The 122,771-nt window shown below is 40.4% G+C and overlaps 4 protein-coding genes across 15 annotated transcripts; all 4 read left to right on the top strand.

The window, feature by feature from the left end:
• The first annotated feature begins 9,734 nt into the window (after window positions 1-9,734).
• Window positions 9,735-61,393, top strand: LOC311263695 (uncharacterized protein). Of its 11 annotated transcripts, none has more exons than XR_014623381.1 (11): window positions 9,735-10,050; window positions 13,356-13,378; window positions 19,675-19,923; window positions 34,688-34,915; window positions 36,159-36,282; window positions 52,988-53,207; window positions 57,772-57,843; window positions 58,312-58,357; window positions 58,456-58,527; window positions 58,989-59,038; window positions 60,494-61,393. XR_014623381.1 is itself a non-coding variant. In XM_084363961.1 (9 exons), exons 3-6 carry the CDS (start codon window positions 13,932-13,934, stop codon window positions 58,324-58,326), a joined length of 369 nt encoding a protein of 122 aa, XP_084220087.1. In that variant the 5' UTR covers window positions 12,650-13,223; window positions 13,351-13,378; window positions 13,761-13,931; the 3' UTR covers window positions 58,327-58,357; window positions 58,456-58,527; window positions 58,989-59,038; window positions 60,494-61,393. The 11 variants fall into 11 exon arrangements, 2 of the variants coding, with proteins under 2 accessions (XP_084220087.1, XP_084220088.1); XR_014623385.1 differs by having other exon boundaries at window positions 13,351-13,378; XR_014623386.1 differs by lacking the exon at window positions 9,735-10,050 and adding an exon at window positions 12,650-13,086 and having other exon boundaries at window positions 13,351-13,378.
• A 796-nt stretch (window positions 61,394-62,189) lies between these two features.
• hsd17b12a (hydroxysteroid (17-beta) dehydrogenase 12a) lies at window positions 62,190-83,209 on the top strand. The gene is made up of 11 exons (XM_084364924.1): window positions 62,190-62,505; window positions 74,152-74,198; window positions 75,436-75,511; window positions 77,160-77,267; window positions 78,356-78,420; window positions 78,667-78,711; window positions 79,166-79,200; window positions 80,101-80,182; window positions 80,334-80,399; window positions 80,987-81,136; window positions 81,827-83,209. The coding sequence occupies exons 1-11, from the start codon at window positions 62,328-62,330 to the stop codon at window positions 81,965-81,967; spliced, it is 993 nt and encodes a 330-aa protein (XP_084221050.1). The 5' UTR covers window positions 62,190-62,327; the 3' UTR covers window positions 81,968-83,209.
• Window positions 83,210-85,152: 1,943 nt separating this feature from the next.
• Window positions 85,153-119,919, top strand: alkbh3 (alkB homolog 3, alpha-ketoglutarate dependent dioxygenase). 2 transcript variants are annotated; one of them, XM_084364475.1, is made up of 11 exons: window positions 85,153-85,266; window positions 86,094-86,179; window positions 86,436-86,545; window positions 86,650-86,684; window positions 86,788-86,835; window positions 88,003-88,106; window positions 89,992-90,080; window positions 90,664-90,873; window positions 91,335-91,433; window positions 93,585-93,727; window positions 117,977-119,919. In XM_084364475.1, the coding sequence occupies exons 2-10, from the start codon at window positions 86,104-86,106 to the stop codon at window positions 93,708-93,710; spliced, it is 897 nt and encodes a 298-aa protein (XP_084220601.1). In that variant the 5' UTR covers window positions 85,153-85,266; window positions 86,094-86,103; the 3' UTR covers window positions 93,711-93,727; window positions 117,977-119,919. The 2 variants fall into 2 exon arrangements, with proteins under 2 accessions (XP_084220601.1, XP_084220600.1); XM_084364474.1 differs by lacking the exon at window positions 117,977-119,919 and adding an exon at window positions 94,768-95,066.
• Window positions 113,137-114,688, top strand: cUnh11orf96 (chromosome Un C11orf96 homolog). The gene has a single exon (XM_084364160.1). The coding sequence runs from the start codon at window positions 113,488-113,490 to the stop codon at window positions 113,866-113,868; it is 381 nt and encodes a 126-aa protein (XP_084220286.1). The 5' UTR covers window positions 113,137-113,487; the 3' UTR covers window positions 113,869-114,688.
• Window positions 119,920-122,771: the final 2,852 nt, after the last annotated feature.

Raw genomic sequence — 122,771 nt, 5'->3', positions numbered from 1 at the left:
TGCCTTCCTGTTTCCATATGGTCCTCTTTTAAACCGTAGCCTGCAATATCATATGGTGCATACACTGGTGGGATTACAGATTTAATCTTGATATCGTAGATGAAGGAAGAAGTTTACATGCTTCACATGGAGCAGCCTGTCCAGTGCTCTCAGATTAGGGCATTCTAGTATAAGGAAAACAATGAGGAACACAATCCGGAACAAGTGTACTGTCTCACACAGATTAAGACAACAAACTTTTATTTAGTGTGTTTTGACACCGTGTGTGTCTTCAACAGAGTCAAAAAGACTCACTTCCTCTTAAGTAACCTCCCCTAATGAGGAGGGGGAGGGGACAATCAGCTGAATGTTGAATGGGTTAACAATTAGACAGGTTGACTTGTTGTTGTTAGTTAGGGGATGTTATATAAGAGGATGTGAGTCTTTGTATTGTTTGACTCTGATGAAGACACACATGGCGTCAAAATGTTTGTCGTTGAATTAAATCTTCTTGTGCTCTGGTAAACACGGGACTGTGCTCCTGAAGTTTTAACTTAACCTTGAGTTTGTCTTTGTTTTGGATACAATACTTGATTTTATATCGCAACTTCTAGCGCAGACGGCAAAATGGTCTGCAATGTCAACAACCAACTTTTGGTGTTCACAGAAAACTCTCAGGGCAAATTTCAGTTTTCTGATCTGTCAGACAGCACCTGAGCAGACCGTCTGAATCATATCAAACATGGGTTTGAATAAAGAGCAGCTGTTGTCAGGGCTGCCGATCGTCTCTCACAGACGTGCCCAGGAAAAGATGATCTCTGAAGGCCCAAAAAGCTGATATATTTTAAGGGTTTGAGGATCACTTTGGGGTCTCCTGTGACCCAGGGCCCGGGACAACTGAACTGGTGTTCACAACCTGTCAACGACACTGGCTGTTGTTCCCCAAATTGGAATCATAATGTAATAACTTCAGTCATTTTCAGGTCATTATTAATAGGCTTGTCTATAACGTCCTGGAGGCCGTTGACCACATGTCACATTTGAAACTGGAATCTTTTTACTTACCACCCTAAATGGACCGGTATTTAATTAAAGTGCTTTTCTGGTCCTTCAACCCCTCAATGCACTTTCAACACTTGCCACATTGACCCATTCACACCCAGAGGCTGCCACGCAAGGTGCCAACTTGCTTCACCAATGATATTTCTATGCCCAGCCATTCACAGACATACACACACTGATGGATGGAACAGCCATCAGGAGCGATCTGGGGTTCAGTTTCTTCTCCAGGGACACTTTGACATGTAGCTGGACCCGGGTTGAGCCACAGCCGTCCTTATTAGAATTACAAACTAAGTCTGGTATAAACTCTGAGTGTACTTAAGCAGCTTGGATGAGAAACAAGGGGTGCTTTTGAAAAGTATTTTGATTAGTATCTGAGATAGAAGACCTGGTATGAACTGTAAGTATCGATAAGTATCTAAACGAACTGCCGGAATTCACCCTTTAATTCCTGTTTTCTTTAATTTAGCTGCAGTATGTGCAAAAGTAGAGAATACTAATGTCACTCTTGTTATTTTCAGCTATTTGTTTTTATTATATGGTGCAAACTTTTTGCATCGATGAATATTATGTCCGGTGAAAACCCAGCTGTCATTTTCCCCATAGCACCACAGTTGTCTTTTTCAGGCTTTTCACTCGACTTCTTGATGTTTTCCATCAATGTTCAGGAAAAGTTGTTTGGAGAGGGAAGAGGATCACAACCTGAAACACTGAGCGGCTAAGTTTGAATGGAAACTGTCCTCGGTGCTGAAAACACACTGGACTTGTGAATGACATGCAGGGTTTCACCAAGGCAGATCTTTGCTTGACAACTATAATGAAAATTAATTACATCAGTCTGAAAGCAGCATTTGACTGAAATATAGAGTAGGTACCTACTAATTTAATGATTTTTACATTACATTAAACATTTGCTAGTTCCAGCTTCTTAAATGTAAAGATTTGCTGTTTTTCTTTGCTGTTTATGACAGTTAACAAAGAGCCTTTGGGTTTCAGACAGTTGATTGGACAAAAGAAAGAATTTTCTTAAAAACATATAACATCTAACATATTTTTTACTGCCTGTTGCTCCACAGAGGTCAGAGGTCAAGGTCAGCTACACATCATGGATGCCTTGTTAATGGATGGATGGTTGGTCGCTCTTTCTGCTCAGGCATTCATTTAACACCAATCAAAACTCTTCCCCTTGGCCACCCTTCCTTCTTGGAGTCGTAATGGCCTTGAACCTGATCGTCCCTGGGTCTGGTGAAGTATGGGTGGCAGATAGCAGGCGGGAAAATAAATCAGTTGTGAAAAGGGAACTTTTTCTTCCCTTTTTATATAAAAAAACAAAAAACAAAAAAAACGCACCGTTCGCCCCCTCATGTACAATGCTGGGAATAGTAACAGCACTGTGAGGCTGGGCTAAATATAGCAGCCAGTGAGTGTTAACATGTCAACTTCAGCAGGAGTGCAGGGAAGCGGCTGCTGCACGTGTGACCGCCGTGGATGTACGCAGCGTCGCTATAAATACCGAGCAGCCCCGCTATCTGCCGCTGGATGTTACAGGCGTACCAAGACTACAACACAAATAGCTGATTTTGTCAGTAGTCAACAGTCACAAATCAAATCTTTGACTTTATACAGCATCCCCTTTAAAGTGAGGTGCTGGATTTGTGCTCATAAATCCTCATTATTAACCGGCGGAGATGATCATCCGCATCATCTCGTGATATTTACACGACTCCGCTGATGAAGGACGGGGTTTGAAATCCAGCTTTCGGATTGGGGGTGGATGATGGATTTTGCGAGGGTAAGGGAGGGATGGAAGGAGGAGGAAGAGAAGGGGAGGGGGGGCAGTTTATTTTTATCACGACCGCCTTTCAGAAATAGACGGCAGACTAAAACAAAACAAAAAAAGAAGAGCTCATGAGTTCTTCTCAATCGAAGACGCTTGTGCAGCAAACCGTGCATTTATTTGTGATGGAGGGAGACTTTAAACATCCCTCCCCCCCCCACCACCACCACCCCTCCAACTCTGTTACGTAATCCAGCATGTGAATGTCAAGAGACAGAGCGAGTCGTGGTGAGAGAGACAGAGAGAGAGGAGGGGGGGTATTTGGTCTATGCATAGAGCTCCCAAAACTCATACCCAGGGAACACAGTGTACTCCGGTGTCCCCTAAGACCCCAAACCCCCTCCACACACACCGTGCACGCGCACGCGCACGCACACCAGTCGGTGAATCCACCTGTAAGGACAAAAATCCTCCAAAACAAGCAAATAGTGCGCAAACAGATCGGGAGAACAGGTGGCTTCCCACATTAATCCCCTCTGTCCGTCCATTCACAGACTCTCTGCTGGAGGAAGCGTGTGAATGAGTGAGAGGGGGGAAAGTGATGAATGAATGAATGAATGACTGCACGAAATGAGTGAATGAAGAGCAGCAGCAGAAGAAGAAGAAGAGGAGGAGGAGGAAGAAGAAGGCAGGGGGCGCGCATCGCTCCTGTCCTTCTCAATGGGTTTTTTTTTCCCCCTTTCTTCTCCTGCAGAGGGAAGTACGGCTGCACGGGCAATAACCAGGCATGGAGAGCAAACACATACAGCACACACACGGTAAAGGAGTGGGGGGGTTATGGGGCAGGGGGGCCGAACATGTGACAAAGCCGTTCATAAATATTCAGCGGCTCGATTCATGCGGATTCTTCTCTTGAGGTGGTTTATTGTGTGCAGCAGAGCTCCCAACCAAGCATGTGATGCCAAGGATGGTTGGTGAAGGGTGTGTGTGTGTGTGTGTGTGTGATGGGGGGTGGTGATGGTGTGGTGTTTCTATAAATAGCATTATAGCGCTGCTTCCATTGACATCATTTAGGCAGGAGAGATGGAAAAATAAATAGGGGGAGGGGAGGGGAGGGAGGAGAGGGCGCAGGGTTCCTTAATCTGGGCTTGAAATTCAAACAAAACCTGGCCAGCCATCCCTCTGTACACACTCTCAACAAAATGGTCCTACTAGACTCGAATCATTTCAAGCTTTCTCTTTGACTTTTAGTTATTTTATGAATCATCATTCACAGGAACTAAACCAGAAAACCGCTTTAAAGGTGCACTCTGTGGTTTATTGGAAGGAATTAAATTTTTTTTATGCATCAGAAACTAAATAAACACACTCTCTTTGTTTTCATGACTGAATAGACAAACTGACCTTAAAGGACAACACAATTTCATACTGTTTTACTTTGTTTATATGTGGCAGACCCTGCCACCTTTCTAGCTTCAAACACTGTTCTGGGGAGCTTATTTTCCTCTGAGAACAGCTTGTTTATTCACTTAAGGAAAAGATAAATGTGTAAATGTTTGTAGTATTACCTCATTCATATTGTGAACATTAATAATATGAGTTTGAATTTCTTCTCCAAAACTATTTGGTGCACCTTTACATGTATCTTTTCATTTGGGGATTTTATTTTTATTCATGTTTCTGACCATTTTTGGAATTTACCGTTTAACAATACTGGTCTTTGGATTAAAGTTACCAGTTTATTAAAGCCAGAAAGTAAGGAACCAAATAAGAGAGGCTTCAAAAGTCAAACATTAGGTTATAGCTGCAACAATTGTTGACCAGTCGTTCGAAAGAAAATAAAATGATTTATCATTTCAGTCATTCTTCAGGCAAAAAACGTCAAACATTTACTAGTTTCAGCTTTTTAAATGGAAAGATGTGCTGTTTTTCTTTGTCATTTTTGGTAGTAAATGAAGAATCTTTGTAGTTTTGACTGTCGGTTGGATAAAAGAAGCAATTTGAAGACTTTCTTGGGCTGGAGGAAATTGTGATGAGCATTTTTTAGACTGAATCATGAAATAATCGGATTGATCAATAACTCAAATAATCAAATTACACTGTAAAATCTGACAAAGTGACTTTACCTAAAAAAAATCGAGGAAACTGATTACCTCAAAATTACCAAGTAAAGTAGACTAAACTTTTAGCTCGTACAACTTTTTTAATATTTATATTAATATTTAAATCTTTTTTCCATAACTGAATAAACAAGCTGTTCTCCGAGGAAAATAAGCTCCCCAGAACACTGTTTGAAGCTAGAAAGGTGGCAGGGTCCGCCACATGTAAACAAAGTAAAACAGTGTTGTCTTTTAAGCTCGTTTGTTTATTCAGTTTTTCCAGTCATAAAGACAAAGAGAGTTTCTTTGTTTGTTTTCTTTAGGCATTAAAACCAATCAGTGTAGATTCAAATGTCGTCCCCCAAAACTACTTAGAAACCCAAACTTTAAACCAACAACAACAGTGATGTTGTACTCTTCTCTGGGGTCTCCTCTTTTAGTCGTGATGGTTCGACACACCCTGGCAGAAGATCCCTTGAATCCCTCTCTTTTGTGTGCGCGCGCTTGTCTTCATCTACTGGGGCCCAATAGTAAACATCAGACCAAAACACACACTGTTTCCTAGAAAGACGCAGCCTACGAGTCGCAATGGAAAGCCACAAGGCAGATGGGAGGGGACATCAAACAAATTAAAAGGACCTGTGTGTATACAACAGACACACACACAAGCAGAGAAGTGGAAAAGACGGGGGCCCTGATACACCCAAGGCAAATGTTTTGGAAGGTATTATTATTGTATTGACATGCTTTAAAAAGGGACAAGGCGGAGGGTTGAAGCTCAATAAGCCGTATAGAGGGAGAGGCATTTTCATTTCGTTATCAAGGCTAACATTTCCGCTCAAACAGGCTGACTGACTCGTGTGTTTATGTTATTATGGAGGAGGCGCGCTGTTTTTCCATGGTCGGAGTGTCTTAGTCACAACCAGGATCTCTCTCTGTCTCTCTAACTCTGTCGTCAGTCTTGGCACTGACCCCTGAATACTGCGTGACTTCCATCGGTGCTGATGACGTCCTCTATGATACATTTCTCCCCATGTGGGTCCTCCGCCTTATCCTGCTATCACACATGTCCCACAGCTTGTGCCTGCACCCGCTAACACTTGTTTACTTGTTATTGTTTTTCTTTTTTCTCATTTTTTGTCATTCATCTTTTGATTCCTGTGAGGTCAGAGGTCAGCAGCAGTCAGAGAGCCTCCTTGAAGCCTCCTCAGAGGGCCAGACGTTTGCTTCAACCCTGGACAGACGCTCACCGGTTCAACCTGCCATCCTTGAATCACAATAACCCGGGGAGGTCAGTGTTGCATTCATTTATTTCAGTGTAGATTGAGCATCGTTCCTCTCCGTTGTGATCACACACTTCCTCCTCCCAAACAGCACTCACACTGTTTTTTTAGTGTGTTTGGCTCACAATTCTCACAGCAAAAACCTGAAAGGTGTAGTGCTAAATGGCTAGCAGACGTGAGATGGAGCATCCTACGACATTTGAAATGTGTGTCTCTCAATTCGAGAGGATGAATCATAATGCCTAATTCAGTCCTAATGGTGAAGTATTTTTACCACAGTCTCTCTCCCTCCTCCTCTGTATATATCTTCCTCTCTCTTCTTTTTCTTCTTCTTCTTCACTCTTTTCTTCATCTGTCTCCTCATCTGTCACACATGCAAAAACAGTCTCACTTTCTGTCTGCACGCATTGATAAAAAAAATAAGCAACCCAGTGACTAAAGTAGGTTGGGCAATTTTTCAATGGAGCCAGCCTGAAAATTCAAAAACAGGTGGACAGGTTCCACATCAGTAGCCAACATCTGCATGTACGATGTGTGTGGTGTTTTGCATCAGTGACAATGTGTGTCTTGGAGATGGGTGCAGGCAGGCAGTTATTTCCCAAAACATCATGTCTCTTAGTCATGTTAAATTAAAGGAAAAGTTCACCCAAAACTGAAAATTCAGTCGTTATCTTCTGAACCTCATGATGATGGAAAGTTTCATAGCTTCACAGCAAAACAGCGTTGCAGCATTCTCCTAAACAAATTAAGTCGATGGCGACTTGTTTTAAAATGTAAAACAAAACCCAACAGGAACAAACATAAAATGGATCCATACAGCTTTTCTGGCATCATTCAAGTCTCCGGAAGTCCAGAGCTCCCACATAGATCTGAAAAGACGTTATTTACACCCTCAACGTGAAGTCGAGCTCATTTCTGCTGATGCTAACAAGGAAATTCTACTTCTAGTCTCTCAACTCCACAGGTAAGTCAACGACAGCGTTCACTGGAGATTTCTCAGTGAAAACCCACTGACAAGATGGGTAAGTAATCAAACTGGATATTGAACTGGTGACCAGCGTGTCAACGATCGTCTTCCCGATCACTTGACACAGTGATGTATGCGAGTCAACAATAACCCCAAGACAGAGTCTGACAAATAAAAAGCAATCTACTTTCTGAAAAACGTTCATTTGCGCGCATCAGTTTTGATTGTTTTTTTACTTTGACTGATACTGAAACACCGTGGGCTATGAGTCTTTCAACCACTTGGACAATTTCTCCTCTACTGCAGTCGCCAGTAAAGTAAGTAGGAGTTAGCTTGGATAACTATGTATGTAGATTTTGATCTAGGTTTTTAGCTGTAAAATAAAATAAAACCACGCAACCAAAGCAAAAAATAAAATGTGAAAAGCTGCCGCACCCAAATCATGGGATGGTAGAGAAAACTGTACTAGTTATTCATTCTAATGTAAACAGGAACAATGATATTTTTTGTAATTATCCCTACAATGTGGTTGTCTGATGTTGTATATGTGACAGTTTAACCTAATACCTTATTGCCTAAAATGTCATTGTTTCATTGAAAGACTTGACTGGGAATGTAATTATTCGGATTACCTCATCCTTGCCGCATCTTTCACTGCTTTATATCTCTAAAAGAAGTTTCCTATCACTGCATATCGTACAACATATTCACAGATAATAATATATCTGTGATATTGGCCAACAGATATATCAGGCTGGCTCGAAATGTGACACTCTGGATAAGTAAGTAACAATGAGGACAATAAATTCAGAGGAAAACCAATGATATCATGAGGGTTTTCAGCTTGTAATGACATTTCAGCACCACGGACAGCTTCTGGAGACGATACACAACAGTGAAATTGTCGTCCAAATCCAAATACACCTCCTTCCTTCTTTCAAAAGCTCTTTTACCCTAAACTAAAACCAAAACTACTACAATAATACAGAATAATTCTCAACTTTGGTTTCATCATTTATTCCTAGTGCTGGTGGCATAGTCAAGTCCTTTGAGACATATCATTTAGGCTTTTTAAAACATAAAACATGTTCCAAAGCAGCAGTGAAAACATATCTTGATAAATATATATTTTATATATTGAGTTGTTTGTTTTGTAATTGTATGTATTAAATGATTAAGTCTGCTTTCTTAACTGAATTTGCCCAAAGAACCCAGCATCCCAACAACCTGTAGAATTACAGATGCTGTCTGTCTCCCTCCTGTCTGTCTGCCTCCTGTCTGTCTGCCTCATGCCTGTCTGCCTCCTGCCTGTCTGCCTCCTGCCTGTCTGCCTCCTGTCTGTCTGCCTCTCTGTCGTCTGCCTCCTGTCTGTCTGCCTCCTGTCTGTCTGCATGGTGCTCTGGCTCCTTGGCTTTAGGAGCTGCGGGTTAAATGGGGAAATGGTTTTCAACATAGTCAGCTGGAGGATATTTTTAGACTGATAGAGCCAGACAGAGATAGAGAGACACAAACCTATTCTGACCTGCTTTTTTTCATCACAGTAATCAGTGTTTTCTTTATTTATGCTTTTGTTTTCATTGTCTCTGTTTTTATACATTTTAGATTGTGTATTGTTCCCCCTCTCCACATCGAGCTCCGGGTCTTTAGGCTTCAGATATCGATGTGTCTGGTCCAGCTCTCCGCCCCAGTCTGCTTGGAAATGATGGTGGTCGTGCAGGGAGATGTGGAGGGGGGGATAAGAATCTCAGAATAAAACATGCTACCCCCCACTCCTTACCCAATACCTACCCACACACCCCAACCCCAAACACTTATAAGCCCCACCCCACTCTCCTTGCCAGCTGAATTAATTTGATACTATTTTTGAAAGTCAGTGTTTCTAAGGGAAACCTAATGACGCAATGACGTCAATGCAGGTCAATAGCACACTGCTGGAGAAGAGGACCAGGGAGAGAGAGAGACAAACACACACAGAAGGAGAGAGAGAGAGAGAGAGAGAGAGAGAGAAAAGAGAAAGAGAGGTGGTTCGTGTGTGTCGTCGAGACACTTTTCCAAAGCTATTCCCTATGTTGTGACATGAATGACTCTCTCCTCCCGGTTCTTTCTTTTCTTTTTTCTTTTTCCTTTCCCCTTTTTCTTTAATGAATTCCCAATCCCTTCCCGCGAGCTGCTTTCTGCCTCGCGTTGGTCCTCGTGCCTTTTTTTTTTTTTTTTTTGTTAAATTGTGCCAGATTTATTCGTCTCCCGGCGGGTTTGCGCCGATAATAGCCCGGACTCCCAGTCGCGCTTCTCCTGCCCCATTCATGGTTTCCGTCTCTCTCTGGAAGTCATTCACACACACACACACACACACACACACACACACACACACACACACACACACACATGGAGACACACGCGCACGCACAGACAGTGAGAGAGAAAGAGAGAGAGAGTCCATGCAGTGAGGTGAATCGTGTTGCGCGCCTCCCCAATTGCGTAAAGTCCCCCTGATTTGGCGGGCTCTTTCTATCAGCTGGCTCACATTTGTAACTCTGTGTGCGCTCCCCCCCCCTCCTCTCCAACCACCACATTTCCACTCCCAAACCCCCTTTCACCCCTCCCTCCACCACGACCCAACCAGCACCTTTCCTTTGAGCCGGCTCCCTGAATCCTGAATGGCATCACCAAATATTTTAGTCTCCGACAGACCGGAGAGACGACGCACATCGGTCTGACCTGCTTTCTCCATCCTGACGCAGGGGCAGAGACTGTAGACTGCCCTGCTTTTCACTCTCTCAGTGTCTCCTCTTTCTGTCTCAGCCTCCACAAAGCCACTCTTTAAAAAAAGAAAAAGAAAAAGAGACAGAGATTTTGAAAAGAGAAACAAATCTAAATAAAAAGGTAAGTGATTTCTTTTGTAGACGGCGGAAGTCCCGACCCAGAATGTGCTGCACTAGTCTGGGAAGTTTGCAGTTAGACCACGCGTAGATATTTTAGGACTCAGTGGTCCTTAGGTGCGGGTTGCCCCTCGTTTCTAGTCTGGATGCATCTTTTTGACACGATGATCTAAATCAGGCGAGGATGTCCGTCTCTGTGAACATTTTGATCACGATCGTGGAGGCTCATCTGTCGTAATGAGCCATCAGTCTTATTTGATGCACACGAGACATCCAGGGTGACTTTATTTGGGTTCGTGCTGTCAGACTGAGGCAACTGAATGCATGCAGGAAAGAGATCTTTTGGTTATTCTCTGTGTGTGTGTGCGTGTTGACAACGGATTAGATTTTGCAGACACTCAAAGAGAGCGGGCTGCGGTAATGCGTAGGAGTATTCACGTGTTGGGGATCCTCTGCTTTAGGCTGCCTGCTCTGCTGAGATGCCTAGTAACAACTCAGAGAGAGGGAAGCTTTGGAAAAATACCGTTTGTGAAATCTGAGATGTATTTTACTGCTTTGGCAACACTCGTTTGTTCCCTCTGGTGCCAATAAAGCAAATGTGCGGCGTGACAGCTCCTCAGTCGTGTTATGTTTGAGATTTCCCTTTAGTTCCGCACTTGTAAACAACTTCCCGCAGCGGACTGGCGTCAGTTCACACGTGTTGACTGTGCTGTTTCATGACAGATGAAACCCTGCATGGTTTCCAACTTTGAGCTCGCGTTCAGCGTGAGGCAGCATCAGTTTGAGCAGGTAGTGAAGTGTGTTGTGTAAACTGCAGTGGCTACTTCGTGCAACAGCAAGGAGGTTGTTGGAAAATTGGACACGACTGAGCTGTTCAGCACCGTGGACAGCTCATATTTTTGCTCAGCCCACACACCTCAGCACCGGAGTCAAAGTTCATTTATGGCTGTGAGACACCTCGTAATCATTAACATCGGATGCCGCTCTCTGGAGTTTCACCAGCTTGACTCCATGATATATGTTCTTGAAGTCGTTTGAAAGTGTGTAGTTTGAGTGCAGCTGGTAAAAAAATGTACATTTCTGGCTTCAAATGATTGCAGCAGGCGTTGTGAGGTTGTTTTAAAGTAAAGGAAGCACGCTCCTTGTAATTAATCCGCTCTGTTCCGGTCCTTATCGCTGTGAGATGAAGTCGGACAAAAGGCTTCACAAAAGAAAAAAAGAGAGAGAGAGAGAGGGAGAGGGAGAAGTCTGCTGCGGCTTGCAACTTGCAGGAGTCAGGAGTGCGTACTTTTTTTAAGGAGGAGGAGGAGGAGGAGGATCTCTGGCTGGGTTTGTCGACATCCGGCGGTGATCTTGGCGCACTGCACTAAAGGAACCTCGGCTGCAACTCCCATTGATACTGCTCCCTGTTTGATTGAATGATTCTGGGCTACAGGGAGCTGTGTGTGTGTGTACATGTGTGTCTGCATATGTAGGGTGACTTGTGGTGGTTCGTGCGTAGATGACACACTTGACCGTTGTCTCATGTTGTCGTGCCATGGCTTGATTTTGTGTAAAAACGAGAGCCAGACGTGAACCAAAAATATCCAGAAGATAAACCCTGACCGTGTTCTCTCCTGTCGTTATTATTCTGTGCTTCATTATGCTGGTTATCTCAGCGTATGACCTGCTAAATCCGCTCAGCGTGTCAGTCCCCATACATGCACTCGCCAGCAGTCACGGACATACAGTTGGCCTACAGGCAGGGATAAAAATAGCACAAACCGATGCGACGGGCGCAGCCCTTTTCCCTTCTCAGAGCCGACTTTTCTAGGTAGCTGCCACTCAGTGGATACTCACCAAACCCCCAACACACCATCCCCCTCAGCTCACCCCATCCCATCCCGTAAAGTCTCGTGAATCTCCACGCGGCATGAGTGCAGATGGACGGCATGTGGAGAGGGTCTTACAGTAAAGGTGTTATAGATATAGAAGGGGAGGTGGGGTGAGAGACAGAGCATACTGTGGAGGGAGGTTTGTTTGTGCGCCTTTGCACGGACAAGTATGCGCTCCCCGTGGGTCTGTTCCGTGGGTGAGCGGGGTCTGGTGCGTGGGCACGGCCGGTGAATACAGGAGCTGGAGGAGGCAGCGGCTCGCTGTGTTATCCTCTCCTCCGGCTTAGAGATGCGGTGTTTTGCCCGCCAAATGCACTGGATGCTGGGATAAAAATTCTCCAGGACCAAAACAGCACGCTTGGCGGGGGGATATATAGAGACAAGGGAAGGAGGGAGGGAGAGGAGAGGAGGGAGGCTGGATGGAAACCCAGATGCTCCAGCATTAGAGGAGGGTTTTTACCAGGAGATAACCTTCTCCAAAGCTGCACTGTCCACGAGTCCACACCACATTATCCACCTGTAACATTTTCCTGTTTTGTCGCTCATTTTTTCCACGGTACATTTGCGGAGAGCTGATCACAGAGCGGCAGTGTCTTTAATCAGGCTCTACGGGCTGTAAAGTGAGAGAATCTAAACGTGACGTCAATGCCTAGTAACTGACGCAGCCCTTCAACAAAAAAAAAAAAAAAAAAAAAGCCCGGCTTTTTATTTATTATTTTTCTTCTTCTCGTCAGCAAAGCTTAATTACAAAATTTTACTGTGCTCCGTCGACTAAAAGAAAAAAGAGAGCCCCGCAGGGAGCGTCGGGTAATCCGCGTTCATCAGTATTTGGACCTATTTTGCGTTCATGAGTTTGAGACTGGGACTAGAAGCTTCTGAAGAGGGCGACAAGACATCAAATATTGTCGACGATACTGGCAGCGACGGCGACTTCCAGATTTGTAGTTGTTTGGGGTGAAAGAAGAGTGTTTTAAAGATGAGAAGGAGGTGGTGGCGGTGGTGGTGCTGTTGGAGGCACATTGGGCTCCAAAAAAAAAAAAAAAAAAAAAAAAAAAATCACTGCAATGATGCAACGGAGGGGAATCGGGGCTCTTGTGCAGAGTTGGAGAGGCAAAATTAATTTACATTACATGCACTTCACGTAACGTTCCTAAGCGATGCCTTTTGTGAGTGTTTTTTTTCTCCTTCCTCGTACTGTGACCTAAAAATAGCATCATAGTTTTGATCGTGCGCCAGAAATAGACAGACGGGTATCACTTGTATAAAAAGGGAGGCGATCCTGAGCAAACTTGGACGTGCCACTGTAAGCCTACATAATAACAAATGGAGGACTTAATCTGTTGCATTTCTTCCAGACTCTTGTTGCGGCTTTTCACTGAAAAAAAAAAATCTCAATCTCAATCTGTCTCTGTTTTTGTCTCTTTCTCCAGTTTAGAGCGAGGACGCGGCTGCAGCACGGTGAGTGAGACGTTTTGCACATGTAATGTTTAATTCCGTGTACTTTTGTGTATTTGGTCGTGCATGCTCCCGAGTGTCTGTGCTGTTTCTCTTCTCTCAGATCTTTTGCCTCCTCCTCTGTCTCATGCACGCAGAAAACAAACAAAAAACACACACACACACACACACTTGACTCCCGGTCGTAGGCATGGATTTTATTGGCATGCTTTACGAGCCATGTATGACTGTGGAGCCGAAGCAGAGAGCAACCCTTCCTGCAGAGTAGGAATCACCCCTTTTGGTAAATAAGCAAGTGCAAAAACTCCCTTTGTCTGTTGGCGCTGTTGAGTCTCTATCACATATTTATTTCTTTCCCTCCCATCTCCCTGCTTAACCGCGAAAGCGAGGGGAACCCTTCTCTGATGAGCGCTTGAGGACGCCTTTTTCCCCTCCGTATTCTTGTTTTTAAGAGGAGTCGTACTGACAGAGAAGCAGCGGTGGAGGAGGAGGAAGAGGAGGAGAGAGTGGAGTGAAGTGAAGGAGCTGTTGCTGCAGCAGAGACCAGGCGCACCGCATGGGGAAACCCGGGAGCTGTCCAGCAGCAATGGTGCTGAAACTACACCAAGTGGCGGTAGTGGGCTGTTGCTGGTGGTGCCTGTGTGTGTTTGTACGCATGTATGTGTGTGTGTGTGTGTGTGTGTGTGTGTGTGTGTGTGTGTTGTTCCTGGCCGCCAAAAGCTTTATTTACTCCTGCTTGGAAACCAACAGCATCTACTCAGAGTGAAGCGACGTCGGAGGAGAAATACTGAAGCACGCCCGCGTCCTTTACAAAAAAAAATAGAAAAAAAAAATCCCCTGCGCTAACTGAAGGGAGACATTTGGCTCGTTTTAACAGAGTTTTTCCCGCCTGTGTAGTTTGACAGAGAGAGAGAGAGGGAGGGAGGCAGCAGCCGGACCGGCTTGGATCAGCTTTTCTTCTGCTCACGTCAGTCCCGTCATTTCCTCCCGTGAACTCGTAAAGGAATCAGTCTGATTTATTTACCAATCCAGCCTTTTTCTCCTTCTTTTTGGAAGTGAAGCAACTTACAATCACCAGAAGACGTGCGGCCGGTGTCAAGTTTGCAGTGCGCTTTCAAAAAGTAGTGAAAAAAACAAAGAAACAGCCGAGATATTCTGCGTTTGAGTTCAGCAAGGCGCGCCTAACTTGATCTAAGAGCTCCCAACGCGTAAACTTTGCGACGATGAGGGCGAAAGGAGCATAGCTATACCCGCCTCTCCTCCAAGAAAGAGTTTGAAGGCATCATCCTTTCAATTAAAGGTATCAGTGTTGAATTAGCGACCCGGACCGGCAGGATGATGAATAGGCTACAGGCGTCTGCACAGCTCTGCAGCCCGACTGGGAGACGAGAAACCGCGCTCGCACCAGTCCCAGTCTGCGCACGACTTTGGCCAATTTTTGAGGCTACCGTGCCACAGATGCAAAATCCCGATTGCACTTCACCTGCGATACATTCCTCCACCTCCCCAAACACACACACACACACACACACACACACACACACACACACACAAAAGCAACAACTCTGTGATTCCTCGTCGGTCAAAACGCGCAAATACCGACTCGAGAGGCCAGATCTCGGTCAATAATTCAACAGCGAGCGTGTAATTTCGGTGGAAACAACACGGATTCCCGAGTCGTGACTGCTAAAGTGAGTAATGTGCGCGTTGGCTGCGTCAGGAGAGGCAGTCACTGTGCAGTGCAGACGGTGGGGGAGAATCGTGACTGACTGGGTTGCAAATGAAAAGACCACCCAATAAAAAAAAAAATAAAAAAAAAATAAAAATACCCACACCAGGAGGGGGGGAAAGGGAAGAGGGGGGCATGGCGAGAGTGAAAGGGTGGGGGTCTCGGGTCTGGGGAGGGCTTCAGACTCTGGGTATGTACTAACCTCCACCACCACCACCCCTTCAATCCCAAATACCTCCTTTCTCCCCAAAGCTTGTTTTTAGTGTGAGCCCTGCTGCTTGCTGGCATGCTGGCAGCCAACTTGAATGCAGACGAGTTTCATCAGTGATAGTGGGGCGGTGTGGAAGGAGAGAGAGGAAGAGGAGGAGGAGGGAGGGAAGGAAGGAGGGAGGAGGAGGAGGAGGAGGAGGAGGAGGGGGGTATGTTGGTTCGGGATCAAACCTGGTATAAACAAGGGGGGAGCGGAGAGAAAGGGGGTCCGGATCCAGATCGTGACCCGGCCTCCACCTCGGTACAGTAACTTGGTTGTATAGAGAGGGGGGGGGTAGATTTTGTGAAATGGCTTCTGAAAACTAAAGGAACTGTTGCAGGATTAAAAAACAGGTAAGTTACTCTCTACTTGATTATTACATCTGCTAAATTTGAGCAACAATAAGAACCCACATTAAAGATTGTTTGAACTCGTGTGAGAATGAGTTACGGTCGTGATTAACTCTTGATGTGATGCTCAGCAATGTGTTGTTGTTTTTGTTAAGTCGCTTTACAAGCTGTACACAGCCGCACTGTATGGTAGTGGTCATTTTTTGATTTTGTATTCCTGTTATTCTGTGTTGGTTACAACCTTTAACACCACTGTAAATGAGCGAACAGTCGTGGCTCCGGACTGAATTTGCAGTCCGGAGACCCCCGTGTCGGTTTCGCAGTGGTACCCTCCGGTGAACTCTATAGGTGACCATGAGTCGCCTCAGATGCTTCTTTGCTATGTTGTGATGCGATGTGGAGGTTCTGTGCCACGATTTCCCGACATGCAACTCTTATCTTTATCATCATACATATATATATTTTTGCTTGTTTGCATTTAATTTGTTGTAGCTTGCAGCTGGCTCGACAACGAGGGCGTTATTTGTGATCAGAGATGAAAACGGCTTTTCCTTCCTGTCAGATATCTTGTTTATTATTGTGATTATGATTATTATTATTATTATTGTCATCATAATAGTGTTATTTATCAGGATATTTATAGAGCGACGGTCAGTCTCGCAGCCTCGTGAGACGCCCTGCAAACGCAAAACAAAATGGAGATTAAAAAAAAAAGAAAATGCACATAAACAAATAGCCGCATCAGATGCTCATATCCCGACATCAATGCATATAAGTATACACTTTCTCTTGTATAGATCACAATTTGGTTAGCCCTGTCTATTTTTTTCAAAAAGGGGGGTCCCTATATGAGCGAGACACCGATTGGTTGATGACGAGGTTTGGTTTCTCCAATAAGATCCCTCCCTGCTCTCTATTTATTGCCAGCAGTTTACAGCCTTGCTCTCTCCTCACCCAGAGCTCTGGAGCGGCTGCAGAGAGCCAGCGCTTCACTATACGGGAGACACACCACGGACCAGGGAATATAATACAGAGCGAGAGCGAGAGCGAGCACACTGACAACAAAACGCATCGATGCATTGCTCCCAGTGATCACACGGGCTCTGCACATCCGAGCGTTTGGATAACGAAAAAAAAAAAATTAATAAAAGAGGAAGGAGAAGCAGAGGAAAATATGAGGGAGAGACAGAGAGAGAGAGAGTGGGGAAGGGATGAGGGAGGAGAGACGAGAGGGGAGATAGAGGAGAATCAAACTGGAGAAGGAGTGGGGAATCAAAGCGAAAGGACCTTGGACAGCTCTCAGTTGCAGCAGCAGCCTTGGCATCCGGACACCCCCCCTTTTTCTCTCTTTCTCTTTCTCTCTGTCTCTCCATCCATCCTCTTCCCCTCCTAGTGCGCGCGCGTGTGTGTGTGTATGTGTATGTGTGTGTGTGTGTTGGAGGGACACACTCGCCTCGGGTTGCCGATGGCTGGAGATACAATCAACTGAGCCGGGATGGGAGATAAATTCACGGAAGCGAAAAGAGAGCAGACTCCCCGGGTGTCACGGAGTCTCCGTCGGATGGCAGCAGCAGCAGCAGCAGCAGCAGCAGCAGCAGATAATGTCCTTCACGAATCTTTTTGCGGTCTGGGCTTGCTGTTCATAACTATTAATCTGGGAAGCCCTTACCCCAAAAAGCATTTGCGGAGGGCGCAATCGCCGCGCCGAGACATCGACATCGGAACACGGCTCCACTCGTGGAATTTTACAATCTTCCGTTTTTATAAGGGCTTGTTTGCTTTTTCTGCTCGAATTTTCTTTTTGCATTATTGTTGTCCTCATTTGCTCTTGTTATTTCCGACATTGCCACGGCAGTGGCGTTTTTGTCACGGTTGCTTTTCAGCCCTTCGTGTCTATTTTTTTTTTTTTTTCTCCCAGTCAACAGTTTTCTTCTTTGTTAGAAATTGTGGCGAAGCTCTGCAGCCACGTCGCACCCAAGTTTTGCTCCAACTCTTGCGTGCCTCAGTGTCCAGAAAAACAAAAAAACAGATTATTTCGGTATTTCTGTCAACAAACATGTCGAAGGACCCAAAAGTTTGAGCCATGCAAGATTAAGTCATTATTTCAACCAAACACACCCCCCTGCCCCCCCCCCGTCCCACACTGAACAAGTGACAGTGGCCCCCAGCAGAGCAGAGTGTAAACACGGGGAGACCCTTGCAATGAACAAGTTGCACGTGGGCAAAACAGTGGAGTGTGTGTGTATTTGAGGGGTGGGTTGCCACTTTACTTGGACGTCACCAAAGCCCTAATACCCTTAAAAACATAATGTGGGAAACACACACACACACACACACACACACACACACCACTGTAAGCAAAGTGCATATGCAAGGGATTCCCCAACAAGGCCACCCTAACATAGAGAGAAGCCCAGATTGACAGATGGAGAGGAATAAGGAACATCTGCAATCATACACTGACCGTGTAGTGACTCCGTGTGCGTGTGTGTGTGTGTGTGTGTGTGCACCCCCTCCCCCGTCAAACATCCACGCAGCCTCCCCTTTAACACACACACACACACACACACACACACCGTGGAATCACACACGTGTCTCCCTCCCAGTTTTGTGAATAGAAGTTAATCCACCTCAAGCATCGCCCACCACTGCTCCCATGTCCCCCACAACACGACCCCGTCCTCTCAGCCCCGAACCCTCAAGACTCAAAACAAAAGCACACAATTAGAAAGACAAAGACACAGCTCAATTCCTGCAGCTTGAGGACTCGGTCCATGTGCTCAAGTTCTGCAGCGGAGTAAAAACTCTCGCCTCCAAAACCAAAAGATGTGTGCACGCAAAGTGGTCACACCGGTGAAAACAAAAGTGAGAGATGAGCACTCCCATTCTTAAAAGATGGAGTAAAAAGTAGAAAAGAAGATGCGATTCAATTTAGCCTCGAGAAGAAAAGCACATGCAACTTTGTGCTCAGTTTCCTCTCTGCTGTCCCATCACAGTTTCAGTGTGAATGCTCTCAATTCATGCTAAATAATATTTGCAATACAGAGCCAAATATCAGCCAAGGGTAGTCTTTAGGTGGAGGAAATGTAGGCCCACTGATAAATGACGTACACTATGAAATATTAGCCTCAAGACCTGCAAGTCACAGGCCAGAAAATATACCGTCAGGCTGGGAAAAAGTGCACGTCAGAGAGCAGAAAGTGACGTAATTGACATCAGAATCAAAGCGTCTAGGCGTCTGCTCTCTGCGCCGTGTGGACATGACGTAGAGTCACCAGAGGAGGAAACCTACAAGTCAAAGAAAGTTAGAGCGAGATGCACACACCTTGCTCAAAAACCCAGCAGCAGGCGTCTGTGTGATTCCCGAGAGTGACGTGTGACCGAGCCCATGAGCAAAGCGCTGAACTGGTGAGGCAGTCTGCGCGGAGGGTGCACTTGACTGAATGAACGGCTGTCTCGGAGGTGGGCTAAAGCCTGAAACGTGCGTTAGAGTAGGACACGTGTCGTTAATGAAATTGGCAAAAAAGAAAATAAAAAGCTGGTGACGTCAAAACAGACAGAGATGACGCTATTCTCTTGAAAGGGAAGCTGTGACCTCTGACCTGTGGAGTCGCCGTGTGTTTCTCTCTATTTTTAGTGGGTAGTGTGACATAGACCGCTGTTTTGTGAAGGATAGGGGAGGCTGATTGAGGTGGGAGTGTGACTGAAGGTAAATTTAGAGGTATATCTCTGACAGGTGACGTCATTTTTGCATTATACTGTATGGCTTTATATCAACCTGGTGCATAAAAGTGGGGACCTTTCTGAACTAGTTTACTTGTGGCTGTGTGGCGCAGTCTGATTCCAGCCGGCTGCAGGTCATAAAGTTTCCCCCAACCTCTCTCCAAATCCCTACTTACATCACATCACCAGACCGACTTTATAGACGCTTAAATCTCACTGTTCGTGTCTTTGTCTTTCTGTCTGGCAGGAGAGAACAATGACGACAAAACTCAAGAGCAAAGACGGAAATGAGGTGACTTGTGTGCTCGGCTGGACTCTGCCGCTGCTCTGGGAGCCTCCAGCTGTGCGTCGGAGAAAGAAAAAAACAAAACAAGGGACCCAAGTCTTTGGATGTTTTCACCGAGGAGCGCACAGTGACAGAGAGAGACACCGACCGTCCGACCGACCTTCCTCCTCCTCCTTCTTGTCCTCCCCCCTCTTCCTCATCTCGAGAAAGGTAATTGCACGGCCTGAGATGTGTTAGAGGATGAGGATGACGTCAAACCCAAATCACCCTTTAAATTGCATTTTGCGTGAGGCTCGTGATGACTACTCGGTGCTTGTGAGCAGGAGTTGTGTCTGCGCAGGGGCTTGTGGTGCTGGATTTCCTTCTCTTCTTTTTTCTTGTCTTAATTCAACTTATCGTAGGCCTCAAAATGATTACATGACAGGGACGGTTGTGTCGTCTATATGTTGAATTACTGTCCAGAACGTAGAGGGCTTTTCTGAGACATTCAGTTGTCAAAAACATCTAAAAATGATGCGTAAAAGTGGCAGTCTGTACATTTAATACCTGGATATTAAAAGCCTTGTATATTCCGATGGTAACTCTATAGGTGAGTGTGTATGAGTGAATATTTCTCACATATCCTGTCATATCAAAATAATTTCCCTCATCAGGATTATAGTTTTGCTGTGATAGCCTTTATGAGATGACCTCGGCGACATTTTGCGCGTTTTGTCATGCGTAATTTTGAATCGTGATTTGCTGTTGTCCTCTTTGTTCAACATAACTTTTTCACGGATCGTGTGAGCAAATATGTTATTATATTTTTTATAATAATGAAGCAAAAAACCGTGCACAGGCCTGTCGCTTTCATTCAATTTGATATTTAACATCTGGATGCAGTTGAACTTGGGAAATAGGCTGCACTTTTTTGTCGTTGGGTCACAGTTCACACTAGGATATTCAGTGTCAGTGTCGGTTGTAACACCATGTGAAAGTTATCAAGTAATTATATGTTTATGGATGATATTTGAGGAGTGTGCACGTACGCTATGACTGACTGTGTAACATCCACTGTATCCGCTTTATACCGCTTTGTTTTTGGCACCCGCAGCTGTAACGTCCCCTCCCAAATACCTGCTATGTCACCTCTCAGTGTGAGTCATCATATCATAGACAGTTCAGGCAACACCTCGACGTCACGTTGGATTTACTTGCCCTTGTAAGAACGCTGTAGTTACCAGGACGAGCAGAGGGCGTCGTGACGTGGGGCAGCAAATCAAGCCAAAATGTTCTGTAATCAACCAAACAAAAAGTCTCTGCCTGTAGACAATATGTCTAATTATTGCAATAATTATCAATTTCCACTGTAAAGTAATTGTGTCGAAGAGTGAGACAAAATTTACATTTACAGGTTATAAGATAATGTTGATGTATGCAAGTTATTTTGGCAAGGAGGGGTCAATAGGCTGGCCCTGACCTACACCTGGAGACATTTCAGTGCAGCAATTTTGCATCCCTGTTGGAAAGACTTTGATGGTGCATTCAGGTGCAGGAAGTGGTAATCACAGTAGATTTGACAAGCATATGCTCTTGGCTGGGAACATCAACAAAATGGATGCTATAGATGTTTTAGTATGTGTGTGAATGAAAACGCAGTTAATATCTTGCTTAAAACATGAATTTTATTTGTTGTGTGTGAAGTAGTATAGCATTTCTTTTTACGTACGACAGATTTACATTTTTGATTCAAAGCCTGGTGTGAGCATAAAATGGCATGACAGCAGGTTTGGGTTAAGAAAATGATCGTGGCTAAAGTTAGGGGCAATTGATGGGGAACATTAATTTGGGTTAAAGGATAAGGTCACCCAAACATGAAAATTCAGTCATTATCTTCTCACCCCCATGCCAATAAAATGGCGAGTGAAGTTGCGTATTCCACAAAATATTTCTGGAGCTTCACAGTAACCGAGCAACGTTCTCCTGAACAACTGAAGTTGCTGGGGACTTGTTTTAAAACTAAAACAGCATAAAAAAAAATGGCCCCACACAGCTAGTTCAGCATAATCCAAGTACCCAGAAGCCCTTATATCCCATAGTGGCTCGATAAAATGTTATATTCACCCTCGATGCACAGTCGGGCTTGTGCACTCACTTCAGATGGGGTGCACGCTAATGCTTTTAGCATAGCAGCTACAGTGAAGATTTGGGCTTTAAACAGGTATAAATATTGTCTTTTCGAATCAAGTTGTGATGTCAGGGCTTCTTAAGACTTGGATTACGCCGGACGAGCTGTATGGAGCCAATTTATGTTTGTTTTTTTTCCCGTAGTTTTTTTTAAGTAATGTAGTCCACGGCTACTTCAGTTGTTAAGGAGAATCCTTCAGTGCCGTATCGCTGTGAAATGTGTTATGAACTACGAGATTTAAAATGACTTTAAGTCAACATCAGGGTGAGTAGATAAAGACTGAATTTAAATTATTGGATGAATTTATCCTTTAAGGTTTGGAAGTCCTACATTTATTTAAAGGGTCATTACACTTAAATTACCAAAAACATATTTTCTCACATATTTCTAGTAGTATAAGCTGTAACTATGCAGATATTTTGGTTTTATTTGTTGAGGTTTTGAGATATCTATCTATCTCTGATATTTCTGCCTTCATCCCCATACAATGGAGGTCAATGATTTTGTTTTTGGTGCTCCCAGCATTGAAAAAACATATTTACAGCGTCCTAATTTATCAGTATAATCCACAAAACACACTGTCAACAGTTGTCTGGGACTTTGTCTTTTATACAAAATCGTTCCAATGAAAGTTGTTGACAGTGATGTCTGTTTATTACCAGACTAGAAAAGTTGATATGTTTTTGTTGAACATCTAAATGTAATTTTCCAATTGCTGTGAGCAGGGTTGGGCTGGTGGCAGGAATCTCAGAGATGGATCTTGAAATGTGCAGAGAAAAAAATATCTGCATTGCTCGATACAACGTGAGAAAATAATATTTCTTTAACTGGCTAAGTTGAGTCCGTACAGTTCTAATTTTTTGCACCAATCATACGGATAAGGGACATTTGTTTTTGTAAAACTGTGATTTTCTTGTGAAGACCAGCTTGTGTGTGTGTATGTTTTATATTTTTTAAAATCACAGCTCAAAACAGTTTTTCCTGTTGGCTATTTGGTGTTTTATTGAAATTATTTTCTACTTGTTTGATGCTGTTAAGTGCTGCGGTGATTGTTTACTCCCCTAGACTTGTATCACTTCCTTGCGAGTACAGCCGGCAGGATGAAATATTAACAGTTACATTTTCAGCAAACCTTGGATACCTTCAAATTTGTACAGGCATAGGCCTACGTACTGTATTGACATCTACACATAACATCTCATATCACGTTCACGTTACATGTTTATGACTATGTAACGTCATGTCAGGAGGTGGAGAGGACCGTGGTTTCGTTACAGGTGACGATGCTGCAGTGACTGCAGTTTCAGTCTGCGTTGAAATGTTACTAAGTGTTAAACCACTGGATATTTTTAAGGGGACCTTGTGACAATTTCCAGCTGTGGTTGTGATGACCAAAAAACTTGAACTAATGAGATCTCAGGACATCTCAGCTGTGTTTGTGTTGAGCAAAACAGGTATTTGAGGCTAAACGGTGATGTTTTCCTAACCTTGACCAAGTGTTTGTTGTATCTATACCTAACCAGAGCAGAAGCACAGTTTTGAGACCAGAAAAATCTAAAATTGAACCGAAAGAAACGTAAAGTTTTAACTTATCAGTGGTTTTGCAGAAACACACTTAGCCACCAATTTATTCTGGTGACTGGGTTGTCATCGCACGTCTTTTAACCGAATACTCATGTTGTTCCTTCCTGTGTTCTGAGCTCAGAATTATTTTATTTTCTACACCAAATAGTGACTCAACACGGTGACTCAATTGGGGATGCAAAATGGTCTGCCATGAAAAAGTGTGAATTGTTTGGTGTGTATAGTGGATCCTACTTTTCAGTCTGTGGATATTACTGTAAATAGCATAAATTAACAGTCATCAAATGTGAAAAAAAAACTATACTTTGGTTGTTTTAACTCATGTATTTTAAACACTACAAATAGGACCATTCCAAAATACAATAACTGTACTTTGAGGATACACCCATGATCTAATCATAAGTATCTAGCATGACTTATGACTCATCATGACGTCTGATTATTTACATCCTCTACAGCTCTAAATATACCACATGAATAATTACTTTAAATTACAGCTTTCATGGGACTTTTTAACAGCCAACATATCATCATAAGTGTCAGTGCAGTGTGTTACCTGAAACTGTAAAACGAGTATTTCTGTCTTGACGTCACCCCACTTGTGTACGATAAATCATGCTCCACTCACAATGTTTTTTTCCCCTGTTTAATACGAGCGACCAGTGCAAAGCTATATTTGGGCAGATTATGTCATTTTTAAAACTGAGACCAACCGGCTTTGGAGACGTAGGCTACAAATGGCAGGGGTTACGATCAAATCTGGGTGCTGACATCACAGCAGACAGTCTGTGCCGCGTTAACTTGTTATCAGAAATAGACAATATTTATTTATGCTTTTATCTTTGCAGAAATTATCCCATGGGGAGCAGCTGAGAAACGTCATAGTGTGGTTTTACAGTGATGATTACGTCTACAGTCTCTTGAAGACCACATGTTGATGCAGCCACAATTCATGTTTGACTTATTCTTGAATGTATCTCTTCATCAGAGATTAAATATTTTCAAGTAATCTGACTAATGTAGACAGCTTGAAGTATAAACATCAATGCTAGTAATGGAACATTTCACCTCATTTATTCACTGATCGATGAGTGGGGTGTTTCTTTTTCATGACATTGTTAGTAGTTTTCCATGAGAAAGACTCTTCTACATAAGGAAAAGCCAAACATGCAAAGAAGATTTATTTCCAGGTGTTTAACAATTTTATTTTAAAGGATAAGGCTGGTGAAATTTGACCTTTTTCTTGCTGTTTACATCGAAAATGAAAAGACCAAAATCAACCAGAATGGCACCCAGCAGAGCACATACAGTCCCCTTTAAAGGTGCACTATGCAACTTTTTTTACTGGCCTATAAACAAACAGAGACAGAGCTCTTGATAAAAGGAATAGCAGTTTGCAAGAGCTATGGTCAAATCTGGTCTGGGACCTCGGTTGATACCATTGTTCGGTCCAGATTATCTAGTAATGTGAGGGGTTTACAGATCAAGTTGTAAACCTCCTGAATGTGAGTTTTTAGGTGTATTTTAAAGTCATATGTTTACATTTGTATGTGCGAAGAGTAGAGAAAAAACAGTCATCTATTTTGAGTATTGGTGGGTTGTGATCAAAAAGAGCCAAATGCCTGTCTAAAGGTCCTACAGTTCAAGAATATAGGTTAAAAAAAGGTACATACTGCACCAATAACTGCTTTAGCATGATTTTAGCTCACCAGATGTAGGATCCACATCACATTGTACTCACTCATAGAAACCAGCCAACTAAATACACCTGATTTTTTTCATCAAGAGCCATGCATTATTCCCTGAAATTAATAAAAATGTTAAATAAAGTGAGAAAAAAATCCCTGCATCGGTCCCTTTATCCAGATCTGCACCAAAAGTCTATGGGGTCTATTCTGGGCTGAGATCCATCCTTTATCTAAGTTTTGTGGAAATGTGTTGAGCAGTTTTTGTGAAATCTTGCTGACAAACCAACCAACAAATAAACAAACAAATAAACGGACATGGGTGAAAACATAACCTCCTTGGTGGCGGAACAATGACGCGATCCTTGTAACAAGTATCGCCGCTGTAGCCAAAGTCTGATATACTGTATTCCTCTTTGCTGTAGAGCTCCATTGGTGTCCTAAAACAACAATGTTTACTGTAGTTTATTTTGAATTAATCCCATGTACACTGTCCTGCTGCCTGAAATACTTTGGAGAACCAGATGTGTAAACGACTAAATTTTCCCCATTTACCCCTGTAACCCCTGTAACTACAACGACCAGCTGCTTTGGTTGATTACTGACCCTTGTTAAAAAAAATTACTTTATATATTGAATATATGTTTTTTAAGATTGAAAGATATATGTCCTCAGTTGGAGCCAATGGGTTTGACACCGAATGTCACAAACAGTGTAGGGAACTTGGAAAAGTGAATCTTTCTCCGTTTAGAATCTTAAAACAACCATGAAATGAGACGTTTTGTCATAATATAAATAATTTGTCACTGTTGCTCGCCGCCTTAGTATTTACAGTCATAAACTGCAGTATGATATCTATAATTTTTCCTGACACACATGCTTTAGTTTCCAACACATTCATTGTACATATTCTACAAAAACTCTTAATCTTTGTATCAAATCCCACAGAAAGTTACCACCACAGTTTTTGTGTCAGTCTTATGACTTTTACTGTGATCCTGTACATAATTCTCTTCTCGGTTAATGATTAGTGTAAAGGGCCAGTTCAAAAATGTAGGTTAAAGTTAGGTTAAAGGTCTAGTGTGTAGGATTTAGTGGCATCTTGTATTGACTGAACTGAACATCTTTCGTATAACCCTTCCCAGTGGTGGCTGCTAAAAATGTGAAGGGTCGTCTCTAGACTCAGTGTTTGTAGTCCACCGTGGGCTGCTGTAGAAACACACAACAATTCTTAGTTTCAGGTGATTATACACTAATGCAAACGCAATAATGAATATTATATTCCATTTCTGCCTCTAAATTTCCCTGAATTGTACACAGTGGACCTTACTTTTCTGAGTCACATTGTCTTCCGTGTTTTGGACATTAAGTGGCAGTAAAAAGGCATATTTTATAGGGTGTCAGTATGTCTGTTCTTTCTGACGTATTCCCTGTTGAAATCTGACTTTTTATGCAAACTGAACTGCTTTACTGTACTATATATTCTTATGAAGCTACATTACAACATCTCACAAGCTCTATAAGGTTTTAGTTTTGAAAACATCTACTGAAAATGGATTTATGCAGACCCAGACCTATATGGCAAGTGTTTAGATGATGACATGACTTTTCATGCATCTTAACATTTTTATACTTAGCAACCAAATCGCAAGAATAAATGTTGGAATTGAACGTTTCTGCAAACAACAGATGAAAAGTTTACATCAACTTAATTTCTATACTTCTCAATTTTCTATTTTCTATTGTGACAACACTGTGTCTTAGGTTGGGTAAGGTTTATGTACAAAAACTACTTGGTTAAGGTTAGGAAAAGATCATCAGTGGTTGCTAAAATTGCCTGGTTGAAGTGGTCTTGAACAGTTGTTAATTGCTTGGTAGCTGTCTGGGTGTCACGCCATCACCATCCCTTCCACCTCCTGATGAGAAAGTCGTCTCAAATGCATGAAATCTGAACGTGATATGGAAGGTATTGTAGAAGTGTTGATATCGTACATATGAAGCAAACAAATTTAACGTAAATGTGCGTAATTTGCAGAAACGTGCAGTGCCAACATTTTATTCCGGTGACTGGGATGGTACTGAGTTGTTTAGAACTATCCCAACCTTCATGAAACGCAATTGTCACAACGTCTCGTCAGAAATATCTGGTTTTGTCGCCTCTAACGCCACATGTCTTGTTAGATATACCCAGTGGTTTTGAGCTTACAAATGTTTAAATGCCATCTCGTCTCTGGCTTGGCAGCCGTGTCCCCTGAGTGTAACCCCTCTACCTCCTGACATGTACTGTAATGTGAGCATGATCTGACACGTATTGAAGAAAATTTGATATGATACTTATGACACATACAAATTTGAACTTTTTGAATGTATTTCTAAATACATTTTCTACATAATATTTTATAAATAACTTATCTATTCTTGGTTTGCAGAAAGTTGAAATGGCAATATTTTATTGTGGCTACTGGGCTGTCTTAGGGTTGTTGTACTGGATTGCATTATTATGTAGCCTGTTTGTGTAAATTACATTTAATGTACATAGACTACATAAACAATTCATCATAAAGCACTCAGAGGTTTCATGTTGTCAGACATCAATTTGTCACTTACTTTTATTAGATGAAGAATATCAAAACTATTTCATCAACACTTTAGTGGCTGTTGAGGGACTTGAGTTTGGCACCATCGGCAGTTGTTGCAGCCTTCCTACCAATTTGGTGTGCTGACTTAACTTTGGAGGCAGTCACCAAGAGAGAACTCTCTGTCTGATTAGTTCTGAAAATGAGTGATTTCACCCATTTACTGTGGTTTCTCCTTCATCCATCAGTTCATTTTCCACAAGCAAAAGACCATGGCTTGACAACAACAGCACAACGTGAAGCAAAACGTTAGAGTGCTAGCTTTTTGTTAAACATATTCTCAATATAGATTTCAAACATAAAAGACAGATTCACTACAGGATGAAAATGCTTATCAACTTAGACTTTATTTTTTCTTTCATCCTCTGATTTTGAGTTGTTGAAAGTCGATTTTTCCAAGTTGGTATTCCCGATTTCCAATCTCAATACGTCACTAGTTAATTTGCTCCGGAACACATGGAGGCCTGCTGGAAACTGATGTTTGTATGGAAAGTCATTGAGCTTCACCAGCAGCTTCAGCAGTTGATTTAACGTATTAGGGTGCTTACAAAGAGACGGAAGGAGTAGGCTCGTACAACATGCTTGCAAAGACTTCTATCAAGCATAAATCAACTGAATGGCAATGAAAATGTCCACTTCAAATTTGCTGTTACAGCACATTTTACAACACAGACAATACGTAAAGTAAAAGGTGGTAGAAGTTAAGCTCCTATATCTGCATTTATGTCGGTGAAGTTGGGCTTTGTTGATCTTGCCTAAGTTTCTGAATTATGGCTTGGATGACCGTTCTATTTCACTTTTCCGAGTAGGAGGTCGTTTTTTTCAGTTCCAAGTGCAGCTGAATGCAGCATAACTAAATTTGGTCTCACAGGTCAGTGGTCATTGTCTTTGCTGTGAGTTCCAGATCAAATTTTTATAGGTACCTGGAGGTGTTTGATTGTGATTTGTTGTCATGACTTTTTTGAGGTTGGATTTGTGTGTTGCTGTTGTAACAGTGTGAACGCATCACATCTGGACTTGGACTGAATATCTGCCACTCAGCAGGTTTGCGTCCTTTGAATTAGATGAGGTGCTGATGCGGCCAGACAGCACTTAGTCTTGAAATTCACAAAGTTTAACTGGTGAAATTCAGTTTGTAACGAAACATTAGTTATTTGCAAAGAGAAGAACATTACTTTTCACCCAAAACTCCTGGTACGATCTAAAATCAATTGAAAATTGAATACAAAGCAGTACTGTTTTCTCTAAGGATGTTAAAATCAGTGTATTTGCTATGTAGCCAGGGCTATGTTGAATGACAGATCTTATAAAATATACGAAAGGTGACATTTGTGTTTAGTGATTGATTAAAATCTCAGACTGTGATTGTGTGAAACCCAGACTTCATCTTTATTTAATTTTTCAGGCTTAAGCTGATGGAGGCATATTGTCCGTGGTTGGTGGTTGGTGGTTGGAGTTTAACATTTTATTTTGGAGAGAAAACTTTTGAGAAGAGAATTGTCTCAACTGGTTTTGCGAAACTAACATACATTTATTTCCACACGAGCAGAAAATGGCATATCTGACATTGAAGAAATGGAAAATGTTTATTTAAAAGAGGATGACCAAAACCTCGGATCACATTTTTCTTTTCATGTTAGTTTCTGGTTTGAGATGTGCATGCTGACAAATATAGACTGATATATCCAAGAGCACAGAAATAACTGAGTAATAAATGAGTTGTTCATACGAGTGGTATTTCCCTATTAAATCAGAAAATGAGTGCTTTGAAAACTGGAGGAGGACAAGCTCTGGAGTGGAGGGTTTTAGTCACAGAGCTTGACATTTTTTCATGAGTCTGACATTAACCAAACCTGGGTCAAACTGAGATTTTAGTCAGTCAAACAAAGTAACTGATGAGTCGCTTTTTTTTTACCTGCTTGTTTTCCTGAAATATTCAAAAGAAACGTAGCGTCTTATACTTTTGTCACACTTTGTGCAGAGTAAGGGCCGAGAGGGTCCAGATTCCATTTACAACCAAAAAACATTTACACTGTGCTGAAGTTTTTGTTTGCAGTCAATATTTTCCTCACACACTGCAGTCACTAAATCGTTACAGTGTCTTCAATCAAACCGTTTCATCTCCCAAACCTTCAACAGTTTTCCATCTCCAGACCTCAAGTATAAGGCTGAGATTGTCACATGACAACCCATTAAAGAAGTGATGTGTTTGGTCTCGTTCACAAAACGTCATCTGTGTTATAGTCACAGAAAGGCTTGCTTTGTTAATGTAAATATATTCATTAACTGGGTAATGGCAATCAGTACTGTATTATATTAATTGGAAAGAGAGTATTTAAAAATATAGTAATTGCTGAAAAAAAAATTCTAATCTAATCTCTTTAATGACAACACAGTAAATCGCATGACTGAATAATTTCACTTCACTTTGAAAACAACACTTCTTAAATACAGTTTAACCATTTTTTTTTAGCTGTCATGTATCTGTGTGACGTAAAGATTATGTTATAAATCACATTAAGTACCATGAAAGTGATGTAAGTTTTACTTTATTCGCCAGAGTAAATGTTGGCAATATACATGGATATTTTGAAATCTTACATTTCTTTATGTTGCAACTGGATGTTTCTTTAGATTACACTGTGCTACACTGTGCTAATGCTTTGGTTAGGTTTGGGTGCAAAAAAACACTTGGTTAGGGTTAGGAGAGGATCGTGCTGTGGTTTAAAATACCTGTGCTGGTTGCCACAAACAAAGCTGTAGATGTCACGGTGTCCTGTTTAAAATAACTGTTTTGTGGCCACAACACGACTGGAGATGTTCTCAAAATATCCGTTTTTTGTCTCAAACATGGCTTGAAACAGCCCAGTCACCAGGATATAATGTTAATAGTTGACGTTTCTTCAAACCACAGATACCTCCAAGGTTGACATTTGTACCAGGTGTGGCATATCATGTTCATATTATATGCTCAGCTGACGTTAATTCAAACATCAAGGCTGCTGAAGAGGCGACCACAGTTCAAGTCTGTGTTGTCATTTCCAGCCGTTCTTGTGGTGTCAAAACCGGGCGTTTTTTAAGGAAACATGAGGACATTTCTAGCCTTTTTTGTGGCGACCAGAAGGTATTTTAAACCAAACCATACATTTTTTTTTCTAACCCTAACAAAGTGTGTTTGTGTGCCTAAACCTAAGCAGAGCAAAAGCACAGTGACATCAGAGAAATAGAAAATTGAACCGTAACATAAAGGTTGCAACATAAAGAAACGTTAAGTTTAAACTTATCTGTGGTTTTGAAGAAACGTACTAGATAACATTTATTCTGGCGACTGGGTTGTTGGAAATTGTCCTGAGGTCTCCTTAAAAATATCCAGTGATTTCACATTTACAAATGTTGAAACGCAGTCGTGAACCGCGATCACTGGCTGGCAGCCTTCTCGCCTGTAACTCCACCATCCCCTCCATCTCCTTATATAAAAGTCAAGTCATTAACATGTAATGTAAAAGTGATATGACACGTTATGTCTAACTTTTAATATATAAAAGTATTTTAAAATATATTAAAATATTTTATCCTGGCGACTGGGCTGTTAATGGTGACATCTCTGAAGAAAACAGGAAGGACATTTTTGTCTATAAATTCAGATTTAGGAAATTTTTAAGGCAAGTCTTTTGGAGTTTCTGGAGGTCTTGATCCCTTGGTGTTGAGAACCGGTACTCTCCCCGTCAGCATTTGAATGGGAAGGAGAAGGTGTGATTGTGTGTGTGTGTGTGTGTGTGTGTGTGGTGGGGAGGAGGGGGGTGTATCGTCACCACCACTCCTGGTCGTGACTCACAGCGCACAATGCTTTTCGCTCCTCTCCTCAGCCCTTTATTTATTTTTAGCTGAGCAACGTTTTATACGCCCGAACTGTAGGCCTGCACACAAGATGACACACACACACACACACACACACACACACACACACACGTGATGCACAACATACTTCCGTTTATCCACACACTCTTATTTTTTTTATGCTGTTTTTGTCAGTTAGTTTTGCAGGTCAATCAGACCTTTTTTCTGTCATACACACCAAAGTTCACATTTCTTAGATGTCACAGTGTGTGTGTGTGTGTGTGTGTGTGTGTGTGTGTGTGTGTGTGTCCCTTCACTGTCTTTGTGCTGTCTGCAAAAGAATGAGCGTGATGATGTCAAAGCAGATACAGTGGATGTTCCTGTTGGCTCGAATGACTCTTCTTTTAGGGATCTCAGCATGTGAACATGAACTGGAGTTTGGTTACTTTGGATGATATTTGCTGATGATTACTGGTACTTCTGTATTATTTCTTTAAAATGATTTATTAAGTTGTTGTGGCCCAACATGCAAATAGCTATGATGGCCAGAGTTGTATCTTAAGACACAAACAGTTTGCTCAGTTTGAAAGAGAACAACAAGAATAATTTACATGAATAAATACATGACTTGAAGAGAGAAATAAACTACAAGACTGAAAAGGTTATGACCAGACTAAATTTCTTCGAAAAGTCCTTTAGTCCCAATCGGCTTCATATTGAAATACAGACATTAAATTGCTGTTGAAAGGACTGATATATAAAAAGGTGTCAGCCATATTTAGGAATTTTGACCTACAAATCACCAAATTAGTACTTAGTGGGCTGCAATATGTGATCATACTTTTTGTCATAAAGTAGCTCAAACATGTTACTTTCAGATTTGCATCTGTTTCAGTCGTCAAAATCAAGCATGTTTGATCTGAGCCTCGAAGGGGCTCTGTGGAGCTTCTGTGTTGTGAAGCTCAAGTCTCAAGTCTCAAGCAAGTCCCAAGTCATTTTTTTCCAAGTGTCGGTGTGTCTCAGCACCAGCCACCAGCCGGTTCTTAGCTAAGGAGTTGTGAAAGACCTGATTATATCTGGCTAACGTTAGCTAACATCTGCCTTCAGCCCCTCACAGAACACAGACACTTACCGATCCGAATGAGTCTTCAAATGACAAAGTTTGTCTGGCTGTCAGAAGTCTTTGATGAGCATGTCTGGCATTCAGCAGTTCAATTTTTTCCTTCACATAGGAAACGTTTGAATCCGAAAGTGACGACTCTCAGCACAGAAGTGGCCGACATGATCTGATCATACTGTGTGTGTCTCGAGAGTGTGAGGGTGTTGAAAAAACGTCACATAGCGAGGAGCTTGAGTCGACTCGAGTCCAAGTCACAATGACTCCACATCTCTGGCGGACTCCATTTCTAAACTAATGTTAGCTACTGTTGCTCTCTCTTAGCGGAGAGGAGAGAGGCTCTGAGCCGAAGCACTCGAGAACGTGCATAAAGTCACATCTTTTGGACTGTCGCAGAAAAACTGACCCGATTCCTTCACAAATAAATCCACAGTCCAGTAGCATTAAACAACTTCAACTAATTGTCCACAGACTTGTATAGGCAACTGAGAGAGACGAGACAGTCTCATTTTTCATGCCACGTTACAATCCGCTCACATACGGCCAATAGAAAAGTGGTTCATGCATGTAAATTGCTACAAATTCTTACATAGAGCTCATTTAATGAATCAGAAGGCAGATAATGTGAATCCTAACCCCCCACAATTTTTTCAACCTTATTTTTTATTCAGGGGAGTTTCCCCGAGTGTAACACTCTCTTTGTCAGGAAAGCTATGATCACATTCGCACAGTTACACATAGTGGCCCTATATGCTTGAAAGATTGACGCTGTAGTTACCCCTCTAGCATCCCTTCTTGAAGTGCAGTAGTATAAAGGGCGGGAAAGTCCAAGTCAGGTAGTGGTTGGGGTGTTGGATGGGGCATTCACTGGACTTTCCATTTGGAGACCGGGTTTGGTGTCCCATTTGACCAAGAGTCAAGAGTGCTTTGTTTTTAATTAATGTAACGTAAGTAGGTGAACATGCGTAAACAACGTAACTGACATCATGTACCTTTCGTGAGTAACATTGCTTATGTACCTTACGTTAGTTATTTTAACCCAAAGAATGATCTTTTCCGAACCCTAACCAAGTAGTTTATTCTGCCTAAACCTAACCAAACCGCGACCATTTGACAACGTTAATAACAGTCCAAAAGTCATAATATGTCATGCTGTACGAACTGTTTGCCAGTACGCATTATTTTGAAAGTCTAACCAGATACCAGTATACCAGTATATTATGTATTAGTACTCGCTTACCATGCAAAACTGATGCTAGAGGGGAAGATAGAGTGTAATAGTTTGAAGCTTGAGGGCACTGACCAAGCTGCTGAATTTGATGTGTTGTGAGTGAGAACGTGTTGACTCAGCAGCAGTAGAAATATTCAGTTTGCAGTAACAAAGTAAGTAAAGTAAAGTAAACAAAGTAAAAATAATCTCAATGAAGTTCGGTAAGTATAACTATGACATGCTGCAAAGTGAGCTGAGTTACATGTATCTGTCATTTCCTGTGAATGCCTTTTGTATTAGTTGTCAGAATCCAGCATAGGAATGGCGGACTTCGCCACCACCAATAATACTTAAAAAAGTATTTACAGAATGCGAATACATAGGAAAAAAATCTAACCGTAAATAATATAAAAAATGGGGTTTAATTTAATGAAAATCTGAAGGATTATGCCTCAAAGAAGCAACATCATCTTATCTTTGAAACACACTTATACAAACTGCACTTCTCACCTGATCCATGTGTGTTTATCACCAGCTGCCCTGCTTCTTATAATTTCTTGCTGGTTTCATTTCCTTGTACATTTTGTCTCTTCTCCCTTGTCTCTTGTTGCCTCTGTCTCCAAGTTTCTGTCTCACTTGTGATTCCCTCCTCTGTCTTTCTCCCTCCCCTCCCCTCTCATCTGTCTCTCCCCTCACTCCGTCTTTATCCTCCTCTCTCATTCACTCCTTCTCTCTAAGGGGCCTGAGGTGAGGATTGACAGAGGGGAAATCCTGACTGACTGACTGAAACCTGGCTGATGAGTTCTCCTCTTCCACTTCTTCCTCTTCCTTTACCATCTCCTTCATCAGCTTCTCCTCTTCTCTCCCCCTTCTCTTTGTTCTCCTCCTTCTTCCTCACTCCCTTCTCCTTGTCCTCTCCAACCTGTGCATCTGCTTCTCCTCCAACCTTCATGCTGTAGGATTAAGGTACATCCACACTCACCCTGTGGAGGGTTTCTCTTATACTTGCATGTGACGTGGGTGATTAAATGTGACACATACAGTCTAACCTCCATCATCGTTTTCTAATCAAAATACTTTTTTATTGTATTTTATTTTGTTTCATAGAACAAAAACCTAAAATGTGTCACAAAGGTGTTTAAAGCAGTTTGTGGCGACCAAAAGATACAAAATCAGACACAAAGTTGAAGAGAGACAAAAATGGGGCTCCCAGTCGCTCCTTGCTCCTCCTCGAGGCCTTTTCTGCAGCCGCCCAGGGTTTAAATCCGACCTGTGACCCTTTGCTGCATGTCATCCCACCTCTCTCTCCTGTCAACTGCAACTTTACAATGCACTTAATAATAGTAAGCAATGCTTTTTGCAGCTGACATTCCCAAAATGTTATTACCTTGCCTTCAATCAGATAATACATTAATAATCCCAAAAACGAACGGGTAATCAAAAGCAAAATTTTCAGTGTTACAAAAAGTGTCAAATCGTGAGATTTCTGTTCACTGAGCTGATGTAGCAGGTGACTGAACTATCTCATGTGTTATATTGAGATATTGTGCACATTTCAAAGAATTTTTTTTCAGATCTGATAAATTTGACCGAGTCCTGCAGTCTCTATTTTTTCCATCTTGTGGAAATTACTCGTGTTTTTTTTTTTGTGCTTTCTGGGTTGGTTTAGTTTCAATTGTCTGTTTTATAGCGTGTCAATGCTGTGCTTATGATCTGGTTACAACAATGATGGCTGGAGATGTGTCGACCGCCTGTCAAAAATATCATTTTTTTTGTCGCTGCTAACGTGGCTGTAAGTTTATATTGTCCTGAAGTCTCCTTAAAAATATCCAGTGGTGTCAGGTTACAAATGTTGAAACGAAGCATCAAATTGCGCTCAGTGGCCTAGCAGCCTTTTCGTCTGTTACTCCACCACCACGTGATATCACACGTTTTGTTAAAATCTCAATATGGTACATTTGACGTATACAAATGTGAACAGAAGTTGGTTTGTCGAAATGTTAACTACCAACATTTTATGACTGATCTACCAGTTCTGAAGCCAAGAATAAGAAGTTACAAGCATGAACCAGCTCAGCGTGAGGCAGCGAGTGCACGTTTTTAATTTTAGAGTTTATGAAAGTTTATAGCATCTACAAAATAAGATCATATTTCAATCTCACAAAGGTTACAAAATGATTTTCACATTATTATTTTGTCTTTTACATAGGACTCGGTCTAAGCTGTCCCACAGTACTGAGGCGACGACAACACCTGGTGGTCTGTGGCCCAGAATGTGATCTTACCACTGCAGGTGGAGCTACATGTCGTGGCTGTGGGAAAATGTCCCTGCGGTAAATTGTGTTTTAATAGTAAACTTTTAAGAATAACCACTATGTTACTAATCACAGAAGCATAGGAGACTCCCATAGAAAATAACATGTTTGCAAGCCTTGTTAGATGATCTGTGTCTTCTAAAAAAGCACATTGTTTTCTGTCAGTTTTGCCGACTAGCATCACAGTACCCATGAGCGTCATTAGTAGTTGCTGTGGAGACGAAGCCAGAAGAAGGCATGAATGAGAGTTGTAACATATTCAAAATGCTTCTCGCAGGATTGATCTAAAATTGATCAAGACAGAAGATAATTCAAACTACTGAATCTATAGTATTCAACAGTTTCTAAGCTCAGGCTCTTAACTGATCAGCCATTAGTGGTGTAGACAGAAGAGTTTCTAATCTTACTGATTTGTTTTCTTACTGTAGGAGATCTCATCCAGTGTTTCTTATCTTGTACCTTTGACTTTTTTCCAAGGATATGTTGAAACTTTACATTTCTTTATGTTGCAAGTTTCGTTTTTTTTTAAGATCAACTTTCTATTCTATGTTGTGACAACGCTGTGCTTAGGGTCTTGTTAGATTCAGGCACAAAAACCACATGGTTAGGGTGAGGAAAAGATTATATTGGCTTAAAATACCTGTTTTGGTCGCCACAAACACAGCTGGAAATTGTCCTGAGGTTTCCTGAAAAATATCCAGTGGCTTCGCACTTACAAATGTTGAAATGGAGTCTTGAACTGCGGTCGCTGGCTGGCCAGCTTTTTCTTTTTTTCACTAGTAACTTCACCTCCAGATATGAAAGTCAGGTTATAAACATTTAATGTGAACGTAATACGTTTCGTAGTAATACGTAGTACGTTTGACAAGTGAACCTATTGGTTGGTTGGAGAAACATCAACTGTCAGCATTTCCTCCTGCTGGCTGGGCTGCTTTTTATTAATTAATTAGATATTTTTTAAAGGAGTTGCACATTGTTTCTACTGACTGGTCAGCCAGGAGAATTTTATTTTAAACCATGAGTTAGAAGCTAAAATGGCGAGTTACAAAATATTGTGTAAACAAAAAACAACCAGCACCTGCTGTAAAGATGTTTTTATGAACACACCAAAGCATAAATGAAAAAAATGACTTGAACCGTAAACTGGCTGCCAATTGGTCGATCAGCCTAGGTTAATAACACAGCATTAGTCATTTACCTGAATGTCTAATATAATCTACATATGTAGGTACTTCAGCTGCCTTGTGAGTTATTGCTCAGATCTGTCAGAATCAAAAGAGCAAGTTATTGTTTTTTCATTGTTCTTGAAACCACAATCATGATACCTAAACCTAACCAAACCTTAATTAAATTGTTTGACATTTTTTTGGAAATATGCTTACAGGCTTTCTGCCAGAAATAAAGATGAGAAGATCCATCACATGCTCATGTCTGTTAAATATAGGGTTCTAGCTGACAGCCAGTTAGCTTCGCTTAGCATAAAGACTGAACCAGAGGGAAACAGCTAGCTTGAATTTGTTAGCCGGGATCAAAGGTAACAAAATCTTCCCACCAGCACCTTTAAAGCTTGCAAAATAACACATTGTTTCTCATTTATTTAACCTGTACAAAAACTGAAGTGTAGAAGTTACAATTTTGATTGTTTTCTGGCCGGAGCCGTAACATCGGAGCCTCTGCTGCTTACCTGCGATGAAGACGAACACATTTTTACATTTTTACACTTTGGTTTTTGTATAAGTCAAACAAACAAGAGTTTTAATTAGTGAGCTTTACGGTTGCTTTTAGGCAGATTTTGCCACCTTTGGACGGAGCCAGACTAGCTGTTTCCTCACGTTTAGTCTTGTCTCTGTGCTAAGCTAAGCTAAATGGCTTCTGGTTAAAGCTTCATATTCAGTGGACAGTTAACTTGTAACAAACCAAACTGGCAAATTTAAAAATCAATCAGCTGTCCTTAATATAACCAATGACTTCCAACATGGTCGAAAGCCCTTTTTGTTTGCTGGCTTTGAGTTAAAGGTAGTTAAAGCAGAGTCTCCCAAAACACATAAACATGCTCCAGGTTATCAAAACCAGCATTTTCCACACAAGCCATCTCAGTAAAACCGCATTTTTAATTTTTTTTTGTCAATCTTGATCATTGTCTTGGTTGCCATAACAGCAAAGCAGCTGTTTGAGCTGCCTCATTGTTGTCACCTTCAGTGGTTGAGCCATTTGCCAAGAGCATACCTGTTAATGTAAGGCTGAGGGAGACTTTCGGGGTAAAGTGATCAATAGTCTACATCTGAAATTAACATCACAAACAACAACATTGAGAGAGAGTTTGTGAGGAGCCATGAGTGCCAGGTAGACCCTTCAAAGAGAACAAGAGGAGTGAAAAGTCTGCCGAGTGGAGGCACGAGAATGAGCATGTGAGACGGGGGGCAAACGGCCAAAAAGGGAACGTTTTTGCACCAAGTTGAGTGAAATGTGGAAGCATATTTCTTCTTCTTCGCACCTGTTTTATCCATTTTTAGCTGCAAACTGAGCGGAGAGTTTGAGCAGGCGCAGGAACGAGTGACGCATGTCAAGGCAGGGTCTTTTGCGCATGCTCACTTCTGCCGCTGTGTTGGGTTGCCAGGTACCATGACACACAAGAAACTGAGATACTCCCATTTGACTTGTATCACTATGTAATTGGGTGATTAACAGGAGCACAGCGGGAGAAAGGGTTAAAAATAGCAGTTGTTGGCAGGTATGCGCAAGTTTGTTTCACTTCGGCTATTCAGTTTTATAAACTTCACAATGAAAAAAATCTGCTTTTTTGTTTATTTTGCATGCGTGTGTCTGCTGAGACTCTTCCTCCAAGTAACATTTATATGAGTAATGTTGTCTGTAGTTTATTTTTGTCAATGTTACGTTTTCAGAGGAACAGAATAGAGTTACATGATATTATGGGAGTTGTTTCCGGGATGAATCCGACAAATCTGAGGTAGAAATGATGCCGTGAGAACTGTTTACAGCAACAATACAGGTAAATTCACCGGCAGGCTAACAACAACTACAGATTTGATAATCTATTACTCAAACTACAAATATTTTCTACATAATCTTAACTTTTAGAATCAACTAATTAGACCATTAAGTGTGTCGCAACATCTTTAAATACTGACTCAGATACAGGAGTTGATTCTTATTTTTGTCGATAAGTCGATATTTTACAATAAGCGTGAAAACAGATTTACCTGTTATTTTGCTGAGCTCTGCACCAAAATATGAAGTTGTGTGTTGTGGTGGGGGCACATTTCTGGACGGAAGTGTGGTGCAGTGTGTGTATGAGTGTGAGTGTGTGTGTGTGTGTGTGTGTGTGTGTGTGTGTGTGTGTGTGTGTGCTACCGGAGGCCAAAATGCCACGTCAGTTTGGATCGGAGGTTACTGTTTCTCTGCCAGGATGTCCTGTAGCAGACTCCACCCTCCTGTTTATGCCACCGTCTCTCCATACTTTAACCCCAGATGTACAGTGTGAACGACTTTTAATCTGTTATTTACCCTCCCCTAACACATGCAATAACGCACACGCACACGCACACACACACACACACGCGCGCACACACAAAATTTGGGTGTATGAGTCAAAAGAAAGCAGCTGGCTCGTCTAATAGGTGGTGGTGGAAAATTATTCAGGAAAGTGGAAAGGAAGGAAAGGTTTCGTAAAGATGTAACTGTGTGGCCCCTGACGTAGGAAACACACATACTCAGGCATGCACACACACACACACACACACACACACAGGAGCACAGATAAATATGAACACACTTAGGTAAAAAAGACACACAAACAGAGACGAAGATAGACAAAGCAACGCACGTCCGGACGTCATCAGTGCTGCGGGAGCTGCCTCTATGGCTCCGTAGACGTAAGTGAATCAAGCATCACAGCGGACAGTCCATTTGATTTACACACACACACACACACACACACACACACACATACAAATATAAATAGATGATATTTCAAAACCCTTCCTTTCTTTCTGTAACTGCGCACACACACACATGTCTGATGGTTAGATGTGCTTCCTGGGATATTTGTCTGATGCCGTTGGTCAAAACATCAACACACAGACTCACCTGAATACACACACACACGCACAAGTACGTTGTGGGATTAATTATAGTTTCTTCTGTTTGCGGCTGTTACTTCAAGTTCAGGAACTTCTGAACTGTCTATGAGACAAAACAACTTCTGATTAAGTTGTTAAGTTGTTTAATTGAATTATTTCAAACTTTAAAGTCAAACTGAAATAATTATTATCTTATTATCTTAAATAATTTCAATTAAAGATCAATTTCATATCTCGTTTTATTTCTGTTTCAAATTTTCTTAACAATGTGAGCCTTTCATGAAGTGATCTCTTCCTCCCTTTGTCTTTACAGTTAACGACGCTTAGTCACACACACGTACACACATATTTAAAGGAACATATGTACACACACACATTCTCACACACACTTGCATATGTCAGGAATACACAATTTCACAAGTAAATTCTCACTCGTATGCTGACGCACTTGTGGTGACACTGACTCACTCTCACACTTTCTGTTCTCCTTGATCTCTCTTTACTGTCTGTCACACACACACACACACACACGCACACACACACACTGTGCGGCTGTTAATAAACCTGCTCCGATGCAATCTTGTTAAAACTTTCCCAAACATGTTTTTGTCATTTATTTGCCTTTCTTCACTCCACACATTTTCAAATAAATTAAGTTTATCTACATGAACGCGCACACACAAATAAAACATTTTGAATTTCAAAATACAAGCAACAAAAAATGTCATCACTTATTAATCAGAAGTCCAGGCAAACAAACAGAAGTTACATTACCAGGATTCAAGAATCATTTGATCACATTCTTCCTTTTCCAATTTTTAGTTCACCTTTTTACTGAGATTTATATTTTCCTGAGAGCACTTCAGTTCTTCTCTTTAACATTTTGATAAATTGATGTTAAGCTCTTTTAAAATGCTGCCTTCTGTAACAAAATAACATTTTTTTCATGATCCACAAGAAGAAATCATTCAGATTTGATGCAAATTTTAGAAGCAGCATCGCATGTGTTTTAGGTGAAACACAAATAAAGGAGTTACATCACAGTGCAGATGTGTGAGCACATTGAAAATGTGTGTATTTGTAAATTGATAAAGAAACTGAAAACCACGATGTCTGTTTCCCTCTGTAACACTTCTTAAAGATGATCATTTAAAATCAAATGAAACAAATGCAAATACGTGATGTTTTTTGTCAAGCATTATAATTAATTTTCATTTAAAGGGAATCAAAACATGTGCTGACTGTTGTTTATTCTCTATATTTACAGTTCATCTATAAAACTCATCCTGAAACATGAATACTTTTATCAGCTTCTTTACAATGTCACTTGTAGACGTGTAGAATCAGCTACATCAGGCCTTTTATCCAAAGATCAGGAAATCTTCTACCTTATGGTAAAACAATCACAACATATATTTTATTAAACCCACCTTTTATCAAACACTTTGCATCATTCAGGTTAATGATCGATGGAGTCTTCTTCTGATTCAAATTTGGATTGTAACTTGCCATGAAAGTTGCTTATTGTCATTTCTGTCTGGAAGGACTGATACACAGAAACATCACAGTGGCATCACTGTTCCCTTCTGATTTAACTTTAAAGAGCTCAACAGTTTTTCTCTCTTTTCAGTAGGTTGAAAGGTTTTTAGTGCCCACATGTAATTCAAAGTGTGTTCATTTGCATTCCTATAAAGACGTCTCAACACCCGCCTGCCAACAATGTCAGAAAATCAGAACCAAAAAATAAGAAAACATGTGTAGTTTTGGCCAAAAAATTCAAACTCAATATTAATGAGGTAAACAAACTTAGAGCATTTATTTTTTCCATAACTGAATGAACAAGCTGTTTTCAGGGTAAAATAAGGTCCCAACTACACTGTTGGAAGCTAGAAAGATGGCAGGGTCCGCCACATATAAAGTAAGAAATTGTGTTGTTCTTTAAAGGTGCACTGTGTATGTACTTCTGGGGAAGAGATTTTAATCAGAAGAGAAAGATCTCCATTGATTTAATTTGTTTTGTTCTTAAACAACTAAATAAACAAACTCTCTTTGTTTTCATGACTGAATAAAGAAACTGACCTTAAAGGACAACACAGTTTCATGCTGTTTCACTTTGTATATATTTGGCGGACCCTGCCACCTTTCTAGCTTCAAACGGTGTTCTGGGGACCTAATTTTCCTCTGAAAGCAGCTTGTTTCTACAGTTATAGAAAAAATAACATATTTCTGAGTTTGTATTATTACCTCTTTTATATCATAAACATCAACATTCTGACTTTGAGTTTCTTCCCCAAAACTACATAGTGCACCTTTAGGCCAATTTGAGGAAATTCATTAAAAATAACCTCTATCTATTTGTAGTGTTCTGGTTTGGCAGTTAGTATACAAGAAAAACCCTCCTTTACAGTAATCGCTTATTTAGTCCACGAGAAAGTAAGGGAAGATGTTAAACTTTGCAGTTTTTGCAGGAATTTTGCTTAAGGGTTCTAAAAACAATTGAAAAATCATGTTTGAAAAAAAAAACCAACCTAAAACAGTCAACATCTCAATCATAAAACGTCTCTCGTTTTGTAAAGTGTCAACATAATACAAACAGTTAATATTAGTATATACTGTACAGTAGTGTGCCTTTTTTTTTCTGTTTTCTGTTTTCAAGCAAAGAAAGTCCAAACGACCTACAAGACATCGAGAGAACGTTACAAGAAGCAGCAATGTAAATGTGGGTGCAAATGACAAATAAGTTGTTTAGAAAAAAACACTATAAACATTAAACAACATATAACATACATCAAAATGTATTTTAACACAATTATCAAACATTTTAAATACCACTCAACTTAAATGTTTATCCTCAGTCTGAGGTGTTCTGGAGTGTGAACTCTTCTGCCATTAATTATATGATAACTAAAAGTCTTATCGTGTTGAAAACTTACATTTTCACTTAAAAAACTTGTGTGTTTTATCTTGTGTTAGTTGTTCTCTGTGGCAGCTTGATACACAGAGTGTGTGACTGCATTTTGTTGACAGGTGAGAAACTTCCAGAAAAACTGAACATGAATACTCAGGTCACTAATATCTACTGCTACAAATACTGTAGTAATACACTGAACATTTCCACAATAGTAAGCTAAATACACAAAGCCTGACTGGAGAGTTTCTCTCCTTCCTCTTTGCCGTCATGTAATCTAAAAAAATGTTCAACCAGGGATCAGAGGTCAAAATCTTATTTTTGTCCCCCTCAATTTGACTGTTTCTCCTTCTTAGTTTCTCTGGTCGATGTGCTCTGACTGTCTAGCCACCAATGTGCAGGTGAGAGCAGATCTGAGTTGGTAAGAATGGTGATACTTTCATGTCAGTGGTCTTCAGTTGTTACTTTGTGCTCAAACAATAAGCTTAACAAGCAGCTAGCGGTGCAGCCAGTGTTTTGCAAGTTACTTTTTTTTTTTTTTACCTCTCAGTCTATGTAAAGAATGGCCGAACAAAGGTAAAAAAATGTACTTTTTACTTTTTAGTCAGCTTTTTTAATTACAGTTAATAAGATTTAATAAGATTTTTGCCAGAATTAAACTCCAGTCAAAGACAAGACAGTAAAGCCCAGCACATCTTTGTAGCAAAGTAAATTGTAAATGATCTAACCAGAATGGCACTCAGTAGAGTGCATACCTCCACCATGTCCCAATGGTCCCTTTTAATTCAATCGAGACTAATCCAATATCAAATAAAACATATTTAAATCTGCTAGATCTGGATTTTATTAGGATCTGCAACAAATTGTACTCACTCATAGATACCAGCCACCTTAACATGCCTGATTTTTATCATCAGGATCCACGCATTATTCCCTGAGAAATTCATGAAAATGTTGAAACATGCCCTATCTTACAGTGTTAAAGGAAGTGAGAACGAATTCCTGGATCCGTCCCTTTACCCTGATCTGCACCAAATGGTAATGGGGTCTATTCCTGCCAGAGACCCATCCTCCATCCAAGTTTTGTGGACATTTGTTCAGTAGTTTTTGTGTAATCCTGCAGACAAACCAGCCAACCAACAAACGAACGACACTGGTGAAAACATAACCTCCTTGGAGAAGGCAATAAAGTAGCAGAAATCGAAAGAGAAGTAATAAATACTATATTGTGTGCCGCCACCACCACTGAAGCCAAACCTACGTCCTTTTCAACAACAGTGTCATCACATATTTTAGGGAGAGGGGTAGAAAGGTGATTTTAAGTGTGCAGTAATCTGTTAAGTTAACTCAAACATTCTGTACCAAGATTGTTAGCTAGGGTACATAACAGACAAAGTTTAGATTAGGAGGAGGAAGATAAGCGTTGAATAAATAAATAAAACCTCATGCACATTATTCAGAAATGTAAACAAAGGTTTGACCAGACAAAATCCAAACACACACCTCTTACAGTGAATATCGCTCTGCTTGCTGCCCACACTAACTCATGGTCAGGTGTGATGTATTTGACGGGCGGGTCAGAACAACACCCAGATCACATTTGATTAGATACCTTTATGCAACCGCCCCATGATGTAAAATCTGAAGAAAAAAGGAGCTTTTGATACAGAAATACTTTTTCACTTCGCTGTATTTAAACACATTGTATTAATTAGTTACTGATTTTCATTTTGAGTGATTTGTGTTTTTCTCTGTGACTTTTTCAGACGATAACTGGGACTTAAGAAGATGAACATGACTTTACACTTATTACAGATAAGGTTATGTTAAAACTTACACACATCTTTCACACACACTTCACCACTTAAGAATAGATTTTGTTCAATGATACTGGATGTTAAACTATGATAGGTTTGTGTGTGTGTGTTTTTTTTAGCAAACTGAGACACACCTAAAGGAGATTTAGTAGATATTTTGCTTTTTTGGACAGATTTTCATGGTCACCTGTATATTTTCACCAACTTCAGAAGCAGTTTGATAGGTGAAAATGCAGTTAGCTAAACTATTTACATCAGGATGTTTTGCCATTTCCTCTTCTTTGCTTTCTTCCTTTTAGATCATTTATCCTGTTTACTCCAACAATTACACAGGTGACAAGTTGTCATATGAATTTTGAGAATTACATGTAATCTGTTTAAAAGAGCAGCAAGAAAGCAGAAAGTAGATTATATAGCAAAAATTCAGTAACTAGTTTCAAAAAGACAGACATCAATCGGTCTTAGATATCTTCCCACATCTGCATACTAAGAAGTGACCTTGTAAGAAACTCAAGGTTCAGGTGATCTAATATTCTGTAAAACAACAAGGAAGTCACAGTTACACATTTAGAGTTTCACAGCTTTAAGAGGTTCAAATATTTACTTAAACGCTTTTCTTACAGAAAGCACCATTATAAAGACAGTTGGCAAAATTGTATTAAGTCAGATCCTGCATGCATCTAAGTGGTTGTCTACAGATTATGGTATTTAAGCAAAATCTTTCCATCTGATAATGAAAGAAAAAGTCGAGATGTTTTAAACAAATAGAAGACAAACTAGAAAAAGTAAAGATACAACAAAAGTTAAACAAAATACACAAACAGAACCACTTTTAAGAGTCAAGGTTTGTGTGCAAAGGCTTGATTTAGCTCCTGTTTTCTTTTCCTCACTACTTTTTATTCATCTTTCCACATTTTCACCAAACAGTAGATCAGAGTCTGAGTGAGAAAAGAAAAGAAATTAGGGAATATGATCAGCATTCAGATATTTTACCTGGATAGCAGCACATGTTTTGACGAGTTGCCCCAAATAAAGCGTCACTTTGAGAGGAAATTCTTCTAAATACAGAAAAACCTATTTACCAGCTTGACACCGGTGTGATTTTTGAGTTTAGGTCGACAAAGTTTCTCAACCTGAAGAGGAGTTTGTAAACCAGCAACTGAGGTTAAAATATGATACAACAGTTCAAGTACTAATAGTGAATATAGTATCTCAAAACTAGGTTCACAAATATGACACGTGTTCAGGTGGGAAATATAGAAAAGTTCTTAAATAATTCTCACCTGATCGTGTTGATTAAATGACAGTTATACTGTAAGTGGACACCGAAGCTTTGTTGCTTTGTATTTTAAAGTTAATTGACTGATACACAAACAATATTGAGCACAGAGTTTAACAACATATTATCAACTTTAAATAAAATTAAATAGCAAATTTAAGTCTCCACAAAATCCAAACAGAAGTTGTAAAGTTTAAGATTTTTGATGATTAGAGTTCAGTGTGTGTGTGTGTGTGTGTGTGTGTGTGTGTGTGTGTGTGTCTGAACAAACTGAACAAACTCTGTGTCACTGAAAAAGCAAACTACAGGCACTAAAATTCTCAATGTTTCACCTTATTTAAAGCCTTAATTTTATTTTTTATCTGTATTAATCGAGGTGAGCGATAAAATAAACTCATGTGTCGGCACCACTTTCTTATCCCAGCATGTTTTGTAATCTCTCCACAGTAACAGGCTCAAGATCATCAGGACTCTACAGTCTGAACATGAGCAATATTGATGATGTAAAGCTGTAATTGAAGATTATTCTGCTTCAGTTTACTGTTTGGATGTGAGTCAGACGCCTGCCGACACACACCAAGAAAAACAAAATTGATGTGTGACCAGACGTACCAAAAATACACTGAGGGTTAAATTGTGACTGTTCATTTGTGTGTTTTAGCCAATTGAGACACACCTAAAGGCAGTAACAGTTGGTAGAGTTTTCTTTTTTAGAGTTATTTATGATTACTACCTCTTTTTTTTTACTTATTCTTGTTCTTTTTAACCTCTCAGGGCATGTTCAGTATTTAACATCTGTTTATTTTAGTCTATGTCACTATCATTGTGTCTCTGTATTGTCCCGTCAGTTACATAATTGCTTTTAAGTTGATTGTAGATGTACACAACATTGTTGCCCATGCAAATCTTCCCCTTGGGACAATAAAGTATATGTTATCTTATTTTATATTCTCTTCTGAGACACATTTTAAAAGTCACATGTGCATTTTTACTCAAGAAGCAGCTAAATTTAAAAATATAGGTTTGCTGAATTGTTTATTTCAAGGCGTTTCAACCCTTTCTGCCCCATTGTTGTGTTTTTTGCATGTTATCCTCTTAGAGAGTTGTCACAGAAAGTAGTAAAGATCAAGAAGGATGCTGTTAAAGAATGATCGGTTCAAACCTATTCAGTGACTTAACATAACTCAATCAGATTATTTTACCTGCATGTTTGCTCTTCTGTGATATTTCCACATTTAAAGTGTCACTGACATGAACAATCCAAACATACAGCTACTATAATGTCATTAATGTACAGCTGCAGTCTAACCCTCTGAGCCCTGAACATTTTTTTCCTATTTTTGGTTCGCCTGGTCTTTTTGTGTAATAATGCTTGTATAACCTCAACCCTGTAATGCACAATCAAGTTATATACATCATTTTTGGAGGACAACCTGGGATATCAGAATACACATGTTTCAGAGGTGTCACATGAATGTGTAAATAATTAAATGACCGAAAAGACAAAGAAAAAAAAACATCATTCATTAATTTGCAGCCTGGATAGGAGTCAGATGCCTGCAGACAAAAAACCCCAAGAAACTGTGTAACCAAACATTGTAAAAACTAAAAAATCTGCATGTAAGTGGAAGCAGTCTGTTGTTTTGTCAGTGCAGTGATTCTAATGATGATAATTACAGATAAAATGTATATATGTAGCAATCATCCAAGCAAAAGTTCATCTCACAGATCATCATGATGATGGTCTATGACTCCAAATAATCCTGCAAAGTATTTACTCAAAAATCAAACAAATTAAAGGAAAAAACAGGAAATATTGTGCAGATTTACAAATAATTTCGATGAATTTCTCTCCCCGAAGCTCTGTGTTAAACCCCACATCCAATTTATTTCACTCAGAAGCAAAAATGTAACTTTTGATCAGACTTTTGCTGAAGTTTGAGTGGTCAAACAGTCTCAAACTCTCAGTATCTCAAACTGCGTCAGCATGTTCAGTTCTAACATGCAGAAAAACTGTGCACACAATCTCCCTCTCATTTCTAGTGACCACACACTTAACAACAGTAAACAATTTTAATGGCATGTTTCATGTGTGTGTTTAAATGACACAGCTAGCAGGAGGGAGAATCTGGTGACCAGTGTGTGTGAGGGTTCACACACATATACATTTATGCACTGGTTGATGTGTGTGTGTGTGTGTGTGTGTGTTTGTGCTCTGTGCAGATGATGAGGGGTATTTTTGGACAAACCTCACATCATCAGCACACTTTTAATTTATCATATATGTAATTTATGATGTAGCTCTCTCCAAGTCGTTTCATTTATTGTACATACACACATTTTATTTGTGTATTTACACTAATTGAGACACACTGAAAGGCAACAAAATTTTGTTGACCTTTTCTTTTTTAAAACAAATTTTAAAGGTCACATGTACATCTCTACTCCAGGAGCAGTTAACTTTGCTCGGTTTGCTGAACTGTTTATACCCTCTTTCTATGTTAGAGAGGTGTCAAAGAAAAGAGTAAAGCTCAAGGAGAAGGTCAGATTATATATTTAAAGAATGATCTATTCAAACCTATTCAGTAAGTAGTTTAGTTAAAAATGTATGAAACAACTTGGATTCAATCAATCAGATCAAATCCTCTTTCTTTTATCTGCATGTTTGCTCTTCTGTGCTCTTTTCACAATAATCCTCCAGACTCCTACACAATATTCATTTAAAAAACAATGAAAAAACAGAAAATATTGTGCAAATATATAAATAATCTCAATTAATTTCTTTCCTTGAAGCTCTGTGTTAACTGTGACACAGAAATTTGACTTTTGATCAGACTTTTGTTCGACTTTGAGTGGTCAGTCTTAAACTCACACATCTCAACCTGCTACTGCGTGTTCACTCTGACTCTCAACATGACTTCCTGACCTGACCTCATCCCCCCTCGACTCAAACTCTCGTCTTTAGTGCCCTCAGCACTTAAAAACGGTAAACAATTTTAATGGATTGTTGTGTGCGTGTGTTTGAATGACATGGAGAGCAGGAGAGGGAACCTGGGTACCGGTGTGTGTGTGAGGGTCCATGCACTTATGCACTTATAGACTTCTTGTGTGTGTGTGGTTCTGTGCAGATGTGATCGGATGTTTTCTTTTCTTTTACAAAGAAACTTTACTTTACTGTCACCCTGTCTCCCTGCAACATAATCAGGGCTATCTTCGGACTCACCTCACATAGTCTGTGCACTTTTAATATGTGGGAGTCATAAGTTTTTCTCTTAACACTTCATTTAGTTTTGTTTTTTTAAGTCGATGAATTAACTTATATACAATAATGCTGTTAGGTTTAATGATAACCATCTTATCTTATTTCTTTTTAACTCTGCACACACTTTAATTTAAATGAAAAGGGTTTTTTATTGGATACGTTTTCACTGCGAGTCCATGGCTGCTGAATGCTGAACAATGAATGCTTCAAACTTGCTTGATTGTTGTATTTTATCAGTGGTTTAGAGAACAAAAAAAGGACAGATTTACAAACAATCTGAAATGTAATCGCACAACTTCAAACAAATCTTAAAGGGGCTCTATGTAACAATTTGTAGAAATGTATTGATCATTTTTTTATTGGCCATATGTGAGCGGATTGTAATATGACATGAAAATGGAGACCGTGGTTGCCTATACAAGCCTGTGGATGATTAGTTTAAGTTGCGTAAAGCTGCTTGACTTTGGATTTCTTTGAAAAGGACTCGGGTCACTCCAAAGGATGTGCCTTTATCATCTCAGTGACCCTCTCCGCTCCGCTGGTAGCTAATGTTAGTATAGAAATGGAGTCTGCTAACATAAACCAACGACCGGCTTTCCGCACAACACAGAAGCTCCACAGAGCCCCTTGAAGTCTCAGATCAAACATGCTTCACTTTAACGACTGAAACAGGTACAAATCTGAATGTAACACATTTGAGCTACTTCATGACAATAAGTTTGATCACATATTACAGCCCACTATACACCAACTTGGTGATTTGTAGGTCAAAAGTCCCAAAACCGACGAGCGGCTTTCAGCACAACACACAAGTTCCACAGAGCTCCTTTAACTTTGATGTCATGAAACATGTTTGACAATGATGAAAACAAAGACAGATAAAGTTCAAATCTTTCAATAGGACCTTTTAAACTCCTGTTTCATGGGTGTTTTGTATTTGTTGATTGAAGCTGCTGATTGCGTAGAACCAAAACCTTTAAATGTATGTATTGTTTTGATGCCAAAATAATTAAAAAATCAGTGTCTCCCCTCGATGTTCTTACACTTCTTACACTTATACCATCATAAATCATAAAGACCTTCTTTTGTAACGTTTTTAGAGAGGCTTTAAAATGTTTTGTTTGAAATCATGTCCAAACCTTTATAGTCCATACCTGCTTAACAAAAGCTTTGCACGTTGAATGTTACAAACTTGCCTAATAAGTGGGGGTCTTAATCATTTTAAGAGTTCAAAAAAGGATAGATTTTCTAAAATATTGCAACTTTAAATTTCAGAAAGTCATATCTTTCTTCGGGAAACATTCAGACAAAGAAAGCTAAAGTTAAGCTCTTCTAATAATATCTATTTAAAACCCCAACTGTTATGAGAAAGAGAGAGATTGTGACATAATTTGCTTGAATTTTATTGTTTTCTGATGCACTTTTACTATGTAGTGCTTCACAATCTTCCTCAAAAAAAGAAATATAAAATCTACAGGTTGAGTCAGTTCAATCATCTCAAACAAGTAAATGGTAAAATCTACAAATGCAGGTGAAATTACCTCCCTGATGTGTATTAAACTTGTATGCTTGATGAATAACAGCTACTATGCTCAGATGAGGGCTTGAAAATTGTTTCTGTTTTCCTTGTAGGATGCAGGTCTGCCATTTTCTTTTGACCACCCATTGGGTTGGCAGTCAGGCATGTGAGGAATAAGTGAATAATTTGTGTCATTAGCGCTGTTGTTTACCACATCTACACATGTTTTCCTCCATATCTGGATGTAGGAGTGTTTGTTTTTGGCACAACTGATTACAAAAGCCTTCCTTTCACAAGCAGTGCAGCCTCAGTGAAGCCTCCTCATGTCTGACAGAAAATGGCTGACTGTACATTTGAAGGCAGAGAGCTTCAGAGAGGCAGAGCAGCATCTCCTGCTTCTCATAGGCTAACTGTTCAGAGAGTCACCTAAAGGGGTTAATGTCAAATGCTTAGAAATTAAAACTGATGGTATTTTAGATAAATCATGCCGTGAAAGAGGGATTTAGACTCAGAAACACTAATTTTAACACAACTCTGTTTTTGTAAAGATTGAATCTGTGTAGTTGTTTTTTTGTCAAGGCATTGCAATTATATTTATCCAGCACATTTAATGACAAATATAGTCAGTGTGCTTTATTTAAAAATACATAGAGCAAGAATTAACACATGATAAAGTGAGAATGTGATAAAGGAAAGAAACAAAAGAAAGAAAGAAAGAAAGAAAATGTAAAATAAAAAAAATATATATATATATGCAAGAAAAAAACAACCAACCCATCTAAAATTAGTGACAAACACCTCGTCTATCCTGACACACTCACAAAAAGACACAAACACAGACATATACAGACTAACACACCCACGTGACACCCACAGTAACTTATTTTAAGGCTGATGTAAATCTCAATGATCAGAATTCATGGTTTACATTGACGAGAAATATATGGGACTGATATAAGATACATAAAATTAAAGTTTTATCAGAAAATGTCACAAGCTCAAGCTTCATTCACCGAGTAAACATGCATGAGCAGCCAGAACAGCAAAATGAAGAAACAAGAAAACAATAAAATACAAACATAAGGTTAGATAGCTGAAGATGATGGCAAAAAGGCAGAATTAAACAATTGTACACATATGAAACTATAAAAATATACAATTGCACAAAAGCAATACGTACACATACATTTTCAGGAAGTTAAAGATATTAGTGCAAAAATCCCCGATAAGGTCAGATACATTCAAATATTTGCAAAAGTAATTGTGTGTATTGTGTTGAGCACCATTTGATTTACTGGTGTGAGCCTTGATGTGTGTTTATGTGTCTGAGATCGATAATTAAAGAAGACAGTTGTTTACTTGTAGGTGTGTCTGTGTGTGTGAGAAAATTCCTGTGACATTACCTCACTTCTTTTTTTGTGTGTGCATGTTAAACATTGTGTGTTTTTGACATTTAATGTAAAGTGATATATTTTCAGTAATTGTGTGTGTCACCATAACGTCACAGATGCAGAGTCAGTTTTGCTAAACGGGGGAACTGTGAGCAGTCTGTCCCGCGTGCCTGAGGGGTCGAAAAAAGCGGGACATCCACAGTTTGTGTCCCACATGGTTCCCAAGTTACCTGCACACACACAGACTTGTTTCTATTAATTACAGTCCCGACACCATGCACGTGTTAGATATTTGCTTTGGGTCATGAAAATAAACATTACTCACTGTGACAGTTTGTTTTTTACCTCTTTTTATGTATTTCCAAGACGTCTTAGTGTGAAATGTGTGCTAGACAGTGTGTGTACTCTGTTTTTTTTCTGAATCTGTCACTTTTTTGTATTCTTAAGACTGAAATCATGATTATGAGGAGAGAAGAAATGGAGACAAATACGTCTGATGAAGCAGGGAGGAACAATAAATGCTGTTGGCAGGAAGGGAGGAGGCAGTGAGGACAGGCAGAGAGAGAGCTTGAAACAACCGACGCCCTTTTTTCTAGTAGCACCACCCGAAACCCTGAGAGTGGAGCCGGTTTGAGCGGGACACACCCTTTGTCCCCAGTATGGGAAGGTAAATGGGTGTGATTAATTATTGCTTAAGTATGAATGGGTCCTATTTGTGATAGAAAATAATCTTTATCATTTCAGATGAAAACAAATTGACAAACAAAAGGATATAATCATAAACTGGACAACTTTTCCTTGATAAAGGTCTAAATTCAAGTTTGTGAGAAGTAGTAGCTCCTAAAGAATCAAGGCAGAGTTCAAATGATTTTTAAAAATCTAAGGCTTGAGGTCACTTAGTCAAAGCCAAAGATGTTCCATAAGAGCTAGATTACTGTATTACACTGATCTTTGGTTTGTCTACATAAAGTCTTTGTACCTGCAGGTGGGAGGTGTAAATAGATGGGAAATAAGAGCACAGAGGTGGAGCAAAAGATAAAGGGAAAGTCTGGTCTTGTTCTAACAAGTACAGAAGCAAGTGAATAATTTCAGTTGTTAAAAAAATCTAAATCAAGTCTTTGAGTGCATGTAGTTTTTTCTCCAGCTGAGCTTTAAAGCGCACCTGCCTGCACCAGTTTTAAACCACCTTTCAGACTCTGACAGGATATTTGACATTTCCACAATTTAGCTGCAACTTGAAAGCAGACAAATAAGTAAGCTTTTATGAATCACCAAGATCACAGATGGTTCAGAAATTAGACTGCAAGTTTGTTAATTCCCATTTCAGTTGTGTTTTAGAGGAAGAGTTTAGGTGCAAACAGCACAACTGGTGTCACACCAGCTGATATTTTTGGCAAATTCTGGAGCAGAGTCTGAAGCTGTTTTGACCGAAACTTTGCCAGATCCAGAGGTTTTGTTTGATCTTGATATAATGGTTAGATAGTGTACAGCATTGGCTCAATTTAAACTAGATCAGTAGTTCTCAGGAAATCATCAAGGGAGCTTGAGGGGAGGTTACTGTCTGAAATGAGGACGAGTTTTGTTTCTTAAATATAAAATCAGTGGTCTGATTTCTGATACATTTCCATACGGGGTTGGAAGATAGCAACCAACAGGAGGACTCTGTTCTTACAGATGGGAGAGCCTAAATCATCCCAGAAAACAGCACCACAACCCTTCTTAACAATGTAAACATCAGCTGGGCAAAACTTCACCCTAGAGTATTAATTATTTTCCTCTAAATTTGTATAAATGTTTGACAAGAGTTTGTCTGATAGGGGTTTTTAATGCTCAGCCCCAGTGTGTTTCTGGATTAAATCTGCTGATACCTTTCACTCAGTTGCCAGTTTTTTAGGTACACCTTGCTAGAACTAATGCAGTCTAATGCAATGTATTCCACCCTCATGTGCAGGTTATAATGGTCAGTTTTTGTTGAAATTGTCTGAGAGACGTGTTGATCGAACTGTATGATCATTTTGGAGGACGTAGTTTGTGGTGCTGTTGAGCTGTATCGTGGTACACAAAGAGGTGTTACTGTCATGTAACCTGACCTTATTGATATAAATGGGGTGGATGAAATAATAGAGACACGTCTCCGTTCGCACCACAGACTATGTTTTCTAAAATGATCATAGAGCTGGATCAAGAATCAAGGATCAGGTTTATTGCTGAGTATGTTTTTACATATAAGGAATTTGCTTTGATATTATGGTGCGTAGGAAGAAACATAGTAAGAAAAAATAAAAATAAAAATCAAGTTTAAGAGAGAATCATGAATAAAATAGAAATGTACGTTAAAATAATGAAGAAAATATAAAAGGATGTGTAAAATATATCTGTTTTTAAAAGGAAAAGAGCTGTAGAGTGTTTAAAAAAAGGAGATTATGGAATAGGCAAAAGTTTATTGCATAAAAATTAAGAATATGTGACTTTGTGCAGAGACAATAATCCAGAAATGTGTGTAGATGAATCGCATTGAGTCAGATGTGTAGATAGACGTTAACGTAACATTTGGTGTCTTTTGTGTCAGAGTCAGTGTCAGTGGGTGTCCTGGGCCTTGTTGACGAAACCAGCATGAAAACAGAAAGAGACACATCTGTAAAACAGTCTCAGCAAAAACTGAACAATCTGACCTTCTTGAAGAAGGGAATCATCGCATGACTCTTGTGTTTGACTGCTTTAGTTCCAGCCTAATAAACTGACAACTGAGTGTATATTGAATACATTTAAATGTGATTATTTTGATGGTAAAGAAAGTCACATATTCAGTGTCCCTGCCTCAGTATTTGTTTAGTCATTCACAGCAGTTATGTCAACATAAGTCACATAATTTAGATGGGCTTTATCGCAGGTTTTAGCAGCGGTCCAAACCTCCTTCATATATAAGACAGATGACATCAACAGGCTCGTATTCAGTTTTCATTTAAAGGCAAATATCAGGTGATATACGCGTCTCACAGGAATCTGGATACTATGGTAACTTCTCAGACGCCTGATCCCTCCAGTTCAGTGTGTGTGTTCAGTATTTGTGTGCGTGTGAGTTAGACGCTCGTGTAGAGGCTGACTTTGAGACGTTGTGTTGACCACGACAGGTTTCTCACAGGCATGTGCGTCAGTTTAAAAACTCTCCGCAGTGACTGAAGTGAGGAGAGGTGACACACAGTGTAATCACATTACAAACTGATGTCACACAGGCTTCTAAAGATGAATTATTGAAATGCACATTGAATGTAGAGCGTTATATAAAGTGTAAATTTGATACAGTATTGATAACAAATAGAAAACCACAATTACAACTTTATTTTAAAGTGTTTTAAACTTCTCAAGACATCATTTATTTCTCCTAAAGTTGTGGGGGTTTTAATTTGTAGTTTATCAACTTTTATATCACAAGAGTGTGAGTGAGTCTGTGAGTGTGTGTGTGTGTGTGTGTGTGTGCGTGTGTGTGAGTTGGAAGCTTTCTTTGAATTGTTGTGTTGACGACGGCAGGGGTCTCACTGAAAAACTCTCCACCATCACTAAAGTGAGGAGAAGTGACACACAGTGTAATGACGTTACAAGCTCCTAGTGACGTTATGTTGGCTTCTATGGATGAAACATCTAACTGCACATTACATGTAGAGCGTTATATAAAGTGTACATTTGATACAGTATTGAACACAAATGTAAAACCACAATTACAACTTTATTTTAAAGTGTTTTAAACTTCTCAAGACATCATTTACTTCTCATAACGTTGTGGTGGTTTTAATTTGTAGTCATCATCATAAGAGTGTGTGTGTGTGTGTGTGTGTGTGTGTGTGTGTGTGTGTGTGTGTGTGTGTGTGTGTGAGAGAGAGAGAGAGTGGGTCTCATTGTTTCTGTGAACACATACGTACGAATATGAAAAATTGGGCGCAGTGTGTGTCGAGCTGATTTGCCTGTGCGTGTGAGTGTAGAGGGATGTGAGTGCGGCATGTATTGATTTTGTAGGTTTACTTAAAGACATACAAGATAAATGTTGAGTGTGACACACACGTGCACACACAAATGCAAAGCATCACTTAAACTGGTAGAAAATGTTTTGTACAAGTACAGAAAATTTAAACAACTCACGCCATCACGTGCAAGTCTGCCAAGAGTCTCACACACACACACTCGTAACGGCTGAAGATGTGTGTGTTTGTGAGTGTCTGCGTATCATCCTCAACACATGAAATCAAGAGACAAACATTTTAAACATTTAAACGTACTACAACTATACATCAGGACAAACATGAAGAGACTTTTATATTTTAATATATTACATTTAATAATTAAATCCAGCTTGTGTGTTAACTTGTAGTTTTAACTTTGTGTTATTTTATGTCGTATTAATTCTCATGTACAAAACTAAGAGGGACATGATGCTTTAAAGTAAAAGTTATTTTCCGCTTTTATGTCTTATTTGATCCGATAGGAAACTAATTTATGATGAAATCATTTTCCCTGCATGATGATTAATCCCAGATTGTGGCAGGTCTATTGTGTTATTTTCAATATTGATTTAAGGACGTTGAATTCATTTTTATTTGAGATGATTTTTTGATAAATTTACACGTTATATGTTCAGGGATGCTTTTACTGTAATTCAAGCTGTTTATATTAAAGTTATGCTACAGAGAGAGTCGATCAGTGTAATATGTGGTGCAGTGTGTGTGTGTGAGAGTGTTTGAATGGATGCACATGCACTTCTGTGGGTCTCCACATTTTTTGACAAGAGTGCGAGTGTCATATGTGCTCAACTGGGAGGGATTGAGGGGTGTGTGTGTGTGTGTGTGTGTGTGTGTGTGTGTGTGTGTTGAACATGTACTGTATCTTGATTCCTCCTAATTTTTTTAATATGTTGGCGAGACGTTGATTAGACTGTACAGACATAGAAAAACATTAAATGTGAAAGTGTTTTCTGTTGATTTGTTTATCTTTTTTGACACGCTTGTGTGTTTGTATGCGTGCGTGTGTGTGTGTGTGTGTGTGTGTGTGTGTGTGTGTGTGTGTGTGTGTGTCCTAGCCTTCTGTTTCCAAATCCCCACGAGGAAGAGTGTGTGTTTCCCTTGCTCTGTCTTTACTTTGTCAGTGTGTGTGTGTGATTGTGTGTGTTATATAAAACGGTAACACAAGTGGGTTTAAAAGTGTGTATAATGTGATCTCTTTATTTCTTCTTCTTCTTGCAGGATAAACAGATAAACACAGTGATGTTGGAGCCACCGTGTGAGGCAGCTACAGAAACACTTACACACACACAGGTATGTTACATGTTTCATGTTGTATGTCATACACAGGCTCTACTTATAGTCCTATTTTTAACCCTTAATTTCTGACCAGTAGGAAACAACTGTAAAATATAATTTGCTGAGAAACCACATGATGTAAAAATATTGTTTAATTTTTTGTTAGAGACCCACCAAAAAGACTAATCTCTTGTTAAAAAGTCAGTATTTCTTTAGCTACGAGATTATCAATGTGCATCTGATGCCACTGAGCGAAAATTGCGAATTTTCTGGCGTTAAAAGGCTGAAAATTTTCATAAATTCTGCTGCCAAAACCGACTCAGACCCCTGATATCTGCTGTCATCTTCATCAGTCATTTTTGAAAAGTCACAGACGTGGAAATATAAGATCAGAGACTTTAGAAGAGTACCGCTCTGTCTTTTTGCCAGAAATTAAACAGTGACAGGTGGAGCTAATTTCTCCTTACTTCTATGTGTTCGCAGATGCAGCTGCTGTGATGTTGCTGTCATCGTCAGACGAAAGAGGACTGTAGGTATTTAAGAAATAAACATATAAACCGTGTTGTCGTGGTAAAATTGTTGAGAGGACGTAGTGAACACTTTTTTTCCTTCTTCTTCTTCTTGCAGAATAAACAGATAAACACAGTGGTGTTGGAGCCACCATGTGAGGCAGCTACAGAAACACTTACACACACACAGGTATGTTACATGTTTCATGTTATATGTCGTACACAGGCTCTACTTACAGTCCTATTTTAACTCTTAATTTCTGACCAATAGGTCACAAGTGTAAAATATAATTTGATGAGAAACCAGAGCTGATGTGAAAATATTATTTATTATAAGTTAGAGACCTACTGAAAGGCTGATCTTTTAAATTACAACACCCTACAAAAGAGGTCGTATCTTTAGCTCCCAGATTGCTAATATGCATCTGTCGTCACCGAGTGAAAACCAGAATTTTCTGGCGTTAAAAGGCTGAAAATGTTCATAAATTCTGCTGCCAGAACCGACTCAGACCACTGATGTCTGCTGTCATCTTCGTCAGTCATATTTGAAAAGTCACAGACGTGAAAATATAAGATCATGCTCGACTTTTTTGCCTGAAATTAAACAGTGACAGGTGGAGCTAATTTCTCTTTACTTCTGTGTGTCCGCAGATGCAGCTGCTGTGATGTTGCTGTCGTCGTCGGACGGAACAGGACTGTAGGTATGTAAGAAAGAAACATGCAGCGTGTCGTCGGTGGTAAAATTGTTGAGAGGGCGCATGGACTTTAAGGAGATAACATTAAGTCTCTGTTTGTGCAGATATGTGTGAAAGGAGATGTTATTTGTTTTAGAGTTTAAAAGGGAAAGTTAGACTGACTGTCGAGAAGTTTCTCTCGTTAACGTCGCGGGTTTCTGGCTGTGTGATAGAGGAATTTCGCTGTGTGTTGATGCTTCTATTAAAAAGTTATCTTTAAGGCTGAAACAAAGCCTGCTGTGTCACACACGTGAACGGTGAATATCACCAGTCAAACGGGCTAAAATCGGGACCAGGAGTCGTCTCTGTGGGGTGTGTGTGCAGGACGTGCAGGGCAGGTCCGCTCGCTCGGTCTCTCTGTCTGTGTGTGTGTCTGTGTGTGAGGCTCGTACAGATGTGGAAACATCTGTTCAGGGCTGAACCTTTGGGAGGGTTTGTGTGTGTCGTTGTCCTCTTCCACGGTGCTGAAATGTTTCAGCACCACGGAGGTGGACAGCGACACGGAAAGAGAGAAAACAGCGTTCACGGACCATCCGGTAAACTCCGAGAAAGTCTGATTGTAAACTACAATATTAACAACACAACTCGAGTGTGTATTGTTGTTATTTCCGGAAGCAAAGAGGTTGAAATCAAGCGGGATTTATATACATATTTTTTTATGATTTGTCAGTTTGAGGACTGATCAGCACGGAGGAAACATCAGACCTGAACGCTGCCCTGACGCGACGCCTTTATCCATTTAAATTATGGCAAAAAAAACAAACATACAAAATAACCACAAACTTTTGATTCTCGACTATACAAATTCAGGAAATACAAGATTCAATTTGGATTAAATGAGGTTAAGAAGTTAGCAGTAAAACAGCGGTGCGTGAGGAAGAGATAGGGTCAGTGTTGACTCTGAGGTGACAGGAAGAGTGTGTGTGAGTGTGTGAGTGTGTGTGTGTTTGTTGAGAGGAGGGGGGCAGAAACTTAAATGTGTGGAGGGCTTTGTGTTGCAGGATTTAGAGGAGGTGGTGTGTGTGAGTGTGTGAGAGTGTGTGAGAGTGTGTGTGCTCAGGGCTACCGATACTGGCAGGGGTAAATATACTTTTCGTGTGCACCAAACAAAAACCTGAAATTATGAAAACAGCAGAGAGCAGCTGTAGTTTGTGGTATCGTAGCTGGTAAAATAAAAAAATAAAAAAAATAATAGTAATAAAATACACAGACCTCTGCTTATTTATGTCTCGTGTGCATTTAAAATAAAAATACAAAAATCCCACTAAAAAGCTGCAGCATCATGCGTGATAAGAGGCGTGTTTGTGCACCTTCTCTGCGTGCTGTGCGTGTTTTAAAAGCATGCACTTTACACAGACACATGGAGAGATTCTCACAGGGAATTGTGCACGACTAAATCCACATTTTCTCTCTTGTTTTCAGCTGGTTGGGCTGCGAGGACACGACCGAGACGTGAGGGTGGACTCTCAAAACGTCCGATAGGAGTGTGTGTCGTGCTGAATTGATGCTATTTAATGTTAATAGTTGAAACACACCTTGAGGCTTTACCTGCCACAAAACTAGTCATTTAATGGATGTGTTAGGCTTCACTTAAATGCTGTGTTTGTTGTTTTTATTGTGAGAAATTTGGGAAACATCTGTGTGCAAATCAGAGGCTGTAAGTTGATAAATGTTTATTAAATTGTAGATGAATGTTTATTTTCGACTGTGCAGAGATGCCAGGATGTAAAATTGAGTGTTTTTCTGTGACGATTATTTCTGTGAAACATGACATTTTGTAAATATATTTTATTCTGCACACTGTGACTGTGACTGAGACCCAGCTGGTCGGACATACATTTAATTTCACCCCGTTTGAAATTGTTACACAACTTGCTGCTCCTTCCTCTCGGTGTCACGTTGACTTCGATCCCTCCACTTGTGTCAAAGACTGCGAGCGGCTGCATGATGACTGTCAGCATGTAGACACATTTTCATACTCTTGTCCCTCTGCTGAGTACATGACAGGCTTTGCTTTGTGCCACAGAGCCTCGGTTTGTCAGAATTTCATGTTTAGTTTGAGTGTGTGTGTGAGAGAGACACAGGGAGCATGGCGGCAGAAGAGGAGGAGGAGGAGGAAGGTGGAGGGTGGAGGGTGGGGAGTCTGAAAAATGCTGTTGCAAATAGCCTTTCTGGGTCGGAGTGGGGAACAGAGCACATACTGCTGAGGAGAAAACCGTGACAGCCAGTTGTGCTGAAACATCCAGCGTCTGCAAGCATGACTGGCTTATTCATGTGCATGGAAATGTTTTTCAGAAAACGAAATAAAGCGATGGAAATTCACATGCCTGTCTCACTGTTTATGTAACACACACATCACATCTCATCTCCCCCTCCTCAATGTTTGGGATGGGGAACTTACTACTATGGGGGTAATCTCGCGAGAGTGTGGGAAAAAAAGCGAAAGTCAGGCTGGGGATTGTAGTTTTTACCTTTAGATGAGCCCGTATGGGCAAGAATTGGGCGCGGAAGACTTTCCCGGCGCAACATGGGTGAATCTGTGCGCTAAGATGTCTCGCTGCACCTGCTTCCACGTTTTTTGCGCGGTTATCAGCAGTATGATGCGGACTGAATACCTAAAATAGACGAGTGAGTCATGTCTAGGTGGGAGCAGGCTGACCTCACAGACTGGAAGAGCCTCAGCCAATGAACTGTCTCCAAACGCTCTCCAAGGGGCGGGAGGACGCGCACATTTTTCACCAATGAGAGCATCCTTTCATTCATAAAGTGGTGTGGGCAGTTTTTTCAGAAAGCGTGGGTTTGGAGGGTTTCATAATCATGACTGAAACCGACAAACCTGCTCCGGCGAAAGCCAATGACAGGCTCCGGATGGGAGCTGCCGTAATGTTCGCCCAATCGCTGCTCATCCCGGTCTCCCTTTGACCCACCCTGCTTCATACAGAAAATCGAATGAATGGGGGAAGCTCTGGAGTTGATTGACATGCAAATGCACCAACGGGAAGGGCGCATCAGCCGAGAGACAGCCGCTGTAGCCAGTGCGCAGCAGAGGAGGGCGGCGCGGAGTAGGAGGTGGGCGGCGCGCTTTAAATCAGGCTAGACAAGTGTTGGGGGAGTTGGGGGAGTGTGTGTGATGCTACAACCTCCTTATAAAGGGACTCTCTCTCACGTTGTGGCTTGGAAATTAGAGCACATTGCCTAAAATTGAGGTCTCCACACACACACTCTCACACACGCCGAGTCACCGAGAGCCGCTGCCATGAACTGGATGAACGTGGAGGAGACGCTCCGCAGGGCCGAGACGCCTCTCTTCTGGGTCGGTGCGTTCACTGTGGCCTCCCTGGCGCTGTGGCTGCTCTACAGGCTGCTCTCAGGCTTTAGGATCTGGGTCTTGGGGAACGGGCGGCTGCTCTCTCCGAAGCTGGGCAAATGGGCAGGTGAGTTGGGTCACATCAATTTTCACGCCACCTACATCACGGTCACGAAGAGGGCAGCACAGGAGCAGGCAGGTGGACTCGACGTGCAAACACCAGAATTAGGTTATTGAGCTCAAACTTCACTTTGGCACAAAGAAGAGCTGCATTCTGGTGCGTTTATGTTTTTCTTTTTCTTTTTTTTTTGTGTGTGGCTTAATTCAAGGGGAGGTTGGTGTTGCGTAACAAGCGCAGGTAAGCAGCTGATTGACTGGCAAGATAATGGTCCTTATTAGCTCAATTGGTTTTTTCCTGCTCCGTGTGCTGCTGCTGCCAGGGGCTCCAGTCAGCGTTTTCACCCACATTTGGAGCGATAGGTAGGGAGGGAGGTAGGTAGGTAGGGGGATGCCCCACATTGGTGAGCCAGGAGCCAAATTGCGCAGGCTATGCGCACTTTTCAGAGAGCTGTTTTATGTGGGTGAGCTCTCAGCCAGCGCACTACTGAACCACATTAGCCCATCCGCATGATGTAGGACAAACCCATATGCCCAATTAAAACGTGACCTACATCTCGATCATTTTCACAGGTCTCGACTTGTCACGTCGTGGTAGTTTGTGCAACATTTTCACACTTGTGTTAATCATCTTTGACCCCACTCTGAGTTCTGACACGTTTAGGCGGTGTTTTATCATCATGTAGCTGCATGTGTCGTCGGTTCCCATCACTGCTTGTCACATCTTGTCCGTTTGCCCTACATATTTCCAAATGAGAGGAAAACGTCTTTAATTGGATTCGGCTCTATAATGCACTCTATCAACGTGCTTGACCAGATAGACGCGAGTTTTCAGTCAGATCTTGGTGTATTTTGGTTCTGGTACAGACTAGTCTCACAGGAATCGCCCTGCCATGGCTTGACCCACTTCTCTAGTCTCCCATTTGGAGAGGACTGCTGCGTCTGGAGCCTCTTGCTGCGCAATTTTCCCGAGCGCTTCCCTTCTCATCGGGATAGGTTGATAATCTCCCCCCTCACACCCCAAAAGCAGGCGACCCGGATGATCTGAATGCTTGTTGTTGTCTTTTTTTAAAATCCGCACCGTGACGCACTTTGCCTCCATATTGTCGTGTTTTTTTTATGAATGGGGTATTTTAATTGATGCCCTTTGCGCCATAAGAGGGGATGAAACGCATGACGCAAAGGTAGGGTGGCTTTAGGAATGACTAATGTGCATTTTCTTTTTTTTTTTTTGGTGATTCTGCTGGAATATGCGGAGGAATACCGGTGCACAGCGATGAGTCATGCGCTTGTTCATCGCTTCGTCATCCATTGGTCATATAGAAATTGTGACCCCCCCTCCCCTCCTCCTCCTCCTCCTCCTCCTCCTCAAGCCCTCCCTTCCTCCTCTTCCTCTGTCACTCCACCCCCAGAACCCCCTGTATCTTGTGTTGAGGTTTCCCTCCTGCATTACTGGTAGTCAGAAAATGTCCCTCAGGCTTGTGGCCAGCTTTGTTGCAGTAAACAACCTGTCTACTTTCACTGTGATGCTGTTTGGACTTGCTTTAAAGGAATATTTCAGAAAGGATTCTTATGTCACAGATCTTCATGAAAACTATTGCCCAACTTTTCCATACCGGTCCCATTTACACTTCTGTGCCCTTTCTTGACGTGAACTTGCACGCCACTCCCTGAAACCAGTTAACGGCCACCAGTCTGACAAGTCTGGTGTGCCTTTTATCCAGTCACAACGGTTGGTGCCATGGCAGAAAGTGAACAAGTAGAGGGAGGGAGGGGGGGTGAGGTGTTCTCCTCAGCTGGTCGTACCAGACGTGCAGGTCTGTCCAGGTTGCGCAGTGGTGTGATTTTTCTTTTGCACACACTTCACCGGTGAGACTCCACCTTTCAGTACACCAAGGCACTTGTTGCAACAAGTCAAACCTCCTCAAACTAATGAACAGGCTCGATGTTGTTCTGTATTTTAATGCACAATAAGCAGCAAGAGTCCTGTTGAGTTGTAGTTTGTAGCTGCTCCACAGAAGCTGAATGAGACGGGATTGTTACCTGTGTTTTGCCACAGCTTTCTTCTGAGCTGTACAGTGAATAATAGGGTAGCTGAGGGTTTAACACAAACTTTTAGTTCCTATTCACTTATATAAAGTGGGGAAACATTTGAAATTTGCCTTTCTAGAGGATGCTTCTTCATGTGAATTATCACCTGAATTGAGCCATACATCAACATTTAATTTTGAATACATCATTTTAATATCTGCTGTAGTTGGTCTCTACAGTTCGTCACCGGGTGTGTATTTAGACTTGAAATTATAGATTTTTATTTGGCTTTATGTGTTGAGGTAAGAAGAGGATGTCACATTAAATCAGCCACATTTAGTGTCACTCATGGAACATGTTCTTGTATTATACCTCATATTGTATTGTATTACTCCATACTACACCATGTTAAAATGTTACACTGTACCCTGCTGTTTACATAACTTGCTGCTACCAATCACACCATGTCACTTTAAAACATCACTTGTCACTTTAACTTGCCATTTACTGCACAGAACGTATTCAGTTGTTCAGTATAGACACTTTACTCTTCGTATAACAATTGTAGTTGCCTCCTATTCTATTTTTATGTACATTTATCTATCCTATTTTTAATTTGTGCTTACCTACTTGCTACTTTGTCTTTGTGCTGCTGTAGCACTTGATTTTCCCCTCTGGGGATCATTAAGGATGATCTTATCTTATGCTTTCTAGAAAAATGTCTGCCGACCCGGCTCATGCTTTAAGCATGTGCGTTTTGCAATCCACATGTGTGCTCTCGCAACAAATGTTACAACTGGCATTTCCTGGTCTGACAGGTTTGAGTGTTTGAGTGTGTGAATGCTGTTGAATTCAAGTTTTCCAGGAACCCATTAACACAAGATAAGATCAGAGTTAATCCCTTCCATTTGGCCCTTTTTTAAAAAGGAAAAAAAAAGAAAAAAAATTAAGTAGTCTTTCTTGGTATCACTGCACTTCTCTGTTGAAGCTCTGCAGCTCTCACATGCAGTGCAGGGCAGGGATTTCTGTGGAGTTCCTCTCTGCCAGTAACTGGTCTTCCCCTTAGTGTGTGGGACCCCTAGTGGCAGAACAGGAGCACTGCAGCAAGGGTTAAGGCGGCTTCCCCAGCCTCTCTACTGCACTGTGCATCCACACACACGCACATGCTCACCCTCCCGATCTCCTGCCAGCTCAATCCATTTCTGCAGCTGAGTCTTTTCTTTTTTTTAAAAATCTTGAACGAAGAAATGGCAGTTCTCTAGAACATGACACATTTTTATCTGCCAAGACATTTAGTCTTTAATATTTTAGCACATTTTGACAAATATGTGCATCAGAAGAAAGGGAGATTCCTCTTTTTTTTTTTTTAGCAGTGTGCATAAATCTGGCTTCCAGAAAGATATTTAATATTGTTAATGATGCTTGATGTTTTTTTTTTTAATGCAGTGTCCAATATTTCTGCTTTTATTTCCGGTGGAGCAGCTGCTCACTCTAATGTGTAGCAGTGCCCAGTTTTCTCCTCTCTGCTCTCTCCACTCTTAGCCCCCAGCATCCCATATTATATAAGGGAGCCACTGTCTGCTCTGTTGCGTGTGAGTGAAACTCCATTATAGGGAAGTAAATTAGACCAAAGGGAGCTTTTTGCAAGGGTGGGGGGTAGTGATGTGACGTGCGCCTCAGAAGTGCCCCCCTCCTCCCTTTGACATTACAGTTTATTGAGAAAATGGTCCGATTATATAAGAAGTATGCAGCCATTCATCAGTACAGCACCAGAGTGACAAAGACTTGGGTCAGCACTTACGCAAGAATTTAGCTGAGTTTGATTTGTCCCCAGGAATAAACATTCGAGGCGTGCAAGTTTGTCAACACAAGCTCAGTTACAGGGCGTTAATGATTGTGAGAGAATAACTTGGTGTTTATTTTTTATGAATAGGAATTAGGCTTCATTCATGGTAAGGAAAATGCACATATGTGAATGAAATTTATCCGTGTGCGTGTTTCAACTGAGGCAGGGTCTCCACATCTTCATCCTTGTGAATGTGCTTCCCCCTAGTGCTTTGTATGAGTGAGTGTGTGTGTGTGTGTGTGTGTGCGTGTGGGCGGAGAGACAGTGCGAGAGAGAACACTGCTGTTCATGTGATGAACACGCTCTGTGACACGTGCCGGAGCCAGGGATGCTGGGTAAAAAAAAAAAGAGAAGGAGGGAGAGAGGGAAGAAAAAAAATCCTCTGCATCTCCCTTATTTCAAGCTCTTCTCAATCTCTCCCCCCTCCCTCACGCCATCTCACCAAACTCCCCATCCAGCCAGTGTGTGTATCTGTTTCTCTGTATCTTGCACTGTGGCTACAGTACCATCTTCCTCAGAGCATGTTGTTCTTTTGCACTTTCTTTTTACTCACATTCTCACATCCGTCTGCCTTTCTCTCTTCCAAACACTTCTCATATTGTATCACAAATAAGTTTGTATTTTCTTTAGTTACTAAAATTCTTGCTATCCGTCACAACCAGTACTGATCTCATGTTTCCATATGCACGAAACACATTTTGTTAATTTAACAAAAAACACATTAACTTAAAATACTGTAACTTCAAAAACACTAATATTTAGCTTGTATTTATGGTATTTTATAAAATTATTGTACATGTTCTCTGAACATTATAACAGTTTTAGACAGTTTCTGCATCAGGTAATTTGCGATTGACACCTTTTTATTTATTTTATAACTTTCTTCAAACAAATTCTTAGTTAAATGGTCGAGGGCAGCAACTAACAATAACTTCATTATTGATTAACCTGCCAGTTATTTTCTCGACTAATAGATTGGTCTATGAAATGTTGGAAAATGATAAAAAAAAAACATGCCTCTACGATTTCCGAAAGCAAAAAACATCTTCAAATTGCTCGTGTGTGTAAACTCCGAAGATAATCAGATTCATCATCCTATAAGACAAAGAAAAGCAGAAAATCAGCACAGCCTGGGAAGTTGAAACAAGGGGATGTTTTGGTATTTTTGCTCTAAAAATCAAATAGACCACCAAAAAACTTGCAGGTTACCTTTCTATCGAGCCACTAATCGAATAATCATTTACAGACTATGATATTGATCATTTGAAGTCCTTGCACTGACAAAGAAGCTGAAAGGCCTCAGGTAACAAGAGTGTTGGTGAAAACTGTTATTGGCATGGGTTCTGTTTAGACAGAGCAACCCAGAAATTGCCCCTTTAAGCATAATAATCCTAGTTGAACACCAGCACCTCACAGAATACTTATAATTTGCCCATTGTGTCCTTTTTAAGCTTTACATTCTGACTTAACTAAATCTAACACACAGACATCGTGAGGCCGTAAGGGGGTCATCAAGTACAACAATGAAGTACCTGAGCAGTCCTGCTCTCTAAACACACTATACTGGACCACCAGCATATTTGGAGTCTGTTGTTTTATTGCCTTGTGTGAAGCGACACCTGCGTACATTGGTTGCGGTCGAACATGCCAGAAAGGCAGTTGGTTCAGTTAGAGTATCTGTTGAAGTGTATTCTGAAGTGTAGTTTGGCGTCACTGTTTCTGGGACCAATCGGAGCAGAAGAATGCATCTGACTTAACGTCCTGTTCTGATTGGAGTCATTGCCTAACTGCCAAGAAATTAAAACAAACAACACCCTGTACCCGAGAGGAGCTTGGATGACCTCAGGGTGTGTAAGGCAGAGTTGGTGTGTGAGGGATTTGTGTAGGTTTGTGACCATGAAAAGCACCTGGGTTTTGATTGGAAAGAAAGTTGTTTTCTGTTGTTGACAGTTTTGGTCAAACTCTGTCAGGAGAATCTGCGGAATAACAATCATAAGTGCATTTTCAGGCATTCATCCACGTGATAAACTAGATAAGTCTTTCAAAGTTATGTTTACAGTATGAATACATTTACTTTAATTAAATCCACTGTCACACACACAGAGAATGAATGAATGATATAAAATTCAGTCACTGGCTGCTGAGTGCATGCAGGCGTTCGCACCCAAAGACTCCAGCAGGTGATTTCACTGATTAACACTCCTTTAGTCAGAGAGGACGGACTAATAAAGTGAAATCACCTGCTGTAGGCTTGGTTTGAAACCAAACCCTCCACAGAGAACAGTCTGTCCTTAATTGCGTACGATCAAATGTCAAAGTTTGTTTCCTGCTCAAAAATCACCTTGTCTCTTTCCAAGTAGTCGTGGTGAAGAAAACTATTGATTTTTAAACAAGGCGTGTGACTGTTTTTATTTTTTCTTATTTTTGCTCTGTACCCAAATTTAGATGCCGGTTCTATCTTGGGCAGCTCTGAAGTACATGTTCTCTTTTTCTGTCTCACCCTCCCTCCCCTCAATTCTCCCTCTCCCCCGGCCCGATCAAGCTTTATTTTTGTCGACTTTTATATTACCCATGTGACTTTCCTCCCCTGCTATTTAAAGCGGCGTGTATGTGTGTGTGTTTGAATGTGGAAGGTGGGCGGATGGAGAATGGGATGTGTGTGTTTGGGTGGGGGTGTCTTTGGATCTTCTGCTGCATCCCTCTCTCCCTCTTTTTTTTTTTTTTTTTCCTCCCTCTGAGGTAGGAGGGGCTGCTCGTTGATAGGCGAGTTTGGGGTGCGACAGATTACATAACGGTACGTAACGAGAGCGGGGCATACAAGGACCGCAGTCTCTCCTCACTGAGAATCTTAATTGGGGATTTGGTGGTTGTGGGGGGGTTGAGAGGGGGGAGGCTTTGAGCTCATTTTAGTTCTGTCTCGCTCTCTTTGCATAGGAAGTTGAATCTTCCCCCCCAAAAAAACTCACCCTGTGGGTAACTGATAGTCAAAACCATGCCAGCTTTCTCTACAAACACACTAGATCAGCTTGTTTAACTAATCAGCGCACCTTAGAAATCTGAATCTCTATATTCATAAAGATTTCAGGTTTTCTTTTGTCTGCTCATCCCCTCACATGCGTCTTCTCATGCAGTTATTCTAAATCAAAGATTCTTGCTTTGTGGACTCCCTGTTCTTTTTCCACTGCTCATCAGATCTGATGTTCTGTGGTTGTTCCCAGCCTGCAGTGCTCATGCTATCATCAGGGTTTTAGGTGGAGGGCTGAGGATGCAGCAGCAGCAGCAGCCTGGTCGTCGTGGTGATGGTGGTGGGGGATCTTGTTGGTATTCAGGTGCTGCGGCAGGCAGGCAGGCAGCTCCCAGACGAGGCAGTGCAGGCGCGCTGCTATTTTTACTCCTCCTGCTGCTTTTTTTAGACCCTCGGAATAGTGAGCAGGCAGCGGCAGGGGCTGCTCCACTGCTGAGGAGGGAGGGAGGGAGACAGAAAAGGCTGGGGGATGTCAATACCTCTGGACGTGATGTGCAGCATTAAGCACAGCAGAGCTGCAGTGCAAATGCGCCCCCGTCAGGGCGCTTCAGAGCCAGCATGGTGGACCCGTTTTCTCAGAGGCGTTGGAATGGGGGAAACTGGGTTCAGAGCGGTGACGCTGGGAATGAATGTGAGGCAGCAGTGCACACATCCTCTCTGCCAACACACACACACATGCATACATTCATAGATCCACTCTTCCCTGGCCTCTCCCAGATCTCCGTTTTCTTTTTTTTCATTGCACACATCACTCTAATACGTGGTTGCCCCATCAACACACATTCACCCTTTTGTTGTCAGTATGTGCGTCTTCTGAGCGTCAGTGCCGCTGCTGTCAGTCACGTGCTTGCTTGCGTAGACCCTTTTTGTTACATTACATCTGTGTGTGTCACAGATGTAATGCGTTGCTCACGTGATGGGAATTAATTCCTGCTGGGAGCACTGGGGTGTGTGTTTGTGACTTAACTGAACAATGGTATTTTTGGACATTGTGTTCTACTTGTACATCAGTGGAACAGTTGAATAGGGGTCTCATATTTTCTGTTATTTCTGCAGAGTCCAGTGTGGGGTGATCATTGAAGGGTGAAACAACTGGCATCCATTTCTGCTGTTGTAGCTGAAAATAACTTATTGTCTTTCTTTCCCATAAATCCCTAAATTATTATTAGTTACTTGGCTCAAAATGTCCCAGAATATTTTCTTTGTTCTTGTATTCGTTGCACTAATGATGGCTGATGGCAACTCAAAAGCAAAAAGAAGAAACATCTTAAGACTCAGGAGGAACTCCGTGTCCTAATCCCACTGTACTAGCCCCCCCGTTATGCACATAAACACACACACTTCAGTCTCACTCACTCCCTAGACAACGTTTATTGAGAAAATGGTACCATTATATAATGAGTGGGAGGAGTGTAGTCATTCATAAGACCAGCACGAGGATTTGGAGGGTGTGGGGAGGGGGCATTAGGCAAGGGGAGCGGGGGGGTCGGTAGACAAATGCACAGTGGAAAATCACAGTTCAAAATAGAGGGTCCGTAAAGAAGTATGTGGCGATAACATTATTTTTTTGAGTTGTGATGTCCTGTCCCCCCCTTTTGTTTGATCTAGCTGTTTGCTTTTCTCTAAAGTATTTTAGGGAGTATAGTATTTTATAATATTTTTTTTAACTGTCTCTCCCTTTTCCAACCACCTAAAATCCCCTTTACATACGTCAGTTTTACATGTTTTTATCCCACTCTTGCATAAGTAGTTAATTATTTATTAAAACTGTTAAAACAAGTAAACATCTGCACTAAATGATGGGCTGGAAGTTTTCAGAAAGTGACTCTATCTTGTCATGCTAGGTCTTATATTACACGATTTTTATGACTCAGATTTCAAATGTGCTTTGGCCCTGCCAGAATAATTTATTATTTGATTTATTAGTTGTAGTTGGTATTAGACAATGCAAGAAACACCGAACGGGTAACAACATGATACAGATTTGTTGCGTAAAGGAGTTCTAGCTAAGGCTAATTTTTGACCCCTGTCCCGAGCTGAAAAAGTACATAAAATATCATCATTACCAAGTGTACATTAGTGAAATTGAGTGTGTAATAGTGACATTCTCATACATGTGACATGACTTTTAAATTAGAATGTTCTTTTAATTATATTTTTCTAATGAACATAAAGACTCACAAAGGACAAACCTGCAGATTTTCCCACTTGAAATTTGGCACACTTGACTTATAGGAAGGATTTCAGTTGTTGTTTAGTGATGAGCCAGTCAAGCCCCTCACCCTTTTTTAGGATAAAGTTCCTTTGGTTAATGAAAAAAATGGGACTCGCATGCTGTGAGTAGTGGCGACACAAGATAGAAACTACTTTCAGCATTCTTAAAATGTATGACATTCATTGCCTGTTCACATGTACAGTCTGACAGGCACTGTATGTTCTGGCTGTGTCCAAGTTTACAATGTCATGCTGCACCTGCATTTTAAGCACTTCTTGCATTCTTGCACACACTCCTCTGTTGGGGTGAAAGTTGAAATGGTGACGCCGTACGTGCATTTTAGTGCATATCACATTCTCTCACCAGGTGCAATCATCTGTACCTGAAACTCAGTCATGCAAACTCGTTGGATGCATCTTTCTGTGGAGCATATTAATTGTCCCCTGTGACAGGAATGTGGACGGTGCACTGGGCCTCTCATGTCGTTCTTTCTATTTCTCTGTCACAGCTGACGTGGCCTGTCACTTCTTCCTCGAAGGTATTGTAGGATTAGTTGGTCTCAGAAAAGGCTGTTTTGTTGTAACTCGAGTCGTGGTTTCATACTCCTCTCCTTTTGTGTTTATTATCAGATACACTCAAAACTTGTCACCAGACTTGTTACCTGCTAGCCATATCGTGCAGGTTTTCACCTGCCAGCCATGATCTATAATATTTCCCGTGTTTTGTCTTTAAAGTCTGATACCTTTTTTTTATCTCATGATACAATTAAACCCTATTCACCTTGCCAGATTATATTAGATAAAGCTCATTTTAAGTTGAGGTGGTTGTTGTCGTCTTTCCCCCCCTCAGCCATTTTACTTTGCAGCGACTGTAGCCTCTCCCTGCCTCTGTTTGCCCCCACCTGCATCTGCAGCGAGAGCCTGATTTGGTACAGCCCGTGCCCATTGAGGCTTTTCTGCCACGGAGTGTTTCATTCTTAACACGGGGGAGGTTTAAAAATAACCAGGGATTCTGCTCTCTTTTTCACTTTTGACTTTGTGCTACTCGCTCTCACTCCTCTTCTCTCATTCACTCACTTGTTCTTCTCTCCCCCCTCCTCCTCTCCACCGCCATCTCTATTCTGTCTCTTTCTCCTTCACTCATTCGTTCTCTTGCTTCGCTCCAGTTCTATTTTTAGCCGCCCCTAGGATCCCTCCACATCCCCTCCGTCTCCCCCCCACCCTCTCTACCCCGCTCACCCTCCTCCTTTCTCCTGCTCCATGTTCGTCATCGCTCCCTCCTCTCTGCATCCCCTCTCTCATCTTGTCTCTTTTTGCTGCTCTCCAGCTCTTAGCCAGAGACTGTCCTCTACCTCTATTAATCTTTCATCAAGCCTTGCTAATAATATATTCATGATGCACAACTATGCGTGTATATTTGCGAGTACCCCCAATCCCTCCTAAACCACCGCCACCACCCTTTCTTTGTCTGTTTTTTTTTCTACCTTCCTTGTTCTTCTTTCCCTCCCTCCATCCATCCTTTCTCCCCCATCCTCCATCAGTCAAGAAGGAGCTGGGGTTGATGGGCAGTGAAGGTTTAAAAATAGCCCTGCTTGCTTGACAAGGTGAGGAGAACTCTGAACACAAGAAGAACATCAGCTCCTCTCTCCGTCTCCGTCTCCCCACGCTGCGGCCACTTTACCATCTTTTGCTCGGCTTTTACCAAACTCGTCTCGTCCTCTCTGGTTTTCCACCATTCTCCTTCCTCCACCTTTGTCTATACGACTAACACACTTGATTTAACCTTTTAACAGCTGCGTTCTCGTGCAAGAAAGCCGAAAACATGATCCTAAATCATAATGAATCACAGGCGCTGCTCTCGAGGGCTTTGTGAATCCATCACTCTTCAGACTTCCATCTTTGTTCTGCTGCAATCTATACCATCTTATCTCCGCCTCAATGCAATTTCCATCCCCTCTGCTGTCTCTGTAGTGTAATCTTTGAGATTCACTGCTATCTATACTATCTCAGGTTGTATTTTATGCATCTGAGCTCCCAAATCCAACCGCACTCGCCTTTTGAGAGCGGACACCCTGCAAGCATGTCATGCAAAGCCTCGAGAGAGGTTTTCCTAAATAACAGGTGAATAGTACTGTGAGGTGTGCCATAAAAGCCTTCATCAGACTGTCCCATCCATCACTTGCAAGAGCCACAAGCTAAACTCTATGTCAGAGCTCTGAGCAGATATGATGACAAGTTGAAAGCAGTCAAACCTGATGTTAAGGTGTGTTGTAAGCTTCTGAACAAAGAGGAGCCATATCTCTCTCTGTGTGTTTCTCATGCGCCTCATACCAGATCTAAAATGCAAAAAAAGTGAAATTATGGTTTCAATCTCACGGAAAATGAACCATTGTTGGTTCTACTTTGGCAACTTTCAAGAACATCCGCTCCCTCATTAGTAGAACAGACATTGACTTGACCCCTGCCCTGCTACATAGTGGGACAGTGTTGTGAAGAGTACCTATACTAACCTCTTTTTTCTTCTTTCTGTCTCTCTCCAGTTGTGACGGGAGCCACAGATGGAATCGGGAAATCCTATGCGGAGGAGGTGAGGCTCCTGGACCCTTATTTATTTCATTTCTTTCACGGAAAAAGCTGTGACTCATGCATACACACGCTCACACACATGCATACAGTGTTCACTCATAGGCCGCGGTAGGGGAGAGCTCTTACAGGCCTATTAACGTGGAAGAGAGTCCTCACACACATATATGCGCACACTTCAGTCCAGGCTCGTCAACAAGGGCTCATTCGGAGGTAACGAGCACATGTTGAATAGGGGCTACCCTGCCACGTGTTCGGCCCATACTTGTGTGGGTGTGCTGGCTGTATTATAAAGTCATGTAGGGCCTTTGACTCATACTGTTGCTACAGTGGGGCTAGCTGCTTGTCATGCAACAGTAGGCCGCCATTTTACCAAATGTATTAAGCTGTGCAGGGTTCTTAGGCATGTTAACATTTATGCATGAATGCTGCTTTTAATAAAACTAATAAATCTGCCTTTGTGATCTAAAGTGCACCACTTTGAACAGTTTGAAATGCACAAGCAGATTTGCTCACTGCACAGCAACATGGCCACATAGCCAAAGATCAACCTGGCTGAACTTCAGGGGAAGTAACCAGTCAGAATGTGTGGAAACCTGAGAATAATCTGATTCTGATTTGATCAGAATTTCCTAAATAAGTAAAGAAGTTCTCAAGTATTTCCTGCTCTCCAACCCTCCATCTAAAGGGGCTCTGTGGAGCTTCTGTGTCATGCCGGTCTTTAGTTTAAGCTAGCGGTATCCATTTCTCAACTAACGTTAGCTAGTGTTGCACTCTGTTAGAGGAGCGGAGAGAGGCACTGAGACAAGGAACTCAAACGTGCATAAAATCACATCCTTTGGACTGTTGTCCTTCACAAAGAAAAACCCAATCCAGCAGCATTAAGCAACTGAAATAAATCATCCACAGGCTTGTATAGACAACTGAGAGAGGCAGGAAGATCTCATTTTTCATGTCAGGCTACAATCCGCTCACATATTGCCAATATAAAATGTGATGAATGCATAAGTGTGGACACATTTTAGAAGATACGTGAGCATTGCTCCTCCTTGACATTAAAGCAGACCTATCGAAAGTTGAGATGTAAACTTTACTCCTACACTTTAGAGAATTTGTGCTCCAGTTGGATCTTTTTCTCCCGTTTCATCACATTATCATATACTACATAATTATGGGCACTAAAGCTAAAAATTTGTCTCCTTTTTGTGCATCTCTTACTAACTGGCATTTCCTTTTTCTAGCTCGCTCGGCGAGGATTTGCCATGATGTTGATCAGTCGCTCCCAGGACAAGCTGGATGACGTGGCCAGGTCACTTGGTAAGTGTGTACAAGAGTGTGTGTTTGTGTGTGTTCCCACAACATCATGGAAACCTGTTCGGGGTTGAGCGCACAGTGAGTGGGCTGATGAGGATGTGTGTATGGGCAGGCAGTGACGTGCAACCTCCCACCCCATCAGCTACAGGGTTTCCCAGGCCTCGAGCCTGGGCATGTCCTCGACATAAGGATTTAGAGAATATTTAAACAAGAAGAAAGGAGAGAAAATAATCGCTGCATGTGTATTAAGTGCAAAAAAAAGGTTTGTACAAAGTGCAACTAACTTTTTTTCATAAACGCAATATATTTTCGGAATCTGTAATTCGTGAGTAGTTTCACTATTAAGACTGACTCTCTAAATCCCCTTTTTCACACTCTTTTGCCTCCTGCTAACTCATGCTTTTATTCTGTTTGAGTGCTGCTCAATTGGAGACATGCAGCCAACAAAGCAGGCTGTGTTTTATGTCCTCACTGTCAGTATGAGGAAAGACAGATTCAGTATCTGGCCTGATTAGAGAAACTCATGGACCAACCTGAGGAAAAGGCTGGTCTGTTTCTAGCAAACCCCTCATTCAAGTCTACGCAGACCGACACAACAAATAGAAAATGAGCATCCGCATGAAAGGGAAAAACTTTTTTCCTTCTCTTTGCTGGCCCGTGTCCAGATTTTAACAGTGTCTGAATGGTGAGTGGCCCCCCCTGTTCAAATAGTGCCCTCTCCCTGACTCGCTCTCTTTCCATCTGTCTCTGACGTCTCTCACAGCGCAATTTCCCCTGTCGTGCTTCAAGTCCACAGAGGGGGCTGATGGGTAGTCACGAGCAGGGTGCGGCGTGCCAAACTCTGGCACTCCTCCCTCACGATTAGTCTGACAAAACCGCCATCCTTATAGCATGTAACCGGGCAACCCACCCTGTCCCGCCTATAATTTAATTGTCGTAAATGCTTCTCTTCTCTCATGCAAGCATCTAATTTGACTCCTAATCGCACCTACCTGGCAACCCCGAATTATGTCTCCAATTTGGCAACCTCAGCCTTAATATTTCTGCTTCTTTGCCACCATTTCCTGAGCTCCATTTTCATAATTTTCTTAGACGTGGACTCAAATTGGCTGTGATGTCTAAAAATAATCTGAACTGGATATAGATTTCAGGGAGGCTCCAACCCTTAACCCCCCTTTTTTTCTTTTTGCTCACATCCCTGTCAGGTTCCCCCCTTTTTTTCAAATCTGGTCTCAACTCTGAATATATACTGACACTACTGTACCGAGGCACATCCCAGGAATTTTCCTCTTATAACTCCCTCCGCCACCTATCAGCTAAACGAGTCTTTGGACAATAAATTCTAATTGCAGCAGGCGCGTCAAATATGACGAGGGAGGGGAGGGAGGGAGAGGGGTGTAGAAGATGGCCTCGGCCGGTTTGTTGGTACGCAGTGCCCTCTTCAGTTCAAGTCTGACAGTGACTAATTTCATGTTCCTTTCATTTGAATGGGTCCAGGGTTTGGAAACTGGGGATTGCTGTGCTGTTAGGCCACCTTATGCTCTCTAACTTGTGAAACATGAACCCACAGTATGAGTGAATGATCTTAAACGTGCATCCTTTTGCGTCACTGTAGCTTATAATTAATGGACACTTGTTTCTCCCTTCACAGAGGACCAGTTTAAAGTGGAGACCAGGACCATCGCAGTCGACTTTGGCAAGGCGGACATCTACCCCAAGATCGAGGCGGGGCTGGTTGGTTTGGAGATCGGTGTTCTTGGTAAGAGCAAATTTTTCAGGACTGTGTACATTCATCCTTCTACTCTGTCCAGTGATGAGATGCAGGCGCCATTTGCACGTCGACTTATCTGAACAAAGCTGTTGGTTTTGTCTTGTGTTCATTGCAGTTAAGACAATCCATGAACCAGTTGTGTAGCAGACATAAACGATGAGATGAAGACCTATCTTTTAAGACAAACCTTTCATCACTTAAATGTTTGACATTCACCTGCCATGTGTAATCAGGCGGCAAGAGGTGCACTGTGTTTGCACCAGAAGGTGAAACTGTGTCATGAACATAATTATGTGCTTGAAGGGTGTACAAAACCTTGCACAGACAGTTTGGCCTTTGTTTGACTGTTGGCAAACCTCCCTTCTGGATTTCACTGTATATACAACAGCCATGTAGTTTAAATCACACAACACCTAATGTGGAAATGTAACCTAGTGTGACCTCCTGATTCTTGCTTAACAGCAGAGTGGTTTGGTCTGTTTTTATACTCCTTTAACTTATAAACTTGAATGACTTCTTTAATAGTTTCACTGTTAGGCAAGTTGGCAATGTGCACAATGTTTGCTGGAGTTGAAGGTCTGGTTGAGTTATCGTTGTAATGCAGGAGTGAAGATGTATTGCCAGAACACAAAGGATTAATCCTATTTTGAGCTTGAAAAGAACGTTTGTTTTTTTCTACCTTCAGCTTTCTGAGTCATGGGTTTCTTTTTAAAGAATTCCTCTTTAGTTCGAGCTGTTGAAACATTTTGACACTAATATCACGACTCATGTTAGATGTATAAAGTTGCATTCAGATTCCAGCAGTTGGTGTGATCTTAGACGTTTAAACTCAGAGTTCACACTGTGCTTTTTGGCTAAACATTTAAGGAACTCTTTGTCCTTTTTTATGATACCACTTGTGCTCCACTGGTTGTAAGGTGTGGCTGTCTAGTGTGGAATGAAGGCCTGCTTTTATCTTGTTTGCTTTTGCTGCCACCTTGTGGTAAAAGTTTAAGCTAGTTTGAATTTCTCCAGCACAAGGTTATTTTGTGAAAACATTAGAATAACTGTTGTTTTTCTCCTTTTTCTTTCAACAGTTAACAATGTTGGTGTGTCCTACTCCTACCCTGAGTACTTCCTCCACATTCCTGATCTGGACAACGTGAGTTCTCTCTTAAAATCGTCTTTATTTACAGATGAAACATTTCGAATGCTGCTAATGCAGTGAGTACAGTCTAAAATAACTGAGTGAGCTCTCCTTTTCTTTGTGTCATGCGTCCTACTTAAGTATTTATGATTTTTATTGAATCTAGTGTACCTATCACCTCTTTTTGGTGATATGTCTGCGCTTGAAACATGTAAAATTATACACCAGTGTTTAAGCTGACTGGTGCTTTCTCTGTTTCAGTTCATCACAAATATGATCAACGTCAACATGACCTCAGTGTGCCAGGTACATTTTCTCTCTTGACTGACTTTTCCCTCTTTAAATGCTATAATATCTCAAATACCTTCAGCACCTATCTCTCCCCGATTGTTCGATTAAAGTTGATCTGTAGGTATCACTTTTCTCTTCACTTTTCCCCCTTTTCTTCTCCTCCTCCCTCTTTTTCTTTCTCCTCTTCTGCTGTTTCTACATGGTACCTGCAGTCTCTCAGTTGTTCCCAAAGCAACGGTGGACTACACCAACGCTGTCTGTACTCGCCACCTACGCAACTCTCTCTCTCTCTGTCGGTCTCTGCCTGTCTCTCTCTCCCCCTCTTACTTAAAGTCTTCTTTTTTTAAAATAAACTCTTTCCCTTCTTTTCAGATCCCCTTGTTTCTGCTTTTAAGGGTATCATATCATTGTTTGTGTTTTTGAGTGACGGTTGTAGTTAACTGAGCTGATGTTCGTGTTCCCTTTTTAGATGACCCGCCTGGTGCTGCCCAGAATGGCTGAGAGGTGAGTTAAATGATAGGCTTCCATGTTTTGCGACATGACTGCAGTCAAATATCAGTGTTGTGAATGAGGGATTGTGGCACAGAGCTGCACAAGGAATCTCTAACTCAGAGTTAGACCTTTTTTTTGTTTTCCAAGAGCAGTATTCGGGAGATTTCATTTTATAAAGGTGACTATTTTTATCAGGAAGGGGGACAAGAAATCCTCACCAAGCCCTTTCCATCACTGCATCTCTCTTTTCCTCTCCTCCTTTGTTCGCAATGCTGACAAGCTTTCAATTCACAGAAAGTGCTCTTCCCACCCGATTGGCTGCTCTGTTCCCATGTGACCCCTGCTGGCCAATCGCAGAGCAGGCACATTTGGTGCCGTGTGAGGCTGGAGCGTCGCTCCACTACATCACTGCAGCAACAGGCTGCCATGGCAACACACACGGCCACTACCACACTGTTTCAGTGTGTATGTCGGTGTGTGTGGAACATCACTTTGTGTGTATTTGTCAGTGTGCTGAATGTGTATAGACACAGGGTTCCCACTGGCCTGGAAAATCATTGAAAGTTTGTGGATTTGATGGAAAAATAAGGACTCTTATAAAAAGAATAAATGAGTTGCACTTTTCTGGGATCAGTGCTTCACATCTTGAGGAAAGCCCTGTAATGAAGATTGTGTTGTTATGGCAGCACTGTTGAAATTGAGGATTTCAGAAGGCTTTCTTGATTTTGACAAAATTCCAAATAACGGAGTCCTCTGTGATGTGTAATGTTGGCCAGTTCCACGTCATCAAAAGATGATAGTTTGAGTCCTGGAATTGTATTTATACAAAGAAATGTGACTGTTGTAGATTCACAGGCGACAGCGTAGAGTCTTCAAAGTTCTTATCCTGAATCTCCCTTTTTCTGTTTCTAGGTCCAAAGGTGTCGTCCTCAATATCTCCTCTGCCAGTGGCATGTACCCCGTCCCTCTGCTTACAGTCTATTCTGCCTCAAAGGTATGTGCAACATTTGCCACCTTTAAACCAGCAAGAATTCTCTCCGGTTGAGCTGAATTGTTTCATAATATTGATCAGTATCTGTTTGTTTCATCAAGCCGACCATTTGGGTTTTGATAACAGAAGATTTTTCATTCTGTTCTGTGTGCAGGCCTTTGTGGATTTCTTCTCTCGTGGCCTGCAGGAGGAGTACAAGCGTCAGGGCATCATCATTCAGGTGAGTTTGGGTTTCGTCTGATGGGATTAATCCCTCTTCTCCATCATACATAGGACTTTTATTCCTCCGATCCAACTTGTTGCTCTCAGTCAATCCTGCCTGAAGGGCAATGAAATAAATGCACCTTCATGAATGTTGCCTCTGATATGCATTTTTACTGCAGAGGCATTTTTGAAAATATGTTGTTCCACACAAAGCCTGTTTGTTCTGTTTTTAGCACCCACTGTAGTAGTCACTCAAGTGCCACCTTGTGGCTTGCAGTGTGTACAACAGTTTCACCTCAGCAAACCTTCAGTGGGTAATTTCACCTGATTGCTCTGGTCCTCAGACCAGTTTACAGCAAAGATGTTAAGGGTTTTTAATGTGCCATTTGTCGGACGAACAGGAGGACATATGCTTTTCCACTTTTTAAATGTTTATATTACAACTTTGTGCTGCAAATCTGGAGTTCAACTGTTGAGGCTCGTCGTTTTAGATAAGTAATGGGAGCAGACTTTATGCTGACCTGAAGAACAAACATTTGTTTTATTCAAACTCATTTAAGCTGTGTAAACTAACCTCACATTTTCCCTTTTGTCTTCCTTCAGAGCGTGCTGCCCTTCTTTGTGGCCACTAAGATGACTCGTATCAGGAAGCCCACCCTGGACAAGCCCACCCCTGAGCGCTATGTGGCTGCTGAACTCAACACTGTGGGTCTGCAGATCCAGACCAATGGATATTTCCCACATGCCGTCATGGTAAGAAGCAGAAACCTCAAAAATACACAACGTTCAGTTCAATGTTGCTCGTAGTTACAGAATGTTTAGACTTGAGACTGAAATATGTGGCTCATTAGTTTATTCTGATGCCCCTTTAGGTCTGTTAATGAGTTGTATATTCAGCCGCAACACAAATCCAGTTTACAGTCAGGCTGTCATTTATCTTAATCAAACAATTTGTGGAAACTATGCTTAAGCAATATTTTATATGCTACAATACTAATATATAATTTACTTTTTAAAGATTAAGGCTTGAAAGTGTTGTCTGTTCCTGGTTTGAAAGGCTGCATTACAGTAAAATGATTTTCTGAAAGTTCCAGACTGATCGACTTTTTCAAGTACGTGGCTTTACCCTCCAAGTCATTATCTCCACATTACTGTTGATTATTAATCAAAAATCTGATTCTGTTAAAGTTTTGTGATGTACCAACAGTCAATGACAAAATCATCACAACATCAAGGAATTTGGTCAAACAATATCAAGATTGTGTCACTCATCCTAGAATTTATGAAGTTCCTTTGAGGTGATGTCAAGATGTGTATCATGCAATATAGCCTAAAAATATTGTAATTGTCAAGACCATATCGCCCAGCCTTACTTGAAAGATGTAGTTGTAACTGATTGTAAATTCATGCACCTCATTTATTGTGTTGTTTCTTTCCTCACAGGGTTGGTTGACCACCAAGCTGGTGCCAGACAACCTCGTCACCTTCTTTGGAGCCAGAATGAACCGTCTGCAGCGTACCGGATACCTGCACAGGAGGAAGCTGCGAGAGCAGAGGAATGGAGAGAGTTTGAAGACAGAATAGAAGGACTGCTGATGAATCTTCAGGCAGCCATTCTGTTCTGACCCGGTGCAGCATTTGAGGAAAAGGGAGTGTTTGTTTGTATCTGTGCAGTTGATCCTCCAGGGTTGCCTGAGATTTCACCGTTGTGCCTTCAGTAAATATGCGCATCAAAGCATATGTGACTGTGTTGAAATCGGCAACCCTGCCCTGATGTGATTTGTCTGGAGAGAAATAGTCAAAGAAGGCATGAGCTGAAATAGTAATGAAATGCTGCTCTTGGCAAAGAACATTAATACTTTTTGTCACAGACACTGATGGTGGAAATAATATAGCCAAAAAAAAAAGGTAATTTGTTAACCCTGCTGTTGTAAGCAGTGGTTAACGGTGGTGGGCATCTTTTTTATATATTTGTATAATTATTTATTTTATATTCCAAAGAACACATGAGCCAAACTCGGACCTTTGCCAACCTTTAAGTCCTTTTTTCAATCACTGAGCCATTTTAACAATGGCAGTCTCTGCTTCCTGTCATGTCAATTTAGTTGCATTAGTGAACAGTTATCATCATGCGTCGGCTCCTTTTTTTCCCTATAATATTGCGAGTATACTGTCTATTTAAAATTATACTTTGTGGTGGGTTGTTGTTGTTGTTGTTGCACCAGTTTATCAGTTGTTCTAAACCAAAGTTGTTTTTTGTAGTTTTCATTCACTGTTGCATAAAACACAAGTGCCTTTCTACTGACATGAATGATGGAAATGGTCAGACTCAATGAGCAGGTATTAGGTGGTTAAAATGTATTGATAAAGGATGTAAATCAACCAGTGCAATGTCCACGAACTACACGGTTGCTTTGTCTGCCTCTTGTTAGAAAAAATGTAAACTTTTCATAGACAAAGAAAACCTCTTGCCCTTTGCAAATCTAGTGTGTTTTTGAAAGGATTTCACAGGAATGGAGAATATTTTACATGATAAACGGTGCTTTCACATTTACCGACAGACTGGTTCATTCTACCAAATGTTTGCTGCAAAACAGGAGAACTTTTCCTCTTTACGCAGTTTGTGAACGGTCGAATACCCCCGTGCCACTTGGTCTGACCTGTGCCTCAACTTAGCTGCCTTGTGAATGCTTTTTCTCTGTAAAGTCTTTTAATATGCTTGGAAATTAAAAATGGAAATTCTACATGTAAAATGCACTGTTTACATTTATTTTGCTGTAAACATATGTTTTATACGGTTTGTTAAAAATGCTGCCATACAGTAAATTGATGTTATTGTGTACTTTTTTTCAGAGGCTTATGCCCTTACTCTATATGCTGGACTGTTTAATGGCCTATTATACTGATGGGGTTACTGTAAGTGTTGCAATAATGTGCATATTGTTATCAGGCTAGTGCTAATTAAGCTCATTTGATGTGCTTAGGTGCACTTTGGTTGTTTAATCTATAATGTATCATATTTCAGTTGATTTTTATAATTTGATCCAAAAATCTTATTGTGCAAAGAAACCAATAGCTGACAACTGCAGTCGACTGCAGAAAATGATTTCCTTCTGAAGAAGATGCAAAATGAAAATCAGTTATCAGTACACACAGGTTCTGAGTACTCAGTATAAGTAGTCCTAATGCAGAAAGATAGGCTGCTTAAATATTGTGCTAACGTGATCCTGGTATTTACTCAATTACTGTAACAAAGTACTTGAACTTGAGTATTTCTATTTTCTGCTTCTTTTAACATTTTTACAGTAATAATACATTTTAGAGGCAAATATTGTGTTTTTAAGTCAAATTGACCTGAAAGGAGCTCTATGTAGTTTTGGAGAAGAAATTCAAACTCGGATTTGTAATATTTACAATATTGTGGAAATAAAACAAACTCGTATATTAATTTTTCGCATAACTGATTAAAAAGCTGTTTTGAGAGGAAAACAAGGTCCCCAGAACACTGTTTGAAGCTAGAAAGGTGGCAGGGCCTGCCAAACCAAGTAAAACAGTTTGAAACTGTGTTGTCCTTTAAGGTCAGTTTGTTTATTCAGTCATGAAACAAGATAGTTTGTTCAGTTTGTTTAGGCATACAAAAATCAGTCAATGAAGATCTTTCTCTTCTGATTAATATTTCTTCCCCAAGACTACATCATGCACCTTTATGTAGGTTACATTTAATCCCCTACTTTAAGACTTTTCCTCAAGTGCTATTTTTTACGGAAGCCCTAAAGGGCCATGCATTCATACATTTTATTTCCTCCGTTTTCCCGTGATAACGAGTTAATTTCATTTGTTTTCTCAAGATTTCCAGTTATTATCTCGAAATAACAACTGCTGTTTTCCCGAGATAACGGGATTATTTTCTCGAGATAATCAAACTTTGTTTTCCCGAGATAACGATATAATTAATTTGAGATCTCGTCATTAACTACATAGCTGCTCAGCTATGTAGGCCTAGTTAATGATGACATCAGGCTCACTTAGATTGCGCTGCCAATATAGCTGAGGCCTTGCTAACTGTCGTTTTAGATTATGCACACCAATGTGTATATTATCTGTAATAGCAAGGCATAATGCTATTTCAGCCTGTGTCAGGCCTTGATTGAAAAGATATGTGACGTGGTGATCGATATGCTCCTGCTCCTCTGACATTGCTACACTGAATGATGTTTCCTGCAATGATTTAATATACTACACTATCGTTTTGTTTTCTCAAGATTTTGAGAAAATTATCCCGTTATCTCGGGAAAACGGCAATTGTTATTTCGAGATAATAACTAGAGATCTCGAGAAAAGAAATGAAATTAACTCGTTATCACGGGAAAACAGAGGGAAAAAAATGTATGAATGCATGGCCCTTTTGGGCTTCCGTACTAAAGGGCCATGCAGTCTGTCTAAAGGGCCATGCTGTCTTTTTAGATTATGCACACTAATGTGTATATTATCTGTAATAGCAAGGCATAATGCTATTTCAGCCTGTGTCAGGCCTTGGTGATCGATATGCTCCTGCTCCTCTGACACTGAATGATGTTTCCTGCAATGATTTAATATACTACACTATCGTTTTGTTTTCTCAAGATCTCTAGAAAACGGGAAAACGGAGGAAATAAAATGTATGAATCCATGGCCCTTTAGGGCTTCCGTACTTTAGGGCTTCCGTAAAATCACATTAGCCAAAGGGAAAGAGTGCGGGCGGAACCTTTGCATATGTCAGTTCCGGGTAGGATTTGTTTTCTTGTAACACATCGTTCATGGCTGTCAAGGCACAGACGTTCAAGCTAATGTTGACTTGTCTCTTTTCTTCAAGCTGAAGTGTCAAGTTTTAGCAGCCCATTTTGGTAAGTCGTTTGAAGATTTAGTTCAACATTAGACAGCATGGTTTTTGTTTGAAATTTTGACTTTACAAAATGTTTATTAAAGTAACTTGATGTAGGTTTAGCTAACTTAACTGGCATAGGAACGACTTGGCTACAAATCCAAGGTTTGTTGCTAACTAGCTGAAATAGCTTTGGACGTATGACTTCATTATATTATATCGGTGAATAATGTTAGCTAAAAAGCCTTATTTCATCAGCAGTTCTTGTGCAGGGTGATGTTAAAAAATGAAGAAACATAGAAAGAAAGCAAATCAATGAACATGCAGTAGAATACAGCATAAATGAAATCAACATCATATCATTAACAACATCATTGTCATCAATCACCATCATATTAAAGACGTATAAAAGCCCATATATCATACTTTAAATCAATAGCATAGCACATACCATCACAAAGGACTAGAAAACTAAAGGATTACCACCAAATAGTTAAGGGCACATAGTACAAAGAGACATGTAAAATTATTTGCACGATTCCCTCAATTTTCTATGCCACATTCCTTGTCACTGATAACTCTACTGGCCTAGGGAGGGAAGACAGACGTGTGCCACTTTACACATGCTTTTGATTTGGTCCTTTTCAACAAATTAAATAAAATGGTTTAAAAGTTGGATAAGAATTTGTGGGTTTTCATTATTGTGACAGAGAAGAGACTCCCATATTTTCTGCACTAGCCTTTAAATGACAATAATATTAACACAATTATTTCTGGGACAATATATCATTCAACTGAGACTTTTCCATTATTTCATTATTCATCATTATTGCTTCTTACTCTTTGCAGATTTGATGTGATGTCAGATAAGCGTCAGCGTGCCAGAGTCCAGGGCTCCTGGGCCAAACAAGTGCCAAAACACTCATGTACAGCAGGTAATTTTAAGGTCAATTTACACTGTATTTTTTTGTTTGTTTGTTTGTTTGTTTTTTGGTGTTATGTGACTCATCCTTCTGCCTGTTCCAAGCTGAATGAGACCATTATCTTTTTGTTTCCTTATTTACAGCCCCTTATTCTGATGTAAACATTTTGTTTGTGTCTCGCTGAAAAACATACACTTACAAAAACAGTTTGTTAGTTCTGTTACCTTGCTTGATATGTAGAAAACATCTTATTTTTGCTTATCACCAGGTGCTGTCCCAAATAACCATCAGGCCAAAAGTGTCAATCCACCACCTGCCGCCTGGGGATGTGGACCACAGCAAACAACTACAACTTTTGAGTTTAACCAACCCACCAAGGTAGACAATAAACATAAGAAATAAGTCACCTTTGTATACTGGGGTAATTAATTTGTTCTTTAATAAGGCTTACCCTTTCTGTGTTCTTCTTTTCTTCATTGCAGCCAGTTAGAGATGTTCCACCAGAGAAGGTGATCGAGTAAGTCACACATTTCTGTTTCTTATCTCATGGTGTTTTAGCTCATGATTTGGTTGTATGCTACACATCTGTTGGCTAACATTCATCTCTTTGCTCTGGACAGACAGGCAGGTGATTATGAGATCAGTCACGGGCCATCAGGAGTGTCCAGGTGAGTACGGAGTGACTCAGAGAGAATCCTCATTCTGTGGGAATTATAGATAAAAATGGAAACAAGGAGAATAAACAGTGATGTGATAATACCAAACCAGTGTTTTTAGTTAAGTTGACAAATCTGTGATTGAGTTTGAAGTCCACTAGATGGCAGTCATCACACAAGCAATAGGGTATGTATAGCTTTTATACCACTTTTAGTGAATGTCTTGGTGAAAGTCATGCATCATACCCCACATATGATACCCATGAGGACACATGGAAGTGAGCCATGTTTTTAATAGACACTGAATATGTGGTAACGTGCTGTAAATATTGCATTCACTTGTTGTCAAGACTAAAATACCTAGAGAATCAGACATTATAGATAACCAAGAAAACAGTAGGGGAAAAAAAAACATTTCAGTTCTGATTTAAATCTTTTGTGGTCAACTTCCGTGGCGCTCAAGCAGGGAACCGAATTAGGCACATTGCTCTTTTGCTAGTCTTTATTTTCAGCAGTAATGAGAAGGAGATTTTGAGTATACTTTATCTAAGTCTGCGCTAGATTTTGAGATTAATCCCACCACTAACCTTAGATCGTGTGCGACATTTAAGCATCAAAGGATACTGAAGGGGGCCAAAATGCTTCTTCAGAACTACTTGTTGGATGGTTTGAGCTTCTTTTCACCAGCTCTCTTTTTCATTTGTTGCTGAACTAATTGTGGAACTTTTTACATAACTAAGTGCAACACTATTTGTCTTCCAGAGGAAAGTGTCTGAAAATGTGCTCTGTTATGCCCGTACTTTCCCTCTCTGTTTGATGGTGGTCAATTCTTTTTAACAAACACTTTTGATTTCTGACATGGTTGGTCAACACGTCTGACAAACTAGTTCTGATTGAACATAAACCTACCCTTACGCCAGCCACTTGCCAAATTGTTTTGGCTGGTTATTTGTTTGCAAGCCACTGCCTATGAATTCTTTACTACTTGTACTTTTTTGTTGTTTTCGGAGAATTGATACATTTTCAGGGGGTCAGTCGTATAAAGGTGACCGGAGGAGATGCATGTCCAGGCTTGAACCAAGGATTTTGAATTATGCCCTTCAGGCTCATATTTTGCCCCAATTTTTGCCCCTTACTTTACTTAGTCTGCGTGTGTGCTTTGTCTTTCCATTTGTCTAGACTGCAGCTGCTGCCTGGGTTTCTTTCCCCAGAAGAGGCCGACTGGATGTTCAGTAAGCTGTTAGCAGAGCTTCCCTGGTCCCAGAAGACCAACTACAGACAGGGTGGGTACCAGGGGTCTGAAGAATAAGAAGTGTGAAATGGGTGAAATGTGAGCGTATGATGTTAACTGAAGGGTGGAAAGGGTTTCCCACTGCAGCTGATTTGCTGTTGGGTACATGTCTGTAGATCTGTCACGGTAACCAAGTTATTGTCTAATTGTATGCATCTTATCATATCGACATTTCGATATATGCAGTTTTTGACAAATTGGAAACGGGACTCAAAATTCAACTTTTCTTCATCACAGTGCAGCATTGAACTATCTCATGTTTGAGACATTTTTATGTCACTTATAAAAATTAGGCTGCAAAATTCTCTGAAATTGCTATTTTAACAACAGAATATGTTTAGATAAAGTTAAAGGTAGTCGTTTCGTAAACATGCCTGATTGCTTTCATTGATCTAAGTACAGTTTATCTTGAGAAGACTGCAAAACTTGTGAAAAACAAAAACTGCAGCATGTCTCTCCTTGCACGTGCGTAAGTTGTCCAGAGGCTTCATATTGCGAAACACTTAGGATTTTCCTTTTAAAGGAAAGAATAACATGATTGTACCCACCCAGACGATATACAGTGAGCCTATTGAGCTGCAGCCAGACTTTGCCTCAGAATCAGCCTTTCGCTCAGCTGGCTCTCGTCCATCTGGTGTGTTACTCTGTGATGGCCCCGTAGCAGACAAACAGCATGATAGAGACAAGTGACCAAGATGATGTGTAAACACAGGACAGAGCAGAAAGTTGTGTAATCTCAATCTGTCTATCCTCAGACTTTGTCAACAAAGTCCATGTGATGTTTGGTTTAAAGAGGAAGTAGTGGAAAAAAGATGTTAACCCGTGACCAGTCACCTCTCCTACGCCCTCTGTCAGTGTTTTAAAACTCTCTTGACTTAGTTTTTCCAACTATTGCTCAGGGCTCCAAATTGGATCCTGAGTGGCTTTCAGTTTTGTTAATCTTTTCCATCTGATATCATCTTTTTATGGAAAGAGTAAGGCTTATGATAGTTGATAAATGGCCACACATATTTATAAGTAGTAGCTCCAAAGTCCCTGAATAATTCAGCGCCATAAAAAGCGATGGCTGTTTAAACAGTTTGTTTTGGTTTCACCATGTTCTCGTACCAGAGGGCTTGCCAAAATACACTAATAGCAGAGAATTGGTTCCAAGAAGAGATCTGGTTGTTCCCAGAGAACGAGAGACGCACAAAGACCGACAGAGGGACAGAATGGACACTGAATAAGTTGTTGACCGAACCTTCTGCTAGAAATGGATTCTAGCAGATAATCATTGTCCATTCGTATTAACGCTGGAAAGAAATCCATTAAGAAATAAACTGTGTCAGCTGTCTGCCCTACTTATAGTTGTCATTCAGCAAAAAAAAGCTATGAAAACAAACTAGATGTATTCTCTTTTGAAGTTAAAATTGCCATGACCCAATTACTGATGGAATATAGAGAGAGCTACAGTGGATATAAAAAGTCTACACACCCCTGTTAAAATGGCAGGTTTTTGTGATGTAAAAAAATGAGACCAAGATAAATCATTTAAGAACTTTTTCCACCTTTAATGTGACCTGTGACCTATAACCTGTACAACTCAATCGAGAAAAAAAAAAATTTAATCTTTTAGGGGGGAAAATAAAAAAATAAAATAAACTAGTTGCATAAGTGTGCTTCTCTCCATAAGGAAAAGGGTAATTAAAGCCCGCAGGGGTTGAGTGTTGTGTCAATAGGCTACAACATGCAGAGGAACCAGTATGGCCTTTTGTTAATTCATCAATCTAACCACAGAAGACCTGGTTACAGATGGAAGCTGCCAAAAAAATCCTGACTATAGTTTGAATTGGTTTGTTTTAGGTGAAGATGTATTTTTTTTGTGTGTGTTGATGCAGGTGAGGCATACGATGAGCCCCGGCTGACCTGCTGGTATGGAGAGCTTCCCTACACATATGCTCGCTCCACCATGGCTGCTAACACACAGGTTAGACAAATTTAATAAATGTCCAAGCCACCAAAATTTTAAAGAAAAACACGCACTTTGCTGTCACAATATTATCCATACATGTATGTGTTTGTTTCTATGGTTTTCTGTTTTGTTTGTTAATTTCTCAAGATGCTGCTTTTTGTTTGTTTTTTCGTTGTTTTCTAATTCTTCTTTTTATTTTTCATCTTTTTCTTTATTTGCTGTTTTAGTTTTTAACTTCTCCCCCTCTAAGCAATTCCTTGTGGTAGCAACATGGCTACTGCTAGCAGCCTGGCTATTGTTGAAGCGAAAATCAACTGTAATAATCCAAGTTTAATCTAGAAATCTTGATCTCAGAGTAAAACATCTGGTTGTATCCATAAGCAGGCAGGTCTCATTACTTACTGATCTGTTTTGAACCATCTCCCTTGTGCTGAAAGCGAGGTTTATAAAGAACCAGTGTGTCACCAGACACGGCTGTGTCATTTTTCCACACCCGTCACACTGCGATCGAAATGTACTTCTGAATAAGTTAAAGCAAAAAAAGTTGTCTAATGCCAGTTTAATTTTCTTGCTCTACTCTTATTATTTTTCTACATAGTGGCATCAATTGCTGTCAACACTTCGCGAGACATTGAAGCAGGTGAGCGGATGCAGCTTCAACTCACTGCTGTGTAACCTCTATCGTGACGGCCATGACAGCATCGGCTGGCACAGTGACGACGAAGCCTCCTTGGGCTCCAAACCCACCATCGCCTCCATCAGTCTGGGCGACACCAGAGTGTTCACCCTCCGCAAGCAGCCTCCACCGGTGAGTGAGATAATTTGTGCACACACTCTTTATTTTCTCATCTCATCTATTTCCACACTCTATCTGACCTTTTGATGTTTCTCATGAGTTAGAGAATGCTTAGTCCCTTCTTCCAAAGAAGGGACTAAGCATAGTGGAGGACATAGCAGTAGCCACTGTGAGGTAGTGAAAAACTGGAAAAAGAGGGAAGGCAAGATATTGGGTTAAAACTCGGCAGTGTTTAGAGGCCAGCGTGTAATAGTTGTCTATTTTTTCAAGCATTAAAATATACAGCTCACAGGAAGCAGACTATATTAGTCTTAATTTAAACAAGTTGCATTTAGTTGTGCTTTACTGTTTTTTGTTCTGCTTTGTGCTTTTATGTGTATTTTAGTTATGTTAAAGTACATTGTACTGAATGTGTGTGTCTGTTGTTTGATGATTGTACATTGTGCTTTTCCCTTTTTATGTTTCTATGTTAGGAGGAGAACGGTGACTATACATATGTGGAGAGGATTCGGGTTCCTCTGAGTCACGGGACACTTCTGCTGATGTCAGGAGCCACACAAGACGACTGGCAGGTAGGTTCGACCTATCATGTGCAAGCACTCATGCAGGAAATTTGGCCATTCATAACAACATCAGCCACTTGACACTGGGATCAGAATGAGGTGGAAATTAGGACTACTTTAAAAGTTGTTTTGTTTGTTTTTCTTCTTGCTTCTTTCTATTGGAAACATCTTTGTTATGAAGTGGAGGTTGTTGTGGTGTTTTCACACTACCCTTAACAGAGTTTACTTGTCGGTCAAAAAGCTTGAAGAATTTATTTATGTCTTGTTCCGTGTCTTTTATATTGACTACTACTAACTTCTTAAGGCTTTGTTTGTTTATACCATACACACTTATAAATCACATACCATCATGCACAGAAACACAAAAAGTATTTCCAGAAGTATGATAATAAACCAAACTAAATGTAAGATTTTGCTCTCAGCTATCCTTAATTATTATTAAAACAGAAACAACCGGTGAAACAAAGGGTACGTCAATTAGACAGGTATTTACAGTAAAAAGACTTTACTCACCTGCTCTGCTTGTGTGTGTGCACGTGTGTGTATGTGTGTGTAATTGCTTCCGGCTCCCACACGTGAGACGATAGACCTGTGTTCCAGGCACTTGGTTCAGGCAGCGAGGATGGATGGAGTGGCCGGGAGAGAACAGCAGAGCTTCAACATAATGAGAGTCATTTGTTTTATAATCAGGGACAGCGGCCTGGTTTATTTGAGTGCATGAAAGAAGATGAGGAGCGCAAGTGTGTGACCGGTTTCTGGTGAAAAAAATCAGGTCACATTCAACAGTGAGAATATGTTTTATATGAAATAATTTGAATTTCATGCTGATTAAGGTTTTCAGCTTTTGTAAGAGCAGATGAAAATAGGTCATACTATTTAGTTTGACCCTGTCTGAGAGACTGAGTCTTGCCAGTTTAACATCGTGTGTGAAAATGAAATGTAAACGTTTTTGGTAATGTATAAGCTCCTTTAGCATGTCTTGTGTTAAACTTGGTGGTCACACAAAAAAGGTGAAAAAGTGAAGTGAGAATTCAAAAGAGAGAGAGAAAAACAAAGAGTGCGGATAAAGAGAGGGAGACCTACAGAGACGGTGACAAGGGGGGTTTGGCTTTAAAAAAAGGGAGAAGGTCACAGGTGTTTTATGGCGACACCACCCTGAGTATCTCAACAAAGCTTTCATCTCTCCTTTAAAGATCTTGCCAGAGACAGAAGATCACACCATCCATTAATTCTCTCTCTGTCGCTGCAGTCCTGGTCTGCCTAATAAAACTTCCTGGCTCAGTTAGAGAGATTTGGAAGTGAGTGCTAAATATTTAACTAAACCTGTCAATCCTGCTGAAGTACTTCGTTTGTTTGAAAAAGTATACAGAGTTATTTATGTCTGTTCTGGACTCCTTCTTTTGACACTGCTGGGGTTAAGCAAACGTTTGCCTCCTTTTGAGATGTAGGTGAGGGTGTAGTGTGTGTCTGTGTTGAAAACAAGGAAGTTATCGTATGCAAAAAGTGAGGACATCAAAAAGTTGAACTCAAGGGAGAAAAGCGATTGTGTCTTTGCTAGGAAACATTTTAGTTTTGTTTTCGGAACGGGAATGAATTTGACTTTTGCCCCATTTGTCAAATGGAAAGAAGATGGTGTTTGTTGTATGTTGACCAGTTAATGGAGCACAGAGGTCAGCTGCAAAAACTCACTGTTTAGAAAACTCATGACAATATTAATCTTCCATTTCTAATCTCAGTTGCATGCATGTTTCCATGAGTCTTTGTTTTGTTTTGATTATCTCAAATTAAAACATTTGAAATTGCTAAAAGTTTTCATTAACAGTGCGAACACACCTTCAGGTTCTACAGATTGATAAAGAACAGCCTGTACCTGGTGTCACATACTAATCCTTTGATAAGAAATATTAATTTGGTGACTATAGAACCAAAGATCAAAATGTACTTGTCTTCATGTCAGCCTCATGATTTTTGGTAAGAAAAGCTAATTACTAGAGATGTTCTTCTGCGCCTGTCACCTTCTGGATCCTGAAAAGCAGCTAGTGTGTCCATGAATATCCATTTGCCTATGAGAATATAGGGTCCTGGGTAAAAGTCAACCAAAATATTTCACACCAAAATATAAAATACGTCTTTATTTATCCGTCTCTCTGTCTCCACCAGCATCAAGTGGCTAAAGAGTACCATGACCGAGGCCCACGCATCAACTTGACCTTCAGAACTATCTACCCAGAGCCGGAGGGCCACAGGGCGGGGACCAAGCTGCGATTCGCAGCCACAGAACCATAAATTCCCCTCAGAGTCAGGTACTTACAGCAAAGCTGAGGAAACTGTGTCTCATGGTTCAGCAGTCCAAACACTGATCCATGTAGTGTTAGATCTGATGGCTGGAGGGCGAACAAGACTTGAGTGAATGAATGATTGAGAGATATTGGCAAATAAGGCTCGGTAGTGTGTGAATGTCGTCATCCTTCTCAGTGAGCTTTTTAAGCAATTTCATCTGTTTGAAAGAAGTCTTCACTGAGTTACAGGCCGCAGTCTGAGGAGATGTTCAGCTCTGCCTGAACTCACCTGTTGCATAAACAAACCATAATAACACCACAGTCATGACCAGTGGGGATTATCAGATATCAATGTTTTCAGAGAAGCCAGGTAGAGAATGGGTGATAATGAAGGCTTTACAACTTGTCAGCTCTGCATATTACTTTAACTTTATTTATTCACAACAGTTGTTTTACATTCATTTCACACAGTAGTTTGGTCTAATCTTTACTTAGTATGCTGGGAGAGTTCAACTGCCACTGAAATGTCAGTGAGCAATGCATTGTTGTAGTTGCTAATAAAAGTTTGGTTAGTAATAGGAAGCACCGAGGTGGCAATGTCAGACATGGCATGAACCTACTGCATTTCTTTATCATTATATTTGCCTTTGTGAGTCATTTAGATTGAAGGTCTTGTTTTTGTTTATTCGTTTTGACTCCATGACTCCATCGTCTTTATGAAAAACAGTGTCCTGAGTGCTCACGGTCGATATGACTTTTCCTGAAATGCTCTAAAAAGGAAAATGACTTCTGCCTTGTTAATCTTTTGGAGAAAACATAGTTGCTGTTAAAGAGAAGGAACAAGTAAAGTGGCCACTTAAAACAATTACACCTCCATCACGACTGGAATTAGATAATTGTCCTGTTGAACAAGACTGGTCTGACCATTCCTCAAAGAAGTAGTTCAGGTTTTTCAAACCTCTGATAACATGAACCAGAATCAACCAGAAAAGAGCAGTGTTTTGAGGAAACATATGTATAACTAAGGTGTCTTGTTTTTTATTAACAAAAATGTTTACTTGTAGGCTGGGAAACAGGACAGCAAACCGAAGCATGTTACCTCATTTTCTTTTTGATTCAATGAATTGTCTACCTTAGACTTTGTTTTTGATCAGTTGTGAAACAGCTTTTGTTTTTGTTTTACTTGAAGTGTTGGATAGTAAATATTAAGTGGTAAATATGATTATTAGAAACCGATCAGTTCTGTATGTTGTTCAATGATGCCAGTGACATCAGAGCTAGCTGCTGTTTCAATATAAATATTTGTTCTCAACTCATTACTGAGGTAAATTTTGTTTGGTAAATTAATAAATGGAGAAAACTATTTAATCATTTCTTGAAAATATCTCCTTTCAGAGTTAGAATATATTGCATTGCTGGATTTATCTTTCTGTTGAAATTATAGGTCATTTGGTACAAGCATCTAAATTTGCAGACATAGCCATCACACAATGCAAGCTAACTTAACATGCATACGCTACAAACAACCTAGAGACATCAAACAAAAACTATAGTGACATTTTAATTAGGGGTCGACCGATAGGACTTTTTCAGGTCCAATACCGATTATTAGAAATCAAGGAAACCAATATTTGGGACTGATATTCATTTGCAGCAAAAAATGAAAGTCTTTGTGTCAAAATTTTGAACAACCAGTTATGAAATAAATCTAAGTACAATTTACTCAATTACTTTTCTTAAGTAAAATTTTGAGGTACTTAACTTGAGTATTTCCATTTTCTAATACTTCTGTACAGATTCAGATTATTCAGTGTTATTAGGCTATTAGTTGTGACGTGTTACCAATCAGATATTGTTGTGGGTGGGACATTGTGTGAGAGGATGCTGCATCAGAGCCAAAGAAGCACATTTTAAACAAGTTCATTTTATCAGCAATCTGACAGAAAAATCACAGACACAGATAAAGTGCTGAATATCGGGCCTATAATCGGTCTACCCCTAATTTTAACTATGGCGTATAGTAGAAATGATACAGATGAATCTCACAACCCAAAAGAGAAAGAGAATCTTTAACAGCCTCAAATAAACATTATAAAACTAAAGAACCTGATGGTAGCACCGTCCAAGCACAATTAATGATTTTGCAATTCCTGTACTTAAAGTAATGTTTATTTGGCTATTACATGTACTACATGTAGGAAAAGTGCAATCTCAATTTTGTTGTGTAACAGATAGGTAAAACTCACACTGTTTGTATATTGGCAGATTACCAGAGCAACTTTTTGCTGAAAAAGACTTTGGGTCTGATTTTAAAGGGGGGATACACTCTTCTTTCGCCACCCACATGTTTTGATTGTCTGTTGTTCTGAAATAAACAATTATTCTCTGAATGTTCTGCTATTGTGTCCTATTTTCCAAAAAATATATGTTTATTAATTAATCATAACATCATTTATTTGATACATATAATGGAATTTAAAACCTAATTTCTAGCTGCCATAGCTTCTGGGGAAGAGGCTCAACATTAAATAATGGACAGGCAAGTTGAAAAAAATCCAACATCTTGATAGAAAGTTTGTCATGAAAATATGCTGCAATCAGTGCATAATGTTTGCTAAATACAAGAAGCAGTGAAAGGTCTCGCCAGGTTGTCTGAGACACGAGATTATGCAACCATTGTTGTAATTATACCCAAAAGATGTGATAAGGTTGTTGTATGGAAAACAGTCATTGTTCTGTCAGAAAGTATGCGGGCAGTTTTGTGGTTTTTGTCATTTGGTCTCTGTCAAACATATTGGATTTAAATTAAACAGAGAAGTTAAAGTGCTGAGTCACATTTTTAATGTTCTACTAACCACTATCCTTTTTGAAAATAGTCCCCATTTTTAGATAGGCAATAGACTAAATTACAGACGTTAGTTTTTTTTGTTTTTCATTGGCCAAGTCACCACCTCAATCCAACTGATCATTTGTTTTACTTGCTAAACCCCACAATGAAGGCAAAAAGTCGCAAAAAGTGAAGGTTGAGAAGACCGACCTAGCACAGCACCACAAGGGCAGATACAGAGTGACTATTGATGTTTGTGGCCCACAGACTTCTGGCATTTACTGTCAGTGTGATGACTTAACTTAGGTTGTTCTAGTTTTTGACACCTAAATTAGGAACCTATGCGTGAAAACAAGCCATTTACCTGGATGTAAACACCTGGATGGAGTATTTGTATACAACAAAAAATGTGTCACTGTCCTTTCTGTCGTGCCATCTTCTTGGATAATTACATCAAATAATTCCACAGCCGGTTTTAGGACTAAATAATATACTGACAAAATGTGTGTGTAGACTTTATTTGATTACCACCGCTTATTCAAGTCTTTACACTAACTCACATACAAACAAAGAAACACTCTTAAAAGACACAAAACAGTCATGGGTCATTTGTAGCATTGGCTGAAATCCACTCACACTATCAAGAACTGTGAGAAAGAATCCAGCTTGTCTTGTCAAGTCCCAGTAGACATGACGGAAACAGTCAAGGCTCAAAATGGATTAGCTCTTGTTCCACCAGTAATGTGTTTTCACTGAGCTTCAATTTTCAGGATAATTAGGAATTTTGTTGCAGAAATGGAAAAACACACATTCAGCAAAGTGTCAAGAAACTAAACCCGCTCCTCTGGGTGACTCCCGGTGATATGTTAGGCATTTGGTCACTGGCCATGTAACATCAGCTAGCTGAGTCTAATCATACCAGTAACCCTCTATATGGGTTATTTATAGTTGTTTGTGTCGCAGCTCCAATCTGAGGGTTCTTCCTAGCAAAACGATCCTGGAATAAAACCGTAAATAGGCCTGACTCAACTCTTCTTTTGCAACCACTGGGAAGAAGGAAGATTATATCGATACTTGAACCTGATGTAACAGATAAATAGTTACGTCCCCAAGAAGAGAAGTGCTGTCTGGGACAAACTGTCCTGTAATTCTAATAAAGTTGGTGCACAGGGAAGTTTTAACAGCCAAGACTGGCACAAAAAGCTTGACAGGAGCGATGAAAGATAAAGTCAAATGGATTAGACACTCAGTGAGTCACTCCCCTACCAGTAAGTTGAACTAATGAAGCTTTCTGGAGGACTAGCAAAACAGTTGCTACAGTTGAAGTTTAGTATCCAGATTGATTGTGATGTATTTGGGGGAAGGTGATCTGATGATTTTACATCATCTATCTTGAAGGCGTCCACAATCTTCTTTTCATGTGAACTGAAAAGTTGTGGTATTTAATGTCCTTTTTTTCTTTTTTCTAAATTTCAGAGAACCTCAGTGACTAGCTGACAAATCAATGAATGATTGATTTGAAATCAGAGTGATCTAGCAGATTAGATGGCTGCGCTGATTGGACAAATTACTTTATTATTATTATTTTTATTATTTACTTTGGATCTTCTGGTAATAAAAACAATGCAATGTGAGTTATAGCCAGAGGTGTGACTCAAGTCATTTGGTCAATTGGTGCAAGTCCCAAGTCATTTTTTTTCTTGGGCAGGTCCCAAGTCTATTCACACCCCAAGATTTGCAGTATCCTGTCTTTATAAATAGAAAAGGCAAGGTAATAGAGCCTGTCTAATAATGATATTATTGGCCAATACATCTAACATGTTCAAATTGAATTTGTGTTATAATAATCAATAATAGGTGGAATGAATCTAATCAAAACGAAAGAGAAATCATTTTATTAAAGCATATGGAACAATTTAAAAAGATTTTGATAAAAAGACAAAAACTTTCCAGTCATCATGTCTCAAGTAACAAGTCTTTCACTTCCAAGTCAAAGTCAAAAATCATCAAAACAGTGATTTAATGTCATTTTTTAAACAAGGGTTAAAAAAACAAAAGTATTGGAGTCCTGCCACAATACAAAGTCTTAATGATGAATTGAGGAGTCTCACGGCCAGAGGAAAGAAGCTGCTTCAGAGTCTGGTGGTATGGCAGCGGATACTGCTGTATCTCTTGCCGGATACATAATGAGTTGAAGTTGGGTGGATGTACAGTATATTTACCTCAAAAGCTGTAATTTTGTATTGAGTAATAGTAGTATAACTAACTTCAGCAGATTTACATGATTGATCTTGAGGACAAGGCAAATAATTACTGTTGCAATGAACGCTACAGACTGAGACCAGGACCAGTGGATTGTATGATGACAAACATGCATTATGATTTACCAACTAAAAAAGTGGATAAAGTTTAACATGTTCTGTAAGTTAAGACCACCAGGGTTTTCTTTTTAACCTAAACACCACTTGACTCTGACAAGACTCTCTAAACTCACTGCAGCCTTTGCTTAACTAAATTTTCCATCACAACATCAGTCACTGTAACCATGACAACATGGTTAGCGGCCCCTTGTAGACCATCCTTTGGTCTGCTAATATGTTTAAAGTCTTACACGGCAGCAGATAGCCCGACAAAAAGAGTTATAAACCCCACAACTGTATTGTTTGCTCCTCAAAGTCCATTACAACTGAGCAAACAGCTTCAGTTACACGTGACAATAGCCGACTGCAGGATGTATTTTTGTTGATATGCAAGAGGATTTGGGAACTCGTACTGTGTACTAGGTTCAGCAGTCACCCTTTCTCCTAGCAAGACCCTTTGTGTGTGTGTGTGTGTGTGTGTGTGTGTGTGTGTGTGTGTATGCCAATAGAGTGAGTTAATGAGGAGGACCCACAGTGAGTGCAGCAGGTTGTGTAATAGGTCTTCGGCCTTTTGTTGGTGAATTGCAGGTGAGAAATGCGCCGCATGCTGTGCCCAACTTTTACTGGCTCCTTGATGATGGGCCTCGAGAGGCACAGATTGGGACATCGTGTACCAGAAGAGAACATTACACCACTGAACCTTCATGTTAGGCCTGGGTTGAACATTTGAGTTGGCTTCTGGACAGTGCCTCGTGCTCCAAACGTCGGCATTGTGTGTTTATGTTTTGGAAGTGAACTGTAGCAAACCTTGCACCTGCTCACTGATTCTTACAGGTTGTGCTGGTGATGCTGGTCAATGCACAGTGATTTAGGAAAATTCTTTATTTCACTGTGCTGTTGATTTTGTATAAAATGTTTAAAGCTTTGCTGTTCAGCAAAGGCAATCAGCTCACAAGAAGAGGTGCAAAAAAGGAGGTGATAGACCCATGATCCTGTCGCTGTAGTATTCATGATTTCATCCATTTAGCGTGGCTTCTTCTTATTTTTTGCCTCCACCTCTTTACTGTATTTCCTGAGTCTTCAGGTGTCCCTGTTTGAATGATGAATACCATCCACTGCCACCTGGTGGTAGGGGAGTTATTTCCTGTTACGCACGTACAAGCTGGCTGTTGTCTTTGCAGTAAGTTTAGATGAAGGTTTTTGGCCAGAACACAGGCAGCGTGAGCGATGCAACAGACAGCCTTCGTCGTCGCTAGTTCTTTGATGTGGGGTTAGTGTGTTAGGGCCCTTGGTTAAAAAACTCTAACACAGTGCTGCAAACTGTAAATTGTTCCACTGCTCCAAAGTGAACCGATGAAATGAGAAAAGGTCAATAAGTCAATTGTATTTTGAGCTATACAAAATTTTACATTTAGATTTCATTTAGAATAACTGCTCACATACATTTTTTATATTTATAGAATAAAATTTCCGTTATGTTTCCAGCCATCCTGATTCCCGCTACACATTCAGATTTAGACATTGTCTTCCTGTATGTGCAGCTCTTTCCCAGCTCTGTCTTGTTTATGTTGATGTTTTCCGCTCTGCCTGGAAAGGAACTTGGATAGCTAACTGAGAAGCTGCCTGGCATTCCTCTGTTAGCCACAGTTTACTTGTTCAAGATCCCGACACCTGTTGTGCAGAGCTGGAAACATTTGGATTCATGGGAGCTGCATCAGACTTGCGGTTGCTGCTAACTCCTTTTAGCTCGCTCTGGAGCCACTGTGTGGATCACACCCAATTAGGCCTCAGTCCAGCCACGTTCCTGTCCATGCTGTTTACTGTGGCCACCTGACTTCCAGCCACCAGACTGTATAGTCTCACATTAGCAGACAATGAGCCGTAAAACTACTGGGCCGGGTTTTATTACAGAGCTGAAGATAGGCTGTGTGGCATTACGAAGTCCTGATCCATCAGGATATTGAAATTAATCCAGTGGGGAATATATATCCACATATATTAAGTCAGAGGCAACAGTGTTACATAATGTTATGTGTTAATAATTGTTAGTTAATTTGCCAGCTGTTTGAGCATGTTGTGCCTATTTTTGAATATGGCACAGTACACTTTGCAAGAGGTGATAGTCTGACAGCCCCCATAGTTTCAGCAGGCCGATATATGCCAGCTGTTATCGAACTAAATTATCAAAATAAACTCATAAAATGTCAAGAAATGAAATTCTTCTATACTTTACTCATACTAAGATGAGCCTAATTCCCTTCTTAACTCATCGTAAAACACGCTTTGTTCAAACTTGAAATCAAATAAAACTCGCCAACACAGTCATAGTTGGTCTTTCCACAATCACCTCTGGTTTGGTCGAATTAAATCGTCCGTCGCTGATGTCCGACTCTCTGTGGCTTCTCTCCTGCTGCATGCGTCTCATGTCCCCATCTAATTAGCAAATAGCTAACAGCTAACACTACCTGCTTCAGCCTCTCTGAGCCACTCCTGTAGCAGTAGACTATGAACACAAATGATAATAAAAATCAAAGTTGTTGCCATTCGGCATGCATTTCTAAATTCACCATTATCTATGAGGTCAAAAGTGCAACATGTCAGAGTTATCTGTTATCTCACAGTGGAAACGGATTGGAAAATACTGCTGGGAAGAGCAGAAACTGCATAGATCAGACATCACATCCTAGATTTAAAGCCTCATTGTCCCAATATGGAAATTTACTAACATTTCAACATAGTTTGAGGTTGTTTCACAGCTCAATAAGAGAAACAACTGGCAGTTACGGGACAACGTGTCCCCCTGAAGTTACTAATTGTACTATGAGAGCCAGTCTTGTCCAAGCTGTCTTGTTTGTATTATGGGAAACCTGCAGGTGTTTGCACACTAATAAATTCAGGTTGTAAAGTGCAGCAAACCTGTGTCTTTCTGGTTAGAGGCTGTAAGTTAAACACACTGTCAACAAGTCAAAATAGCGGAGTGTCCATTAAGAAGAGAACAGTCCATGACCTTCTGTGTGTGCAGGAGGCTGTGTCATTATTGCTGCACTCTGTGAAAACCCAAACTGACCTGCATCTTCCAAGAGTGTAGTGAGCAAGTGAGTCTGTGAGATGTTTGTGTTTTTGTCTCCAGATGTATGAACACAACTGCTGTAGTATAGAATTGTTTATTTGGAAATGGAGAGAGCTCGAGAATGAGTTGCCCAAGAGTGAAGTGTTTGTTGAACATCTTTGTACGTGCGTGTACGTGTGTGTGTGTGTGATTAATGTAGTCGTAAGTGCAGTCTGAAGTCATGCTGTGATTTGCTGGGAAGCTGCTCTGGGAACGAGCTGACCGATTCACTTCACCCCCCTCCTGCTTCACTCCCCTCTTCCCCTCCCTTGGGCTTCATGACTTCAGTTCACTTTCCCTTACTGTGCCTCCTCCTCTCCTCCTTCCTCTTCTTTATCTTCACCTTTCCGTCCCCGTCGTCTATCACCTTTTGTACTCATTGTTATCCATCGCTTGTTGGTCGTGTCACATTGCATCTGCCTCTGAGAGAGAGAGAAGAACGTGGTTTGTTTTTCTCTCCCGAAATGTATCAGCTTGAGATCAGCTGCTAGACTTAAGATAGATCACAGTCTTTAATAAGCTTTACAATCTTCAAAATTAAAAGCCCTTTCCTCGTGTTGGTTAAAAGCCGTAGAATTTCATATGTCAGTCGTTCATATTTTCATTTTAGTGCCTTGTTCTAATCTTAGCATACTAACATGACCTCAGCTGGTCTTAATGGAGCTCTCACACTGTTTTCGATATCCACCCCCTGCCCTGTGAAGTCACGTCTTTCCTGTGTGAATTTTAGCAGCTGACACTAGCCTCACGTTAACAGAAGTGTCATTAGGGGCATCTTGAGGACATAATGACTGATTGCAATGACCCGCCAATGTGGTAACACTTCACAAATGGATTCAGGAAGAGATACATTTTAATTGTTATTGCTTTAATGCAGGGTGAGAATTTCAAGTGATAATCCTGCAACCAGAAGGTCACAGTTTCGCTTCCCTAAACTGCAGCTTCGTGTCAACAAATAATCGCCACAGTTACATCAAAAATACATTGTCTTGTGAGAGACATGTAGACTCATATTGACCCTTTAAGACTTATGTTTATCTTATGAACAATTGTAGGGATCAGAGGTAAAAAAAACAAGGACACCAACCAACCACCACTAACCAGGTTCCCACCTACGAACAAGGGAAATGGTTTTCTTGGAATTCCTGGCAAAGATGGAGATACAGTTACTGGGAATCAAACCCCAGGGTCTTTGCAGGGGTGGATGGAAACTTTACCCCTTTCACCACCTGTGCCCCCGACAAAGCTGTGTTGTCCTGAATTTTGATTTGGATAGGAGGACCCTGTCTGTCTATTCATGTGTTATGAACCCCATGTTTAAACAAACTGCAAATCAAATCAGTAATAATCAAAAAACACAACAGAGACTTGACTCAGTCTGGGAAAATCTGCAAGTGTTCAAGTCTTGTACATTTAAATGTAGTTGTAACTGAAGAAAGATTAAAAACAAAAAAAGTCGGAAAACATTTTTTATTTCTTATCTGTGAGACATAATTTGTCACGTGGCCGCGCCGCGTAAACAGACTCAGTGTTCTGGATGGGAATGCTTCCCAGTCTCCAAGTCTCAGTCTATAAATAACCATGTTGTCCCGATGGTGTCTTACTGACTCAGTCTCTAGAGAGGGAGGGTGGGGAGACCAGGCCAATCCCCAGAGGATGACGTGTTTATTGATTTACACCAATTTTGCCCCGCTACTGTCTCATGTATTTTCAATAAGATGTTCACTGCACTGAACATAGCAGCTTAAATATAAACCATATAACTAATGTATTTAATGAAATCTGCAGGTAATTTTGTTTTTAAGCCAGTTGACCAGATTAGCCAGCTGTTGATAATTAACCGCTGTCAGGGCAGGCACATTGCACCGCTTTTATTTCAATGTTACTTTGAATAACATTACCTTTACTGTAGGTGCCAAAATACTTAAAAATACTAATAATAACTTGATAAGGTGATTAGGTTCCAAATGTGTTATTCCTCAAGGCTTTTCTTGCATCTAAGAGGATGAATTTTATTACACAACAGTCATACATGATCAAACTGGTCAGTGTAGGCTTTTCAAGAATAGTATTGGTAGTTTTAGCTAGCATCTGGCATTCGCTTCTCTCTAGCAACATACGCCATGTTTTTCTACTACTTTCTCCATTACATCTGATAACTCGACTGTGCACACAGCCCCGCTTCACAGGTGTACTACACGGTTCTGTCCAAAACATGCTTTTTTGAAGCAGCCGATGTATCAATGATTCTCTGTGTTAGCAGGGCCATGATATGACTTAATGCAATAATGATAAAAACTGTAAATTGGCCTTGAAAACCATTCAGTTGCATCAGCACTTCTCAAACGCGGGAAATTAGTAAGTTAACTGTCAAAAATTGCTGCAATGCTATAACTTGAAAAGTTACCATAGCTAATGATGTTTATTTGTCCATCTAGTTAGAGTCGGTGAGCACAAGTTTTGCATTTGGTCTTTGTACAGGCACAGTGGTATTAAACCTGGCAACCTAACTGTGACAGCAACACTTGGGGATGCTGCGCAAAGTTGTTGTTCATCAAGAAATAGTTCCAGAAAATAATGTCTCCTTAATGACCTGTCATATGGTATGGTATGGTGGTACAAGTGTGCTCACTCACAGTATTTTAGTGGGGAGAAAAGACAAGCCGTACCTGAACTGCTGTGTGACTTACGAACTCTGGTTGCCCTCCTCTCCTTGGTTCCTGTCAGTCCCTTGACATTTCGGTTGTCATGGTAACAAGGGTGTCCCACCACAGTGGGTCCAGAGTGATTTGCCAGTCCGGGAATGTTGCCTGTGGCGTGTACCTCACCTCTTGACCATGTGGACCTGGATAATGGATTTTCCTTTTTTCTTCTCTCTGTCTGTCTGTCTCTCTCGCTCTCTCTCTCTCTCTCTCTCTCTTGTTTTCTATCTATCATTTTTTTCTCCCACACACACTCAGTGAAAGTAATTATTTTGGATGTATATTTGATTTATGGCAATATATACATACTACTGTCTATATGAAGTTGTGTAAATGTGTTTCTGATTTTATTTAACAGACTCACAAAACGTGTCCCTGTCAACAGGTGCACAGTAAGTGTGAGTGGTCTCGAAGGGCGCATAGCAGAGTAAGTACTTTGCATTATTAAGCAATACTTCGATTCAATCAATACCTTTCAAATTTTAAGAAACAGACACAACCCCAGACCCTTCCCACTGACATCCACTTGTGCTTAAACCATCTTTTAGTACATTCAAGATAATATTTCTTTCTCTGATTTTCTCTAGAACTCAAAGTGTCCCAAAGACGTTCATCCACTAGACTTTATTAAACCCTATTTTAACGCTAAATTAAGATGAAAGTCTCAGTTGAATTGGTCTGTATGAGACTCAATACTGCCCTTATTAGAAGCGTGTGTTAAAAGGGCCCTCAGCTGATTGAACCAAGTTTGATTTGATTGCACAAGTGCAGATATGACAAAGGCGAATGCAGTGTCACTGGTGGAGGTATTTTTGTGCAGACGAGTGTTGGCTCCAGGGTTTTTAGTTCTGTGCATGTTTAAATAGATTTGATTGTAGTTATTTGAACCTTTGAGTCCATTTGTTTCTCCATGACCACATTTATAGTCTACCTTATACTGCCCCCAGAGTGACTGAATTGTACTCAAGACTATAAAAATATATAATTGTAGATAGATCCAGTAAACACTGAAGATCCAGTGAAATAAACATGTACAGATTTGTTCCACACTCTGTTATTAAGCATTTAAGAAAAACAAAAAATACTTGTTTGCTGTTCATGATAATGTTCCTGTTCTGTGACTTAGTTTCCGTTTCTTTCTTTGTGCACGTGCAGCACAAGTGCTTCCTTGAGAGGATGTTTTTCCGCTCGTGGGTATTTTTCTATGCTCATGTTTCAGGAGCATTTGCCTGGTTTTTATGTATTCAAGTATTGCGACTAATTAAACGCCATATAGGAGCTCCATTTCTCGTTTCTTATAAGTATTCTGCATATTTTTCAGTGAAGCAAAAGCAACATCTCCTTCCTGTTCAGGATAAAAAGGCAACACTTTACCATCATTAATCAATAATAAAATGTATAGTTAATTAAACTTTAATTACTATGTATTTTGCTGTTGACAAACAAATAAAATGCTTTAAACTACTCATTAAGCAATTGCAAAGGTTTGTAAAGATCATATGCAACTTTATAATAAATAATTGCTTAATAAATGGTTTATAAAGCATTTCTTTGTTTAAAAGAATAAGGATTTACAGATCTCAGATGGATACACATGTCAGTTACAATCGAAGTGGTTCAAGCTTCGAAGCATTAGGGTCAGACCTGATTAATTTCCAGCTTTTTCAATGTGTAAACTTTTTTACTGTTTAGTGCTTCTACTGTTGTGTTGTCTGTCTTACTATACATTTCGTTTTGCACATGCTATCACACCTGATCACACATGCAGTATGTTGCACACATGCTCACAATGTACTCTAAGTTATAGCAATTCAAATCTATTCTATATTGAGACAAACCATATTGCTGAATCGTTATCATGGCGTGCATCTCATATCTTTCAGCCCCTGAACTAATCCCATGTATTCAGGCCCTGTAACTCTACCTGCCAAACATCCACTACACACAAACATACTGTACGAACACATACTTACGCACCAATGAAGTGGGATCTAGTGAAAGTCGAGCCTGCTTGTTAATTATAATGACTCCATCTGATACCTTTTCCAGTCAATGCCCTTGTTTCCAACCATGTTTCATAACCAGGCCTGTTGTACTTTTACACACATTGTGTAACTGATGCTGGCTTATATTCCAGTTTGGAGTACACTGTTGCAAAGCACCTTCTAACAGCACTGCTGTAGGTGTAATATTTTTTAAACACCAGTATAGCCAATACATTTATTATGACACCGTTCTATAACTATTGCAAGCAAATATGAATTACATCTTTTTTTTTCCTTTTGCAAGGATGTTTTAAGGAACTTAACTGACTTTAGTGATGTGGTTTTGTGGCTCTCAAAATTAGGAGACATTTTCCATCAAACGACCTTAAACTTGGTTGGTTTGGTGCTTTGTAGGCTGCACAGTTGCGTAATAATTCTTTCTTCACCACAGAAATGTCTTTTATATTACATCGATGAATTTTATTTGTGGAGTGGAACTTAAAAGGCAAAAACAAAGAAAAGTACAGAGAACATTTTGAAAGTGCCCCAGTTAATAGCCACATACATAATATGCTACATATACACTATATGGCAATCTACTTCAAGCTGTCCTTGATTAGAGTGCGTGTGTTTCTGGTGTGCCTGTGTTTTTTGGGGCGGGTCGAGTGTGGTGTTAGTGATCAAGCAGAGGATTGGAGAGGATTATTTCTCAGCTGCCTCTGCCCATGCTCCCTGCTGGAAGTATTCTCCTCGAAATGCCATCAGCTGTTGAATACAGGATACAGGATGGAAGAGAGATATACAGAACCCTGGATTACCTGTGTTTGTGTTTTTTTTTTTTACAATTCCTGAAAGAAGATGACTGATGTTGTAGTCGTGGTAGGATGCTAGTATAGTTTTAGTTAGCACTAAGATCTAGCCGTATTTGAGAAGCCTAAACTACGGTGATGCATGAAACAAAGAAACCAAGATAAACTGAACTGTTCTTCTTTTAATACACAAGATTTTTCAAATTTCAAAGAAACTATTAAGAACCTGATTGAAAGATGAGTGCAGTTCAAATGTTTGTCTGGGGATTGCTTTTGCCACATGATGTCCTTGTACAACCCATGTAGCCTTGGCACAGGGTCTTTTAGAAAAACAAGGCGTCCCCAAGGACACTGACAGCTCTTGGCCTACTAACTTCCTGCTCAATACACTTCTCATTCCCTCCTTGTAATAAAACATGTACGCTAGATCAAATGGGCTATGACATGAAATGAAAAACCAGGCAAGCACATACATGTGTGAAAGGACACCCCCAAGCCACACATACACATGTATGGTTAAAAAGGAATCAAAAATGTCATGTGATGTCACTTGACTGGCAGCAGCTGGCTCGATCGTGGTTGACCTTACATCTACTCAAAATAGAACACGGGGTATTTGCAAGTCCACATCTACGACTTACAACCCGCTGAATGTGTGTGTGTGTGAGACAAGAAACAGGATGACCAGGTCTCTGTCTCACCCTCCTGAGGTGCCATCTAAGGAATGCATGACGAAACGGGGGAGCCATTTTTGGCCATAACGTCACTCCTGAAAACTCTTAAACGACGGCAGAGGAAACCCTGTGAGATCAACCCTTGAAATGCAAAAAAGTTGTCGCCTCAGTGCGACTGATCGTACGTTTCATGATGTACATGCTGCTGTTGGTGATACAAGAGGTTAATAACTATGGGTGACACTTGGGTTTGCCCCTGTGTTGCTGGTGTTTGTGTACGTGTTGCCTTGACTACTGTGACATTAACTGCAGATTATGGATTATGATCCGATTTGTATGTGTGTTACTCACTGATTTATGGAAATGTAGAGAAACTGCATAATGAGAAAAACCAGTAATTTCAAAAGCATTTTGTCTTTTTTCTCCATTGAATTTGTTTTCTGAGCTGAACTTTTGCTCTAGAGTGTCAAAGCCAGTGATCACACTACAGGTTGTTGAGGACATGACCCATCTCTGTCACCAATATGAACAGTGAAATGAAGCAGCTGCACAGTAACTGGGTATTTAGACCACAAACAACCCTACATTCATTAGGAAAAAAAAGGCTGTGTTGTTGGGGGTGTGTGTTATAACGCATTGGTGAGACGATGACGTCTGGTTTGGGTAATAGATCCACGAGTCTGACGCCTTATCAGACGACCAAACGCTTCACAGAGTTTTATAATGCTATCAGACAGGATTTTACAACTCTGCAAAGTTAATTTATGCTTTAATACTTGACTTTCTCTCCACACTTAAGCTCATAACATCCTAAATTTATACCGTGGTGACAATTAGCAGTGGAGACAGCACGATCATTGAGCAGCGTGATTCAGTGAGTCATGCTAATAATCACATTATGTACATGGAAATAAAATGTACACTGATTTATCTTTTTTATCGAAGCTGGTTCATTTACTGTAAGTGACAATATTTTCTTAGCTCATTTGCCAGAGTTGTTTGTGGAAGTGAATATTCCCCAGGCAGGCACATGCGTCAGTCCTTGATGTGGCCTTTGACATTATCGTACGTGATAGCAATCGTTGTAACCGGCAACATCCATCTCTCAAGACAGACTGTAGAGTGACTGAGCCAGTTATTATTGTTTTGTATTTTTTGTTGAGCTGAGGTACAGACACAAAAGTTGCTTATTTTCATGGCAGCAGTGAATAATTTTTGCCTTGAGCATTCAAATTAAAGTCACAAGAGGGTTGAATGGGATTGTGAAGGGATTTTGTATCAAAAATCAATGTTCCAGATTAGAATTGATCAAATGTGACTGTACACAGATTTGTGTCACTCTGATCAGAAAATATCTGACCTGTGTCTCATGTGAAGGAAGCAGTCTGCACTGGGAGGCTGTCAGCTGCAGTGTGAATGACACACGACCCAGCCAAGCTGCACCGACCCTGACATGACGCCACCAGCAGTGACACTGATAAATTTAGTTATTACGGTAACGGTTAAGATGACATGACATGGTCACTTGGATGATGCTGAGACTGCTGGTGAGTCCCGGGTGTTTGTGTACATGTTTCCTTGCCTACTGTGACTGTCTGTGACCTATCTGTCATCCTGTTCCCTCATCTCCAAACATTTTAAATTTCCCAAAGGGAAATTTATTTACATTATGTATTTGAGAAACAAATGTTTCCTTTTAGATACATCAACTGTCACGTCTACAGGTATAGTTTTATAGCAGAAAGGTATATTTTTCAGATTTTTTGGATGTTTATGCTGTAATGATTTACCAAAACTGATTGTATTTTAAAATGATCAAGTTTTTCAACAAGTACACATTATTTTTATTAACTATATACTGCATCAAAGCTGAACATTATTTAGAAATCAACTTTCAAACCAATACAACCGAAAAGAAGTTCCTTTAATTCACAAACCCTTGCTCAGATTACGAAAAATGATTCATAATTATGCATCCCACGTATTTAAAGAGCATTTTTACCTCACAAAATATGAAACAACATACACATTATTGTACATTTTTATTTTTTATTTTTTTCCACTAGAAACATCTGTCGTGCCAAATTTAATCTTAAAATGGGCCAACTTCTGCATGCAGGCCTGTTCTAGAGCAACATGTTGCTCTGATTCTAGGACAGGACTTTCAGCACACCTGCACACAGTCAGTGGCATTTATCATGTGTTCAACTGGTGAACATGTGCAGTAACCACAGAAGAAGCTCCATTCGATCAAAAAATTGCAAATAAACATGATTTATTAATAGACTTCATTTGGAAGAGAAACATGTCCACTGAGACAACAACACTGTAGCCTGGGTGTTCTGTGGTTGTCCATGAATGTGATGGAAGCTAAGTATCTCATGGGAACGTTATCCAACTCCAGCTGCGAGGACAGGAAACTGGAAGCTTCAGATTCAGTCACACTGGAAGAACATTACCCTCTTTATTTTGTGCCATAAAGAAATTCAGATTTTCTGCCATATCTGACCTAGTAGCTCACAGTTCCAAAGGCTGGTTAGGAATTTCTGATCGTCTTAATCTGCATTAATTATACTAATTAAAGTGGAAATAATTCATTGATGTTAACTGATGTCAGCACTGCTGCCTTAAGGCACATGGACCTTTTGTTGCCTGTTCTCTTTGTGAGTATCTGGGTTTCCTCAGGGTGCTCCACTTTCTTTCCACAGACCAAAGTCATCCAGTCTAGGTGGATTTGACTACTTGTTAATGTACAGTCAGCTCATTGTTGGTTAGTGTGTACATGTGTGACTGCCACACTGTGCATACACAAAGTCAGAGATTATATGGTTTTACCGACACAGGCACTGCAATAAATTCCTGACATTGTTAGTCTCTTCTGCAGTCATGTTTACATACATACATTATGAACACTATAAGCAGAGCTGTCTGCCATGTTTCTCTACAGACACACATCAGGGTGAGTTCAGTGGTGACCACATATTTCATCTGAGTGTGCCTCTTTTAGTACATGCATGAGAAAATCCACTATTTGCTTTGGCTCACCAGTATGTCTAAACCATACCGTCTTTGGCAAGTAACCACATCAGTTGTTTTTGACAAAGCCTTTGGTTGGTAAAATATAATTAAAATAGCTTGTTAAATTTGCTTCAACAGTGACTGTGGCCACAATGGATACACTGTGTACTAGTGCTTCATAGAATAGTAACACATAGTTGGATATTGCTTTTTTTCCTTCCTTTTTTCGGCTCTTTAAACACAAAATATTTTTTTAACCAGTGATATATCAGCAAACAACTATTTGCTATGTAAAGATGTGGTGGAGTAATGGTGTCATGTACAGAGAATGATATCACACTCCTTCTGTGTGTGTTGTAGCCTGAGCTTCTCTGTTCTTTGTTTTGGTAGCCGGGCTAGTACACTCTGTCCCGTGTCCGTTTTCAACATGGTGACCTGGTAAAAACCATCATATTATGACTTAATAGTACAATAAAAAATGTTTCCAAAAACATTTTAAGCGCTAAATAGACGAAGCAGTGACGGAGTGTTAGTTTATATTTGTCTAGCACTGCCTATTTTGCAACCCAATCGCCAGAATAAATGTTAACTCTGTACGTTTCTGCAAAACCACAGATAAGTTGGAACTAGAAGTTTCTTTATGATGCAACCTTACGTCTGTTTAGATTTATTTTTTTATTACTCTCTTGTCACAACGATGTGCTTATACTCTGGTTAGAACCTTAGGACAAAAATCTTGTTTTCACTTATAATACCTGTTTTGGTCACCATGATCACTGACAGAAATGGTCCCACTAGTTGCCTCAAAAACCGCTGGAAATGTCTGCCGGTCTCCTTAAAAAAAACCCAGTGCTGCCATAAAAAAGGCTGGAAATATCCCCAGGTTTCCTAAAATAAATATCCAGTGATGTGACTTGAACTGCAGTCAGCCATTTGGCTGCCTTGTTGGCTGCAATAATGCCACCTCCATCCCATCTGATATGAAAGGCGGATAATAAGCATTTAATGTGAACGTGCCACGTTCAGTACAAATGTCAGCCTTGGACGTATATGTGGTTTGCAGAAATGTTAACAGCTTACATGATATCCTGGTGACTGGGCTGTATTTTGAGTTTTTTGAGCAGTGTGTGCTCAGGGTCTTTCTTTCCCAACTTTATTGTGTGAAAGATTCACACATTTTGTTTTGGTCTGAGATGCTGCTGCTCTACTGCGATATCTAGTGGCAGTAAATGCTGTCTATTCAACCTTTAATTGTTACTGACAAGAGATTTACCTTTATTTCTCTTCAGACTCTCAAACTTCAGGCAAACTATTCCTGAATCTGTGGAATACATGTGGCAATACATAAACTAAATCATCTTCTGATGTAATGCAGTGTGAGACAAAAACACAACCCTTAGATACCAAAATTGCCACAGAGTTGGAGCAACACATCTCTACTTGTCTCACTAACAGCTCTATAAAAGTAGTTAGGTAGAGTTTTGTCCCAAGGATCCTGTCCTATATTTTGTGATATAACATGTGCAGCATTTGAGTCTCTCCACCTTGACATTGGTTTGGTCCACTTTTCTTCCTGCTCTGATTTTCTTCTCTGTTTTACCCAGCTCTCAATGTGTCACTCCATTTAACGTCTCCACTTTGGTCTTGACTGTCTTTCTCTCCCTCTGTCGCTAAACCCCCCCCCCACACACACACAACCCGTCAAAGCCCCCACACCCGAGCACATACTCACACTCACACATAGATATTCTCTCCCTCATGTGTTTATTTTGGTGGGGTGACTGACTGACTGCTCTGAAGGCCGGAACCGTGACGGAGAGGGGAGGAGGGAAGTGGGAGGGACCTGGCAACACAAGGAGCAGAGAGAGTGAGAGAGGGAGACACTGAGTGGGTAGTGAGCTGCTATAAAAGAGAGTGCTGGAGCTGTCGGTGGCATTAGCCTCAGCAGACTGAGATTCACACACACAGAGTGAGAAACAGCCAACAGAGAGAAAAGAGACATCAGGCAGCAGCAGAGTTGAAGCAGAAGCTCTTATACTGAGGAGTGAAGACTGACCAGAGCAGCTCAAGAGCACTTGTTTCTTTAAGACTGTTACTCTTCAGCGTGCCTGGACTTTTTGAGGAGTGTTTGTTTGGCTTGACTTTGGACGAACTCTTGCTTTGCACCTGAGACAGAGACTTCTCTTCAAATAGGACGAGGAGAAAGGAAAGAGAAGTTTGAGAGGTGCACAGGCAATCAGCTGTCTTCTTCCAACTGTGTTCACATTTGATTTACTTTCGTACCCATCACTGTTCTGCCAATGGCTGCTGTGCGTCAGATGGTTATGGAGGCGTCCGGCTTCCACGCCCTGCCAGCCCACCTTATGGCCTCTGCCATGGAGGAGTTCCCCCAGCAGCTGCCTGTCCCCAAGGGCCCTGCAAGGGGCAAGAGCCGCTCCCGCCGATCTCGCGAGGCTCGCTTCAAAACACAGCCTGTCACCTTTGCTGAGATCGCAGAGGTAGAAGAAGAGGGTTCCTCACCCCTGGAGGAGGAGAGGGCACGTCGTTCCTTCCTGCAGTCACTGGAGAACCTGCGGCGGAGCACACAGACCCTCCACTGCCTGCCGACTGGCCATCACAGCTGCACCCCCGCACCCACACAGGCCAGCCTGGACTCCAGTGACTCCGACTCTACCCAGTGAGTGGTACCCGGCACCCTTGTTCCTTGCTTCTCCATGACGCCGCTTCAAATGGAGGCCAACTGAACTGAACCAAACTGGCCTGTCTGCCAGCCTGCCTGTGTGTGTGCGTGTGTGTGTGAGCTGCTGCTGTTAATATATACTAACATATCAACATACAGTATATAGCTCGAGGATGCACTTGATGCATATCTGTAAAGATCTCTACCAGTGCCACAGCTGGTTATACTGCTGTATAGATATGATGAGTGTGAAAGTAGCAGATGACGCAGTGTTGAACACACAACTCTTCAAATGTATTCCTTTTCTACTGTAGATGTCTGTGAGGAAACTTGAATGATGAAGATGGTTGATATTTTTCCACTTTAAAATTGTATAGGTATTTTTGTTTCAATCCAGATTTTTCTACTTGACCAGTCACCTTAGAAAGGACTGTTGAAAAATGTTAGTATTGTGACTTACCATGCTGTATGTACTTTGACTAAGCAATGTACTGAGCATTGAAAGTGACCCGGCCGTCACTGAGGCAGTAGAGTTCCAACACAAAGCTCTGTCAGGAGTTCAAGCTCTTGCTTTTCAGCTTCACAGTGAATCAAATCTCTGCTCCTGCTTTAATTCTTGAGCAAAAAGAAAATGCCTTTCTAAATGTCATTATTTATTCTCTTATTTTGTTCATAACCAAGTGGAGTTGTAGATGTGTTGCTCTTCTAAAGTCACCTTGACTTTCAAAGAAAATCATAACCTTTATACTGTATATTTGTGTTACTTTATACATATACAATACAATGTTTGTTATATGTACTTTAATAAATATTTTCAAGTATTTTGAGCCATTTTCATTTCATTTTTTATTTATTTTGAGGGAGTCCAATCGTTGAAACAAAATGCTATTCATCAGCAGTGAGTTGTGTTATTCATGACATCTCTGACATCAGGTGTGTTGACACAGTAATCCAACTTGATTTACACCCAGTCAAGAAGCCAAAGCCAAGGATGGCCATGCTCATTATCTTGAAATCACAAGGTAATTATTTCATTATCTCAATAACAAAGGTCTTTTTCTCATGATAACAGGTTAATTTATCTTGGTATCTTCAGGAAACAAAAGGCCAGGGGCGCCCCAGTGGCTCGGTTGGTGGAGCGTGTGCCCCATCTGCAGAGGCTTCATCCGGGGTTCAAGTCCAACCTGTGGCCCTTTGTTACATGTCATCTCCCCTCACCTGTCCTGTCCAATAAAGCCATGGAAAAAGGGCAAAAACATAATGTAAAAAAAAGAAAAAAAGAAAACCAAAGGCCAATTTCTTGAGATAACAAGATAATTTATCAACTGTAAAACAACTGTTGTTTTCTCAAGATCACAGGATAAATATGGAGAACTTGAGACAGACTATCTGTCGAGGAGGATTCATAACTGAACAGTATAGTTACAGTTGAACATGCATTTAAGCAAGATGACCAAAGTGTACTCGCCTGTAAAGTTGCAACTGGGCTAGTCTTCCTCTTAAATGACAATTTCAGTTTCATTTGGTCGCCTGTCTCCATAACATCCGGGAAAGAGTTAGAGAGAGAGGAAGAAAGATGGTGAACGTGATTAAACGTAAGATGAATAAAACTTTGAAATGTTACCTTGTCATGAACATTTCTGCGTGAGTCAAGTAGAAAGATATTCATCAGCAATGGTGGTTGTTTCAATGTAAGAAAAGTTGATTTTTGAGTCTCATTCCCAACTCATGAAAAATCTGTTTTTTTTTAAGATAAGATGTTCCTTTATTGATCCCCCTTGGGAGAAATTCGCAGGTAACACAGCAGTACAGAGGGAAATAAGCAGCAGCACAAAAGTCTCAAAAAATAGAGACAATAATAAAGAGATATTGGAAGAATAAAATAACAATCTGAATAAAAAATATAATAAAGACTATTAGAATAAAGATAAACATACTATATACAGTTACTCTCCTTCTATCCTTACAAACAGGACCTTTAACAATGAAGATCACAACTACCATGATCCCACACTACTTGCGTCTTGTGTTTTGTCTTAACTGACAGACTGGCAGACATTGCATTCTGTCCCTTTAATTTGTTGTCTCGAGATATAGGTATAAGACGAATAATCACAAGCACAGACTCCTGTAGTCGAGTACAGTGAAGCAGTTGGAAACTAACAGAAGTAAGCATTGAGAATACGTGCAAAGGGCACTAAGTCTTAGCCCCAAGACAGTGGGTCTGAGAAAACATTATTGACCCAATCTTGGGTAAAGAATAAAAAGTCCTATCAGAAAAGCTAATCACAAAATGAGGAATACATAAAGGAGGAATTTATGAAACAACGGGAAGTGATGTATAACCTTTACTGCCTGTCCATCTCGATTGTTATTGTTAAGATAAACTGATGTCAGACCCATGTGTAAACACTCACTACTTGAGCTGCGTCTATGGCATGCTTGCTTGGCTGGTGACGCACGTTTAGTAATATCAGGTTTTCATCTGTGAACTCATCCACAACAACACCAGCCTGCTGTGAGACGTGCCCTCTCGAACCCCACAGAGATCCGTTGCAGCCATCCCTCCTGTTGCTAATAACCCTACTCTCCTAATCCACTCTGTGACAAGTGAAACGTGATGTATGACTTTCATCCAAGCGCGAGTCAGCAGACTGAGACAATGCTGCAGGGGCTTTAGTTGAGAACCTGCTTGGGTTGCATGTGGCTTGACTAAAAATAGACTCTGATTAAGTAAATCTGCCAGATGAGAGAGAGACGTTCTCTCCAGAGAATGACTTAAGTATTGGACTATGATGTGTGCCGAGAGGAAGAGTGATCAAAGAGGGATGTAGATTGGAGATCAGCGTTTGTGAGGCAGAAAGGGATAGCAGTGGGGGTGACCATTCACTATTCAAGATATATAACATTCCTTCAATAAAATGTCTAAGTAGGACCAAACAATTATAAGAAATTATTATGTATTTTGTTGAGTTGGTACTTACATTACCCAACATGTTTCCAACCAAAATTCCAAAGAAATGTCAGATGATACATCAGAGAGTGAAGGAAGGAAGTTGCCGACTGCTTGTCAACGCGAATAAAACTTTAATGCATTACCTCGTTCTTTGTCAGATTCGTCAATAGTGGTTGCCCAACAATGAGGACAACTCCCGTGATCACACGTGATTTCACTGTGTCAGCTAACTATGTCTTATAATTTTGATTGAGACACCTGGTGGCAGACCATCTGTTTGAAGAAAATGCGTCAATCTATGTTTTTCTTATTGTCAACAAATCCTAAAAGACTCAACACTTTCTGCTTTCCCTGCCCTGTCTGTGGCAGGCAGCCCCCAAGCTCATTGGTTACCACTGAGGACACAGCGTAAGATTTTAAAACCAAGTCAAAAGTATATAGTTTCACAACAGCTGTAGTTTTTTGGAAATGTCACACAAACAGGAGTAAATAGTATTAGTTGGGGACTATTTTCAATTAGGGATAAATGCACATTCAGTGCTGTAGCATGTATAGCTCTTGGTGAATATGATTAGTTGACTCAAACTAAAGTGCCCATGTTGGCTGTAATGAAAAGAACATGTCAACATGTGGCTCATTTATGTGTTCTTGTAGGTTTTAGGCCCTGTCCACACGTTCATGGATATTTCTGAAAACAAAGCTTTTTTGGCCTTTTAAAAACATCTAAATGACATTTTTAGGTCGCTGAAAACAGACTTTATAGAAAACTCCTTCTGGGGTGGAGATGTTCAGAAAGTCTGTTTCCAGTGTTTACGTCTGGATGGGCAGAAATAGATATTTTTGGGAACGATGACTCAGACACACATTTATCAGTGTATGTAGCATCAGGGGCTCTTTCCTTGGTATTGGTTGATACTATGAAAAATACAGAATATTGCCAGCTTTTACTTTAACTGTCATACATATTAATGTGCGCACACACTTCTTGAATGTATATATATTTTTTGCAACAATAAATGCATTGTCATCTTTTAGTGCATGCAAGAGAAACAGCATTTCAACATGATTTCAGCAGTGAGACAGCCTGGGCCTGCTAAACCAAAGCACAGCTGCCCTTCTATTTAACAACAGCCTCTTCTTGTCTCCCATCCAGGAGCGGGGATGGACAAAGACCAGCCGGTAGAACATGAAAAGTCTCCATACCTCTTTCCTCGTCTCTCACAAAAACACACATTAGTCATTGTTTGTCTAGTGCTTGTAGAGCTGTCATCCTTAACCACATCCACAGCAGAATTACGGTCTGTTTTCATGTGTGACAACGCAACTCTTGAAGCATTTGCGTCACTGAGATTTTGCTTAAGGAGTGTTCAACAGTTCTGAGGAAGAGATAGACAGAGATAAGAGAAACATATTTGTCATCATGTGCAGGAGTAACAGCCTGATCTCTAGTCATGCCTCGACTTTTCCCCACCAAATCTTATGTATAAATGTAAGTGATTATAACCCAAATTTGGCCAGAAAGACAGATTTTTATAATTGTGATGAGTGTGACCTACTACACTTTTAATTAACAGATGTAAAATTAAAGCACAGTGCTTGGACACGAAAGGCTTTGCCACCTTTGTTTTTTTCTTTGATCTGAGATTGTAGCTCAAAAATTGCTCTCCAGTTTATTGAGTGTCAAACCTTCACCCCTAACAAGAGCTGAGGTAGGAAACCAGACATACCTGAGAGCTAAAAGCAATCAGTTCAATCCTATAATCAACAGGAAAGCAGTGCTAGTTCCAAAAGGGGTCATTGAGACGTGCGTGGTGTCGTTTTTTTACAACCTGGCAGCAGACGAAATCACATAAAAGGGCAATCAACTGTTAAATAAAACCTGCAGCACATGGAACAAAATGTACAGAGACTAACTACGAACATAGGCTGAAAGCAATATGTAATCTTGTTAAAGTGCCCGTGTTTTCCTCATTGTAAGTGGGATGAAGTTTGAAGATGTTTGAAGGCCAACATGACTGCTTTAAGTGCACTACTGTAATGACAGTGTGTTAGCTGAGGCCAGACAAGGTGAGACAGAGCGACAGCAAACAGACACGAACACACAGTCTCTTGCTGGAAAAGGTTTTCTTATCTTATATGTGGGATCAACAGCTGAAGAGTTCAAACTTTGGTGAAAACAAATTACATAAAGATCTTCAGGAAGGACTCAGTGCCAACCTACAAGATTTAATGCTTTTTTAATGGAATGATGTTGAATACTTCCAAAAACGTACCTCTTTCAAACTTTACATTATGCTTCATTTGTTCATTTCTGCTTTGAATCCCTTTTTTGTTTTTAACTACATCATATTTGCTGCATATATGGAAACCAGCTAAACATAAGCTTTAATCATTTAACTAAGAACATATCAGCACTTTAAACTGTTTGACATGCAAATACGATATACTATATTGTCCTGTGAATGTGAAAGAGGACTTTACAGCTTTAAAACATAACAATAGACATTATACATACACTAAAATCCCTCTCCAAGTTGGATTACTATTGCACACTTTGTTTAAAGCTACTACAAGGAACTTTTAATTTTTTATGTTGATTCCGGTGGCTCCTGTGGGCAATACGAAACAAAGTAAACTTTGCTTTAGTTCCTAACTGTATCATCAGAATAGCGCAGCTGTAATTCCCTTCAATCCATCCTCAGCACTCATAAAAAGTAGTTTAAATTTTATGACTCATCCAACCTGGATAAAATGAAATCTGACCTGATGACAGGCATTAAGAAAAACTATAATAACTATTTGGAAATAGCCAGTCTTCTCGCTAATGGTCTTGTTTGCTTATGTAGGTCAGTATTAAACTGAGACTGTTCCATAATCAGTTAAAAGTTCCTGGTAGTGTGTTTAAGGTTAAACCAGTGTGTGCAAAATTGTCTTTTATTATGAATGACAAACCACTCAGAGAACCTGGGCTTCAAGATAAAGACAACTGATGCAAGGCTTGTCACATAGCATAAAACAAACTGTATATGTTGCTTGTTTTTATTTGAAAAGGATACCTTGGTGTTGCAAAAGCAATTTAATGTCTGTATGTTAACAAATTAAACTTTTTTCATGTATTTTGTTCTGATCTAATTTGCTCCTGCTGTCATTATTCTAGGCTTGCATATTCTTTTGTATTCTGTGTTCAACATATTTTGATTTCATTTGAAATATCCCCTTATTAAGTGCACCAGATTGAATTATTTTGGAAAGCACTGTGAGTCAACATTATTACAAAATGTCCCTAAAAACAAGCCAGTTCCCTGCTTTGTTTGTAGTACAAACACACATGAGGAGACCGGTCTGTATGGACAGGGATTTATTTTTAGGGTCAGTGGGATCAGAAAAGGTTTCAGAATGGCACTGAATAAAGACGGCCCCACTTCAATGACGCAAAGAAGGCTTCATTCACATCTCAGTAAGGCTATTCTAGTGATTTGCACACATACACAGGTCACCATGAATAATATCTGGTACAATATTTGCTTTGGAACAACTGTCGTCTCTGCCAAGTTGAAAGGATCTGCTCAGTGATTCCACCCACAGCCTGGAGGATATTATGGTAATCAGCCTGTTGATGCTTTTGTGTGTTAGTATTGTGTCTGTCTTAGAACTCACACCTGCACCCGAGCCCTCACTGCATTTTGATGATAGTAGTGTATGTATGATTGCTTGGATGGCGTCCATCAAGGTATGCAATTAACTCCAAAATGATATTTTGAACACTCAACCGGTTAAAACAGAGACAACTTTCCTCATTTGTATCACAAGGGTTTATCATCTGTGGCCATTTTAGGACACATTAGTCTCAGCTTGGATATGATGGACAGTAGCAACATTTCCCAGCTGTTTGTAAGCATTTACACAATCAGACAACTCAAGATGGCAATTTCCAGTGTTACCAAGAAAAAGGGTAATTAACCGATTATATAACAGTTATCTACAATTGGGAGTTGATTGTTTGAGTCATAGGCAGAGTAGGACATTTGGGACTTTTAACACACAAGTTATTCACATGCTGTTATGATAAGAAATTGGTCATTAGTTTAAAGGTATCTGTTATAAACTGAAGTATTTCAACAAGGTCACCCCCCAGGGAGCAAGAAGGGTACTAAATATCATCCCAAAATGTCTAACAGTTGTTAAGACATTTCTCTCTGGACCTTGTAATTAATGTTCAATAACAATGTGAAAACCGTGAGTGACATAAAATGTCCTCCAAACTTGTTGTCCAAGCTTTTATCACTGTTGTTTTTGTTTTATTCTGAATATATGCAATATGCAATACTTACTATGATCATCTTTGACTCATTTTCATTTACATTTAGGGTATTTAGCAGACGCTTTTGTCCAAAGCGACTTAAAATAAGTACATTTGTCACAAGAAAGAAACCACAACATATCACCATCGATGAAGTAGTTACATTACACCTGAACTTTGACACCTGACAAAGATTGATCAGTATTGACTGACCTTGAGCTAACCAAGAGTGTTAGGAGTGCATGCATGTACACTTTAGTATTTGTGTATTTGTGCATCCATGTGTGTGCCAGTGTGTATTTAGTTTTAGCAGCAGCATTCTCCCTCCCAAAAGCATTCCTGACCTACATCCTGGTCTCATGACTTAGGAGGTGTCTGGTAGGACAGAGAAAGCAGAGTCTAGAACGTTCAGCGTGCTTCTTTCATCTCTGTCTCTATTTCAAAGCTTTTACAAGCTCTTCATCTCCCCCTGGTGCTGCAGAAAAGGGGTGATTACGGATGCAAAACAGAAGGTGACCCATATACCTCCTCTCCCAGTGTTCTATTTCCTTTTTTTCTGGTTTTCCCTCCAGCCCTGGGGAGGAGAAAGATGATACACTTACCCGTCCATGTGCAGAGAACAGAGAAGCTGGGTGCATGAGAGCCATGCCAGTTTCAAGGATTTTGGTCATAGCAACAATTTAAATGAAGACGTCTACTGTAATACCTGTAACTCTGTGCAATATACATACATACAGACGTACATATATATATTCCTGAATTATAATTAATGTTGGTGAATAAAGGTCTTCATTTAAACGTGCAAGGTGTATTATTATTAATTAAATTCCAATGCTGACAGACCTCAGTATGTGAAAATATGAATTTATGAATTCACAAAATTGTATTTACGCATCTGTACGCATAGAATTGATAGATACCAACATCCAAATCCAACTGCAGGACGCTGAGAACATGATTACATGTGCATTTTCCTGGTCTGCCGTCACACTCAATTGATCCTGTTTTGCTTAAAAACTTGGGGGAAATTGAGGGAAAGTTGGAAAAAAAAAACCAGTGAGAAGCAACAGACCTCCAGATCAAAGCCAAATATTGCTCTGAATGTGAGTTTCTCCATTTTAGGCAGTGAGAGACAGAATTGTTGAGGATGCCAAGCTATAATTGCTACTGCTTTACTTGGCACACCAGAGCAAGTAGACAGTCATCTGTGGACCAGCACGATAAAAAAAAAAACCTGTCCTCCTGCCCATTTTTTATTTTGTCGTTATCCTTTAAACATGCAGAGCTGGCAGCTAAAACAAAGTACTTCTTTAGTTGATTGTCAAATCCCCTGATGCCATTCATAAGGACATTGCCCTGACATGTTGATTTTACCATATCTGGTAATCTGTGGTCTAATTTCAATTCAACTTTCTGTTCAACTTTTTAGTTGTTATTTTTCAATTGACATGTTATGGATGGGGCAAATATTTACTTTGAGTATTAAAAAGTGGAAATCAACTTCTGCAAAAGCTGTAACGAAAGTAGGGAGGCGGTGTTCTGCTGATGTCTCTTTACAGCACTTACAGCACAACCTACACTAGCTAACATTAGCTTTACAGAGCAGTTAACTTTAACATAGAGACACTATTGATAACTCAGACACTAT

The sequence above is a fragment of the Pagrus pagrus genome, assembly GCF_965226575.1.
Source record: "Pagrus pagrus genome assembly, chromosome: 10".
Classification (NCBI taxonomy): Eukaryota; Metazoa; Chordata; class Actinopteri; order Spariformes; family Sparidae; genus Pagrus; species Pagrus pagrus.
Note: the sequence above shows the minus strand (reverse complement) of the source record. Positions and strands in the feature narration are given on the sequence as shown.

Excerpts from the sequence above, each read along its gene's own strand:
- cUnh11orf96 (XM_084364160.1), top strand. The coding sequence starts at position 113,488 with ATGGCTGCTGTGCGTCAGATGGTTATGGAGGCGTCCGGCTTCCACGCC.
- alkbh3 (XM_084364475.1), top strand. The coding sequence starts at position 86,104 with ATGTCAGATAAGCGTCAGCGTGCCAGAGTCCAGGGCTCCTGGGCCAAA. Across the intron at positions 86,685-86,787 it reads CCACCAGAGAAGGTGATCGA|ACAGGCAGGTGATTATGAGA; the intron begins GTAAGTCACACA and ends TGCTCTGGACAG. Across the intron at positions 91,434-93,584 it reads CCACACAAGACGACTGGCAG|CATCAAGTGGCTAAAGAGTA; the intron begins GTAGGTTCGACC and ends TGTCTCCACCAG.
- hsd17b12a (XM_084364924.1), top strand. The coding sequence starts at position 62,328 with ATGAACTGGATGAACGTGGAGGAGACGCTCCGCAGGGCCGAGACGCCT. Across the intron at positions 78,712-79,165 it reads ACATGACCTCAGTGTGCCAG|ATGACCCGCCTGGTGCTGCC; the intron begins GTACATTTTCTC and ends TTCCCTTTTTAG. Across the intron at positions 79,201-80,100 it reads CTGCCCAGAATGGCTGAGAG|GTCCAAAGGTGTCGTCCTCA; the intron begins GTGAGTTAAATG and ends TTCTGTTTCTAG.
- LOC311263695 (XM_084363961.1), top strand. The coding sequence starts at position 13,932 with ATGGGGAAACCCGGGAGCTGTCCAGCAGCAATG. Across the intron at positions 13,965-19,674 it reads GGAGCTGTCCAGCAGCAATG|GAGAGAACAATGACGACAAA; the intron begins GTGCTGAAACTA and ends TCTGTCTGGCAG. Across the intron at positions 19,924-57,771 it reads TCTTCCTCATCTCGAGAAAG|GATAAACAGATAAACACAGT; the intron begins GTAATTGCACGG and ends TTCTTCTTGCAG.